The sequence below is a fragment of the Mustelus asterias genome, chromosome 25, assembly GCF_964213995.1.
Source record: "Mustelus asterias chromosome 25, sMusAst1.hap1.1, whole genome shotgun sequence".
NCBI classification, from domain to species: Eukaryota; Metazoa; Chordata; class Chondrichthyes; order Carcharhiniformes; family Triakidae; genus Mustelus; species Mustelus asterias.
This window is the reverse complement of record NC_135825.1, coordinates 44,564,899-44,709,077: the sequence shown is the minus strand read 5'-3', so window position 1 is coordinate 44,709,077 and position 144,179 is coordinate 44,564,899. Positions and strand designations below refer to the sequence as shown.

Here is a 144,179-nt window from a genome sequence, read left to right as displayed (position 1 = left end):
GAACCTTAATTCAAAGAATTGTGAAGTGATTCATTGTGAGAGGAACATTGAGCGACAATATAAAATAAAGGTTGCAATTCTAATATGGGTGCAGGATCAGAGAGTCCTGGGGAGGTATATGTGTACAAATCATTTAAGGTGCCAGGGCAAGTTGAAAAAGCAGTTAATAAAGCATACGGTATCCTGGACTTTATAAATAAGGGTATAGAGTATAAAAGCAAGGAAACTATGATAAACTTGTACAAAACACTAGTTTGGTCTCAACTGAAGTATTGCATCCAGTTCTGTTATCATGCTTTAGGAAGGGTATGAAGACAGAGAGAGTGCAGAAAAGATTCATGAGAATGGTTCTAGGGATGAGGAACTTCAGTTACATTGATATACTGGAGAAGCTGGGACTATTCTCCTTGGAGAATCAAAGGCTGAGAGGAGATTTAATTAGAGGTGTTCAAAATCCTGAGGTCTGGACAGAGTAGATGGGGAGAAACTGTTCCCATTGGTGGAAGGATCGAGAACCAGAGGGCACAGATTTGAGCTGATTGGGAACAGAAGCAATGGTGACATGAGGAAAAACTTTTCTAACTTACAAGTAGTTAGGATCTGGAATTCACTGCCTGATGGGAGGTTCATTAATGGCAATCCAAAAAGAATTGGCTCATTATTTTAAGAAAAAACATCTGTAGGTCTATGAGTGTGACTAGGTGAGCCAGCATGGGTGCAATGGGCCAAATGGCTTCCTTCTGTCTTTTAACTATTCAATGAATTCTGGAACTATGGAATCATCAAAATTTACAACATCGAAGGAGGCCATTCAGCCCATTATATATGCACCAGCAGGTTTTTCAGGTCTCGGTTTGTCACCTTGCAGGTTATGTCACTTCTAAGTGCATATCCTGTCAGAGTTCTTTCGGTAACAGCAATCTTAAGGCACACTCAGTCAACTCTTAACACAAACAGTGCTGGACACCATGCATCCAATGCAAGGTCTTTAATTATTTGTGCACAAGGAGAACGTCCCTTCGTCCACTGAAATGGCCGGAGCAGTTCTGAAGTTAGAGGAACAGCTCAGCAGTTATAGTCAATTACAGCAAATCAGGAACGAGATTTTTCACACATCTTTCATTGACATACGTATTTGCCAATTAAATCCTGGCTTTTCACCCTTTCTCATTCGATGAAAAATTGACTTCTGCTAATCCTTCATTTGCATAGCATATCCCCATATCTCTCCTTTGGTATTTGTTATGGAAAAAATATGGTCTTGTTCACCCTCCAGTGAAGATCAAAAAACAAAATGTTTTGAGGCCGAAAGATTAATTCAAGGCTCCTTTGAAGGTCTGCAAAATAATAACATTCTCGCAAGCTATTACCGAGAAGGCATGATTTTGTTAAAATCTGAGCATTTTAGCTTCCACAATCTAAGAACATTTTAAATGTTAATGAGGGTTTCTGCCTCTACCAGCCTTTCAGACACTGAGTTCCAGATCCCCACCACCCTCTAGGTGGAAAATTGTCCACTCACACTCTCTCGAATTCTCCAACCTCTTGCCCTAAATCCATTCCCCTGGTTATAGACCCTTCAACCGAGAGGAATAGGACCATCCTATCCACTTTATCTGGACCCCGCTTAATTTTACTTACATTTCTTCATAACTCAAATTCTTCAGTCCAGACAACATCCATAGAATACATAGAAAGAGGCCATTTGGTCCATCGAGCCTGCATTGACGACAATCCCACCCAGGTCCTATCCCCATAAACCCATGTATTTACTCTGCTAATCCCCCTGACACAAAGGGCAATTTAGCATGGCCAGTATACCTAACCTGAACATTTTTTGGATTGTGGGAGGAAACCGGAGCACTCGGAGGAAACCCACGCAGACATGGGGAGAACATGCAAACTCCACACAGACAGTTACCTGAGGCTGGAATCAAACTCGAGTCCCTGGCTTGTGAGGCAGCAGCGCTAACTGTGCCATCGTGCATCCTTGTAAGCCTTTACTGTCCCTCTTCAAGGCAGTCACATCTTTCCTATAATGCAAAGAACAGCACACAGCACCCCAGTGATGGCCTAACTAATGTTTTGTACAGTCCCAGCATAACCTTTCAGCTTTTGTTCTCTTATTCCGTGGCGACTAGGGGATTTTCACATTAACTTCATTACAGTGTTAATGTAAGCCTCCTTGTGACACTAATAAATAAACTTTAAACTCAGCTCATAAAGGTAAGAATCCCAGACACCTTGGTTATCCACCAGTCCAGCCACTTTTAGGGATCTGTGGGCATACACTCCCTATACTTCTCAGTATCCTACCATTTATTGTATATTCCTTTGCTTTGTTAGCCTTTACCAAATGCATTATCTCACACTCATCTGCTACTCTTCAACCCACCTGGTATCTTCTTGTAGTCTACAGCTTTCTTCTTTAACCACAGCCAATTTTGCGGTACTGAGTCCTATGGAACTCCCTTGGAAACAGGCCTACAATCGCAGAAAGCACCCATCAATCATTACTCTTTACTTCCTGTTTCTGAGCCAATTTTGGATTCAACTTTCCACCCTTGGATCTCATGGGCTTGAATTTATGTAACTGGTGTACCATGTTGGATCTAAAGCCTTGCAAAATTCCTAAAAGACTATCTCAAAGAGATACATCAGCCTTCAATATTCTGACAACTTGAACTCGTACATTCAACCTCTAATTCCAGTGAAAAAGTTACTTTTTTGTGACATATTGATCCAATTGAAAAACTGTCAGTGGGTATTTATGTACACCAGATATTGTTGAGTACATGATTATCAGGGGAATGAATTTTGTGTACGTTTAATAGAACTGAACTCAGTTGAGCACACTGACATTTCATTTATCCTTTAATGTGACAGGGTCATCGAGAAAGCATTGTATTCGTTGCCAATTTGGTAAGGAACCTGCTTGCAGTGGCTGGAATTCCAGTTGTTAGACTTCAGCCTCAGAGACCTCGATCAGTTTGGAGGATCTTGATGAGAATGGGGTTAGTGATTCTGGAAGAATTGCTTTATACATAGAAGCTTCAACTGTCCAGTATTGCTGTGTCTTGTGAAAACAGATGAACATTTATGAATAATGAATTTCAGGTTACTCGATCACTTGTAATTAATTTGCAATGTTCGTACCCTTGTTAAACGCCAAGATCTGATTATCCAGAAAATTTGAAAGTGACGTTTATGGCGAGTTAGAGTGGTACTGCACTCCTGTTTTCTGAAATGGACTATACCACAGTTCATTACGTTATTAAGCTTGCAAGTGCTGCTGCAATGCGATATTTGGCTGATCAGTCAGTCAGTAAGTATTTCCTTTCTCAATGTGGATTTACTGCATTTTCCTTTGTTTGCACATAAGAACAAAACAAGTTAGCGACAGGATAGGCCCCTCGAGCTTTCTCTGCCATTCAGTAAGATCATGTAAAAATTGCTTCACTACTTCTCTGCTACTGCGGTGTCACAGTAAGAAGTTTAACAACACCAGGTTAAAGTCCAACAGGTTTATTTGGTAGCAAAAGCCACACCTTTGGTGTGGCTTTTGCTACCAAATAAACCTGTTGGACTTTAACCTGGTGTTGTTAAACTTCTTACTGTGTTTACCCCAGTCCAACGCCGGCATCTCCACATCATGACTGCGGTGTCAGACAGCATACAAGTACAGTAAACAGAGGGTTAACTCCAACCCTGATGAAGAGAGTTGTGTCCTGTGGTTAACTATTTCTAATATTCAAGAACCTTAGAAACTAGCCAGATTTATTCAAGATTTGAGTGGAGATGCAGTCTATTTCTTAGTGATTTATAGCTGCTGCTACCCTATCTGAATATGCACTATGTTAGTTACAAGGCAATCTGTTCAATCCACCAGGCCAATGGTCTCGGGAAACACCAACTGAGCAGAGACTGATTGGGATTGTCCCATTAATTCAGCCTTTACAATTTCCTGTTGTGAATCTAGCTAATGCCTGAATGTATATGAATTTCAAACATTTGTGTTAAACTTGAATGCAAGTTTCTTAATTTCTTCAAGATGTTCTCAAGTTATAAAAGGAGATGGAAATAATTAGCTGAACTTTAACGATTTGCTCAATGTAAACCGAGGGGACAGTTTTTGGAATCACTCTGGAATGGGACGATGATAAAAAGGACCAAAAACATGTGGGAGGGAGCCTTTGAAAAGTTCATTATTTTGAATGAATGTCTAGGCCGGGCAGTGTTTCAAGGGTTGCATTCACACCACAACTACAGCATCAATACATTGTGGTTTCAATTTGCTCCAATTCTGTAATTATAGTTTCAACTGCATGGAGCAAATCAGTATTAATTCTGTCAATTGATTTATTCTGTTTATCTTTCAATTCTAGAAGTTGATGTATTTGTGATATTTCCAGAGAATATTTATTTTACTATAGATCTTATATTTATGATTAATGGCATATTTTCAAATTATTATTTGAAATTAATAAACCCTTTATATTGAAACAATTGTTCCAGCTCTTTATTTCTCTTGAAATAGCAGGCCGGAGTGACTGACATTGCCAGGCATGACCTTTAATGATTTATGTTGTGTCAACGCAATAACTAACATTGTCTATTATGAAGTGGGTGAAGAGAGGAAACTTTACAGGAACTCTTTACTCGGGCTAATAAAATTAGAATGCAAGGCAACAGCAGAAACTCTAACTGAATAAGTAACTACAATCTCAGGCTGGGAATGTTGTTGAAACCATGTTGCTGATACCTATGGAAATGACAGAAAATGGAGTACAGCAGCATATCAAAACAGGGCACAGAATCAGGACATCCCTGTCTTTTGTTCAGCAGAAGAAGCAGGTATATACTTTGATCTGGTTGTGTTTTGTCATAGTTTCAGTGTAGATCCAGTGGTAAACATCAAACTGAATAAGGACCAGAAGAGTGCAATAGAAGCCAAGCAAAATTAACTGCCTCATCTGCTGATAACATGGCTTTTGGCTGGAGAATTATGCAACCAGGTCATTGAAAACTAACTAAGAATAACGCTGGAATTCTCCGACCTCGCCTGTGGCTGGGATTCTCCTGTGCCGCTGCAGTGAATGGAGTTTTGACTGAGCACCAAATTCTCCATTCTCTATGGCAGTGGGGGTGGGACCAATGAGATAGGAGAATCCTGCCTTATGTATCCCCTTTCCCCTTTCATTCAAAAATTGATTTACTCATTTGTCATTGAAATGCCAATGTAACATCAGTGTAAAAATACAAGATTGAAGCATTTTCCACCACCTTCATCCAGAAGTGCTGAATGGATAATCCATCTTGGTCTCGAGCTAGGCCTCGCATTACTAGCTCACTCACTTCACCAATGACCTTTCCTCTATCATAAGATCAGAATGGGAATGTTCACTAATGATTGTGCAATTTTCAGCACCATTCGCGACGACTCAGACACTGAAGCAACTCATGTCCATATGCAGCAAGATCTGGACAACATTCAGGCTTGAGCTGATAAATGACAAATAACCTTCATGCCAAACAAGTGCCAGACAATGACCATCTACAATAAAAGAACATCCAACCATCTCCTCCTGACATTGAATGGCATTATCATCACTGAATCCTCCTGTCATTCACATTCTGGGGGTTACCATTGATCAGAAACTGTCATATAAAAAAGAGGCTGTGAATTATGTGCTGAGTAACTCACCTCCTGGCTCCCCCAAGGCCTATCCATGATCTATAAAGTGCAAGTCTGGAGCGCAATGGAATACTCTTCGCCTGGATGAATGCAACTCCAACAAAACTCAAGAAGCTCAATACCATTCAGGACAAGGCAACCCATTTGATTGGCACCCCATTCCTACCTTCACTTAACATTCACTCCACCACCAATGCACAGTAGCAGCAATATGTATTGTCTACAAGATGCCCTGAAGCAACTCACCAAGGCTCCTTCAACAGCACCTTCCAAACCCGTGACCTCTACTAACTAGTAGAACAAGGGCAGCAAATGCAAGGGAACACCACCAGCTGCAAATTCCCTGGAAGCTGCACACCATCCTGACTTGGAACCATCATGCCATTCCTTCACTGTTCTTGGGTCAAAATCCTGGAACTCCCTTCCTGAACACAGTGGCTCCACTGCAGCAGTTCCGGAAGATGGCTCACCACTACCTTCAAGGGTAATTAGGAATTGGCAATAAATGCTGGTTAAGTCAGTGATGCCCATGTTCCATGAAACAATAAAAAGATGCCAGCTTTCTGGTTCAATATGAGCTCAACAAGAGTTCTGCTGCATTGAAGATGACAACCTCGGTGGACTTGTGTGAAAGGCTTCTAAGCATCCACATGGAAATGCTTGCAGTCACTATTAAAACAACATGGCGGAGTCTGGCATCAGTGGTGGCACAGTGGTGCCACACAGTGCCAGGCACCTGGGTTCAATTCTGGCTTTGGGTGACTGTGTGGAGTTTACACATTCTCTCTGTGTTTGTGTGAGTTTCCTCCCACAGTCCAAAGATGTGCAGGTTAGTTGGCTTGGCCGTGCTAAATTGTCCTATGGTGGGTCGAACTTTACCAGCGCATCCATCCGAGTTTCGTACAATCCCGCCCGAGGCCAACGGAGAATGCCATTCTCTGAGCCTCATCTGCCCCCGGAATCGGGGTGGGCATGCCGGTAAAATTCCGGCCAGTGTCTCAAGATATGTAGGTTAGGGGGATTAGTGGGGTAACCACATGGGGTTATGGAAATATGGAGAGTCGGTGCAGACTTGATGGGGCGAATGGCCTCCTGCATTGTGGGATTCTATGATTCTAACTTGGCATCGAGGATTGCGCAGTGTTTAAAGCCTATCCTTACAAGTGTGTAAATGATGGGCAATTCCATGAGAACACTTGTGGACTCAACTATAATGCAGTTATAATGGGCCCATGTGGACCCAACTATAGTGCAGAGTCTGATGGTCAATTTTTTAATTATTCCAACGCAAGCAGAAATCATTGACCATCTGAGTGAACATGCTGTGACTGCTCAGCTTGCTGCTGTCCAGTTTCAATCCGCTGTCATCATGACTGTGGACACTAGTGGTCAAGGGGCTTTCAGGGTTTCTCAACAGTCCTGTACTTCATCCTTCAGTGCATTGCTGGCATTAACTGAGGGGCTGGTAATGACTTTGTGGAGCACAGACCTTTTAAGTTATTCATTCATGGGACGTGGGCGTTGCAGGTTAGGTTGGCATTTATTACCCATCCATAATTGCCCTTGAGAGGTGGTGGTGAGCTACCTTGTAGATGGTGGACAGGGAGTCAGGTGAGTTGTTCACTGTAGGATTCCCAGCCTCTAACCTGCTCTTGTAGTCACAGTATTTATATGGCTAGTCCAGTTCTGTTTCTGGTAACCCCCAGGAAGTTGATAGAGAAGATGTTTGCTGGAGCATTGTGGTCAAAAGTGGCACAACTGGCGTCAAATCAGCATAATCTGCCTACTCTGCATGCTTATGATGCACATTCCTAACACCTGGCACAGCCTGAGACAGAAGTGTGCTCACTCAGCACAGGAAGGCAAAGCAGCATCCATGGCTCCAGGAAAGCAGGCTGAATTGTGCAGCCCAGGCTGCTCATGATGTGTGTACAGGCTGGTTTCAAGTTGGTTAGAGTAGCTCCATAATCCACTTGAGCAAACTTGGCCTCCATGTGTGCTGAACCATTGCACATATTTTTAAAGTTTACTAGTCACAAGTAGGCTTACATCAACACTGCAATGAAATTACTGTGAAAATCCCCTAATCGCTACACTCCGGTGCCTGTTTGGGTACACTGAGGAAGAATTTAGCATGACCAATGCACCTAACCAGCACGTCTTTCAGACTGTGGGAGGAAACTGGAGCACCCGGAGGAAACCCACATAGATACTAGGAGAACGTGCAGACTCCACACAGTGACCCAAGCTGGGAATCGAACCCGGGTCCCTGGTGTTATGAGGCAGCAGTGCTAACTACTGTGCTGCATGTACAGAAGAGATCACCTGTGATGGATTATGTGGGGACATTCTGATCTCCAGAAACTTTACCAATGTCTATTTTTTGTTGTTTTTCATGATTAAAAGTTTCAACTTCTGATCACAAACTGACATCTTCTGTAATTGAACAGGGAATATCTAGAGGAGTTACAGTCCCTGTAATGGTACAAAAACCAAATATTGCATCAGTGTTATGCACAATGTATGCTACTGAGCTATAATTGCAACATATAGGACCATGGGGCAATACCAAATGCAACTTTATCTCAGATCAGTTTCCGGTCCACAGAGGAACTTAGACTTCTCTGTTTAAAATTTTTTAAAATAAAATTTATTTATTAATGTCTCAAGTAGGCTTACATTAACACTGCAATGAAGTTACTGTGAAATCCCCCAGTCGCCACACTCCGGCGCCTGTTCGGGTACACTGAGGGAGAATTTAGCATGGCCAGTGCACCTAACCAGCATGTCTCTCGGACTGTGGGAGGAAACCAGAGCACCCGGAGGAAATCCACACAGACACGGGGTGAATGTGCAGACTCCGCACAGACAGTGACCCAAGCTGGGAATCGAACCTGGGTCCCTGGCACTGTGAGGCAGCAGTGCTAACCACTGTGCCACCGTGCTGTGTTGCTCTGCATCTCATGATGATCATGATGTGGAGATGCCGGCGTTGGACTAGGGTAAGCACAGTAAGAAGTCTCACAACACCAGGTTAAAGCCCAACAGGTTTATTTGGCAGCATTAGCTTTCGGAGCCTCAAGCTCCTTCATCAGGTAGTGAGGACTTGTGTTCACAAACAGGGCATATAAAGACACAAACTCAATTTACAAGATAATGGTTGGAATGTGAGTGTTTACAGGTAATCAAGTCTTAAAGGTACAGACAATGTGAGTGGAGAGAGGGCCAAGCACAAGTTAAAGAGGTGTGTATTGTCTCCAGACAGGACAGTTAGTGAGATTTTGCAAGCCCAGGCAAGTCATGGGGGTTACAGATAGTGTGACATGAACCCAAGATCCTGGTTGAGGCCGCCCTCATGTGTGCGGAACTTGGCTATCAGTTTCTGCTCAGCGATTCTGAGTTGTGTGTCATGAAGGCCACCTTGGAGAACGCTTATCCAAAGATCAGAGGATGAATGCCTGTGACTGCTGAAGTGTTCCCCAACAGGAAGAGAACACTCCTGTCTGGTAATTGTTGAGCGGTGTTCACTCCTCCGTTGTCGTAGGGTCTACATGGTTTCCCCAATGTACCATGCCTCGGGACATCCTTTCCTGCAGCGTATCAGGTAGACAATGTTGGCCGAGTCGCAAGAGTCTGTACCGTGTACCTGGTGGATGGTGTTCTCACGTGAGATGACGGTATCTGTGTTGATGATCCAGTACATCTTGCAGAGGTTGCTGTGGCAGGGTTGTGTGGTGTCGTGGTCACTGTTCTCCTGAAGGCTGGGTAGTTTGCTGTGGACAATGGTTTGTTTGAAGGCAAGAAGTGGGGGTGTGGGGATGGCCTTGGCGAGTTGTTCGTCTTCATCGATGACACGGGATCTTGGGTTCATGTCACACTATCTGTAACCCCCCCCCACAACGTGCCTGGGCTTGCAAAATCTCACTAACTGTCCTGGCTGGAGACAATACACATCTCTTTAACCTGTGCTTAACCCAGATAGCCCTTACAAATCCTTCCTTTGCTCAGTTCCTCTTGATTGCCAGCTTGAGTAAAGAAAGCGCTTGCATTTCTTTTGCAACATTAGGACCCAAAAGTTTCTCAATTAAATATATTTGAAGTGTAGTCACTGTTGTAATGTAGGAAATGCACAGCAAGATTCCAGAGAGAGAACGGAGCTCAAAACGACTGAGAAACATCATGCTTCCTCCAAGTCACATGGCTCACATCTACAGCTGCTGATTGGTTGGGATGGATGTTCTTAATAAGCAAAGTTTCATCTCATTAATTGCCATCCGTCCCAATTTCTTACAACCAACTGGGTCACACCTCAGAGCTGCTCAATCATTAAAATGAAAGCATTAATATGGATTCAAAATATAGTCTCTAAACCACATTTACAAAGCTCCAAATGTACTTTTAATACAATTGTTAATAAAATTGTTAAAATTATAGCATGTTAAGGCACGGAAATAGAACATTTGGCTCATCAAAGCTATGGAGGCTATTTTATTTCCATTAAATCAACTAATTTAATCCTTAGTTCTAAATCATATGATGCCATAGGACCTACGGAACAGATAAAGACCATTCAGCCCAAACAGTCACTGCCATTAAAGCTCCACTCGACCGTTTCCCATCTTACCTCATATGAATCTATCTCTGTAACCGTCTATTCCCATCTCCCTCAAATGCCTGTCTAGCTTCCCCACAAATGTATCTTTATTATTCACTTCACTCGTTCCCTGTGGTAGCGAGTTCGTGTTCTCAACATTCTCTGGGAAAGTGGTTTCTTCTGAACTTCCTGTCAGATTTCTTGACCTTTTGGTTATGCTCTTCCCCACAAGAGGAAACATTCTCTCTGTCAGAACCTTTCATCGTTTTATAGATCTCGATTCGGTCACCCCTCAACCTCTTTTGTTCAAGAGAACAGAGACCCAGACTGTCCATCCTTTCCTGATGAATATACCCATGTTTTTCTGGACCATTCTTGTAAATCTTTTCTGTACCCTCTCCAGTGCCTCTACATCCTGTCTCTAATATGGTGACCAGAACTGCATGCGAAGTGTGGGTTAATGTTTGATACAGGTTTATCATAACTTCCCAACTTTTCAATTCTATCTCTCTAGAAATAAAATCTAGTGCTTGGTTGTGTTATTTTTTTTATGGCGTTACTAACTGGTGACACAACTTTTAATGAATTCTGCACTTGTACTCCAAGATTCCTTTATTCTCCTACCTCAGCTCGACTGCATTCTCCAAGTAGTACAGGTGGAACATCCTTTATCCAAAACTCTTGTGGGCAATTGTATTTTGGATTCAGATTATTTCAGTTTCCAGATACTATAAAAAGGGCAGGATTTTCCAGATGCACTCGGCCCAAGGTCGGAAATACCCGCCCGAGATCAATGGACCTTCTTCCTAAGGCGAGCAGGACGGGAAAATTCCACCCATAAACTTACAATGGCCTAAGCCTCAGCTAGCTACATGTAAAATGGCTAGAAAAGTAAGATGTATCACCGAATAATAAATACAGGGCTCCTGTAAAAAGTTTATTTTTGACATGTTTGCCACAATAATGACAAGGTAAACAATGCAAGGTAAACAAACAGCTAGAGTCAGTAAAGGTCGCTGAGGTTCATGGAAAGTGTGGTTTTTGGATGAGTTTGATTTTGGGATTTACGGATAAAGGATACTTGACCTGTAAGTGACCCTTTTCCTCTTCCTGCCAAATTACGCTCCTCACATTTATCTGTGTTGAACTTCGTTTGCTAATTATTTATTGTTATTCATGTCCTCTTGTAATTTGTTGCAGTCCCCCGACTTCCCCCCCCCCCCCCCCCCACCCTCCTCTCTTAAATTCAGCTTTCCTCCAATCTATTAACTTGTTTTTCTTGTCATTAGTGGCACCTTAAGGCATATCCAGTGGAGCCCCGCTGTAACGCGATGGTTGGGGTCCATAAAATGTTATCGCGAATGTTATCGGGGTCGCGCTAAATCACTAAACCGGAAATAGTAAAAAAAAGGGTCCAATGATTCATCGCGTCATATCCGATTTTGCGCTAAATCGTTACAACGGGGCTCCACTGTATATTATATTTTGCTCACTATTGCCTACATGTTCCTCTACCATCACTTCTCTCACTTGCTCTACATCATTCCTCATTGCTTGATCCAATAGGGAATCTTCCTTTATTTTTCTTATATCTTGGGCAGAATCTTACCATATTTTTTCCAAGGCTGGAATTTTCCGGCCATTCATGCCAGAGGGATTCCTTGGTCCCTGTGCGGTGAACGGAGATTTGGCAGAGCGCCAAATTCTCCGTTCTCGGTTGCAGCTGCAGCGGGGCGTAAATGACCGGATAATTCCAGCCCAATTATCAAACTCTGGCTGAAATTTGGCATGTAGTTGTCCAGCTGCGTAGACCAGATTTCTCTCCAGATCTTCAGACTGAGTAAAAAAGTGAATGGAGATGGGGTTTACGCTGTCACTCTGACAAGGCAGGGCCTGATAGAGATGGCAAGGCCAGCTCCACATATTCAGGTCGCTTACACAGAGATTGAGGCGCCGAACTTCAGCACTTAAGCTTGGCAAGCTTCCAATATTCAGTGAGAGTGGATCAAGTGGCGGGGAGGGCAGGGCTGGATAATAATACTAACATTTATTTAAATCCACTAAAATATGGTTCTTACTCTTTGTGGGCATGAACATTGTGATGTCACCGGGAAGGGGCATGGAAAATCGGGAAACGTGATATCGCCAGAGAGAATCGCATTTCCTGATTCCCTCTGGATTTTCCGCCCATGTCAGTGATCCTGCGGACTGCTAACACAGGCTCAAAATGGCTTCCCGGGTTCGAAAATAATTCTGTCCACATTGCAGGAATTCCATTTTGTTATCCCTTTAGCTCCCCCTTCTATCTGATTAATATCAAGGTGATTGAAATCCCCAATAATTATTATCCAGATTTTTACTCAATTCCTGAATTTATATGCATCTTTCTTCCTCCACTTTCCTTCCATTAAGAGATGGCCTACACCTATTTCCACACCTTTAGTGTGATAGTTTATCTTTTTATTACTATTCATATGGATTCGATTTTTGTTTTGCTGACAGCTTTGTCTCTTTTCTCTATTGCTATTATATTCTCCAGAATAAGTAGAGTTACTCCCCCTTTCCCATTTTTTCGAAATCGGCCATATCGTGCAATGCTTAACTTTCCAAAGGAGCAGCAGAGTCTGTAGTAAAATTATTCTCCTTATCTGATCTTTCCAAACCTGTCTGGGCTAAATGGAATATAACTGATATAAGTGATTTTGTATTCCCATTTAATTTTACATATAATGAAACAGCTTTAGCAACTCCAAATTATTCAGCCATAAAAGCAAATTACTGCGGATCCTGGAATCTGAAACAAAAACATAAAATGCTGGAAAATCTCAGCAGATCTGACAGCTTCTGTGAAGAGAGAATGGAGTCAACATTTCGCATCAGGATGACCCTTCGTCAGAGCTGCTCTGACGAAGAGTCATGCAGACTCAAAACGTAGGCTCTATTTTCTCTCCATAGATGCTATCAGACCTGCTGAAATTTTCCAGCATTTTCTGCAAATTATTCAACCATTAGGCCTTGTTTGCTGTGGCAAAGATAGCCTGAAAAGTTCTTCCTTTGTCTTGTTTGTCCTCCATACGCACGTCAACAAATCCTGTGTCTCGGAGAACCTCCATGTATGGTTCAGGTGGCCATTGTGTACCCTTTAACACTCCAGCAGCAACAATCTTCTCCAGAGCTTCCAGGTTCAGGGTGGTAACCATCAGCCCACCTGTTGAATGAAAGGTAAATACCCAGTTTTCTGATGTAAGGTTACATTGGAAGGTATGTGAAGAAATAATCTCAATGTCAATAGAATGAGAAAGTAATGTCGGTGGAATAGGGATGGCACAGATTTGGAAGCAGACACAAGGGGATGGATGTTCCATTGCAGCAAACTGAGGTTGTCGAGAAACAGACACAGGGTGGGATTTTCTAGCCGCGCTCGCCCCAAGACCGGAAATCCCGCTTGAGGTCAATGGACCTTTGTATGTCCTGTCCAGTCCTCGACAATTCCCATGAGGGGTGGGATGGGAAAATTATACCCACTGATTGGGATGTTCATGAAAATATCCTGGAGATATTAAAAAATTTAAAGACATTGCAGGATCAGACCACATGATTTGATTGTGATGTCATTAGGGTGTTGCAGGCTGCTGTTTTACTTTCAAATTTTACTCTGTGAATTGCAGAGGACATCTCTTTCAATAAACCTGTTGTATGTTAGTTTGAATCTACATGCACAAGCCACATCTTTTCTTTTTGTCCAAAACCCACAACCCTATTTATTCATTTACAGGATGGGCCACCATTTATTGCCCATCCCTAATTGCCCTCCATTTCAGAGGGCAGTTGAGAGTCAACCACATTAATGTGGTTCTGGAGTCACATGTAGGTCAGACCAGCTAAGGACAGCAGATTTCCTTCCCCAAAGATCATTAGTCAACCAGATGGGTTTTTCTGACAATTGACAATGGGTTCCATGGTCTTCAGTAGATTCTTAATTCCAGATTTTTATTGATTCAAATTTCACCTTCTGCCATAGTGGGATTTGAACCTGGGTCCCAGAACATTAACTGAGTTTTTGGATTACTAATTCAGTGACAATTACACTATGCCACTGCCTTCCCTTAACCCCTAACATAGTTGCGACATTACAGGAGGCATTCTGCTCTCCAACGTTTGCAAATCTTTAATTTAATTCAGCAGCCAGGCCACTACACTGCATGGGGGTTCTAGGGGGAGAGGACCCCTCTTCAGTGTGCCTGCCCTATGGCTGCTGTTGCCCCAGGCTGGCCTTTCTGGTGCACTGGACCCCTTAGCCTGCCACTGGGTGCCCGCCTTCAGGCACCCAAACTGACCCATGCTGGCCTGGGAGCCTGGAGACACGGCCCAAGAAGGGTGGGGCGGTTGCTAATGGTGCAAATTTTGGGGGGCCTGGGCTCATTGTCCTAAATGGAGCTCTCATCGTTGTCCAGACTGAGCAGCCAGAGTATCAGACCAGGAAGACAGGCTTTAAAAACATCAGAACTGTCATTTCCCGGTTTTTCAAAAAGCCTGTCAGGAACACATGAAGCTGCCCAAAGGTCTTTCCTGCTCTCTGCAAATTGCAGTGTTTTTTTAAATTAACTTCAGTTAAACTGTCAACGAGCAAAAGAATTGATTCCAGTCGCAAAACCTGTGAAGAAATCCTTCAGGAATAACAGGGCATACTGGTCAATATTGATGGGTGTAGTGGCGTGAGGGGGACTCAAACTCAGTGGTCAGGAACAGCAAGCCCAGATTCTGGCCACACGTGATGGGAATTAACCATCAGCAGGATAAACTGGCTTTGTCAAGGCACTTTCTCACTGGGATAGAGGGAAAGGAGCTTGTGGTTTGACAGGAGGTCCTGTGGTTGAGACAATTACATGTTTTTGGGATCTCAGGTGATCTGATAAGTGCCAAACCTGGCTGCACTTCCAAACTGGTCAGCTGCTGGAGAAGGCACACTATCCGCTTTGACGTAACCTCACAGACATGAACAACACCACATATCAGAGGCCTAAATAAATAAGTCTGAACGGGTTTTGGGGGTTTTACCCCTGTTTCTCTAAGGCCCATTTGTCTCTGCATGTCTTCCCCCTCCCCAAAACAATACTACTTGTCAAACCCCAGCCTGCAAAACAAAAACAAATTCAGGGTGGAATTCTCCAAATAAATGGTGTCAGCTTTTGACTGTTTCTCTCCAGATCTTCTGACACTGTCAAAAAAAGCAGGGTAGGATGAATATGGAGAAACAGTGTAAAGCAAAGAGGGAAACTCTACTGAAGATGCAGGGACCTCGGTGTAAAAGTACATAAGACATTGAAGATGGCAGGGCATGTTGAGAGAGCAGTTAGTAAAGCATATAGTATTGTAGGCACTGAGTACAAGAGTAAGGAGGTCATGTTGAACTTGTATAAGACCCGAGTTAGGCCTCACCTAGAGTATAGCACCCAGTTCTGGGAGCTATACTGGAGGAAGGATGTAAAGGGTTGGAGAGAGCACAGAGAAGATTCACAAGAATGATTCCAGGGATAAGGAACTGTAGCTATGAAGATAGACTGGAGAGGTTGGAACTGTTTTCCTTGGAGAAAAGAAGGCTGAAAGAAGATTTGATAGAGGGATTCAAGATCCTGAGGGATATGGACAGGGTAAATAGTGAGAGACTCACTCAAGAGTGCATCAAGAACAGAGAGCACAGATTCAAAATAATGGGCACAAGGAGTAAAAGTGATGTGAAGGAAAATGTTTCACCCAGAGGGGGGTTGGAGTCTGGAATTAACTTCCTGAGGTGGAGACTGGTTCAATCGAGGTATTCAGAAAAGAATTGAATTGCTATCTGAAAAGAGAGAATGTGCAAGGTTACGGAGATAAAGCAGGGGAGTGGGACTAGATAGAGTGCTCTTTTAAGAGAGCCTGTGCAGACTCGAAGGGCCAAATGGCCTCCTTCTGTACAGTAAAGATTTGCCGATAATCAGTGAAAAGTCAGGAAATGGTTTGTGTGCCTGAAGCATTATGTGCTCATTGTTACGATGCCAACATTCACAATTCTGACCCTCTCGAGCCTCAATATTTATATTCACCAAACTGTACCTGGTTTCATGACTCTGTGGATCTCTTTGCTCCCAGCATGTAGATCAGGCCAGTAGTAGTAACAGTTACAGTGAAACACTCTGCTCACCACATTGTCTTCTAGAGGGATCTGTTCCACACTTGCCAGAAACAGGGTCAGCTTCCCTGTCCGAATGTCAGCCTGTAACCTCCTGCTGGCTACACTATGCATGTAGTCTGAGTAATCTACACCGTAGAGTTTCCCTTTGGGGTGGGTGAGATATTTCACAGTTTCCTCCAGTCCAAGACCTGGTCCAAAGCCCAATTCCAGCACTGTACTCTCAGGATGGATGTCACATAATCTGACAGCATTCAGCTCCAGAAATCTGTTCTTATCCTCCAAGAACCTAGTCACCAGCCATCCCCACAGACCCTGGCTCGGTTTCCCGAGCTGCTGGGTTAGACGTTGAGCAAGCTTATTCATGATTAAATGGCATTAAAGTGGCTCCTGTTGCTACTGTACAGTCGAAGCTGTAACCTTACCCCCTGTCATATGATTGACAGCACTGTCAGCCATCCAGAGAAAGTGCAATCCAAACATTAATGAACCAATCAAGCTGGGTTGTGCCCATTATGACATTACAATAAGAGGTGGAACGCTGCCAAGAATACAGAGTCACAGCGACTGAGAGAGAGAGAGCTAAAGGATATGGACACGTTACCAGAGGCTGTGTTACATTGGTGTGTGACCACTCACCATTCCTATTACAGAATGCTGGCTGACACCTTAATGTTACTTCAACTCACATCAACTAAACTCTCACTAAGACAGGAAAGCAGATCTCCAACCTCTCGTGCCTGTGATGGTAAGAGAAACCTCAAAATATTGCAGGGAGGAGGGGGGTCACAGAGCCTATCAGACAGGGGAGGAAGGCACTGAGAATGATAGAATAGCTACAACAAAGAGGAAAGACATTAGCCTGTCAATGATGCTAGCCCTCTGAAGGGGCAATTCACCTAGTGCCACTCTCCTTTTCTGTGTAGTCCCAGATTTTTCTATTTGTCAGGAAATGATTCACTTTTGAAAGCCGCAGCTCATGCTGCCTCCGCCGCACTCCGAGACAGTGCATCCCAGATCCTTCGTTCTTCGAAAATGTGACTAAACACATTGACGAAGGGAAAGCGGTAGATGTGGTTTATATGGATTTTAGCAAGGCGTTCGATAAGGTCCCCCATGCAAGGCTTCTAGAAAAAGTGAGAGGGCATGGGATCCAAGGGTCTGCTGCCCGGTGGATCCAGAACTGGCTTGCCCAAAGGAGGCAGAGAGTGGGTATAGATGGGTCTTTTTCTAAATGGAGGTCGGTCACCAGTGGTGTGCCCCAGGGATCTGTTCTGGGACCCTTGCTGTTTGTCATTTTCATAAATGACCTGGATGAGGAAGCGGAGGGATGGGTTGGTAAGTTTGCCGACGACACGAAGGTTGGTGGGGTTGTGGATAGTCTGGAGGGATGTCAGAAGTTACAGAGGGACATAGATAGGATGCAAGACTGGGCGGACAAGTGGCAGATGGACTTCAACCCAGATAAATGCGTCGTGGTCCATTTTGGTAGGTCAAATGAGATGAAGGGGTACAATATAAAGGGAAAGACTCTTAGTACTGTAGAGGATCAGAAGGACCTTGGGGTCCGGGTCCGTAGGACTCTGAAATCGGCCCCGCAGGTGGAGGAGGTGGTTAAGAAGGCGTATGGTGTGCTGGCCTTTATCAATCGAGGGATTGAGTTTAGGAGTCCGGGGATAATGATGCAGCTATATAAGACCCTCGTCAGACCCCACTTGGAGTACTGTGCTCAGTTCTGGTCGCCTCACTATAGGAAGGATGTGGAAAAGATTGAAAGGGTGCAGAGGAGATTTACAAGGATGTTGCCTGGATTGAGTGGCATGCCTTATGAGGATAGGCTGAGGGAGCTTGGTCTTTTCTCCTTGGAGAGACGAAGGATGAGAGGAGACCTAATAGAGGTGTATAAGATGTTGAGAGGCATAGATCGGGTGGACTCTCAGAGGCTTTTTCCCAGGGTGGAAATGTCTGCTACGAGAGGACACAGGTTTAGGGTGCTGGGGGGTAGGTACAGGGGAGATGTTAGGGGTAAGTTTTTCACACAGAGGGTGGTGGGCGAGTGGAATCGGCTGCCGTCAGTGGTGGTGGAGGCGAACTCAACAGGGTCTTTTAAGAGACTCCTGGATGAGTACATGGAGCGTAATAGGATGGAGGGTTATAGGTAGGTCTAGAAGGTAGGGATGTGTTCGGCACAACTTGTGGGCCGAAGGGCCTGTTTGTGCTGTAGTTTTTCTATGTTTCTAACCACTTATTGTATGAATCCGTCTCCACCACACTGCCAGACAGTGCATCCCAGATGCTAACCACTCACTGTGTGAATGTGTCTCTGCCACACTCTAAGATAGTGCATTCCTGATCCTCACCACTCACTGTACGAATCGGTCTCCACCATCTCTCAGACAATGCATTTCAGATCCTAACCACTCACTGTGTGAATCTGAGTCCAGCACACTGTCAGACAACGCATCCCAGATCCTCACCTCTCGCTGTGCGAATCTGTCCTCCACACTCTCAGACAGTGCATTCCAGATCCTAATCACTCGTTGTGTGAATCGGTCTCCACCACACTCTCAGACAGTGCATTCCAGATCCTAACCACTCACTGTGTGATACTGACTCCACCGCACTCTCAGACAGTGCATTCCTGATCCAAATCACTCGCTGTGTGAATCTGTCCTCCACACTCTCAGACAGTGCATTCCAGATCCTAACCACTCACTGTGTGAATCTGAGTCCAGCACACTGTCAGACAATGCATCCCAGATCCTCACCTCTCGCTGTGCGAATCTGTCCTCCACACTCTTAGACAGTGCATTCCAGATCCTAACCACTCACTGTGTGACACTGACTCCACCGCACTCTCAGACAGTGCATTCCTGATCCAAATCACTCGCTGTGTGAATCTGTCTCCACCGCACTGATAAACAGTACATTTCTGATCCTAATCACTCACTGTGTGAATCTGTCTCCTCCAAACTCTCAGGGAGTGCATTCTTGATCCTAAGAACTCACTGTGTGAATCTATCTCCACCGCACTCTCAGACAGTGCCTTCGAGCCTAAGCACTCACTGTGTGAATCTGTCTCCACCGCACTGATAAACAGTGCATTCCAGATCCTAATCACTCACTGTATGAATCTGTCTCCACCGCACTCTCAGACAGTACACATTCCAGAGCCTAATCACTCACTGTGTGAATCGGCCTCCACCACACTCTCAAACAGTGCATTCCAGATCCTAACCACTCACTGTGCGAATCTGTCTCCACCGCACTCTCAGATAGTGCATCCCAGATCCTGATCACTCGCTGTGTGAATCTGTCTCCACCACACTGGTAAACAGTGCATTCCGGATCCTAACCACTCACTGTGTGAATCTGTCTCTGCCAAACTCTCAGACTTTAGAATAGGTGAGATATTGAAAACTGTTCTCGATACGTTTCGATGTCCTCTGGAATACAGCCCTTACAAATCCTTCCTTTGCTCAGTGATTGCCATCTTGAGTAATGAAAGCGCTTGCATTTCTTTCGCAACCTTAGGATCCAAATGCTTCTCAATTAAATATATTTGAAATGTAGTTACTGTTGTAATGTAAGAATTGCAGCGACCAGTACGTGTATAGCAAGATTCCACAAATCAATTTGTGATAATGATCAGGATTGAAAACTTCAGTGATATTGGTTCAGAGATAACTATTGGCCAAGGCTCTGTGGGGAAATGTCATGTTCCTCTTGGAGAAGTACCATGCTTTTACATCCCGGTGAGAGCAGAGAGCTTAACATCTCATAGAGTCATAGAGGTTTACAGCATGAACACAGGCCCTTCAGCCCAACTTGTCCATGCCACCCAGCTTTTAACCAGTAAACTAATCCCAATTGCCCGCATTTGACCCTTATCCCTCTATACCCATCTTACCCATGCTTTTGATTTGATTTGTTTGATTTGATTTGATTTATTATTGTCACATGTATTAACACACAGTGAAAAGTATTGTTTCTTGCGCACTATACAGGCAAAGCATACCATTCATAGGGAAGAAAATGAGAGAGTGCAGAATGTAGTGTTACAGTCATAGCTAGGTTGTAGAGAAAGACAACTTAATGCAAAGTAAGTCCATTCAAAAGTTTGACAGCAGCAGGGAAGAAGCTGTTCTTGAGTCAGTTGGTACATGACCTCAGACTTCCATTATCTTTTTCCCAAGAGAATGTCCGGAGTGCGTGGGGTCCTTAATTATGCTGGCTGCTTTGGCGAGGCAGCGGGAAGTGTAGATAGAGTCAATGGATGGGAGGCTGGTTTGCGTGATGGATTGGACTACACTCATGACCTTTTGTAGTTCCTTGCGGTCTTCGGCAGAGCAGGAGTCATACCAAGCTGTGATACAACCAGAAAGAATGCTTTCTATGGTGCATCTGTAAAAGTTGGTGAGAGTTGTAGCTGACATGCCAAAATTCCTGAGTCATCTGAGAAAGTAGAGGCATTGGTGGGCTTTCTGAACTAGTGTCAGCATGGGGGGACCAGGACAGGTTGTTGGTGATCTGGACACCGAAAAACCTGAGGCTTTCGACCCTTTCTACTTTGTCCCCATTGATGTAGACAGGGGCATGTTCTCCTTTACGCTTCCTGAAGTCGATGACAATCTCCTTCATTTTGTTGACATTGAGGGAGAGATTATTGTTGCCGCACCAGTTCACCAGATTCTCTATCTCATTCCTGTACTCTGTCTCGTCATTGTTTGAGATTCAACCCACTACGGTGGTGTCGTCAGCAAACTTGAAAATCTAATTGATACAAAGTCCAAAGATGTGCGGGTTAGGTTGATTGGCCATGCTAAAAATTGCCCTTAGTGTCCTGAGGTGTGTAGGTTAGAGGGATTCGTGGGTAAATTTTTCGGGATATGGGGGTAGGGCCTGGGTGAGATTGTGGTCGGTGCAGACTCGATGGGCCGAATGGCCTCTTTCTGTACTGTAGGGTTTCTATGATTTCTATGAATTGGAGGGGAAGTTGGCCACACTGTCATAGGTGTATGAGGAGTATAGTAGGGGACTGAGAACACAGCCTTGTGGGCCACCGGTGTTGAGGATGTTCGTGGAGGAGGTGTTGTTGCCTATCCTTACTGATTGTGGTCCGTGAGTTTGGAAGTTCAGGATCCAGTCACGGAGGGAGGTGCCAAGGCCCAGACCATGGAGTTTGGAAATGAGTTTCATAGGAATAAGGGTGTTGAGGCTGAGCTGTAATCAATAAATAGGAGTGTGACATAGGTGTCCTTGTTATCCAGGTGTTCCAGGGTTGAGTGCAGGGCCAGGGAGATGCCGTCTGCTGAGGACCTTTTGCGGTGGTAGGCAAACTGCAGTGGATCCAGGTAGTCCAGGAGGCTGGAATTGATTCGTGCCATGACTAGCCTTTCGAAGCACTTCGTAATGATGGATGTCAGACCGGTACTGCATTATAGTAGCACTCCCTCAGTACTGCATTATAGTAGCACTCCCTCAGTACTGCATTATAGTAGCACTCCCTCAGTACTGCATTATAGTAGCACTCCCTCAGTACTGCATTACAGTAGCACTCCCTCAGTACTGCATTATAGTAGCACTCCCTCAGTACTGCATTACAGTAGCACTCCCTCAGTATGCATTATAGTAACACTCCCTCAGTACTGCATTACAGTAGCGCCCCCTCAGTATGCATTACAATGTCAGCCTAGATTTTTCTGCTCAAACATCTGGATTTGGACTTGAAGCCACAATCCACTGACTCAGAGGCAGGAGTGTTCCCACTGTATCCCAGCTATCACAGATAGACAAGGAACAGGCAGCCTTTTGACTTTCCTTGCTGAAGATTCCATAGAGGGAACGGAGCTCAAAACGACTGAGAAACATCATGCTTCCTCCAAGTCACATGGCTCACATCTACAGCTGCTGATTGGTTGGGATGGATGTTCTTAATAAGCAAAGTTTCATCTCATTAATTGTCATCCGTCCCAATTTCTTACAACCAACTGGGTCACACTTCAGAGCTGCTCAATCGTTAAAATGAAAGTATTAATATGGATTCAAAATAAAGTCTCTAAACCACATTTACAAAGCTCCAAATGTAATTTTAATACAATTGTTAATAAAATTGTTAAAATTATAGCATGTTAAGGCACAGAAATAGGGTATTTAGCTCATCAAAGCTATGGAGGCTATCTTTTTTCCATTAAATCAACTAATTTAATCCTTAATTCTTCATCATAGTATTCCATAGGACCTACGAAACAGATAAAGGCCATTCACTGTGGGCAGCACAGTGGCGCAGTGGTTAGCACTGCTGCCTCACAGCACCAGGGACCTGGGTTTGATTCCTGGGTCACTGTCTCTGTGGAGTTTGCATGTTCTCCCCGTGTCTGCATCGGTTTACTCTGGGTGCTCCAGTTTCCCCCACAGTCTGAAAGACATGTTGGATAGGTGTATTAACCCGAACAGGCGCTGGAGTGTGGCGGCTAGGGGAATTTCACTCTAACTTCATTGCAGTGTTAATGTAAGCCTTACTTGTGACTAATAAATAAACTTCAAAACTTTTCAGCCCAAACAGTCGCTGCCATTTATGCTCCATTCGACGTTTTCCCATCTTATCTCATCTGAATCTATCTCTGTAACCATCTATTCCTATGTGCCTCAAATGCCTGTCTAGCTTCCTCTCAAATATATCTTTATTATTCACGACCTGTGGTAGTGAGTTCCATGTTCTCAACACTCTCTGGGAAAGTGGTTTCTTCCGAACTCCCTGTCAGATATCTTGACCTTTCCCACAAGAAGAAACATTCTCTCTGTCAAAATCTTTCATCGTTTTACAGATCTCAATTAGGACACCCCTCAGCTTCCTTTGTTCAAGAGAACAGAGACCCAGACTGCCCATCCTTTCCTGATGAATATATCCATGCTTTTTTGGACCATTCTTGTAAATCTTTTCTGCACTCTCTCCAGTGCCTCTGCATCCTGTCTGTAATATGGTGGCCAGAACGTTGCTAACTGGTGGCACAACTTTTAGTGAATTCTGCACTTGTACTCCAAGATTCCTTTGTTCTTCTGCCCCAGCTCAGCTGCATTCTCCAAGTAGTGGAGATGCCGGCGTTGGACTGTGATAAGCACAGTAAGAAGTCTCACAACACCAGGCTAAAGTCCAACAGGTTTATTTGGTAGCACAAGCCACAAACTTTCGGAGCGCTGCCCCTACATCAGGTGAGTGGGAGTTCTGTTCACAAACAGGGCATATAAAGACACAGACTCAATTTACAAGATAATGGTTGGAATGCAAGTCTTTACAGGTAATCAAGTCTTAAAGGTACAGACAATGTGAGTGGAGAGAGGGTTAAGCACAGGTTAAAGAGATGTGTATTGTCTCCAGACAGGACAGTTAGTGAGATTTTGCATGCCCAGGCAAGTCATGGGGGATACAGATAGTGTGACATGAACCCAAGATCCCGGTTGAGGCTGTCCGCATGTGTACGGAACTTGGTTATCAGTTTTTGCTCAGCGATTCTGCGTTGTCGTGTGTCGACACACAACAACACAGAATCGCTGAGCAAAAGCTGATAGCCAAGTTCCGCACACATGAGGACAGCCTCAACCGGGATCTTGGGTTCATGTCACACTATCTGTAACCCCCACGACTTGCCTGGGCTTGCAAAATCTCACTAACTGTCCTGTCTGGAGACAATACACATCTCTTTAACCTGTGCTTAACGCTCTCTCCACTCACATTGTCTGTACCTTTAAGACTTGATTACCTGTAAAGACTTGCATTCCAACTATTATCTTGTAAATTGAGTTTGTATTTATATACGCCCTGTTTGTGAACAGAACTCCCACTCACCTGATGAAGGGGCAGCGCTCCAAAAGCTTGTGACTTGTGCTGCCAAATAAACCTGTTGGACTTTAACCCGGTGTTGTGAAACTTCTTACTGTGCTTCTCCAAGTAGTACAGGTGAAGCATCCTTTATCCAAAACACTTGTGGCCAATTGTATTTTGGAGTCAGAGCAGTTCATTTCCAGATACCACATATAGAGGGCGATTCTCCCATCCGACGCGCTAATGTTTTAGCGCGGCGGGCCAGAAGAATCGCGTGTCGGCCGATTCATGCGTGCATTCCCGACGCACACGCATCTCCCATCGCCGGATATCCGGCACAGTTAGGACCACACTGGAAACCGGAGGGAACAGCAAAGTCATTTAAATCTATTTTTAATCCAATTTAAATGTGGTTATCAGGCCTGGGACTGAAGTCTCCGGGCCCTCGAGCATCTCCCACTCCGCCATTACAATTTCACTCTGGTGGTGTTCAGACTAGCTCCTCACTTTCGGGGAACTAGCAGCCTGACCCCACTGGAGTGAAGTGGGAGCAATCGGAGGCCCCCTTGAGAGTCGGGCAGTTGGTGGTGAAGCCCCTTGGGCATGGGTACCCTGGCAGTGCCAACCTGTGTCCTCTGGTACTGCCCAAGAGGCAAAGTGCCCATGTCCGGGGGGCACCTTGGGACTGCCCATTGGGCATGGGGCAGTGCCAAGCGGGTGGGGCCAACTGGGATGGGGTCTAGGGGTGACCTGTGGGGGGGAGGTGAGGGTCCCGCTGCCACTCTGGATTGGGATCAATCGGGGATGGAGGGAGGCCTGTGATTGGGGTGGGCTGGGGGACGGGGTGACCTGCCAGGGGAGTGGGAGGTGCGTCTGCCAGGTAGTGGGTCTGCCGGGGAGGGGGGTCTGCCTCCCTCCCCGGGGAAGGGGTGCTTTGCCGGGGGTTGGGATTGGGGGATGGTGATCGGGGTGTTCCTGGGTGCGGGGGGGAAGGTGGTGGTCGGGGCTGGCTCAGGAATGCTCCAGAGGGCCGCAATTGAGCGGGGGGGGGGGGGGGGGGGGGCAACACTGCAGGGTCCTGGGCTGGCCAGCAATCAAGCTGGTCAAAAAACTGTAGGCTGACAGTTTGGGGCCACGGCACATCTGCAGAGACCCGGAACTGTCAGACTCTGGCGTGAATAGCCCCCACCTCCCACCACCCCAAGCTTTTAATTGTATTCACGATTGTGACCTCTGCATTGCACCCAGTGAGGGACATTTGTGTGTGAACTCCCACTGAAAAAGCAATCGTGATTTACACCAATTTTCCTGCGAATTCAGCATTGAGAACCTTTTTGCGAGAATCGCCCCCACAGGGCCAGACTTTCCACCCACGCTCACCCCAAGGCCAGAAAATCCTGCCTGAGGTCAATGGACCTTTGTATGGTCCTGTCCGGCCCTCTACAATTCCCGTGGTGGGTGGCATGGGAAAATTCTACTCATTGATTGGGATTTTCATGGGGTCCTGGAGATATTAAAAATTTAGAAAGGTTGCAGGTCAGATCACATAAGATCAGACCACATGATTTGATTGTGATGTCATTAGGATGTTGCAGGCTGCTGTTTTACTTTCAGATTTTACTCTAAATTGCAGAGGACATCTCTTTTAATAAACCTGTTGTATGTTAGTTTGAATCTACATGCGCAAGCCACATCTTTTCTTTTCGTCCAAAACCCACAACCCTATTTATTCATTTATGGGATGTGGGCCTCGCTGGATGGGCCAACATTTATTGCCCATCCATAACTGCCCTCCATTTCAGAGGGCAGTTGAGAGTCAACCACATTGATGTGGCTCTGGAGTCACATGTAGGCCAGACCAGGTAAGGGCAGCAGATTTCCTTCCCTAAAGAACATTAGTCGACCAGATGGGTTTTTCTGACAATGGTGACATAGTGGACAGTGAAGAAAGTTATCTCCGATTGCAACGGGATCTTGATCAATTGGGCCAGTGGGCTGACGAATGGCAGATGGAATTTAATTTAGATAATGCAAGGTGATGCATTTTGGTAGATTGAACCAGGGCATGACTTACTCAGTTAATGGTAGGGCGTTGGCGAGAGTTACGGAACAAAGAGATCTAGGGGCACATGTTCATAGCTCCTTGAAAGTGGAGTCACAGGTGGACAGAGTGGTGAAGAAGGCATTCAGCATGCTTGGTTTCACTGGTCAGAACATTGAATACAGGAGTTGGGATGTCTTGTTGAAGTTGTACAAGACATTGGTAAGGCCACACTTAGAATACTGTGTACAGTTCTGGTCGCCCTATTACAGAAAGGACATTATTAAACTAGAAAGAGTACAGAAAAGATTTAACTCGAATGCTACCGAAATTTGATGATTTGAGTTATAAGGAGAGGCTGGATAGACTAGGACTTTTTTCTCTGGAGTGTAGAAGGCTGAAGGGTGATCTTATAGAGGTCTATAAAATAATGAGGGGCACAGATCAGCTAGATAGTCAGTATCTTTTCCCAAAGGTAGGGGAGTCTTAAACTAGAGGGCATAGGTTTAAGGTGAGAGGGGAGAGATACACAGAGGGTGGTGAGTGTCTGGAACAAGCTGCCAGAGGTAGTAGTAGAGGCGGGTACAATTTTGTCTTTTAAAAAGCATTTAGACAGTTACATGGGTAAGATGGGTATAGAGGGATATGGGCCAAATGCAGGTAACTGGGATTAGCTTAGGGTTTTAAAAAAAAGGGCGGCCTGTTTCAATGCTGTAAACCTCTGACTATGGTTTCATGGTCATCAGTAGATTCTTAATTCCAGATTTTTATTGATTCAAATTTCACCTTCTGCCATAGTGGGATTTGAACCTGGGTCCCAGAACACTAACTGAGTTTCTGGATTACTAATTCAGTGACAATTACACTATGCCACTACCTTCCCTTAACCCCTAACATAGTTGCGACATTACAGAAGGCATTCTGCTCTCCAACGTTTGCAAATCTTTAATTTAATTCAGCAGCCAGGCCACCACTCTCTTAAGGTTAATGTGCAGGTTCAGCTGGCAGTTAGAAAGGCAAATTCTATGTTAGCATTCAATTCTAGAGGGCTAGAATACAAGAGCAGGGATGTACTGCTGAGGCTGTATAAGGCTCCGGTCAGACCCCATTTGGAATATTGTGAGCAGTTTGGGCCCCATACCTAAGGATGGATGTGCTGGCCTTGGAGGGGGTCCAGAGGAAGTTCACAAGAATGATTCTAGGAATTAAGGGTTTATCATATGAGGAGTGGTTGAGGAGTCTGGGTCGATACTGAATGGAGTTTAGAAGAATGAGGGGGGATCTAATTGAAACTCACAGAACACTGAGAAGCCTCGATAGAGTAGAAGTGGAGAGGATGTTTCCACTAGTGGGATACACTAGAACTCAAAAGCACAACCTCAAAGTGAAGGGACACACCATTAAAACTGAGCTAAGGAGGACCTTCTTCAGCCAGAAGCTGATGAATCTGTGGAACTCATTGCCACAGATGGCTGTGGAGGCCAGGTCATTGGGTGTCTTTAAGACAGAGATAGGTAGGTTCTTGATTAATAAGGGATCAAGGGTTACAGGTAGTAGGCAGGAGAATGGGGATGAGAATCATATAAGCCATGATTAAATGGCAGAGTAGACTCTGTTCCTATATCTTACGGACTTATGGTGTTAGGGTCACACTGGGTGTGGGTTTCAGGGGGAGAGGTCCCTCTTCTGGGTGCCCTATGGCTGCTCTTGCCCCAGGCTGGCCTTTCTGGTGCCCGCCACTGGGTGCCCGCCTTCAGGCACCCAAACTGACCCATGCTGGTCTGGGAGCCTGGAGACACGGCCCAAGAAGGGTGGGGCGGTTGCTAATGGTGCAAATTTTGGGGGGCCTGGGCTCATTGTCCTAAATGGAGCTCTCATCGTTGTCCAGTCTCAGCAGCCAGAGTATCAGACCAGGAAGACAGGCTTTAAAAACATCAGAACTGTCATTTCCCAGTTTTTCAAAAAGCCTGTCAGGAACACATGAAGCTGCCCAAAGGTCTTTCCTGCTCTCTGCAAATTGCAGTGTTTTTTAAAATTAACTTCAATTAAACTGTCAACGAGCAAAGGGATTGACAAAACCTGTGAAGAAATCCTTCAGGAAGAACAGGGCATACTGGTCAATGTTGACGGGTGTAGTGGCGTGAGGGGGACTCAAAGGCAGTGATCAGGAGCAGCAAGCCCAGAGTCTGGCCACACGTGATGGGAATTAACCATCAGCAGGATAAACTGGCTTTGTCTAGGCACTTTCTCACTGGGATAGAGGGAAAGGAGCTTGTGGTTTGACAGGAGGTCCTGTGGTTGAGACAATTACATGTTTTTGGGATCTCAGGTGATCTGATAAGTGCCAAACCTGGCTGCACTTCCAAACTGGTCAGCTGCTGGAGAAGGCACACTATCCGCTTTGACGTAACCTCACAGACATGAACAACACCACATACCAGAGGCCTAAATAAATACGTCTGAACGGGTTTTGGGGGTTTTACCCCTGTTTCTCTAAGGCCCATTTGTCTCTCTGCATGTCTTCCCCCAAAACATTTTACATGTCAAACCGCAGCCTGCAAAACATAAACAAATGCAGGGTGGAATTCTCCGAATAAATGGCAAAGTGTCAGCTTTTGACTGAAAACCATATGTTTCTCTCCAGATCTTCTGACATGGTCAAAAAACAGTAAGATGTCTCACAACACCAGGTTAAAGTCCAACGGTTGGACTTTATCCTGGTGTTGTGAGACTTCTTACAGTGTTTACCCCAGTCCAACGCCGGCATCTCCACATCATCACTGTCAAAAAAAGGCAGGATAGGATGAATATGGAGAAACAGTATAAAGCAAAGAGGGAAACTCTAAAGGAGATGCAGGGACCTCGGTGTAAAAGTACATAAGACATTGAAGATGGCAGGGCATGTTGAGAGAGCAGTTAATAAAGCATATAGTATTGTAGGCACGAGTACAAGAGTAAGGAGGTCATGTTGAACTTGTATAAGACCCGAGTTAGGCCTCACCTAGAGTATAGCACCCAGTTCCTGGAGCTATACTGGAGGAAGGATGTAAAGGGTTGGAGAGAGCACAGAGAAGATTCACAAGAATGATTCGAGGGATAAGGAACTGTAGCTATGAAGATAGACTGGAGAGGTTGGAACTGTTTCCCTTGGAGAAAAGAAGGCTGAGAGAAGATTTGATAGAGGGATTCAAGATCCTGAGGGATATGGACAAGGTAAATAGTGAGAGACTCACTCAAGAGCGTATCAAGAACAGAGAGCACAGATTCAAAATAATGGGCACAAGGAGTAAAAGTGATGTGAGGGAAAATGTTTCACCCAGAGGGGGGTTGGAGTCTGGAATTAACTTCCTGAGAAGGAGGCTGGTTCAACCGAGGTATTCAGAAAATAATTGGCTTGCTATCTGAAAAGAGGGAACGTGCAAGGTTACGGAGATAAAGCAGGGGAGTGGGACTAGATAGAGTGCTCTTTTAAGAGAGCCTGTGCAGACTCGAAGGGCCAAATGGCCTCCTTCTGTACAGTAAAGATTTGGCGATAATCAGTGAAAAGTCAGGAAATGGTTTGTGTGCCTGAAGCATTATGTGCTCATTGTTACGATGCCAACATTCCCAATTCCAACCCTCTCGAGCCTCGACATTTATATTCACCAAACTGTACCTGGTTTCATGACTCTGTGGATCTCTTTGCTCCCAGCATGCAGGTCAGGCCAGAAGTAGTAACAGTTACAGTGAAACACTCTGTCCACCACGTTGTCTTCTAGAGGGATCTGTTCCACACTTCCCAGAAACAGGGTCACCTTCCCTGTCCGAATGTCAGCCTGTAACCTCCTGCTGGCTACACTATGCATGTAGTCTGAGTAATCTATACCGTAGAGTTTTCCTTTGGGGTGGGTGAGATATTTCACAGCTTCCTCCAGCCCGAGGCCTGGTCCAAAACCTAGTTCCAGCACCGCACTCTCAGGCTGGATGTCACATAGTCTGACAGCATTCAGTTCCAGCAATCTGTTCTTTTTCTCCAAGAACCTATTCACCAGCCATCCCCACAGACCCTGGCTCGGTTTCCCGAGCTGCTGGGTTACACGTTGAACAAGTTTATTCATGATTAAATGGCATTAACGTGGTTCCTGCTGCTATTGTACAGTCGAAGCTGTAACCTTACCCCCTGTCATATGATTGACAGCACTGTCAGCCATCCAGGGAAAGTGCAATCCAAACATTAATGAACCAATCAAGCTGGGTTGTGCCCATTATGATGTTGCAATAAGAAGTGGAATGCTGCCAAGAATACAGAGTCACAGCGACTGAGAGAGAGAGAGAGAGAGAGAGCTAAAGGATATGGACACGTTACCAGAGGCTGTGTTACATTGGTGTGTGACCACTCACCATTCCTATTACAGAATGCTGGCTGACACCTTAATGTTACTTCAACTCACATCAACTAAACTCTCACTAAGACAGGAAAGCAGATCTCCAACCTCTCGTGCCTGTGATGGTAAGAGAAACCTCAAAATATTGCAGGGAGGAGGGGGGTCACAGAGCCTATCAGACAGGGGAGGAAGGCACTGAGAATGATAGAATAGCTACAACAAAGAGGAAAGACATTAGCCTGTCAATGATGCTAGCCCTCTGAAGGGGCAGTTCACCTAGTGCCACTCTCCTTTTCTGTGTAGTCCCAGATTTTTCTATTTGTCAGGAAATGATTCACTTTTGAAAGCCGCAGCTCATGCTGCCTCCGCCACACTCCGAGACAGTGCATTCCGGATCCTAACCACTCACTGTTTGAATCTAATTACACCGCACTCTCAGACAGTGCATCCCAGATCCTAACCACTCACTGTGTGAATCTGTCTCCACCGCACTCTCCGGCAGTGCATCCCAGATCCTAACCACTTATTGTATGAAACTGACTCCAGCACACTGTCAGACAGTGCATCCCAGATCCTAACCACTCACTGTGTGAATCTGCCTCCACCACACTCTCAGACACTGCATTCCCGATCCTAATCACTTACTGTAGAAAAAAGGGCTTTCCTCATGTAGGCATTGTCTCTTCTGTCTACTGCCTGAAATCTGCTTCTCAATCTACACTAGGGAGTGGGATGGGCGATGGCCTAGTGGTATTATCGCTAAACTATTAATTTGGAAACTCAGCTAATGTACTGGGTTCAGATCCTGCCACGGCAGATGATGGAATTTGAATTCAATAACAAATATCTGGAATTAAGAATCTACTGATGACCATGAAACTATTGTCGACTGTCAGGAAAACCCATCTGGTTCACTAATGCCCTTTCGGGAAGGAAATCTGCCATCGTTACCTGGTCTGGCCTACACGTGACTCCAGAGCCACAGCAATGAGGTTGCCTCTCAGCTGCCCTCTGAAGAAGGACAACAAGGGATGGCCAATAAATGCTGGCCAATCAGCGATGCCCATGTCGCACTCATAAAAAGCTGGCTCCTTTAAGCGACATGCATCAGAAGGGTCATGTGACCTGATCACCCAATGGGGAATGAGCATAGAGTTCTTGATGCAGAGTGGAGCCAGAGTAGATTTTAGAGCTGGGAGTGTTAACATTGTGAAAGCACTCTGTATATTTATCTGCTTGTAAATAAACTCTTACAGTTCATTATTCTAAATGGTGGTTGCCAATCCTTCCAATTGCTACATGATCCTTGCACCAATGGAGTGGTTTCTCCCTGTCCACTCTGTCTGGACAACTCATGAGGGGGGGATGATTCTCCTAGCCCAGGAGACATAAGCAGAGGCCATGTAGAGGGCTCCCCGCTGGGCACTACGGTCCCCTTGAGTCTCCAGCCACCGGATTTCCAGTGTTGTCAGCTCTACACCAGAAATCGCCAAGGGACAAAGTGGAAAGTGGGGCACCTTGGCACTGTCCACCGGGCAGCAGCAGTGCCAAGGGGGTGGGGCCTTTTGGGGCGAGGCATATTGTGGGTGATCATGGGGGTAGGGGGTCCCGCTGCCACTCTGCAGTCAGGATCGGTGACGGAGGAAGGGAAGAGCTGATCGTCGGGGTGGGGGGGGGATCGAGGTGGGTGCAGGGAGGGGGTTTGTCGAGGCTGGCTCGGACTCGTCTGGGAGAGCAGTGATCGAGGGGTAGGGGGGGGGGCAACAATGTGTGGTCACGGTGCTGGCCAGCGATCGGGAGGCCGGCAGTGTGAGGCTGCTGTGCATGCACTGATCTCGGCTCTGACAGATTGGTGCCTGCGCAGTGGCCCACTCAGCGCTCTGCTGCTGGCCTCTCCAGCGGGAATAGGCCCCGCTTCCTGATTTTTATCGAGATTCTCGCTAGGGCACTCAGCACTGCAGGGAGTGTGGGAGATTCATTTTGAAAATCCCGCTGAAAAAAACAGCAGGATTTACTCCAGTTTTAACGCAAATTCAGCACTTAGAATTTTTGGGGGGGAATCTTGGCCAATGATTCTGATCATCTCTATCAAATCTTCTCTCAACTTTCATTTCTTTAAAGTTCCAACGGCTCCATTTTTTTACATAGCTTTTTCTTATTCACTTATAGCTTAAGAGCATCGCTGGCTGGCCAGCATTTATTGCCCATCCCCAGTTTTCTTTCAGACAGTGGTGGTGAGCTGCCTTCTTGAACCACTGGAGTCCATGTGGTGTAGGTACACCCACAGTGCTGTTAGGGAGGGAGTTCCAGGATTTTGACCAGTGAAGGAATGGTGATATATTTCCAAATCAGGATGGTGAGTGGCTTGGAGGAAAACCCCCAGGTATCTGCTGCTCTTGTCCTTCTAGATGGTGGCGGTCGCGGGTTTGGAAGATGCTGCCTAAGGAGCCTTGGTGAGTTGCTGCAGTGCATCTTGTAGACGGTCCTCACGGCTGTCACTGTACATCAGCGATGGAGGGATTGATTGTTTGTGGAAGTAGTAGCAATCAAGTGGGCTGCTTTGTCCTGGATGTTGGAGCCGCACTCATCCAGGCAAGCGGAGAGTATTCCATGTTGGGAAGGCAGTGGTGTAGTGGTATTGCCACTGGACAAGAATCATAGAAACCCTACAGCACAGAAAGAGGCCATTCGGCCCATCAAGTCTGCACCGACCACAATACCACCCAGGCCCTACCCCCATACTAATCCCTCTAACCTACGCATCTCAGGACATTAAGGGCAATTTTAGCATGGCCAATCAACCTAACCCGCACATCTTTGGACTGTGGGAGGAAACCGGAGCACCCGGAGGAAACCCACGCAGACACGAGGAGAATGTGCAAACTCCACACAGACAGTGACCCAAGCCGGGAATTGAACCCAGGTCCTTGGAGCTGTGAAGCAGCAGTGCTAACCACTGTGCTACCATGCCGACTAGTAATCCAAAGACCCAGGGTAATGCTCTAGGGACCCAGGTTTGAACCCCGCCACAGCAGATGGTGAAATTTGAATTTAATAAAAATTTGAAATTAAAGTCTAATGATGACCATGAAGCCATTGTAAAAACCCATCTGGTTCACTAATGTCCTTTAGGGAAGGAAATCTGCCATCCTTACCTGGTCTGGCCTACATGTGACTCCAGAGCCACAGCAATGTGGTTGAATCTTAACTGAAGGGGAAGTAAGGATGGTCAATACAACAATTACAATTTTTGAGAATATTTATTTTTTGAACATGGAATTCTAAAGGGAAGCCTCACTCGCACCTCCCTGATTATCCTCCAGGTGGTGCTGCTGGCCACAGATTTCTGAAATCTGCCACGAGTGAATCAACTTAAAGGGACAGTTCTCTTTTCTAACTGGATCTGTTTTAAAGATACAAGAAATAGTTCGAGAAAAACACTTATGCAAATTTCCACTTTTAAGATTATTGTCTGGAATATCCTGACAGTTGATGTGAGTACCAGAAGCAGGAGTCAGTCTTCTGTTGGAGCTGAAATACAGTAAGAAGTCTCACAACACCAACAGGTTTATTTGGCAGCACAAGCTTTCGGGGTCTCAGGCTCCTTGGAGAACGCTTACCCGAAGATCAGAGGCTGAATTCTGCTCAGATGAGGAGGATCGCAACAGACACCTACAGACGCTGAAAGATGCCCTCATAAGAACAGGATATGGCGCTCGACTCATTGATCAACAGTTCCGACGCGCCACAGCAAACAACCGCATCGACCTCCTCAGAAGACAAACACGGGACATGGTGGACAGAGTACCCTTCGTCGTCCAGTACTTCCCCAGAGCGGAGAAGCTACGACATCTTCTCCGGAGCCTTCAACATGTCATCGATGAAGATGAACATCTCACCAAGGCCATCCCCACACCCCCACTTCTTGCCTTCAAACAACCGCACAACCTCAAACACTCCATTGTCCGCAGCAAACTACCCAGCCTTCAGGAGAACAGTGACCACGACACCACACAACCCTGCCACAGCAACCTCTGCAAGACGTGCCGGATCATCGACACGGATGCCATCATCTCACGTGAGAACACCGTCCACCAGGTACACGGTACATACTCTTGCAACTCGGCCAACGTTGTCTACCTGATACGCTGCAAGAAAGGATGTCCCGAGGCATGGTACATTGGGGAAACCATACAGACGCTACGACAACAGATGAATGAACACCGCTCGACAATCACCAGGCAAGACTGTTCTCTTCCTGTTGGGGAGCACTTCAGCAGTCATGGGCATTCAGCCTTGGATCTTCAGGTAAGCGTTCTCCAAGGCGGCCTTCACGACACACGACAACACAGAATCGCTGAGCAGAAACTGATAGCCAAGTTCCGCACACATGAGGATGGCCTCAACCGGGATCTTGGGTTCATGTCACACTATCTGTAACCCCTACGACTTGCCTGAGCTTCCAAAATCTCACTAACTGTCCTGGCTGGAGACAATAAACATCTCTTTAACCTGTGCTTAACCCTCTCTCCACTCACATTGTCTGTACCTTTCAGATTTGATTACCTGTAAAGACTCGCATTCCAACCATGATCTTGTAAATTGAGTTTGTGTCTTTATATGCCCTGTTTGTGAACACAACTCCTCACTCACCTGAAGAAGGAGCGACACTCCAAAAGCTTGTGCTACTAAATAAACCTGTTGGACTTTAACCTGGTGTTGTGAGACTTCTTACTCTGCTTACCCCAGTCCAACGCCGGCATCTCCACATGGGATCTGAAATAAGCAGTCTCAGTGAGGATAAGGGGTGAAGGTGCAACAAGTGATTTCAGTGCTGTGGGTTTGGCAGTCAGCCAGTGCACACACTCCTGAATGTTATCCGGTGACCCCTGCTGGAACGCTCAGAGCTACAGATACAGATTTAGGACAGGTTTAGGCTCAGGTCTGATGCCTGTGCAGGTGAATAGTCTGATGACATCCACTGGGGCAGCGCAGTGGTTACACTGCTACCCACAGCGCAGGGACCCAGGTTTGTTTCCGGCTTGGGTCACTGTCTGTGCGGACTCTGCACGTTTTGCCCATGTCTGTGTGGGTGCTCCAGTTTCCTCCCACAGTCTGAAAGACGTGCTGGTTAGGTGCATTGGCTGTGCTAAATTTTCCCTCAGTGTACCCGAACAGGCGCCGGAGTGTGGCAACTAGGGGATTTTCACAGTAACTCCATTGCGGTGTTAATGTAAGCCTACTTGTGACACTAATAAATAAACTTTAAAACTGAATTATACATCCAGAATGCTTGCGATGTGAAACTATTTGCCTGCATTCCTGAACTCTCGGTCAGGGGGGAACTGGAGGTTGGATGGTTTCGAGAGGGAAATGGGAAAATATCGGGAGCCAGATCAGGCGAGGTGTAACCGTGCTTGGCTGAAAATAAATGGAGCTCTAAGTTTTACAGTGGGAAAGCGAGGTGAACAGGCAGGCCTCATGGTGCCAGTCCCTGGCACTGCAGTTTCCCCACAGCTTGTTGATATTGGGCAGTGATTTGTGGCCACAGGAAAGGTCAAATGGAACTCCAGTAGGATCTTGCTGTGTACAAATCGCCTGCAGCTTCCTACATTGAAACAGTGTCTACAACTGGCTGTGAAACATTCTGGGACATTTTGAGGATGTGAAAGGCGTTATAGAAATTTGAATCCCTCTTTCCCTGGCCTTGAGGTACCAGCAGCAATGAGATGGTCATTTCTCAAAGCGCTATAAGGATATTGGAGTGATGCATGAGACAGAGCAGCTGCAGCAGGGAGCTGTCTGAGTGAGTGCTGGGCAGAGACTGTCTGAGTGAGTGCTGGGCAGAGACTGTCTGAGTGAGTGCTGGGCAGAGACTGTCTGAGTGAGTGCTGGGCAGAGACTGTCTGAGTGAGCGCTGGGCACGGAGCTGTCTGAGTGAGTGCTGGGCACGGAGCTGTCTGAGTGAGTGCTGGGCAGAGACTGTCTGAGTGAGTGCTGGGCAGAGACTGTCTGAGTGAGTGCTGGGCAGGGAGCTGTCTGAGTGAGTGCTGGGCAGAGACTGTCTGAGTGAGTGCTGGGCACAGACTGTCTGAGTGAGTGCTGGGCACAGACTGTCTGAGTGAGTGCTGGGCAGAGACTGTCTGAGTGAGCGCTGGGCAGAGACTGTCTGAGTGAGTGCTGGGCAGAGACTGTCTGAGTGAGTGCTGGGCACAGACTGTCTGAGTGAGTGCTGGGCAGAGACTGTCTGAGTGAGTGCTGGGCACAGACTGTCTGAGTGAGTGCTGGGCAGAGACTGTCTGAGTGAGTGCTGGGCACAGACTGTCTGAGTGAGTGCTGGGCAGAGACTGTCTGAGTGAGCGCTGGGCAGAGACTGTCTGAGTGAGTGCTGGGCATGGAGCTGTCTGAGTGAGTGCTGGGCACGGAGCTGTCTGAGTGAGTGCTGGGCACGGAGCTGTCTGAGTGAGTGCTGGGCACGGAGCTGTCTGAGTGAGTGCTGGGCAGAGACTGTCTGAGTGAGTGCTGGGCAGAGACTGTCTGAGTGAGTGCTGGGCACAGACTGTCTGAGTGAGTGCTGGGCACAGACTGTCTGAGTGAGTGCTGGGCAGGGAGCTGTCTGAGTGAGTGCTGGGCAGAGACTGTCTGAGTGAGTGCTGGGCAGAGACTGTCTGAGTGAGTGAACAAAGAACAATACAGCACGGGAACAGGCCATTCGGCCCTCCAAGCCTGTGCCGCCCATGTGTCCACTGGACCATTCGTTTTGTATCCCTCTATTCCCAGTCTGTTCATGTGGCTATCTAGACAAGTCTTAAACGATCCCAGCGTGTCTGCCTCAATCACCTTGCTTGGCAGTGGATTCCAGTCCCCCACCACCCTTTGTGTGAAATATGTCCCCCTGACATCTGTGTTGAACCTTGCCCCCCCCCCTCACCCCTTGTGTTCGTCACCTCCGACCTGGGAAAAAGCTTCCCACTGTTCACTCTATCTATGCCCTTCATAATTTTGTACACCTCTATTAGGTCACCCCTCATCCTCCGTCTTTCCAGGGAGAACAACCCCTGTTTACCTAATCTCTCCTCATAGCCAAGACCCTCCATATCAGGCAACATCCTGGTAAACCTTGTCTGTACTCTCTCCAAAGCCTCCACGTCCTTCTGGTAGTGTGGCGACCAGAACTGGACGCAGTATTCCAAATGTGGCCTAACCAACGTTCTATACAGCTGCAACATCATATGCCAACTTTTATATTCTATGCCCCGTCCAATAAAGGCAAGCATGCCATATGCCTTCTTCACCACCCTCTCCATCTGTGCTGCCACCTTTAAGGATCTGTGGACTTGTACACCCAGGTCCCTCTGTGTGTCTATACTCCTGATGGTTCTGCCATTTATTGTATAGCTCCCCCTTACATTAGATCTACCGAAATGCATCACTTCGCATTTATCTGGATTAAATTCCATCTGCCATTTCTCCGCCCAATGTTCCAGCCTATCTATATCCTGCTGTATTCTCTGACAATGTTCATCACCATCCGCAACTCCAGCAATCTTCGTGTCGTCCGCAAACTTACTGATCACACCAGCTACATCTTCCTCCAAATCATTTATATATATCACAAACAGCAGAGGTCCCAGTACAGAGCCCTGCGGAACACCACTAGTCACAGACCTCCAACCAGAAAAAGACCCCTCCACTGCTACCCTCTGTCTTCTATGGCTAAGCCAGTTCTCCACCCATCTCGCTAGCTCACCTTTTATCCCGTGAGATTTAACCTTTTGCACCAGCCTGCCATGAGGGACCGTGTCAAATGCTTTACTAAAATCCATATAGACTACATCCACGGCCCTTCCTTCGTCAAATGTTTTTGTCGTCACCTCAAAAAACTCAACCAAATTTGTGAGGCATGACCTCCCTTGTACAAAACCATGCTGTCTATCGCTAATGAGATTATTCAGTTCTAAATGCGCATATATCCTACCCCTGAGAATCTTTTCCAACAACTTCCCTACCACGGACGTCAAGCTCACCGGCCTGTAATTACCCGGGTTATCCTTGCTACCCTTCTTAAATAACGGGACCACATTTGCTATCCTCCAATCCTCTGGGACCTCACCTGTGTCTAGTGAAGAGACAAAGATTTCTGTTAGAGGCCCAGCAATTGCATCTCTCGCCTCCCTGAGGAGTCTAGGATAGATGCCATCCGGCCCTGGGGATTTGTCTGTCTTAATGTTTCCTAAAAAACCTAACACTTGCTCCCTTGTAATTGAGATTTTTTATAACGGGTCAACACATCTCTCTGAGACACTCCCAGTCAACATGTCCCTCTCCTTTGTGAATACTGATGCAAAGTATTCATTTAGGATCTCACCTACTTCCTTTGGTTCTAAGCATAATTCCCCTCCTTTGTCCCTGAGAGGTCCGATTCTTTCCCTAACAACCCTCTTGTTCCTAACGTATGTATAAAATGCCTTAGGATTCTCTGCCAAGGACATTTTGTGACCCCTTTTTGCCCTTCTCAGTCCCTGTTTGCGTTCTTTTCTACTTTCTCTGTATTCCTCCAGTGCTCCATCTGTTTTTAGCTGCCTGGACCTCATGTATGCCTCTTTTTTCTTTTTGATTAAACCCACAATTTCACTGGTTATCCACAGCTCCCGAATCCTACCTTTCCTATCCTTCCTCTTTACAGGCACATGCCTGTCCTGCAGTCCTATCAACTGCTCCTTAAAAGACTCCCACATGCCAGATGTGGATTTACCCTCGAACAGCCTCTCCCAATCAACAGCCATCAAATCCTGCCTAATCCGACTGTAGTTAGCCTTCCCCCAATTCAGCACCTTACCCCTCGGACAACACTCATCTTTTTCCATTACTATCCTAAAGTTTACAGAATTGTGGTCACTATTTGCCACATGTTCCCCTACTGAAACTTTGATGACCTGACAGGGCTCATTCCCCAGTACTAGGTCCAGTATGGGCCCCTCTCTAGTTGGACTGTCAACATATTGTTCCAAAGAGCCTTCCTGGATGCATTTTATAAATTCTTCCCCGTCCAGGCCCCCAGCCCTCAGCGATTTCCAGTCTATGTGAGGGAAATTAAAATCTCCCACTACAACAACCCTATTTTTTCTGCACCTGTCCAGAATCTCCTTACATATCCGTTCCTCAACTTCCCGTGGGCTGTTGGGAGGCCTGTAGTACACCCCCAGCATAGTGACTACGCCCTTCCTGTTTCTGAGCTCCACCCACAGTGAGTCGTTACCTGACCCTTCCATATTGTCCACCCTCTGTACCGCTGTAATATGCTCCCTAACCAGCATTGCTACGCCCCCACCTCTCCTCGCCCCTCCTCTATCTCGCCTAAAACACTTGTACCCGGAATATTCAGCTGCCAGTCCTGTCCTTCTTTTAACCAAGTCTCCGTCACTGCAACCACATCCAAGTTCCGCGCAAGCATTAAGGCTCTAAGCTCATCTGTCTTGCCCGTAACGCTCCTTGTATTGAAGCAGATGCACTCCAGACCTCCAGGCCCACTGAGGTCATCCTCCCCCAGAATGCTCTTCCTCTTAGATAGCCTCGTCTTGGCCCCAACCTCGTCCCCACCCTCTATGCTTATTGACCTATTGTTCTGAACCCCACGCCCCTGCCACATTAGTTTAAACCCACCTGAACTGCACTGGCAAAACTCCCAGCTAGGATATTCGTGCCCCTCCAGTTTAGGTGCAACCCGTCCTTCTTGTACAGGTGCCATCCTCTCTTGAAGACTTCCCAGTGATCTACGAATTCGAAACCCTCCCTCCTGCACCAGTCCTTTAGCCACGCGTTCAGCTGTGCAGTCTCTCTGTTCCTAGCCTCACTAGCTTGTGGCACTGGGAGTAGTCCAGAGATCGCTAGCCTAGAGGCCCTGCTTTTTAGCCTACTACCCAACTCCCTGAATTGCTCTCGCAGGACCTCCCTGCTCTTTCTGGGCAGAGAGCTGGGCACAGAATTGTCTGAGTGAGTGCTGGGCAGAGACTGTCTGAGTGAGTGCTGGGCAGAGACTGTCTGAGTGAGTGCTGGGCAGAGACTGTCTGAGTGAGTGCTGGGCAGAGACTGTCTGAGTGAGTGCTGGGCAGAGACTGTCTGAGTGAGTGCTGGGCAGGGAGCTGTCTGAGTGAGTGCTGGGCAGGGAGCTGTCTGAGTGAGTGCTGGGCAGAGACTGTCTGAGTGAGTGCTGGGCACGGAGCTGTCTGAGTGAGTGCTGGGCAGAGACTGTCTGAGTGAGTGCTGGGCACGGAGCTGTCTGAGTGAGTGCTGGGCAGAGACTGTCTGAGTGAGTGCTGGGCAGAGACTGTCGGAGTGAGTGCTGGGCAGAGACTGTCTGAGTGAGTGCTGGGCAGAGACTGTCTGAGTGAGTGCTGGGCAGAGACTGTCTGAGTGAGCGCTGGGCAGAGACTGTCTGGGTGAGCGCTGGGCAGAGACTGTCTGAGTGAGTGCTGGGCAGAGACTGTCTGAGTGAGTGCTGGGCAGAGACTGTCTGAGTGAGTGCTGGGCAGAGACTGTCTGAGTGAGTGCTGGGCAGGGAGCTGTCTGAGTGAGTGCTGGGCAGGGAGCTGTCTGAGTGAGTGCTGGGCAGAGACTGTCTGAGTGAGTGCTGGGCACGGAGCTGTCTGAGTGAGTGCTGGGCAGAGACTGTCTGAGTGAGTGCTGGGCACGGAGCTGTCTGAGTGAGTGCTGGGCAGAGACTGTCTGAGTGAGTGCTGGGCAGAGACTGTCTGAGTGAGTGCTGGGCAGAGACTGTCTGAGTGAGTGCTGGGCAGAGACTGTCTGAGTGAGTGCTGGGCAGAGACTGTCTGAGTGAGCGCTGGGCAGAGACTGTCTGGGTGAGCGCTGGGCAGAGACTGTCTGAGTGAGTGCTGGGCAGAGACTGTCTGAGTGAGCGCTGGGCAGAGACTGTCTGGGTGAGCGCTGGGCAGAGACTGTCTGAGTGAGTGCTGGGCTGGGCACGGAGCAACTTATGAGCAAGTGGGTAAATCAGGATTGTGAATTTGGGATTTGGAGAGAGATGATCCTGAGATGATTAAAGATATCCAAGCTGGGATTTATTGTTGTGTGATACTATCAGTTATATTCAACATACATGAGCACAGAGACCGAGATGTGGGAAAATGTGTAAAGATTTTCTAACATGAATGTATTGAATATTTATTCACTGAATCATAGAATGTCTGCAGTGCAGAAAGAGGCCACTCTGCCCATTGTCCCTTCACCAGCTCTCTGAATGAGCAATTCACCAAATCTCATAACCCTGCACACTCTTCTTTTTCAGTATGTAATCTGATTTTGAATGCTTCAAGTGAACCTGCTTTTGAGCCAGAGCTCCAGGAGAGTCAGGGGGCACAGGTGAGTGTAGTGGCCATCACTGAAGAGAAGGTTCTGGGGAAACTGAAAGGTCTGAAGGTGGATAAATCACCTGGACCGGATGGACTACACCCCAGGGTTCTGAAAGAGATAGCTGAGGAAATTGTGGAGGCATTGGTGGTGATCTTTCAGGAATCACTGGAGGCAGGGAGGGGACCAGAGGACTGGAAAGTAGCTAATGTAACACCACTGTTTAAGAAGGGAGGGAGGCAGCAGATGGAAATTATAGGCCGGTTAGCCGGACTTCAGTCATTGGCAAGATTTTAGAGTCCATTATTAAAGATGAGATCGCAGAGTACTTGGAAGTGCATGATAAAGTAGGACTGAGTCAACATGGCTTTGTCAAGGGGAGGTCACGTCTGACAAATCTGTTAGAGTTCTTTGAGGAGGTAACAAGAAAGTTAGATAAAGGAGAGCCAGTGGACGTGATTTATTTAGATTTCCAGAAGGTCTTTGACAAGGTGCCACATAGGAGACTGTTAAATAGGTTAAGTGCCCATGGTGTTAAGTGTAAGATCCTGGCATGGATAGAGGATTGGCTGACTGGCAGAAGGCAGAGAGTGGGGATAAAAGGTCTATCTCAGGATGGTAGCAGGTGACTAGTGGTGTGCCTCAGGGGTCAGTGCTGGGACCACAACTTTTCACAATATGCATTAACGATTTGGAGGAAGGAACTGAAGGCACTGTTGCTAAGTTTGCAGATGATACAAAGATATGTAAAGGGACAGGTAGTATTGAGGAAGCAGGGGGGCTGCAGAAGGACTTGGACAGGTTAGGAGATTGGGCAAAGAAATGGCAGATGGAATACAATGTGGAAAAGTGTGAGGTTATGCACTTTGGAAGGAGGAATGGAGGCATAGACTATTTTCTAAATGGGAAAATGCTTAGGAAATCAGAAACACAAAGGGACTTGGGAGTCATTGTTCAAGACTCTCTTCTGGTTAACATGCAGGTTCAGTTGGCAGTTAGGAAGGCAAATGTAATGTTAGCATTCATGTCGAGAGGGCTAGAATACAAGAGCAGGGATGTACCTCTGAGACTGTATAAGGCTCTGGTCAGACCCCATTTGGAGTATTGAGAGCAGTTTTGGGCCCCGTATCTAAGGAAGGATGTGCTGGCCTTGAAAAGGGTCCAGAGGAGGTTCACAAGAATGATCCCTGGAATGAAGAGCTTGTCGTATGAGGAATGGTTGAGGACTCTGGGTCTATACTTGTTGGAGTTTAGAGGATGAGGAGGGATCTTATTGAAACTTACAAGATACTGCGAGGCCTGGATAGAGTGGATGTGGAGAGGATGTTTCTACTAATAGGAAAAACTAGAACCAGAGGGCACAAGCTCAGGCTAAAAGGACGATCCTTTAAAACAGAGATGAGGAGGAATTTCTTCAGCCAGAGAGTGGTGAATCTGTGGAACTCTTTGCCGCAGAAAGCAATGGAGGCCAGGTCACTGAGTGTCTTTCAGACAGAGAAAAATAGGTTCTTGATTAATAAGGGGATCAGGGGTTATGGGGAAAAGGCAGGAGAATGGGGGTGAGAAAAATATCAGCCATGATTGAATGGCGGAGCAGACTCGAAGGGCCGAGTGGCCTAATTCTGCCCCGATGTCTTATGGTCTTTACCACACTCTCAGGCAGTGTATTCTAAACCATAATCACTCGCTGGGTGAAAAAGTTATTTCTCAAATCACTTCTGCTTCTTTGGCAATTATTTTAAATCTGTGCCCTCTCATTCTTGATTCTTTTACGATGGGGAACAGCTTCTCCCTATCTACTCTGCCCAGGCCCCTCATGATTGTGAACATCTCTATCAAATCTCCTCTTAGGTGATCCAAGGAGAACAGTCCCAACCTCTCCAATCTGTCCTCATAACTGAAGTTCCTCACCCCTGGAATCATTCTTGTAAATTATTTCTGCATTCTTTCTATTGCCTTCAAATTGGGCGTCACTGAGCAGGTGCTGCTTGGTAGCACTGTTGATGACCCCTTCCATCACTTTACTGATGATCGAGAGTAGACTGATTGGATTTGTCCTGCTTTTTGTGTGCAGGACATAGCTGGGTAATTTTCCACGTTGTTGGGTAGATGCCAGTGTGGTAACTGTACTGGAAGACCTTGGCTAGGGGAGCGGCAAGTTCTGGAGAACAAGTCTTCAGGACTATTGCCGGAATGTTATCAGGGCCCATTGCCTTTGCAGTATCTAGTGCCTTCAACTGCATCTTGGTATCATGTGGAGTGAATTGAGTTGGCTGGAGACTGGCATCTGTGATGCTGGGGACCTGCAGAGGAGGACGAGATGGATCATCCACTTCTGGCTGAAGATTGTTGTGAATGCTTCAGCCTTATCTTTTGCACTGATGCACTGGGCTCCTCCATCATTGAGGATGGGGATATTTGTGGAGCCTCCTCCAGTGAGTTGTTTAATTGTTCACCGCCATTCACAACATAATGTTGTGACTGCAGAGCTTGGATCTGATCTGTTGGTTGTGGGATCGTTTAGCTCTATTACTTGTTGTTTATGCTGTTTGACACATAAGTAGTCCTGTGTTGTAGCTTCACCAGGTTGATACCTCATTTTTAGGTATTTTGTAAGAGAAATTTTCTGAGGTGTCCCACTGGAGTATCTTGTACTCAGTCAATCTCACACAACCAATACGTAGATTACAAAAGACAACATGTAGTTAAAAGATGAAAAGGAGTTTTATTTGCTAATGTATGCATCAGGAGAAAGAAAACAGTCAATAACGGTCGACTATCCTCTCTCACATAATAATAAAAACGTGAGATTGATATACTCTTCTGAACACTTCAATATCCCACCCAGTCTGTCACCCAAACTGGAGGGTCCAATTACAATATTACACAGTATTACCTTAGCCAATAACGTTCCACCTGTCAACAGTAGGAGCTCAATAGTCCATTTCACCTAAAGGCCCTTCTCTTGTTACTAGAAAACCTAACTATGTAAAACCCAATAGATTCAAGGATATTGCTAATATCTACATTTTAATTGGTAAAAGGAATCATTCTTTTGCCCCCATCCGGCCTCTCTTATCAGTTTAAGAGACTGCACTAGCCTTGCTACTCAGGAGTGAATATACACTCATTCATTCCAGACCTCTGATTAACTTGCAGCTGCCTAACCCAGGGGGATAAGAACAAACTGCTCACTATGCTTCATTGTCTCAAAAAATGAGGCATGTCTGCTGCCATCTACTTCTCATCATGCTGAGCAATCAGATTATTGTTTGGCCAAAGTTCACAAACACATTCAAAACTACACTTTAATTACAATACTTGTTTAAAAATTCATTACTATTGATTATATGTGATTAATAGACAATACCTTTGCCTATAAGCGTTTGATAAGGTTCCCCATAGTAAGCTTTTGCAGAAAATACGGACACATGGGATTGAGGGTAATTTAGTGGTTTGGATCAGGAATTGGCTCGCTGGAAGAAAACAGAGGGTGGTGGTTGATGGGAAATATTCATCCTGGAGTTCAGTTACTAGTGGTGTACTGCAAGGATCTGTTTTGGGGCCACTGCTGTTTGTCATTTTTATTAATGACCTGGATGAGGGCGTGGAAGGATGGATTAGTAAATTTGCGGATGACACTAAAGTCGGTGGAGTTGTAGACAGTGCGGAGGGAAGTGGCAGGTTACATGGGGACATAGATAAGCTGCAAAGCTGGGCTGAGAGGTGGCAAATGGGGTTTAATGCGGAAAAGTGTGAGGTGATTCACTTTGGAAGGAGTAACAGGAATACAGAGTACTGGGCTAATGGTAAGATACTTGGTAGTGTGGATGAACAGAGGGATCTGGGTGTCCATGTGCATAGATCCCTGAAAGTTGGCACCCAGGTTGATAGGGTTGTTAAGAAGGCGTACGGTGTGTTAGCTTTTATTGGTAGAGGGATTGAGTTTCGGAGCCAGGAGATCATGCTGCAACTGTACAAAACTCTGGTGCGGCCGCATTTGGAGTATTGCGTACAGTTCTGGTCGCCGTATTATAGGAAAGATGTGGAAGTGTTGGAAAGGGTGCAGAGGAGATTTACCAGGATGTTGCCTGGTATGGTGGGAAAATCGTATGAGGAAAGGCTGAGGGGCTTGAGGTTGTTTTCGTTAGTGAGAAGGAGGTTAAGAGGTGACTTAATAGAGGCATACAAGATGATCAGAGGATTAGATAGGGTGGATAGTGAGAGCCTTTTTCCTCAGCTGGTGATGGCTAGCACGAGGGGACATAGCTATAAATTGAGGGGTGAGAGATATAGGACAGATGTTAGAGGTAGGTTCTTCACTCAGAGAGTAGTAAGGACGTGGAATGCCCTGCCTGCAGCAGTAGTGGACTCGTCAACATTAAGAACATTCAAATGGTTATTGGATAAACATATGGATGATATTGGAATAGTGTAGATTAGATGGGCTTTAGATTGGTTTCACTGGTCTGCGCAACATCAAGGGCCGAAGGGCCTGTACTGCGCTGTCATGTTCTATGTTCTATATTGTATTAGGCACACAGTGAATCCTTATTCTATATATAAAGCACTTTATAATTACCTTAACCTGGTCTACTTATTTATACTAAGAATTCTATACTACCCTCCATGCATGCCCTCCTGCACTCTCCATTGAACCAGGTTGACCCCCTGACTTGATGGTAATGGTTGAGTGGGGGATATGCCGGGCCATGAGGTTGCAGATTGTGCTGGAGTACAGTTCCGCTGCTGTTAATGGCCCACAGCGCCTCAGTTTTGAGTTGTTAGATCTGTTCAAAGTCTGTTCCATTTAGCACGGTGATAGTGCCACACAACACGATGGGGATATTCTCAATGTGAAGACGGGACTTTGTCTCCACAAGAAGTGTACGGTGGTCACTCTTATCGATACTGTCATGGACAGATGCATCTGCAGCCGGCAGATTGGTAAGAATGAGGTCAAGTATGTTTTTCCCTTTTGTTGGTTCCCTCACCACCTGCCTCAGTCCCAGTCTCGCAGTTATATCCTTTAGGACCCGACCAGCTCGGTCTGTGGTGTTATTACCGAGCCACTCTTGGTGATGGACATTGAAGTCCCACCCAGAGTACATTCTGCGCCCTTGCCACCCTCAGTGCTTTCTCCAAGTGGTGTTCAGCAGGGAGGAATACTGATCCATCAGCTGAGGGGGACAGTACGTGGTAATCAGCAGGAGGTTTCCTTGCCCATGTTTAACCTGAAGCCATGAGACTTCATGGGGTCCAGATTCGATACTGAGGACTCCCAGGGAACTCCCTTCCGAGTGTATACCACTGTGCCGCCACCTCTGCTGGCTCTGTCCTGCCGCACAGGACATACCCAGGGATGGCAATGGTGGTGTCTGGGGTGTTTTCTGTAAGGTATGATTCTGTGAGAATGACTATGTCACGCTGTTGCTTGAGTAATCTGTGAGACAGCTCTCTCAATTTTGGCACAAACCCCCAGATATTTGTAAGGAGAACATTGCAGGGTCAACAGAGCTGGGTTTACCGTTATCTTTTCCGCTGCCTCGGTCGATGCCAAGTGGTCTTTGCGTTGCATTTCATATCCAATTTTCTATAATGGTTTGATACAGCTGAGTGTCTCGCTCAGCTGTTTCAGAGGGTAGTTAAGAGTCAACCACATTGCTGTGGCTCTGGAGTCACATATAGGCCACACCAGGTAAGGACAGCAGGTTTCCTTCCCTAAAGGACATTAATGAACCGGATGGATTTTGATGACAATTGACAATGGTTTCATGGTCATTTAATTCTAGATTTTTATTGAATTCAAATTTCATCATCTGCCGTGATGGTATTCAAATCTGGGTCCCCAGAGCATTACCCTGGGTCTCTGGATTCCTAGCCCAGTGACAATACCACTGTGCCACTGCCTATCCTAAATGATGGTTCTATTTTATAAAGGTTCTCGTATTTCTACCAAAACACTTCTCCATCTTCACTTCATTCTTTACAGGATGTGTTTTCCAGCTGCTATTGCTATTGTTGCTGAAATAGATATCCCTCTCCAGGGATTCTCACAGTTTCTCTCTCTCTCTCTGAGCTAATCGAGATTGTTGGCACAGTGTCTGTTGAAATTACCTATTTGGCAGCTTGGTGTACAGCTTCTCTTTGATGCTGCTTTGTTTATTTTCACTAGGTTCAGAAACAGGCTATAAAGCTGCCCAAGATACCCACACAACCAGAGATATCCGGGTTCCTTTACCACACTGACGCTGCTGTCTGTGTTTCACAGTTAACAATGTCAGAAATTGTCTTGTGTTTTTGAAATGTTCATGTGTGCAGAGTTATGGATAGAGTGGACAATCTGCATTGACATAGTGCCTGTAATACAGCAAAATCCCCCAGAGTGCTTCACAGGAGTCATTCTCAAATCAAATCTGAGATTGAGCCCCAGATGAAGAGACCACAAAGACAAAGATTAAAACAGCGTCTTAAAAAGAGATCAGTGCCCCATTCCTCCCACACACCCCCAACCCCATACACTCCCACCCCCCAACCCCACATACACCCCACCCCACCCCACATCACCCCACCCCACATCACCCCACCACTCCAGCCCCTCACACCATTCCACACCCTTCACTATTCAGAACCCAATAATTATTTATTCTAATGTCTAAGTGATTTCAGACACCATTCTTCATTTATGGTATGTGGGTGTCGCTGGCTAGGCCAGCATTCATTGCCCATCCCTAACTGCCCTTCAGAAAGTGGGTGAACTGTATTCTTGAACTGCTGCAGTCCCTGAAGTGTAGGTACACCCATAGTGCTGTTAGGGAGGGAGTTCCAGGATTTTGACCCAGCAACAGCAAAGGAATGGCGATATATTTCCAAGTCAGGATGGTGAGTGACTTAAAAGTTTAAGTTTATTTATTAGTCATAAGTAAGGCTTACATTAACACTGCAATGAAATTACTGTGAAATTCCCCCAGTCGCCATACTCCGGCGCCTGTTCGGGTCAATGCACCTAACCAGCAAACTTGTAGGGGAACCTTCAGGTGCTGATATTCCCCTATATCTGCTGCCCTTGTCCTTCTAGCTGGTTGTGGCCTTGGGTTTGGAAGGTGCTTCCGAAGGAGCCTTGGTGAGTTCCTGCAGTGCCTTTTGTAGATGGTACACACGGTTGCCACTGTTCATCAGTAGTGGAGAGAGTGAATGTTTGTGTATAGGATGCTAATCAAGCGGGGCTGCTTTGTCCTGGATGGTGTCGAGCTTTTTGAGTATTGTTGGAGCTGCTCCCATCCAGGCAAGTGGCGAGTATTCCATCACACTCCCAACTTGTGCCTTGTAGATGGTGGACAGATTTTGGGGAATCAGGAGGTGAGTTACTCGCCGCAGGATTCCCAGTCTCTGACCTGCTCTGATAGCCACAGTATTTATTTGGCTAATTCAGTTTCTGGTCTATGGTAACCCTCAGGATGTTGATAATGGGGGATTCAGCGATGGTAATGCCACTGAATGTCAAGGGGCAATGATTTGATCTTCTCTTGTTGGATACAGTCATTGCCTGGCACTTGTGTGGCATGAATGTTACTAACCTTCTGACCCACAAGATGCAAATTTATAATCCGTCAGTCACTGTAATTTTTAAAACTGCCCTCTGGTATCCCCTTCCCCCCCATGGGTCTAAACTTCCTGCTGGCCAATCTGCACTGCAATGCTGAAGAAACCCTGTGTCCATTGGCAACATCACACAGCAAGACCAAACTCCTACCACTGCTCCTTGATAGGTCAACATTCCTCCAATCAGGAACAGCTTTATTCCCTAAAACCATGCGCATGTCATTATCTGAAAGAAAATCCCAAAATGCAGAAATACTCCACAGGTCTGGCAGTGTCTGTGGAAGCCACAACATCTTCACCTTCAACAACCAGTTCTTCATCCAGACGCACGGGACAGCCATGGGGACCAAATTTGCACCTCAATATGCCAACATCTTTATGCACAGGTTCGAACAAGACTTCTTCACCACACAGGACCTTCAACCGATGCTATACACTAGGTACATCGATGACATTTTCTTCCTTTGGACTGATGGCGAACAATCATTGAAACAACTATATGATGACATCAACAAGTTCCATCCCACCATCAGACTCACCATGGACTACTCTCCGGAATCGGTTGCATTCTTGGACACACGCATCTCCATCAAGGACGGTCACCTCAGCACTTCACTGTACCGCAAGCCCACGGATAACCTCACGATGCTCCACTTCTCCAGCTTCCATCCTAAACACGTTAAAGAAGCCATCCCCTACGGACAAGCCCTCCGTATACACAGGATCTGCTCGGATGAGGAGGATCGCAACAGACACCTCCAGACGCTGAAAGATGCCCTCATAAGAACAGGATATGGCGCTCGACTCATCAATCGACAGTTCCGACGTGCCACAGCGAAAAACCGCACCGACCTCCTCAGAAGACAAACACGGGAGACGGCGGACAGAGTACCCTTCGTCGTCCAGTACTTCCCCGGAACGGAAAAGCTACGACATCTTCTCCGGAGTCTTCAACATGTCATTGATGAAGACGAACATCTCGCCAAGGCCATCCCCACACCCCCACTTCTTGCCTTCAAACAACCGCACAACCTCAAACAGACCATTGTCCGCAGCAAACTACCCAGCCTTCAGGAGAACAGTGACCAAGACACCACACAACCCTGCCACAGCAACCTCTGCAAGACGTGCCGGATCATCGACACGGATGCCATCATCTCACGTGAGAACACCATCCACCAGGTGCACGGTACATACACTTGCAACTCGGCCAACGTTGTTTACCTGATACGCTTCAGGAAAGGATGTCCCGAGGCATGGTACATTGGTGAGACCATGCAGACGCTACGACAATGGATGAATGAACACCGCTCGACAATCACCAGGCAGGAGTGTTCCCTTCCGTCGGGGAACACTTCAGCGGTCACAGGCATTCAGCCTCTATCTTCGGGTAAGCGTTCTCCAAGGCGGCCTTCACGACACACGACAGCGCAGAGTCGCTGAGCAGAAACTGATAGCCAAGTTCCACACACATGAGGACGGCCTCAACCAGGATCTTGGATTCATGTCACACTATCTGTAACCCCCATGACTTGCCTGGGCTTGCGAAATCTCACTAACTGTCCCAGCTGGAGACAGTACACATCTCTTTAACCTGTGCTTAACCCTCTCTCCACTCACATTGTCTGTATCTTTAAGACTTGATTACCTGTAAAGACTCGCATTCCAACCATTATCTTGTAAATTGAGTTTGTGTCTTTATATTTTCTAAACGGTGACAAAATTCATAATGCTAAAGTGCAAAGGGACTTGGGAGTCCTAGTCCAGGATTCTCTAAAGGTAAACTTGCAGGTTGAGTCCGTAATTAAGAAAGCAAATGTAATGTTGTCATTTATCTCAAGAGGCTTGGAATACAAAAGCAGGGATGTACTTCTGAGGCTTTATAAAGCACTGGTTAGGCCCCATTTGGAGTACTGTGAGCAATTTTGGGCCCCACACCTCAGGAAGGACATACTGGCACTGGAGCGGGTCCAGCGGGGATTCACACGGATGATCCCAGGAATGGTAGGCCTGACATACGATGAACGTCTGAGGATCGTGGGATTATATTCATTGGAGTTTAGGAGGTTGAGGGGAGATCTGATAGAAACTTACAAGATAATGAACGGCTTAGATAGGATGGACGTAGGGAAGTTGTTTCCATTAACAGGGGAGACTAGGACGCGGGGGCACAGCCTTAGAATAAAAGGGAGTCACTTTAGAACAGAGATGAGGAGAAATTTCTTCAGCCAGAGAGTGGTGGGTCTGTGGAATTCATTGCCACAGAGGGCTGTGGAGGCCGAGACGTTGAGCGTCTTCAAGACAGAAATTGATAAATTCTTGATTTCTCGAGGAATTAAGGGCTATGGGGAGAGAGCGGGTAAATGGAGTTGAAATCAACCATGATTGAATGGTGGAGTGGACTCGATGGGCCGAATGGCCTTACTTCCGCTCCTATGTCTTATGGTCTTATGGTCTTATATGCCCTGTTTGTGAACACAACTCCCACTCGCCTGATGAAAGAGCAGCGCTCCGAAAGCTAGTGGCCTTTGCTGCCAAATAAACCTGTTGGACTTTAACCTGGTGTTGAGACTTCTTTTACAGTGTCTGTGGAGAAAGAGACAGAGTGATGTTTGGGCTGGGATTAACACACAGATTGTTTAATCGGTGATGACACAGTTTTCACACTCCCCCAGCAAAATGGGCAGTATCACAATATACAATAGTATATTACGATATACTACACTCCCCATTTACAAAAAAATTCAAACAATCAATACCACACAATTGTTTTTCTTATTTTATTCAACTAATTAAAATGTGCAGTAGGACATGTGCATAATTTCCCAGAATAGAACATAACTAAACCAAAATCAGCAATTCCTGAAATCTAGCAGTTAGGGATGTTGTAATCACAGCTCACACACAACCCATTATTACCAGAGTCATTTAGCTGTTAAAAATAAGTTGTTTTTGCTTAACACCACTAATTTCTGTGGCAGACCGTGAGTGTCATTAGTTTAGTTTAGTTTATTAGTGTCACAAGTAGACTTACATTAACTCTGCAATGAAGTACTATGAAAATCCCTTAGTCGTCACACTCTGGCTCCTGTTCGGGTACACTGAGAGAGAATTTAGCATGGCCAATGCACCTATCCAGCACATCCTTCAGACAGTGGGAGGAAACCGGAGCACCCGGCAGAAACCCATGCAGACATGGGGAGAACATGCAGACTCCATACAGACAGTGACCCAAGCCGGGAATCAAACCCGGGTCCTTGGTGAGGCAGCAGTGCTAACCTCTGTGCCACCTTGCCACCCAGGCACGGTGTATAGAAATAGCATATAGAAATGAATTCACAGGCAACACGGTGACTGAGATTGAATCAGTCTCCATGGGAAATCCTGTGGGAAATGTCCACATGGGTATACTGATAGGTCATTAAAATCAACGTCCCTCTGTGAAACCATGCTGTCACCATGAGGGGTACCCCCATCTTTGACCCCATTCTGATTGTCAGATCAGTTAACAAAGTGAATTTCCTCCCGTTCAGATATAAGTGGAACTTTGTAACTCCATATATGATGGTGATGTCTCCTTCTCAACTTGTCAGCACTGTTGCTCTGACTTCTTCAACATACATGAAGCAGTTGCCATGAGACTCTCCACACTGTCTCCCCACAGCCCCCCCCCCCCCCCCCCCCCCCGCCACAGGCCTCTCTCCCCACCTCCTCCCCACAGACCTCTCCCTCCCTACCTCCTCCCCACAGACCTCTCTCTCCCCACCTCCTCCCCACAGACCTCTCTCTACCCACCTCCTCCCCACAGGCCTCTCTCCACCCCACCTCCCCACTGGCCTCTCTCCCCACCCTCTCCTCACAGGCCTCTCTCCACACCACCTCCCCACAGGCCTCTCTCCCCACCTCCTCCCCACAGGCCTCTCTCCCCACCTCCTCCCCACAGGCCTCTCTCCACACCACCTCCCCACAGGCCTCTCTCCCCACACCCTCTCCTCACAGGCCTCTCTCTCCACACCACTTCCCCACAGGCCTCTCTCCCCACCTCCTCCCCACAGGCCTCTCTCCACACCACCTCCCCACAGGCCTCTCTCCCCACCACCTCCCCACAGGCCTCTCTCCCCACCACCTCCTCACAGGCCTCTCTCCACACCACCTCCTCATAGGCCTTTCTCCCCATCTGCCTTTGAATCAGATACTGAACCAAAACGGAGTCACTAGTCAGCACTTTCTTCACTTCTTCAAATGCCTTTTGGTACTCCACAGACCATTCCTAAGCTGTTTCATCCACAACCTCGACCTGATGCTTGACCAGGACTTGGTGATTGGATGGTTGGTGGCTACCATGGCAGTGATTATATCTGCATGTGTGACTCAGATACCTGGCTGTTGTAGTCTGGGTCCCACTGAAAGCTGTGGGTGGCACATTGGTTAGCACTGCTGCCTCACAGTGCCAGGGACCCGAGTTCAATTCCGGCCTAGTGTGGCTATCTGTGTGGAGTTTGCATGTTCTCCCCGTGTCTGCATGAGTTTCCTCCCATGCAGACATGGGCATGCATGATTGGCCATGATCAATGCGAGGGCATATGGGGATAGGGCCTAGGTAAAATGCTCTTTCAGAGAGTCAGTGCAGTTATGATGGGCTGAATGGCCTCTGTGATTCTTTGCGATTTCCTACTCCAGAATGTTGTGGATTCACCGTAAATGAATGTATGTAAGGCTGAGATAAGCTGATTATTGCTTTGACTGGGAATTTCTGGATGGAGGGAGCGAGTGAGAAAATAGAGTTGAAGTCCAAATCAGCCATGACTCCATTACAATCTGCAACTATTGCTTTCTACCATTTCCATCTCAAGCCTCCTTCCAGCTCATCTTATAGCTTTTACTCAAAAGCTTAACCTGGATTGCATTGTTCTTTAAGTCTCCTATGAACATGTCTGTAAGGCCAATCGACTCACAGTGACAAGTTGCTACAACTCAAGATTATAATCCATTACAGTCTCACTCGACAACTGTTTCCATTGACGGAATGTGCAATCTCATTCTCAATGCTGCTGTAACAGGACATCAGAATCTCATTCATTTCATTGTAATGTGGTCTGTGTGGTCAAACACTACAAAGGGACCTAGCCCCATCATACTGAGGAAAGCCTTATCCTCATTATCTATTTGATTTGTTTTCACCCAAATGTTAAGTCTTTCAGACTTACCTGTTGGACTGAATTTCCCCATTGACCCCAAATAAACATTTTGTTTACACAGCACTCAGTCTAAATTCATTTCTGATCACATAGAATACAATCATAGAATAGAATCCATCCAGTGTAGAAGGAGGCCATTCGAGCCTGCACTGACAATAGTTCCACCCAGGCCCTATTCCCGTAACCCCACATATTTACTCTGCGAGTTCCCCCTGACACTATGGGACAATTTAGCATAGTAAGAGTTTTAACAAGACCAGGTTAAAGTCCAATAGGTTTATTTGGTAGCAAATGCCATTAGCTTTCGGAGCGCTGCTCCTTCGTCAGATGGAGTGGAAATCTGCAGATTTCCACTCCCATCTGACGAAGGGGCAGCGCTCCGAAAGCTAATGGCATTTGCTACCAAATAAATCTGTTGGACTTTAACCTGGTGTTGTTAAGACTCTTACTGTGTTTACCCCAGTCCAACGCCGGCATCTCCACATCACAATTTAGCATAGCCAATCAACCTAACCTGCACATCTTTGGATTGTGGGAGGAAACTGGAGCACCTGGAGGAAACCCATGCAGACACGGGGAGAACATGCAAACTCCGCACAGACAGTGACCCAAGCCGGGAATTGAACCCGGGTCCCTGGTGCTGTGAGGAGGCTGTGATAACCACTGTGCCACCATGCTGCCTACAATTCATGCAACTGTACCGCACCAAAGCAATCGTATCCACACCACATACCGTGTGCTGACTCAGTGAATTATTCAGAAAATGTGATACATGTATTTGGAGAAATCTTTTGAAATGCTCGAATCATCCTCAGATTTAACTTTAGGAGTTCCAAAAAATGCGGAACCTTCCCACGGCATTGTCCCATTCAAAAGGAGCAACACTTCCCCCTGTACCGCCTCCCTTCTCACTGTCCAAGGCACCAAACACTCCTTTCAGGTTAAGTGGCGTTTCACTTCAATTTGATCAATTATATTGGCTGCTCCCAGTACAGTCTCTTTTACATCGATGAGACTAAGCACAGACTGGGTGACCATTATGCGGAACATCTTTGCTTGGTCCGCAAGCATGACACCAACCTTCCTGTTGCTGCCATTTTAACTCAGCATCTCACTCTCCTGTCCATGTGTCTGACCTTGTCGTGTTGCAATGTTCCAGTGAAGCCCATCGCAAACTGGAGGAACAGCACCTCATCTGCCAATTGGGCACTTTACAGCCCTCAGGATTCAACATTGAGTTCAACAACTGTAGACTGTGACCTTTCCCCTCTCTCTTGACCCCTACCCCGTTTTTCATAATCCACCCCTCCCCAACATGGTCACATATCCCTTGTTCAGTGTTGCTCCCAGCTGGGTACTGACCTTTGTTCTCCTATTAACACATTCCGTCATCTTTCCTTGTGCCGTTATTCGCATTCTTCAGTCCTTAATGCACCATTAACCCTCCCTTTGTCATATGTCCATGACATCTTTGTCAATCTCTCTGTAGCTCCGACCTATCCCTGACCTTCCATTCAGCCCCACCCCCTTTTCCACTATATCATTCATCATATTTAGTTTCCTCTTCATTTCTGTGGAAGGGTCATAGCATAATTAAGGATCCCACGCACTCCGGACATTCTCTCTTCCATCTTCCGTCGGGAAAAAGATACAAAAGTCTGAGATCACGTACCAACCGACTCAAGGACAGCTTCTTCCTTGCTGCCATCAGACTTTTGAATGGACCCACCTTGCATTAAGTTGATCTTTCTCTACACCCTAGCTATGACTGTAACACTACATTCTGCACACTCTCCTTTCCTTCTCTATGAATGGTATGCTTTGCCTGCACAGCAAGCAAGAAACAATACTTTTCACTGTATACTAATACACCGTTGAGTTTGTGTCTTTATATGCTCTGTTTGTGAACAGAATTCCCACTCACCTGAAGAAGGGGCTTGCAGCTCCGAAAGCTTGTGTGGCTTTTGCTACCAAATAAACCTGTTGGACTTTAACCTGGTGTTGTTAAACTTCTTACTGACAATCCTACCCAGGCCCTATTCCCAAATGGAATGTGAAAACCTTCCATCCGTTCCTCATCGCCAGCTTTCCGCTGCGTTTCAGACTGGAAATGACTGACACAGAGGCTCTACTGAATCAATAATGTTGCCACACACACTCCGGACACAGAGGACAGTATCTCTATACAATCAGCTCTCACACTGTATTCTCGTCATGTTTCCGATCTGTGGAACCTGAATGATAGATGTGGAGAGCTATGTATCAGAGCTGAAACATTAACTCTGTTTCTCTCTGCACAGACGCTGCCAGACCCGCTGTATTTTTGCTGCATTTGTGCCTGATTCACCTCTTGCCCTCTCAGGGGGTGCCCAGTTTGAAGAGGTTCTGCTCTTTTCTCTCGATCCTGAGGAAAGGCCAGGGACCTAAAAGGTTAACTCTGTCTCTCTCTCTCTCACACACACACACATATTGCAGAGTCTTTTCCTGTTCTGTCCAGGTGGGAGCAGTTTCCTTGTTTCTATGTGGAGTTGGTGTAGTCACTGCTGTTAAACATTGAATCCTCTCCCCTTAGCTCTGGGAAGGTGTGTGTCCCTGTGAGAACTAACTCAGCAATAACCTGTTCAGAAACCGCTGCCACCCGGTGACTTCCACTCTGTGTCAATGCAGACAATTCCTCCCTGAAGTGGAAGGTGTTAGTGTGTCACGGTTGAGCTGAGCAGTTCTACCTGTTTCAGTGCCGATCCCTGGAAGTGTCCCTCCCTCTCGCATCTCCTCCAGATCCGCTGCTTTCGTTTCGGTTTCCCGGAAGAATTCCGATGGGCGAAGTGAGCGCACTCCGAGGCTGCAACTTCCCTCCTCCCGGGGCTGCAAATCCGCACAACTTTCCGCAACTGGCGGCCTGAACTTTAGGAGAGAGCATGGCAGATTGTCAGGGGCATTCCAGCCTGCAGCAGGTAAGTGGAGCTGCTCACAAACTGTGGATGCTGCAACTCTCAACCCCAATCAGGAACGCTCAGCAAACCCGGCAGCGCCTGTGGAGACAGATAAAGAGAGAGGGGGACAGAGAGAGAGGGACGGGGGGGAGGGGGTGGTCGGGGGGTGACAGGGAGACGGGGACAGGAGAGAGACAGAGGGGAAAAGGAAGGGAGAGAGAGGGACGGACAGGGAGAAGGGGACAGACAGACAGACAGATAGAGAGGGGTTGAGAGAGACAGAGGGGCAGGGTGAATGTTTCAGCTCTTCAGCTTTCCATCCGAGCTGGACATATCTCATTTTCCCAGTGAGAACCCTCACCCCCTGACCTCCCCCTCCCCCAAACCCTTATTCCCTGGGGCAGCATAGGTGGCACAGTGGTTAGCACTGCTGTCTCACAGTGCCAGGGACCCGAGTTCAATTCCCAGCTTGGGTCACTTTCTGTGTGGAATTTGCACGTTCTCCCAGTGTCTGCGTGGGTTTCCTCTGGGTGCTCTGGTTTCCCCCCACAGAAAGACGTGTTGGTTAGGTGCATTGGCCATGCTAAATTCTCCCTCAGTGTACCCGAACAAGAGCTGGTGATTAGGGGATTTTCAAAGTAACTTCATTGCAGTGTTAATGTAAATCTAATGTAAAACTAACAAATAAACTTAAAACTTAAAAAAACTGTCCCCTCAACCCCCCCACCTCCAGACCCTTCCCCAGTCCCTGATCCCCTAGTCTCCCTGTCCATTGACCCTGTATCCCCAAACCCTCTCCCAACTTCCTCCTCCATCTCCCTGAACCCCGTGTCATTCCCCCTTCCTTCCACTATCCTTTGGCCCCAGGTCCTTACCCCCACCCCATCCCTGGACTCAACTCCTATCCCTGGACCCTCTTCCCCATCTCCCTCACCCTGTGTTCTCATTACCCTCTGTCCCGGATCCCACCCCTCAGCACTTGAGATCCTCATTCTCAGACCGCCCCTCCCAAGGCCCCTCGCCCACCCCGCCCCCGGACTCCATGAACCCCAAGGAAATGACACTTAAATCTGAATTAGATGCACCAAATCACTGAAGCTAAGAATGATCACATGTAAACCCATGTTATGAATTGTAATGTGATTGGAAGGAAGGTGGTCCGTGTGGTGTTAGTGATATTCTGCCTTTAAACAGGATCTGGAAGTGAATTCATGCAGTCTCAGTGAAGCTTGCAGTGGGAAGTCCCGAGCTCAGCGTTTATCCTGGGTCAGATTCAAACAGGACGGATGGGGAAGTGGCAGGGCTGGTGTTCAGGCAAGGAACTGGGCACTTCCTATCCGGGTCGGAGCCTGCAGCAGGGGCTGTTCTGGTGACTCAATCCGAGAGAACAGAAACTGAGCCGGGACATCCATCTCCTCTACATCTGCAGAAGCTGAGGCCAAAATCAGATTAATCACCAATCTTATTACCCGCACTCTCCCAATGACACTGTACAATGTCCCTGCTTTGAGGTGCACTCCTCCTGTGTATAACTCTGTACATTTACTCTAACCTGCCTGTCAAACAGGATGAGGCACTGACATATTGCCAGAGGGTTTCTTGATGTGATGGATCTGACTAATCCCATAAACACTCAAATCCTGAAAACTCGCCTTACTCATAGAGATATACAGCATGGACACAGGCCCTTCGGCCCAACTCGTCTATACCGACCAGATTTCCTAAACGGAACATTGCCTGTATTTGGTCCATATCCCTCTAAACCTTTACCATCCATGTTGTAATTGTACCCACCTCTACCACCTCCCCGACAGCTCATTCCATACACGTACCGCCCTCTGTGTGAAAAAGTTGCCCCCCAGGTCCCTTTTAAATCTTTCCCCTCTCACTTTGAACCTATGCCATCTAGTTTTGAACTCCCCTACCCTGGGGAAAAGACCTAGGCTATTCACCTTATCTATACCCCTCATGATTTTATAAACCTCTGTAAAGTCAGCCCTCATCCTCCTACATTCCAGTGAAAGAAGTCCCAGCCTATCCAGCCTCTCCTTGACCCACAGGACCTGGAGGGTTTCGCAGTTGAGTTGCTCTGATGAACAAGCCTCAGATTTCAGTGCAGTGCTGAGGAAGTGTTGCATTGTGGGAGGCCCCGCTTCTTAGCTCATTCACTCAGTCAAGCCCCTGACTGCCTGTTCGTGTACAAATATTAGATTGGCTATCTGAAGATAAGGCAGGGGAAGTCTCCTCACGCCCTGGTTAACATTCCTTCCCAGCCAACACCATGAACTGATTATCTAGCCTGTCAGCTCATTCGGGGTTGTGGGATCTTTCTGTGTGAAAGAAATTGACTGCTGCACTTTCCTAAACAACAGCAGCAATTCCAATTGAAAAGGAAAATATTGTTAGTAGCGCAGCATCTTGGGATGTCTTGAGAATGTGAAAGGTGCTATATGAATGCAATTTAATTTGTTCTTTTGCACTGTCACAATGTAATTTATTAAAAAGTCTTTTCACAGGATGTGGCTAGCCTAACATTTATTGCCCATCTCTAATTGCCCTTCACTCGGTAATAGTGAACTGCCTTCTTGAACTGCTGGAGTCATGTGGTGCACCCACAGTGCTGTTAGGGAGGGTATTCCAGAATTTTGACCCAGTGACTGCGAAGGAACAGCCGATATATTTCCAAGTCAGGAGAACTTCCAAGTGGTGGTAATCCCAGGTATCTGGTGCCCTTGTCCTTCTAGATGGTAGTGGTCGTGGGTTTGGGAGGTGCTGTTTAAGGAACCTTGGTGAGTTCCTGCAGTGCATCTTGTAGATGTGGCACATGGCTGTTGCTGTGAGGTGGTCATGGAGGGAGTGAATGCTTGTGCTTGGGGTGACAATCAAGTGTCCTGGATGGTTTTGAGCCTCATGAGTGTTGTTGCAGCTGCACCCATCCAGGCAAGTGGAGAATATTCCATTACACTCCTGACTTGTGCCTTGTAGATAGTGGAGAGGCTTTTGGAGGAAGTGAGTTACTCGTCACAGGATTCCTAACTCTTGGAGCCACAGTATTTATATGGCTAGTGCAGTTCAATTTCTAGTCAATGGTAGCCCCCAGGATGTTGATAGTGGGGGGATTCAGCGATGATAATGCCATTGAGAGTCACGGGAAGATGATTAGATTCTCTCTTGCTAGTGATGATCATTGCCTGGCACTTGTGTGGCGTGAATATTGTTTAGAAGTTATCACTTCAAAATCTGCTTTTACAAACTCTGATGTGGAGATGCCGGCGTTGGACTGGGGTAAGCACAGTAAGAAGTCTCACAACACCAGGTTAAAGTCCAACAGGTTTATTTGGTAGCAAATACATCCTGTGAAAGGATTTGGTATTTGCTACCAAATAAACCTGTTGGACTTTAACCTGGTGTTGTGAGACTTCTTACTTTACAAACTCTGGCAGAGGTTTCAGGATTTGTGAGATTGTATCCACATTATTTTGGTGATTATTATTGTGTTGAGATGACCTTTCAGTTCCTCAGCCAGAGTTGCTGCACTCTAATCCACAATGGACCAAACCTGCAATTGTTCAAGAAGATGGCTCAGGGCAATTAGGGATGGGGAGCAAATACTGGTCTGTCCAAGGAGGCTCATACCCTCTGAAAGAAGGTTTAACAAAAAGGGAACACCCAATGGTCCTGAAAAGGTCAGCTTATTTCCCATTTCTCTGGTCAAGAGCAGTGAGGTCAGTTACAAAACTGGAGTTAGGAACATTAAAATTGGGAATAGGAATATGCTATTTGGCCCAACGAGCCTGCTCCACCATTTAGTACGATCATGTTCTGTCCCATGATGTTGTTATGCATTAGTCATTAAATTAGGGGCGGCACGGTGGCACAGTGGTTCCCACTGCTGCCTCACAGTGCCAAGGACCTGGGTTCGATTCCCGGCTTGGGCACTGTCTGTGCAGAGTCTGCACGTTCTCCCCGTGTCTGCATGGGTTTCCTCTGGGTGCTCCAGTTTTCTCCCACAGTCCAAAGATATGTGGGTTAGGTGGATTGGACATACTAAATTGCCCCTTAGTGTCAGGGAAACTATAGAACATAGAAACCCTACAGTGCAGAAGGAGGCCATTCGGCCCATCGAGTCTGCACCGACCACAATCCCACCCAGGCCCTACCCCCACATATTTACCCACTAATCCCTCCAACCTACGCATCTCAGGACTCTAAGGGGCAATTTTTAACCTGGCCAATCAACCTAACCTGCACATCTTTGGACTGTGGGAGGAAACCGGAGCACCCGGAGGAAACCCACGTAGACACGAGGAGAATGTGCAAACTCCACACAGACAGTGACCCGAGCCGGGAATCGAACCCGGGACCCTGGAGCTGTGAAGCAGCAGTGCTAACCACTGGGCTACCGTGCCGCCCATGTCTAGGGTAAATGCATGGGGTTAAGGGGATAGGGCCTGGGTGGGATTGTGGTTGGTGCAGGCTCGATGGGCTGAATGGCCTCCTTCTGCACTGTAGTATTCTATGAATCTGAATGGAAGAAGCCCTGTTAATTGGATCGACAGGTGCTGATATCAGACAGAATTGCAACAACTTCACTTGTTAAGGAATGGAAGTTGTACATTGTCAGATAGTGTTGATGACTCCACTCTTTGTGGGTGATTTGTTTTCATTCACAGTGGGCTAACAGTTAACCGTGCCACGTTCTACATGCAGTCCGGCTGTGATTGGATTGGTCAGCGCTGAAGCATTGGTCTTGCTTTTAATGAAACTGTCATCAGATTTGGATTTCTGTTTCCACAGCAAGGCCAAGTGTGTGAAGTGCCAACCCACGGCCCAATGCCAACGGCAGTCTCTCCCTCAGTTCAGCCCAGACTAGTCCCCAACGTCGATAGTTGCTCTCAGGGCGAGTTCAGCTACTTGCCCAGGAAGTTGAGTGAGTATTGGTTGTGTCAGTGTTGTGTGTGCATGTCATTCACCGACTGTAAAATTTGACCTTGTGTTCCAGTTGCCACTGTGCCCCAGTCTAAAAAATGACCCAAATCCTCCCGGAACTATCGCATCTGGCCAATATCACCACATATACAGCATGTATGTTATATGTACAGAAATGTGTACCCCCATGTGTTGTAATCTGTTCACACATATGTACTCCCCCTGTGTGTTGTAATGTGTAGGCATCTTTGTTTCATATTGGTTCCTGGAATGTGGGTGTCACTGACTGGGCCAGCATTATTGCTCTAAGTGCCCCTTGAACTGAGTGTCTCGCTCAGCTGTTTCACAGGGCAGTTAAGAGTCAACCACATTGCTGTGGCTCTGGAGTCACATGTAGGCCAGACCAGGTAAGGACGGCAGATTTCCTTCCCTAAAGGACATCAGTGAACCAGATGGGTTTTTCTAACAATTGACAGTGGTTTCATGGTCATCATTGGATTTTTAATTCCAGATTTTAATTGAATTAAAATTTCACCATCTGCCATGGTGGCGTTCGAACCCAGGTCTCTTGGCTCCTTCTATCACTTGCTGCTTATGCTGTTTGGCATGCAAGAGTCCTCTGTTGCAGCTTCACCAGGTTGACACCTCACTTTTAGGCGTACCTCATATTGCTCTCTGACCCTCTCGGTCAATGTCCATCCTGCTCCAGGATCTGGGTGCTGCTGGCTCGCGGGCTGGGATTTTAAAATAATTTTGTGGAACGTGAGTGCCACTGACTGTGTATGCAGGCATGTATTCCAGTGTCCAGTCATGTGTGCAAGCACGTATTCCCATGTGCTGTAATGTATACGCAGGCACGTATTCCCATGCGCAGTAATGTGTATGCAGGCATGTACTCCTGTGTACAGTAACGTGTATGCAGGCATGTACTCCTGTGTACAGTAACGTGTATGCAGGCATGTACTCCTGTGTGCAGTAATGTGTATGCAGGCATGTATTCCAGTGTCCAGTCATGTGTGCAGGCACGTATTCCCATGTGCTGTAATGTATACGCAGGCACGTATTCCCATGCGCAGTAATGTGTATGCAGGCATGTACTCCTGTGTACAGTAACGTGTATGCAGGCATGTACTCCTGTGTACAGTAATGTGTATGCAGGCATGTACTCCTGTGTGCAGTAATGTGTATGCAGGTGTGTATTCCCATGTCCAGTAATGTGTGTGCAGGCGTGTATTCCCATGTGCTGTAATGTGTATGCAGGCATGTACTCCCATGCACAGTAATGTGTATGCAGGTGTGTATTCCCATTTGCTGTAATGTGTATGTAGGCGTATATGCTTACCTTATTTATTAGTATCACAAGTACGCTTACATTAAGTTACTGTGAAAATCCCCTAGTCGCCACACTCCGCCACCTGTTCGGGTACACTGAGGGAGAATTTAGCATGGCCAGTGCACCTAACCAGCAAGTCCTTCAGACTGTGGGAGGAAACCGGAGCACCCAGAGGAAACCCACGCAGACATGGGGAGAACGTGCAGACTCTGCACAGACAGTGACTCAAACCGGGAATTGAACCTGGTGTGCAGTAATGTGTATGCAGGTGTGTGTTCACATGTGCACTAATGTGCATGCAAGCGTGTATTCCAATGTGCAGTATATAGTGTGACTTTGATCGGAGAATCTCTCCATTCAGGAGCAGAAGGTTACTGGATTGTTTTTCAGGGATTTACCGGGATGGTGAATCCGAAGTAGTTGAGTTTTCATTCGATGTGAACAGCTCCACCTGATTAACAATCCAGCTTTTAATGCTGCTACTTGCCACAAATGTGGTTTGTTTTCTTGTCTCTGTTTGTCATCACCTCCCAGAGTCTTTGATCGGCTTGCAGCCTGGCTGCTCTGCTTTATTTTTGTAGTAACTGATCTTTTGTGTACATTAAGGAGGTTTCCATGCATGTTGATCCCCATCTCAAGCCATCTCAACTTTACATATTTCTCACTTTCCTTGCAATACGTTACCTCCCATAGAATGAACTGGTTATGCCTGTTCCTCATATCCACTTGCCCGTGTAATGGCAGTGCCAGCGTTACTCATGGATGACCATTGGAGAACTGCATTTGGCTCCAACTGCCCACAGTAGGAAGGAGGGAATGGGCCAGATTACTCTCCCCTGTTTGTTATCCAAAGATCCCTGCTGGAAAGGGGCTGTGGGGCACGGCACAGTTCAACAACCCATTGGGATTTTTGACAAAAACTACACATGACAAATGGACACTGGCATGAGAGATGAAAAGGTGTCAGACACATGCGACTGGTATCCTAGCAACAGGTCCACACTTGCATGGGAGGAGTGAGAGGAAAACAAACTGACCAGAGGACCTGTAGTGGCAGCAGTGTGTTCCATATACACTGATGCACAGTGGCAGCAGTGTGTACCATATACACTGGCGCACAGTGGTAGCAGTGTGTACCATATACACTGATGCACAGTGGCAGCAATATGTACCACATACATTGGGGCACAGTGGTAGCAGTGTGTACCATATACACTGGCGCACACTGGTAGCAGTGTGTACCATATACACTGATGCACAGTGGCAGCAATGTGTACCATATACACTGGGGCACAGTGGCAGCAGTGTGTACCATATACACTGATGAACAGTGGCAGCAGTGTGTACCATATACACTGGGGCACAGTGTCAGCAGTGTGTACCATATACATTGGGGCACAGTGGCAGCAGTGTGTACCATATACACTGACACACAGTGGCAGCAGTGTGTACCACATACACTGGGGCACAGTGGTAGCAGTGTGTACCATATACACTGGGGCACAGTGGCAGCAGTGTGTACCATATACACTGGGGCAGCAGTGTGTACCATATGCACTGGGGCACAGTGGCAGCAGTGTGTACCATATACACTGGGGCACAGTGGCAGCAGTGTGCACCATATACACTGGGGCACAGTGGCAGCAGTGTGTACCATATACACTGGGGCAGCAGTGTGTACCATATACACTGACGCACAGTGGCAGCAGCGTAAACCATATACACTGACGCACAGTGGCAGCAGTGAGTACCATATACACTGACGCACAGTGGCAGCAGTGAGTACCATATACACTGATGCACAGTAGCAGCAGGGTGTACCATATACACTGGAGCACAATGGCAGCAGAGTGTACCATTTGAATTGCTACCCATCCAAATTACAATCAGGACACAGGATCCTCATCAATCATTGTTGGAAAAACCTGTCTGCTTCATTGATGCCCTTTAGGGAAGGAAATCTGCCGTCCTTACCTGGTATGGCCTACAGGACTCCAGAGCGAAGGCAATGTGGTTGATTCTTAACTCCCCTCTGAAATGGCTGAGCAAGTCACTTAGATCAAGGGCAATTGGGGAATAAAAAAGTATCTCATATCTATATCTGATACCTTTCCCCAAATGTCATACATATACCTCTCTATTATACAATTTGTCTTATACATGTACCCATCTGTCATATGTATATCCATAATCCCTTGCCTATATACCTATATAATCAGACCAATGTACCTTTATATCATACTTATAAATGGCATTACAGACATGGGAACCAAAGAAATTGATATTTATCATGTAATTTTGAAATTTGAAATCATCTCCTTTATAAAAGCATTTATTCAGGACTTTTACAATTTACTGTTGAAGGTATTCTGTTTATCAGAGTGTCAGAATGTGAAAAGAATTAATTGCTGCGTCATTTCTTGAACTTGGTAGTAAGTAGTCGCAGTATATGTGATGTATTTACATTCCTGTAACATGGGCGCACAACATTTAACAGTCAAACTTGGAAATGTTTCAAGCAGGAAGTTGCTGCAATCGGCAGAAGACCTTTTAGTCAGAATCATAAATTCCACCTGCCTTAGGCGAAGGAGCTTGTAGAGGCAGAGACACTCTGTAATGTACCAGGAATTGTCCCTGGCTCTCAGTAACACTGGCTTCTAAATGCACGCAGGCTCACAGTTTAAAAGTGAGTCACTAATAGACTCACATTAACACTGCAATGAAGTTAGTGTGAAAATCATCCAGTCGCCACACTCCGGCGCCTGTTTAGATACACTGAAGGAGAATTTAGCATGGCCATTACACTTAACCAGCACGTCTTTCAGACTGTGGGAGGAAACCGGAGCACCCGGAGAAAACCCTTGGAGACACGGGGAGAACATGCAGACTCCACACAGACAGTGACCCAAGCTGGGAATCGAACCCGGGTCCCTGGCACTGTGAAGCAGCAGTGCTAACCACTGTGCTACCGTGCCACAGATGGACACTGGTTCACATCTAGACATCAACTGAAGCATTAGCATTGACAGTGTGATGCGCGACAATTAAGCACGTGGAACCAAGGCTTCGATATTGAAGGCTTTTATTGTGTAACAATGGAACTACTAACACGAATACACCAGTTCAGACTGAAGGGGTCCTGCCGGAGCAGAGGGTCTTATACCTCGCCACCGGAGGCGGGACCCCACTGGAATGTGCCATGATAACACTTATAACAGGTAAACACCCTAACCCAACAACATTGTACAACCCCCACAGTAACAACACCCTAGCCCAACAGTAACATAATAACAACCCCCAGTGGTGAACCAACGATGGTTCACCACATTCACCCCTCCTTTAAGAACAAAAGGTGGCGGGGTGCAAGAAAAAAAACAGGTCATATAAACAGAATTCACAAGTCCAGACGGTCTGGAGGACCGCACCGACGCTGTGATCTCCTCAACACCGGTTGCGAAACCGGAGCAGGTGCTTGCGGTGGCGTTCTTTCCAAAACAACGTCTGGCTGTCCCCTCAAGGACTCCCGGGCCGGCTGGCCCTGGTGAGGCGATGGTGCAGGGGATCCTTTGGTGGTGGTGGTGGTGGTGATGATGGTGGCGCCGATCTCCGAGTCTCAGGCAAGCTGTACATGGGAGTAAAAGTGTGCTGACCGCGCCACATCTGGGGAAGCAATGAGGAGTAGTGGATTCGTGACTGGGGGAATAGGAGCGACAGGAGTTGCTACGTCCCCTGCGGGCGCCAGGTCTCTAATGGAGACAGTGTCCTCTCGCCCGTCAGGATATGCCACATAGGCATACTGAGGGTTGGCGTGGAGGAGTTGGACCGGTTCGACCAAGGGGTCGGACCTGCGAGCCCTCACATGTCGCCGCAGAAGGACGGGTCCTGGGTACGTCAACCAGGCTGGCAATGAGGTTCCCGAGGACGACTTCCGAGGGAATGAGAACATCCTCTCGTGGGGAGTAGCATTGGTTGCCGTACACAGGAGGGAGCGGATAGAATGGAGCGCATTTGGAAGGACCTCCTGCCAACGGGAGACTGGAAGGCCCCTGGATTTCAGTGCCAGTAGGACAGCCTTCCAGACTGTAGCATTCTCCCTTTCCACCTGTCCGTTACCCCTAGGGTTGTAGCTCGTGGTTCTACTAGAGGCAATCCCGAATGAGAGCAGGAATTGCCTCAAGTCGTTGCTCATGAACGACGAGCCCCTGTCGCTATGAATGTAGCAGGGGTACCCGAACAGGGTAAAAAGCTCACTGAATGCCTTGATGACGGTGGCAGTTGACATGTCCGCACAGGGGACAACAAACGGAAACCGGGAATACTCGTCTATTATGTTGAGGAAATAGACATTCCGGTCCGTTGAGGGAAGGGGGCCCTTAAAATCCACACTCAGCCTCTCAAAAGGGCGAGTGGCCTTGACCAATTGTGCCCGGTCTGGTCGATAAAAGTGTGGTTTGCATTCTGCGCAAATCCGACAGCTTCTCGTCACTGACCTGACATCCTCCACCGAGTAGGGCAGGTTGCGGGCTTTGACGAAGTGGTAGAGTCTGGTGACTCCAGGATGACACAGATCATTGTGGAGAGCCTTCAAGCGGTCCTCCTGCATGATGGCGCATGTTCCGCGCGAGAGGGCATCCGAGGGCTCATTGAGCTTCCCTGGACGATACATAATATCGTAATTATAGGTGGAGAGCTCAATTCTCCACCGCAAGATCTTATCGTTCTTGATCTTGCCCCTCTGCGTGTTGCTGAACATAAACGCCACGGATCGTTGATCCGTGATCAGGGTGAACCGCTTACCTGCCAGGTAATGGCGCCAGTGTCTGACTGCCTCCACAATGGCCTGAGCCTCCTTCTCCACCGCTGAGTGCCGAATTTCGGGGCCTTGAAGGGTGCGGGAAAAGAACGCGACGGGCCTGCCTGCCTGGTTTAGTGTGGCGGCTAGGGCGAAATCAGATGCATCACTCTCCACCTGGAAAGGGATGGATTCATCCACCGCGTGCATCGTGGCTTTCGAGATGTCGCTTTTCAAAGCCTTGAAGGCCAATTGGGCCTCCGGCGTAAGTGGGAAGGTCGTGGACTTAATGAGCGGACGAGCTTTGTCCGCGTAGTTGGGGACCCACTGTGCATAATACGAAAAGAACCCAAGGCATCTCCTCAGTGCTTTCGTGCTAGCGGGCAAGGGAAGTTCAGTAAGTGGGCGCATACGGTCTGGATCAGGGCCAATGACCCCGTTTTCCACCACGTATCCGAGGATGGCTAACCTGCGCGTACGGAATACGCACTTCTCCCTGTTATAGGTCAGATTCAGGCGAGATGCAGTGCGCAGAAAGTGTTGGAGATTCGTGTCGTGGTCCTGCTGGTCATGGCCGCAGTTGGTGACGTTATCCAGGTACGGGAAGGTAGCCCGCAACCCGTTCTGGCCCACCATTCGGTCCATAGCACGCTGGAAGACCGAGACCCCATTGGTGACACCAAATGGAACCCTGAGGAATTGGTATAGACGACCATCCGCCTCAAAAGCCGTATATTGTCGGTCCTCTGGGCGGATGGGGAGTTGATGGTAGGCGGACTTAAGGTCTATGGTAGAAAACACTCGGTACTGCGCAATCTGATTGACCATATCAGAAATGCGCGGGAGAGGATACGCATCCAGCTGCGTATAACGGTTAATGGTCTGACTATAGTCGATGACCATCCGAGGTTTGTTCCCGCTTTTGACTACCACGACCTGCGCTCTCCACGGACTAGCACTGGCCTGTATGATCCCTTCCTTGAGGAGCCGCTGAACCTCAGATCTAATAAAGATCCGGTCCTCAGCGCTGTAACGCCTACTTTTAGTAGCGATGGGCTTGCAGCCAGGTACCAGATTTTTAAAAAGGGATGGTGTAGTGATTTTCAGGCTGGATAGATTGCATGCGGGGCGCTTTGGGCAATTTGGAGGCTGCGGCTGATTCCCTACTGCCAGTGAAGGGAGTGGCCCACCATACTGTAGGATCACACTCTTCATGTGGACCATAAAGTTTAGTCCGAGGAGAATTGGCGCACAAAGGTGAGGTAACACAAGGAGCCTGTATTGCTCGTAAATTGTGCCCTGTACCTCAAGAGTTACCATACATCGTCCTTGGATCGGTACAGACCGGGACCGTGATGCCATGGAAATTGTCTGCTTGGCAGGGAGAACCCGGAGTCCACACCTTTTAGCAGTTTCAGGGTGTATGAAACTTTCGGTGCTCCCACTGTCAAACAGACAATTCACAGTTCGACCACTAACCTTTATATCCATCATGGAATTTTCAAGTCTGTAGTGCCTGGTCTGGTCCAGGGAGATCGACGCCACCGTTGGCCCCTGGGCGTCACTGCATGCTGCCGATGTTGATGCTGAGGACCCCTGCTGGTCGCTCCTAGTCGTCGTGGACCATGATGGCCACCCCCATGAATCGCACGTGGGCGAGGGCGCCAAACGCAGCGACTCCTGGTGGTCTTCCTCCTCCTCCGTCAGCCACGATGGCGCCGTCCTGGGTTCGCACGTGGTCGGACCTCGTGGGTACTGCGACGCCGAAGGAGATTGTCTCCGTTCTGGAGGGTTACAAGCTGCACTGCCGTTTTTAGACTTGGACCTGCAGACTTTGCCGTAGTGGCCTTTTTTACCGCACTGGCTGCAGATTGCCGTTCTTGCCGGACACTGTTGCCGTGGATGCTTGGCCCCACCACAAAAATAGCATCGCTGGCCACCTGGAGCTGCCGCCATCGTCGGATCGATCTGGGAGCGCGGGTTAGCGGGGCGAGGAGGGAGCTGAGCTTGCTCCAGCCACGTTGACTGCACGTGGTCCTCGGGGTACAGCGCCAAGCTCTTCGACGCCGCTTCCAGCATCACAGCCATCTCCATTGCTTGGGTCAAGTCGAGTTTCCCCTTTTCCAGCAATTTAAGCCTGATGTACGAGGACCCTACCCCTGCTACGAACGCGTCTCGGGCGAGGTCGTACATATATTGTTCGGCTGATACGTCTTTACAATCGCAACCCCTGGCAAGCTGCAGGAGCTCATTGGCGTAGTCCTCCATGGTTTCGCCCGACTGCCGACGTTGTGTAGCGAGGAGGTAACGAGCGTGTATCTCGTTGGGTGGCTTCGTGTATCGTTTTTTTAGGAGCTCGACGGCACCCGGGTAAGTGGGAGCTGCACGAATGGCGAGATAAATCGTGTCGCTTACCCTTGCGTGGAGGACCTGGAGTTTATCACTGTCTGTAGTGATAGCTACCGAGGCTGCCAGGTAGTCCTCGAAACACTTCCACCAATGGTCGAATGTGTTAGCGGCACCGACCGCACGTGGGTCCAGTGTCAGACGATCCGGTTTTAAGATCTGTTCCATACTCTTTTTTTTTGTACAGCTGTGAGTTTTCTGTTACACAATAAAATTGATGCGCGACAATTAAGCACGTGGAACCAAGGCTTCGATATTGAAGGCTTTTATTGTGTAACAATGGAACTACTAACACGAATACACCAGTTCAGACTGAAGGGGTCCTGCCGGAGCAGAGGGTCTTATACCTCGCCACCGGAGGCGGGACCCCACTGGAATGTGCCATGATAACACTTATAACAGGTAAACACCCTAACCCAACAACATTGTACAACCCCCACAGTAACAACACCCTAGCCCAACAGTAACATAATAACAACCCCCAGTGGTGAACCAACGATGGTTCACCACACAGTGCTAACTCAGTGACGCTAACAGTCTCAATCGGCGGCACTGCTTTGCAGATGGACTGATCACTGGTGAGGACACTGGCTCATACAGGGACACTGGCAGTGGCTCACACAGTAACACTGGCTCACACAGTGTCACTGGCAGTGGCTCACACAGTAACACTGGCTCACACAGTGTCACTGGCATGCGCCATGTTGGGGGCTCGTGCCATGTCGCGGGTTCAAAAAACATTTTGAAAGTTTGTCATTGACTGGAAAGTTCTTTGAGAATTCCATGTTCCTCTGAAATGTGTTCTAATTACCCATTTCCGTTTTTGAGTGGTTTGTAAACTAGGGCCTTTACCTGAATAGTGCTGCTTTCATTTTTATTTTAGCACATTCGCCAAGAAACGCATTGTCCTTGCACATGCTCAGTCTTTGTTTAAACAAGCAACAAAACAGCAACCCATTGACCCCTCTCTGTACTTGAAAACTACATCCCATCTTCAACATCCCTTTCCTGTCCTAACTCCAACATCATGATTCTGCTTCCCAAATCTATCCATCTCTTCTGGAACTCCATTTCTGAATCCATGTAATCAGATTTTTGCCCCTGCCGCAGTATCAAAATGGCTCTTATCAAATTTACAAACTGGATGCAAGGTGACTGTGACCCTGATGAACTATTCTTCCTCTTCCCTCTCAACCTGGCTTCAGCCTTTGACCATACTATCCTTGTCCACCCTCTCCACTGTTATCCAGCTGGGTGGGAGCACATGTGCTTGTTTCCGTTCTAACCGATCTCACCATAGTCACGGTGTCTCTTACGCATTTCTGCATTGTTACCTCTGGTGTTCCCGAGATCTATTGTTGGCCTTCTCCCATTCCTCATCTACAAGCTCAACTTGTATGCAATAACCAATACTGTGGCTTAAATGTAAAATCTTTTAGCTTTCATCCTGGGTTATAACATTCAGACAGTTGGCACTTAAATGTAAAAAAATAAATTTAATGGAACACTTTAAAAAAAAATAAAAAAATTTTGTAATAGTTGTGCAAACACCAGAGGTAACAATGCAGAAATGCGTAAGAGACACCGTGACTATGGTGAGATCGGTTAGAACGGAAACAAGCACATGTGCTCCCACCCAGCTGGATAACAGTGGAGAGGGTGGACAAGGATAGTATGGTCAAAGGCTGAAGCCAGGTTGAGAGGGAAGAGGAAGAATAGTTCATCAGGGTCACAGTCACCTTGCATCCAGTTTGTAAATTTGATAAGAGCCATTTTGATACTGCGGCAGGGGCAAAAATCTGATTACATGGATTCAGAAATGGAGTTCCAGAAGAGATGGATAGATTTGGGAAGCAGAATCATGATGTTGGAGTTAGGACAGGAAAGGGATGTCTCACCACCGCGCCGCCCCCTCTCACCACCGCGCCGCGCCCTCTCACCACCGCGCCGCGCCCTCTCACCACCACGCAGCCCCCTCTCACCACCACGCCACCCCCTCTCACCACCGCGCCGCCCCCTCTCACCACCGCGCCGCCCCCTCTCAACACCGCGCCGCCCCCTCTCACAACCACGCAGCGCCCTCTCACCACCGCGCCGCCCCCTCTCACCACCGCGCCGCGCCCTCTCACCACCGCGCCACGCCCTCTCACCACCACGCAGCCCCCTCTCACCACCACGCCGCCCCCTCTCACCACCGCGCCGCCCCCTCTCACCACCGCGCCGCCCCCTCTCAACACCGCGCCGCCCCCTCTCACAACCACGCAGTGCCCTCTCACCACCGCGCCGCCCCCTCTCACCACTGCACCGCCCCCTCTCATCACCCCGCCGCCCCCTCTCACCACCCCGCCGCCCCCTCTCACCACCGCGCCGCCCCCTCTCACCACCACGCCGCCCCCTCTCATCACCACGCCGCCCCCTCTCACCACCGCGCCGCCCCCTCTCACCACCGCGCTGCCACCTCTCACCACTGCGCCGCCCCCTCTCATCACCACACCGCCCCCCCTCACCACCGCGCCGCCCCCTCTCACCACCGCGCCGCCCCCTCTCACCACCACGCCGCGCCCGCTCACCACCGCGCCACGCCCGCTCACCACCGCACCGCCTCCGCTCACCACCGCGCCGCGCCCTCTCACCGCCCCGCCGCCCCCTCTCACCACCGCGCCGCGCCCTCTCACCACCCCGCCGCCCCCTCTCACCACCGCACCGCCTCCGCTCACCACCCTGCCGCCCCCTCTCACCACCCCGCCGCCCCCTCTCAACACCGCGCCGCCCCCTCTCACCACCGCGCCGCCCCCCTCACCACCGCGCCGCCCCCTCTCACCACCACGCCGCCCCCTCTCACCACCACGCCACCTCCGCTCACCACCGCGCCGCCCTCGCTCACCACCGCGCCGCCCCCTCTCACCACTGCGCTGCCCCCCTCGCCACCACGCCGTGCCCTCTCGCCACCACGCCGTGCCCTCTCACCACCGTGCCGCCCCCTCTCACCACTGTGCCGCCCCCTCTCACCACTGTGCCGCCCCCTCTCACCACTGTGCCGCCCCCTCTCACCACTGTGCCGCCCCCTCTCACCACCACGCCGTGCCCTCTCACCACTGTGCCGCCCCCTCTCACCACCGCGCCGCCCCCTCTCACCACCACGCCGTGCCCTCTCACCACTGTGCCGCCCCCTCTCACCACTGTGCCGCCCCCCTCTCACCACTGTGCCGCCCCCTCTCACCACCCGCCACCCCCTCTCACCACCACGCCGCCCCCTCTCACCACCGCGCCGCCCCCTCTCACCACCGTGCCGCCCCCTCTCACCACTGTGCCGCCCCCTCTCACCACCGTGCCGCCCCCTCTCACCACCGTGCCGCCCCCTCTCACCACCGTGCCGCCCCCTCTCACCACCGTGCCGCCCCCTCTCACCACCGTGCCACCCCCTCTCACCACTGTGCCGCCCCCTCTCACCACCGTGCCGCCCCCTCTCACCACCGTGCCGCCCCCTCTCACCACCGTGCCGCCCCCTCTCACCACCGTGCCGCCCCCTCTCACCACCGTGCCGCCCCCTCTCACCACCGTGCCGCCCCCTCTCACCACCGTGCCGCCCCCTCTCACCACCGTGCCGCCCCCTCTCACCACCGTGCCGCCCCCTCTCACCACCGTGCCGCCCCCTCTCACCACCGTGCCGCCCCCTCTCACCACCGCGCCGCCCCCTCTCAACACCGCGCCGCCCTCGCTTACCACCGCGCCACCCCCTCTCAACACCGCGCCACCCTCGCTTACCACCGCGCCGCCCCCTCTCACTGCCGCGCCGCCCCCTCTCACCACCACGCCGCCCCCTCTCACCACCATGCCACCCTTCTGTATACCAACTGCCTGAGACTGAACCACATTGCTTGTAACCGTAGAACATAGAACAGTACAGGCCCTTCGGCCCGCGATGTTGTGCCGAGCTTTGTCCAAAACCAAGATCAAGCTATCCCACTCCCTATCATTCTGGTGTGCTCCATGTGCCTATCCAATAATCGCTTGTAAGTTCCTAAAGTGTCCGACTCCACTATCACTGCAGGCCATCCATTGCAGACCCCAACCACTCTCTGAGTAAAGAACCTACCTCGGACATCCCTCCTATATCTCCCACCATGAACCTTGAAGTCATATTTGTCCAGATCTCCACATTAAGGATGTCGAATTCCATCTCTGTTATGTTGCTTGAGTGCACGCTGGCCCAGCTCATCAACTGCAGAAATCCTCACCCAAACCTTTGTTACTTCCATATTTGGCCATTTGGCCACACTCCTTCGCTAACTTCCCACATTCTCTCCTCCATTGACTTGAGCTCCTGCAGAATACTGCTGCCTGTATCCTAACTCACACCAAACACCACTCACCATCACTCCTGTATCCTAACTCACACCAAACACCACTCACCATCACTCCTGTATTTAACTCACACCAAACCCCACTCACCATCACTCCTGTATCTAACTCGCACCAAACCCCACTCACCATCACTCCTTGCCCTAACTCACACCAAACCCCACTCACCATCACTCCTGTATCTAACTCACACCAAACCCCACTCACCATCACTCCTGTATCCTAACTCACACCAAACCCCACTCACTATCACTCCTGTATCCTAACTCGCACCAAACCCCACTCATCATCACTCCTGTATCTAACACACACCAAACCCCACTCACCATCACTCCTGTATCTAACTCACACCAAACCCCACTCACCATCACTCCTGTGTCCTAACTCACACCAAACCCCACTCATCATCACTCCTGTATCCTAACTCACACCAAACCCCACTCACCATCACTCCTGTATTTAACTCACACCAAACCCCACTCACCATCACTCCTGCATCTAACTCGCACCAAACCCCACTCACCATCACCCCTGTGTCCTAACTCACACCAAACCCCACTCACCATCACTCCTGTATCCTAATTCACACCAAACCCCACTCACCATCACTCCTGTGCCCTAACTCACACCAAACCCCACTCACCATCACTCCTGTATCCTAACACACACCAAACCCCACTCATCATCACTCCTGTATCCTAACTCACACCAAACCCCACTCACCATCACTCCTGTATCCTAACTCACACCAAACCCCACTCACCATCACTCCTGTGCCCTAACTCACACCAAACCCCACTCACCATCACTCCTGTATCCTAACTCACACCAAAACCCACTCACCATCACTCCTGTATTTAACTCACACCAAACCCCACTCACCATCACTCCTGTATCCTAACTCACACCAAACCCCACTCACCATCACTCCTGTATCCTAACTCACACCAAACCCCACTCACCATCACTCCTGTGCCCTAACTCACACCAAACCCCACTCACCATCACTCCTGTGCCCTAACTCACACCAAACCCCACTCACCATCACTCCTGTATCCTAACTCACACCAAACCCCACTCACCATCACTCCTGTATTTAACTCACACCAAACCCCACTCACCATCACTCCTGTATCTAACTCGCACCAAACCCCACTCACCATCACTCCTTGCCCTAACTCACGCCAAACCCCACTCATCATCACTCCTGTATCCTAACTCACACCAAACCCCACTCATCATCACTCCTGTATCCTAACTCACACCAAACCCCACTCACGATCACTCCTGTATCCTAACTCACACCAAACCCCACTCACCATCACTCCTGTATCCTAACTCACACCAAACCCCACTCACCATCACTCCTGTGCCCTAACTCACACCAAACCCCACTCACCATCACTCCTGTATCCTAACTCACACCAAACAACACTCATCATCACTCCTGTATCCTAACTCACACCAAACCCCACTCACCATCACTCCTGTATCCTAACTCACACCAAACCCCACTCACCATCACTCCTGTGCCCTAACTCACACCAAACCCCACTCACCATCACTCCTGTATCCTAACTCACACCAAACCCCACTCACCATCACTCCTGTATCCTAACTCGCACCAAACCCCACTCACCATCACTCCTGTATCTAACTCACACCAAACCCCACTCATCATCACTCCTGTATCTAACTCACACCAAACCCCACTCACCATCACTCCTGTATCTAACACACACCAAACCCCACTCACCATCACTCCTGTATCTAACTCACACCAAACCCCACTCACCATCACTCCTGTATCCTAACTCACACCAAACCCCACTCATCATCACTCCTGTATCCTAACTCACACCAAACCCCACTCACCATCACTCCTGTATCCTAACTCACACCAAACCCCACTCACCATCACTCCTGTGCCCTAACTCACACCAAACCCCACTCACCATCACTCCTGTGCCCTAACTCACACCAAACCCCACTCACCATCACTCCTGTATCCTAACTCACACCAAACCCCACTCACCATCACTCCTGTATTTAACTCACACCAAACCCCACTCACCATCACTCCTGTATCTAACTCGCACCAAACCCCACTCACCATCACTCCTTGCCCTAACTCACGCCAAACCCCACTCATCATCACTCCTGTATCCTAACTCACACCAAACCCCACTCATCATCACTCCTGTATCTAACTCACACCAAACCCCACTCACCATCACTCCTGTATCCTAACTCACACCAAACCCCACTCACCATCACTCCTGTATCTAACTCACACCAAACCTCACTCACGATCACTCCTGTATCTAACTCACACCAAACCCCACTCACCATCACTCCTGTATCCTAACTCACACCAAACCCCACTCACCATCACTCCTGTGCCCTAACTCACACCAAACCCCACTCACCATCACTCCTGTATCTAACTCACACCAAACCCCACTCACCATCACTCCTGTATCCTAACTCACACCAAATTCCACTCACCATCACTCCTTGCCCTAACTCACACCAAACCCCACTCACCATCACTCCTGTATCCTAACTCACACCAAACCCCACTCACCATCACTCCTGTATCCGAACTCACACCAAACCCCACTCGCCAGCACTCCTGTGTCCGCTGACCTACATTGGCTCCCAGATAAGCAATGCCTCAATGTTGAAATTCTGTTCCTCATTCTCAATTCCCTCCATGGCTGTGCCTGTCCTATCTCTGCAATCTCCTCCATCCAATCAACCCTCTGAGCTGTGTGTTCATTTGAGAATTTCGAATACTAATCATTCCACTATTGGTGGCCGTGCCTTCAGCTGTGAGGACATTAAGTTCTGGAATTCACTCCGTAAACCTCTCCGCCTCTCTTTAATCCTTGCTCTTTAAACCCTATCTCTCTGATCAATCTTTCTGAATATCTCCTTGTTTAGCTCAGTGTCCAATGTTGCTTTATGACTCTGCTGTGAAGTATATGTGAGTGTTTGCTCTTAGAGTCACAGTCAGAAACATCCATACTTCGTAAATCTATTCCAGGTCTGTGGGAGTTGATTTTATTTTATTATTGTAACATGTATTGAGATACAGTGAAAAGTATTGTTTCTTGCAAGCTATAAAGGCAAAACATATAGTACATAGAGTACATTGGGGAGAGGGAAAGGATAGGGTTCAGAATATAGTGTTACAGTTGTAGCTAGGGTGTAGAGAAAGATCAGCTTAATATAAGGTAGGTCCATTCAAGAGTCTGATGGCTGCAGGGAAGAAGCTATCCTTGAGTTGGTTGGTATGTGTTCTCAGAGTTTTGTATCTTTGTCTCGATGGGAGAAGGTGGAAGAGAGTATGTCCAGGATGCGTAAGGTCCTTGATTATGCTGGCTGCTTTTCCAAGGCAGTGGGATGTATAGACAGAGTCAATGGATGAGAGGCTGGTTTGTGCAATGGACTGGGCTATGTTCACAACCCTTTGTAGTTTCTTGAGGTTTTGGACAGAGCAGGAGCCATACCAAGCTGTGATACGTACAAAAAGGGTGCTTTCTATGGGGCATCTGTAAAAGTTGGTGACAGTTGTAGTGGACATGCTGAATTTCCTTAGCCTCCTGAGAAAGCAGAGGCTTTGGTGGGTTTTCTTAACTATAGCGTCAGCATGGAGGGACCAGGACAGATCGTTAGTCATCTGGACACCTAGAAACTTGAAGCTCTCAACTATTTCCACTTCATCCCTATTGATGTAGAGAGGGTCATATCCTCCCCTACGCTTCCTGAAGTCAATGACTATCTCCTTTACTTTACTGACATTGAGGGAGAGACTATTGTCACACCAGTTCACCAGATTCTCTATCTCGTTCCTGTACTCCGTCTCATCATTGTTTGAGATCCGACCCAATACGGTGGTGTTATCAGCAAACTTGAAAATGGAGTTGAAGGGGAATTTGGCCACACAGTCATAGGTGTATAAGGAGTATAGTAAGGGGTTGAAGACACAATTTTGGGTTTTCTTAAACCTTCTATAGACCCAAGAAAAGAAGGACAGGGATCCAGACAACAACCCATTGTCAACCTCCAATCAGTGCACTATGTGACATGCTTGCGGTCTCATTGTCATGCTACTAATTTTTAATCTTTATTATCTTCTTAGCCATAGAGCCCATACTGTGCAGAAGGAGGCCATTCAACCCATCGAGTCTGCACTGACTTATTAAAAAGAAAGTTTCACGTTTTAGACAATTGTAATGGGCCCATGTCCAGCTTGATTAGTTTCTTCCCCATTCCTGTCAGTAAATAGATACTCATTTTCAAACTTATCCTCCTCGGCCCCCTTCTCAATCTGGATTGACTGCCTCCGACTCGATGCTTGCTATCTGCTCCAGTACCTCTGCCAGCACTGATTGCACTCGGAGTCATTCGATCTGATTCATTCTACTTTTCTTTTCCTTTCACTGGTTTGTGGGTTTATCTCTTGCTCTCAAGATGATTCTTGAATTGACAGTTTACTGCATTGAGTTTCATTATAAAAGCTGTTGTTCCCACACTATATGCCTAAAAATTTCACTTCAAGTTCTTTCAGTGGCTCATGTGTAGAGAAAGTTATTTTTGAAAGGTTCCTTAAGGAGTGCTGGATACACCCAAAGGATCGGGAGTTTCCAGCTTGAATCAGGTAAATGACCAGCTGGGTTTATGCCAAGCACTGACATTTACTTGGCTAGCTGAGAGCATTGCATCATTGAGGCAGCAAAAGATTAACCAAGTCAGCCCTTTGAAATAGGCCAGACCCTCCTTACGCAGCCGGGAAACCTATAGGCCGAGAGACATTACAATCAAAGTGAATGGCATGTGTCTGATCCGTGAACCCAAAGCTCGTTGAGCCAAATGGCCTCCTCCTGCACTGTAGGGACTCTCTGATTAGAAGAGGATTTTGATGGTTGACTGGACAGGATTTGCCTTTGTTGTTGCCAGTGCCCGGTGTGATGTTGAGTGATTGGTCAGGTTCTTTTTAGACTGTTTTGTAGAGGGTATGACACATCTGTGTGACTGGCCAAGCCTTTTCAGAGAGAGCTTAATAGTCTGAATCACATGAAGGCCAGACGGAGTAAGGACAGCAGATTTCCTTCACTAAAGGACGTTAGTGAAGCAGGTGAGATTTTAACAATATGGCAGTTTCTTGGTTACCAGAAGTGAGTGTGTTTTAAAGGCTGGTGTTAGTGTCAATACAGGCTGGATGTTCCTGTAACACTGGATGTGTTTTGATCTGTAACAGAAACTCAGCCTTCTCTGTGGAGCAAGGCAGATGTTATGCAGTGGCTGAAATGGGCAGAGAGAGAATATTCCCTGCGATTTATTGAGGAAAACAAGTTTGAAATGAATGGAAAGGCCCTCTGTCTGCTTACCAAAGACGACTTCCGGTACCGGTCGCCCAGTTCAGGTGAGAACTACACAAACTTTCACTGGGAATTTGTTGCAATTTTTTGCTGCATGGGATATATCGAGTATATGGGGAGCGTAATACAGTGTACCAGCCTGGGGTATATGGGGAAAGAAGCACAGTGTACCAGTCTGGGATATATCGGGTATATGGGGAAAGTATCACAGTGTATCAGGCTGGGATATATTGGATATATGGAGAGAGAAGCACAGTGTATCGATCTGGGATATACCAGGTATATGAGGAAAGCAAGTACAGTGTACCAGTCTGGGATATATCAGGTATATGGGGAGATTAGCACAGTGTACCAGTCTGGGATATGTCGGGTATCTGGAGAAAGTAGTACAGTGCACCAGTCTGGGATATATCGGGTAAATGGGGAATATAGCACAGCGTACCAATCTGGGATATATCGAGTATATGAGGAGAGTAGCACAGTGTACCAGTCTGGGATATATCGGGTATATGGGGAAAGTATCACAGTGTATCAGCCTGGGATATATCGGGTATATGGGGAGAGAAGCACAGTGTATCGATCTGGGATATACCAGGTATATGGGGAAAGTAGTACAGTGTACCAGTCTGGCATATATCAGGTATATGGGGAAAGTACCACAGTGTACCAGTTTGGGATATGTTGGGTATATGGAGAAAGTAGTACAGTGCACCAGTCTGGGATATATCGGGTAAATGGGGAACATAGCACAGCGTACCAATCTGGGATATATCGAGTATATGAGGAGAGTAGCACAGTGTACCAGACTGGGATATACCGGGTACATGGGGACAGTAGCACAATGTACCGATCTGGGATATATCGGGTATATGGGGAGAGAAGCACAGTTTACTGATCTGGGATATATCGGGTATATGGGGAAAGTAGTACAGTGTACCAGAATGGGATATATAGGGGGAAAATAGCACAGTGTACCAGTCTGGGGTGTATGGGGAAAGTAGCACAGTGTACCAGTGTGGGATATACCGGGTATATGCGGAAAGTAGCACAGTGTACCAGTCTGGGATATACCAGGTATATGGGGAGAGTAGCACAGTGTACCGATCTGGGATATATCGGGTATATGGAGAGAGTAGCACAGTGTACCAGTCTGGGATATACCTGGTAGATGGGGAGAGTAGCATAGTGTACCAGTCTGGGATGTATTGAGCAGTGTATGTGGTGTGAAGATTGCGAGTGGCGGGAGGTTGGCAGGGGATGGCAAGGTTGGTGAGTGGCAGGGGTTGGCAAGTGGCAGTGTGGCAGGGTGGCAAGGATCATGAGTGCTGATGGTCAGGTAGTACCAGGTACCATTGGTGTAGAATAGAAGTTGACTCATGGCTGATAATGTTGCCAAAGTGGAGCATGTAAGTGAGAATGAGAAGGGGGATCTCTGTTAGATTTCCGAGGTGATCTTCTGACCTGGGAAGAGAATCCATTAACAGAAATGTTCTGTTGTACAATGAGATCAGAAAGAATGGACCCAGGTGAGTGGAGACCCACCAAGATGGACAATACAAGAGGTTGGTGAGTTCGGACATTGGGAGTTTGCCATAAACATGTAGAGATTAAGGGCGGAATTTTATGAGATTTTTTCTAAGTGATAAGCTAGCGTGAAAATAGGAGAGTTCCTGATCTGATTTTTCACCCCCAATCTTATGCACTTAATCAGTCACAGAAGGATCTCGACAGTTTCTAGTGGGTTGGCTTAATTTGCCAGCCAGCCTGTAGAGACCTCTGATTCTGCACATGCTCAATGTCAACCGCAGAGTCTGACACAGAGAGAGAGAGAGCTGTCAGGCCTCTGCTACTGCAGGCAGCTTCAATCAGCTCCCCCCTCACCGCAATCATGGGGGCCCACAGCCCTACAACGCATGGGCATCTAGTCCCCTCTCACCCGAATCGCCCCGCCCTCACGTCCAGACCAATTGGGTCCCCCCTACCCCTGCGATCAAATCCCATTGCAGAGTGCGCAGCGGATCCCCTCTTCCACCTCCCCGAAACTGCCCTGCCCCGACACTGCCCGGGAGGCAGTGCCAAGATGCCTACTGGGCATTGCCCAGGTGCCAAGCTGGCAGTGCCAACATGCCAGGCTGGTGGTGCCAGGGTGGCAGTGCCCAAGGGGCAACCCCCCTTGCCCTCAGCATCCCCGGGCGGTCTCAATACCCTCCGGTTCCACCGGCGAGGCCAACACTACTGTTCACCGTTCTTGGGGAGCACGTGTTTTCCTCGCTGGAGAAAACCTCTCCTGGCGAAGCCATAAAGGCAAGTGAGTGCCGGGCTCGCTAAACTCATGGAAATTAACATTTAAATATATCTAAATAAATTATTTAGAAATATATATCTCGTCCAGAAATGGACAAGAGGCTGACCTTGCCAGAAATCCGGCTCTCATAAAATCGCGAGAGCCGAGAATTCGGGCCTGATCCTAATTTCTTGCCTCTCTGGCGATTTTACCGGTTTGCTCTGCCCATCGTTGGGTATGGCAAGCCAGTAAAATTCTGCCCTAAGTCACGTTACAAAAAATGTTATTGATGAATTTAGGCAGAGATCTTTCAATGCACTGGGAGGGAGCAAATAGCAGATTGGAGTGATTCAAACCATATTGATAGGAACTCAGTGTGAGACTCTGGTATGTCTTGTATTGAAGAATGGGTGCTGTTTGTAACAACCTGAGATACTCCATACTGATGGGGCTAGGAACTCTAATCCTCTATAAAGCAGTACCATTAAACACGCACCCTGATAACCAAGGGAAGAATAGAAGGGGGCTCATTGCAACTGACCCTGCGCCTCCACCAATGGCTAGCTCCTAGAGCTAAAACGGTGGAAATCTGGGAACAGCTCACCTGTTTATCCATGGGATTGGGAATGTGATTAGGGATGGGGTGGGGACCGGGATGGGGACCGGAATGTGATTGGGAATGGGATGAGGAATGGGATGAGGAATGGGAGGAAAGGAGGGATGGTTCTTTACTCTGTACCAAAGTAGATGGCAAGGTAGCATAGTGGTTAGCACCGCTGCTTCGCAGCTCCAGGGACCTGGGTTCGATTCCCGGCTTGGGTCACTGTCTGTGTGGAGTTTGCACATTCTTCCTGTGTCTGCGTGGGTTTCCTCCGGGTGCTCCGGTTTCCTCCCACAGTCTAAAGATGTGCGGGTTAGGTTGATTGGCCATGCTAAAATTGCCCCTTAGTGTCCTGAGATGCGTAGGCTAGAGGGATTAGCGGGTAAATGTGTAGGGATATGGGGGTAGGGCCTGGGTGGGATTGTGGTTGGTGCAGACTCGATGGGCCAGATGGCCTCTTTCTGCACTGTAGGGTTTCCATGATTCTCGACCATGATATATCAAAGGTCTATCTGTTTATGATTCTGAAAACCACTAAGAGTGTGTCAGTGGGCAGGAATGAACCGGCACAGTGGTTAGCACTGCTGCCTCACAACGCCTGGGACTGAGTTCGATTCCCGGTTTCCTCCCACAGTGCGAAAGATGTGTTGGTTAGGTGCATTAGCCATGCTAAATTCTCCCTCAGTGAACCCGAACAGGCACTGGAGTGTGGCAACTAGGGGATTTTCACAGTAACTTCGTTAGTGTTAATGTAAGTCTACTTGTGACACTCATAAATAAACTTAAACTATAATCCTGGCTCTGGTTTGATGCCATGTTTCCACAGCTCTCTGGCACGTTAGCCAAAGGTCATTCTTCATGTGAATCTTGATAACATACCTCCAGGCTCTTTGTCTATGAAGGCAGTACTGGATCAGAAGGACAGAGATTGGTTCAGTCTACAATCGAGACTAGCAATGCTTGCCCTGACTTTGAATCCATCGCCTTTAAAGGCTTCCCTTACACACACCAGCTGCCAACATTGAGACAATCCCTGCTGATGATGCTGGTAAAATCCAGAAATCCTTGAATAAAAAGGATTTGTTCTGCTTTCTCTTTTCAGGGGATGTACTGTATGAAATACTTCAACAGCTTAATAACTACAGGAGCTTTGCACAAAGGAATTTCATCAAGAACCCAGCAGCAGAACAGGCGCCGCACACCCCACATGTAGCTCTGCACAGAACCTTTGAAGGTAGGATCAATGTCCTTTGGGTAATCCCCCCCCCCCCCCCCCGGCCCCCGCCACTTCCAACGCCCCAACCCCAGGTCATCCCGACTCGAATGACAGCATCGCAAAATCTAAATGTACAACATTCGCCAGCTTCATTTTCTTTCATGGGATGTGAGTGTCACTGGCAATCGTTGCCCATCCCTCATTACCCTGGAACTGAAGTTAAGAGTCAACCACATTGCTGTGGGTCCTGATCTTTATGAATTTGAATTGAACATTCTAGCAGCTGCCATGGTGGGATTTAAACATCAGAGCCTCTCGACTAGGTGGCATTACCCCAACACCACCCGATCAATATGCTTAATGGATCACTCATCCCCAGTAACTGTGAACAAGAGGACTGGAATCTGATGAGATTCCTCCACGGATCCTGTGGGAAGCAATCACAATCTGTGAGGTTATATTGAGAGTTCTACATGTCAGAGTTTGAGAGAATGAGCTTTGTATATATTGATACAGGGTGAGCACAGGTAATTACAGGCCAGTTAGTTCAAATTCTCTGGTCAGGAACATTTTTTGGATCTTTAATTACAGGTAGAAATCCTAAAGTTCTCGATGAATGAAAAATAATTTGGAGCAGCCAACACAGTTCAAAGAGAAAGATTATGATCAACAGACCTGAGAGAGTCTGTGAGGAAGTACTAGATATAGTAGACAGGGAAAATGATAAATATGGATTACAGAAAGTCTTTGCCAAGGTATAACACAGGAAACTCCTCGAGAAGATGATGGGATTCTGGATTTAATTTGATTTATTATTGTCACATGTATTAGTATACAATGAAAAGTATTGTTTCTTGCACGCTACGCAGACATAGAGTACCGTACATAGAGAAGGAAAGGAGAGAGTGCAGAATGTAGTGTTAGAGTCATAGCTACGGCGTAGAGAAAATCAACCTAACGCGAGGTAGGTCTATTCGAGAGTCTGATGACAGTTGGGAAGAAACTGTTCTTGAGTCGGTTGGTACGTGACCTCAGCCTTTTGTATCTTTTTCTCGATGGAAGAAGGTGGAAGAGAGAATGTCCGGGTGCGTGGGGTCCTTAATTATGCTTAAGTTAGGGAGAAAGTAGCAAATTGGGTTGAGAAGCTGATTAGAATGTCAGAAACAGACTACAAGTTAAGGTTACTTTCTGCATAATTTGAAGTGTGCAGTGACCCACAGGATTGAAGAAGTGGGGATGTTACATTTTAGAGGAAGTCGTTTGATGTTCAAAGGTATTTGAGGCTCAGGTTCACCAAGGCACAAAAGACAGTCCCTCAAGTGGATCAGGCCATAACGAAACCTAATGGAATCATGGGTGTTGGAGTGGCACAGTGGCATAGCGATTCGTGCTGCTGCCTCACAGCGCCAGGGACCCGAGTTCATTTCCGGCCTCGGGTCACTGTCTGTGTGGAGTCTGCATGTTCTCCCCGTGTCTGCGTGCGTTTTCTCCGGGTGCTCCTGTTTCCTCCCACACTCCAAAGATGTGCAGGTTAGGTAGATTGGCCATGCTAAATTGCCTCTTAGTTTTATTTTATTCATTCGTGGGACACTGGCGTCGCTGACTGGCCCATCCCTAGTCACCCTTGAACCAAGTGGCTTGCTTGGCCATTTCAGAGGGCAGTTGAGAGTCAACCACATTGCTGTGGTTCTGTGTCACATGTAGGCCAGACCAGGTAAGGATGGCAGATTTCCTTCCCTAAAGGACATTAGTGAACCAGATGGATTTTTCTGACAATCGACAATGGTTTCATGGTCATCAGTAGATTTTTAATTCCAGATAATTTTTATTGAATTCAAATTTCACCATTTGCCGTGGTGGGATTCGAACCTGGGTCCCCAAAACATTAGCTGAGGTTCTGGATTAATTGTCTAGAGATAATATCATTAGGCCATCACCTTCCTTAGTGTCCCAAGATGTGTAGGTTAGGTGGATTGGCCACGGTAAATGCATGGGGTTATGGAGATAGGGTGAAGGGGTGGGCCTGAGTGGGATACTCTTTTGGAAGGTTGATGGGCTCAATGGCCTTTTTCTGCGCTGTAGGGGTTCTATGGTTTTATCATAAGGAGTATATTAATACATGAGTATTAATGCCAATGTGTAATGTTTAATCATCAAGTTTTAGTAAACCACATTTGGGCAGTTTTGGGCTTGACACTATAGGAAGGATGTGGAGGTATTAGAGAAAATACATTAGAGATTCACTCGGATGCTGCCTGATATCAGGAGAGATGAAATGGAGCTGTTTCATTAAATGGGACAAAGTATGAGATGATTGATTAGCTAAAACTAAATTACCCACAACTGATCGAGGGGCTTAGAAAAAGGTGTCATCTTCTCAATGCCATTTAAAACTCTCCATACTGCACTGGGATTTCTCATAATCTCCTTCTTTTGAATCATTCAAACTTAAATTGTCTAATCTGTCCTTCTGCTTATTTCTGTTACATTGGAGATCAGTCGTGTTGCTAGTTTGTGCAGCCTATTAAATAATTGCATTTCCCTTTTTAACTGTGCTCACAAGAATTAGAGTTTAGTACACGCATATTTGGCACCTGCCATTTAAAACAGTAACTGGCCAGACCAGACCACCCCTCCCATCCCCCCGCACCATTCCCAATCTTCCCCACCCTCCCTAGCACAGGTGATGATGAGGATCGGGTGGTTTTAAAATCAATGATGTCAAAGTGAATGGTCATCCATTTTGGTAGGAATAACAGCAAAATGGACTATTATTTAAATGGTAAAACATTGCTGCATGCTGCTGTGCAGAGGGACCTGGGTGTCCTTGTGCATGAATTACAAAAAATTGGTTTGCAGGTGCAGCAGGTAATTAAGAAGGCAAATGGAATTTTGTCCTTCATTGCTAGAGGGATGGAGTTTAAAAACAGCAAGATTATGTTGCAGCTGTATAAGGTGATCGTGAGGCCACACCTGGAGTACTGTGCACAGTTTTGGTCTCCTTACTTGAGAAAGGATATACTGGCACTGGAGGGGGTGCAGAGGAGATTCACTAGGTTGATTCCGGAGTTGAGAGGGTTGGCTTATGAGGAGAGACTGAGTAGATGGGGCTATACTCATTGGAATTCAGAAGAATGAAGGGAGATCTTATAGAAACATATAAGATTATGAAGGGAATAGATAAGATAGAAGCAGGGAAGTTGTTTCCACTGGCAGGTGAAACTAGAATTAGGGGGCATGGCCTCAAAATAAGGGGGAGCAGATTTAGGACTGAGTTGAGGAGGAACTTCTTCACCCAAAAGGTTGTGAATCTATGGAATTCCCTGCCCAGTGAAGCAGTTGAAGGTATCTCATTGAATGTTTTTAAGGCAAGGATAGATAAATTTTTGAACAGTAAAGGAATTAAGGGTTATGGTGAGCAGGTGGGTAAATGGAGCTGAGTCTACGAAAAAATCAGCCTTGATCTTATTGAGCAGATGGCCTACTCCTGCTCCTAGTTCTTATGTTCTTATCTGCCACAATGGCACAGTTGTTGCTTGCAGCTTACCGCGAGATCAGAGACTAGGAATCCTGCAGTGAGTAACTCACCTCCTGACTCCCCAAAGCCAGTCCACCATCTACAAGGCACAAGTCAGAAGTATGATAGAATACTCTTCACTTGCCTGGATGAGTGCAGCTCCAACAACACTCAAGAAGCTCGACACCATCCAGCGCAAATCAGCCCACTTGATTGGCACCCCATCCACAAACATTCGACTCCTCCACCATTGACGTTCAGTGGCAGCAGTGTATACCATCTAGATGCACTGCAGCAAGGCTCCTTCGACACGTTCCAAACTCACAATCTCTACTAACTAGAAGGACAAGGGCAGGCGATACACGGGAACACCACCACCTGCAAGTTCCCCTCCAAATCACTCACCATCCTGACTTGGAAATGTATCACCATTCCTTCACTATCGCTGGGTCAAAATCCTGGAACTCCCTTCCTAACAGCACTGTGGGTGTACCTACACCACATCAACTGCAGCGGTTCAAGAAGGCAGATCACCACCACTTTCTAAAGGGCAATTAGGGATGAGCGATAAATGCTGTCTCGCAAATCATATCCACATCCCATGAAAGAATTTTAAAACAAACCATATTGGGGCAGCCATTATGAATAAGGACTTTATCTTTCAGTGGCAGACTTACTGCATTGTTGTTGGAGTTAAATGAAGCTATCAGCCTGATAAGGGGCTGCTTTCAAACAAAGGCATAAACAAAGGCTGAGACTTCCCTCTCAAAGTCCGCTGCAGAGAACCATGAGGTAACTTTCCACCTTATGTGAGGAATTCAAATTGATTTTCACTTTAAAAGCCCCTTCATGTTAAATTCACACAAAGTTCTTGTAACTTGGAGCTGAGTAGATCTTGTACCCACACCACAGTGACAGACACACTGAGAGAAGGATCAAACCTCTTCTCCACCAAGTCCCTGAGATTCCAGTGGCTGCCCAGAAGAATTGGAAATCAGTCCAATCAAAAATTGGCTGCAGTTTTCACCATTTCCTGAAACACACAAGGCTGGAACAGATTTCAGACACAATTTTGAGCAAGAGGTCAGTCAGAGCATGCCTTCCAGCCTGGAAGCCCTGGATGAACCTGTATCTGGGGTCACCATTGCAGATGTCAGAGGAGCCTTCTCAAAGGTCAACCCAGGGAAGGCGACTGGCCCGCATGGGGTACCTGGATGAGCACTCAGATCCTGTGTGGATCAGCTGGCGGGGGTATTCACAGACATCCTCAACCTCTCGCTATAACAATCTGAGGTGCCTATCTGCTTCAAGAAGATGACCATCATCCCAGTACCAAAGAAAAACCAAGCAGCGTGCCTTAATGACTATCGGCCGTTGGCTCTGACATCCATCATTATGAAGTGCTTCGAAAGGTTAGTCATGGCACAAATCAATTCCAGCCTCTCGGACTACCTGGCACCACGACAGGTTGCCTACTGCCGCAACAGGTCCACAGCAGGCGCCATCTCCCTGGCACTGCACTCAACCCTGGAACACCTAGATAACAAGGACACCTTTGTCAGACTCCTATTTATTGACGATAGCTCAGCCTTCAACACTATTATTCCCACGAAACTCATCTCCAAACTCTGTGGCCTGGGCCTCGGCACTTCCCTCTGCGACTGGATCCTGAACTTTCTAATTCACAGACCACAATCAGTAAGGATAGGCAACAACACCTCCTCCACGATCATCCTCAACACCGGTGCCTCACAAGGCTGTATTCTCAGCCCCCTACTATACTCCTTATACACCTATGACTGTGTGGCCAAATTCCCCTCCAATTAGATTTTCAAGTTTGCTGACGACACCACCACAGTGGGTCGGATCTCAAACAATGACGAGACAGAGTAGAGGAATGAGATAGAGAATCTGGTGAACTGGTGCAGCAACAATAATCTCTCCCTCAATGTCAACAAAACGAAGGAGATTGTCATCAACTTCAGGAAGCGTAAAGGAGAACATGTCCCTGTGTACATCAACGGGGACAAGAGCTTCAGGTTTTTAGGTGTCCAGCTCACCAACAACCTGTCCTGGTCCCCCCATGCCGATGCTATAGTTAAGAAAGCCCACCAACGCCTCTATTTTCTCAGAAGACTAAGGAAATTTGGCATGTCAGCTACGTCTCTCACCAACTTTTACAGATGCACCATAGAAAGCATTCTTTCTGGTTGTATCACAGCTTGGTATGGCTCCTGCAGTGCCCAAGACTGCAAGGTCATGAATGTAGCCCAATCCATCACGCAAACCAGCCTCCCATCCATTGACTCTGTCTGCACTTCCAGCACAATTAAGGACCCCACATACCCCAGACATTCTCTCTTCCACCGGGAAAAAGCTACAAAAGTCTGAGGTCAGGTACCAACCGACTCAAGAACAGCTTCTTCCCTGCTGCTGTCAGACTTTTGAATGGACTTACCTTGCATTACGTTGATCTTTCTCTACACCCTATCTATGACTGTAACACTACATTCTGCACTCTTTCGTTTCCTTCTCTATGAACGGTATGTTTTGTCTGTATAGCACACAAGAAACTATATTTTTTATTGTATGTTAATACATGTGACAATTGATTTGATTTATTATTATTTGCTTGTGTGGAATTCTCATTAAGATCTCAGTACTCACTAGCCTTACACTCCTATGTATTCAACCCGTGAGTGCATTATAAATAATGTACTGTGCTTGCTTAAAGTGGCACAGTGCCAGGGTTCGCTGTGGTAAACTGGTGACTGAATTGGAAAATATACAGAGAGAATATTCCTGGGAAAACGAGTTAGAGCTGTTTGATACTGGGGAATTTTAGAAAGTTTCCAAATGGTTTGTGTGTCACTCAATGGAATGGACTCTAACCCGGGTTATTATGCAGAGAAATCAGTGGGACACACCTCAACCTGGCAGCCAATAGTGTCCATAACATTTCCTGCCAGAGAGCTTTGTGTTGTCAGTTAGACATGAAAAAATATACAACCCTACTTATCATCTGCTCTGTATTGATATTGCAAAGATCCTAAGTCCAGGAACTGTTGTTCACTGCCAGAAAACACAGAGTATCTCGGAAATGCAAAAGAAAATTCCTCTTATCGAGTAGTAGTGTTTTAACACAATTCCTGTGTCGTTTCCTCTCGTACAGTTTCCCTGCTAGAAGAGGATTATTATTTGACCTATTAGCCAATTAATTACTGCTGACTCTACATGAGCAATCACTTCTCACATTACTTCTCCATATGAGTCAGTGCATTTCCCTGTTACTGATTTCTCCTAGTTTCCATCAGCCACCCGCCTCACATCTATCTCCACATCTGATCCGACCAGTTCTGCTCTTCCCCACAATGGCCAGTGACAGTTGCAGCTTCAGCAGGAAGTAGAGATTGTTGTCAGGGTGACTCACTCAGTCATGAAACAAAATGAGAATAGAATAAGCTCCATCTTGTTCTTTTACAGAACCTGTTCTGATCAGAACAATAGATCACAGAGAGGAACTGCACAGCCCGGCATGCCTGCTTTCGATGGAGCTATTCCCCAGAGCCCAGCATTTTTCCCCTTTGATTATTTCTCCAATTCTCTTTTGAATGTTGTCACTGAAGGGCGGCACGGTAGCACAGTGGTTAGCACTGCTGCTTCACAGCTCCAGGGACCTGGGTTCGATTCCCAGCTTGGGTCACTGTCTGTGTGGAGTTTGCACATTCTCCTCGTGTCTGCGTGGGTTTCCTCCGGGTGCTCCGGTTTCCTCCCACAGTCCAAAAATGTGCGGGTTAGGTTAATTGGCCATGCTAAATTGCCCCTTAGTGTCCCGGGATCCGTAAATTAGAGGGATTAGCGGGTAAATATGTGGGGATAGGGCCTGGGTGGGATTGTGGCCGGTGCAGACTCGATGGGCCGAATGGCCTCTTGCTGCACTGTCTGATTTCCATGATTCTATGAACCTGCTCCCTTTACCTTTCAGGCAGCACATTCCAGATCAGAGCAACTTGATGTGTAAAAAAATCCTTCATGTTTGTTGCCACTGGCTCTTTTGTCAATTACTTTGATCAGTGTCCCCTTGTCGTGAATCCTCTATCGACGGGGAATAGTATCTCCCTTACTTACACTATAGAAACCCTTCATGATATTGAACACGCCAACCTAACCTCCCCTTTTCCATAAGACTATAAGAAATAGGAACAGGAGGAGGCCATTCAGCCCTACGAACCTGCTCCCCATTTAATAAGATCAGGGCTGATCTAACACTCACTAAATCCACTTTCCTGCCTTCACTCCATAACCCTTAATTCCAGACTGATTAAAAACCTATCAATCTCAGCATTAAAAATGTTCAAGGCCTTGGCCAAGCTCAATGTTTTGAAGAGCTTTTTGAAGATAACAAATGCCTGTTCCACTATGACTGACCACTGCCCCTGTGTCGACCTTCACCCTGAGTGATCTGCAGTTACCAGCGCGGTTATCTCTATAGGGGGATTTTACATAGCTGGACCTGGTTTCGAGTGAATGACTCAGATCCCCTGCCGGGCTCCTCATCCAATTTCTTTTAGGGAGTTACTTTTTCATTGTACTTTCTGTACTGTTTGCTTCGCTCTACGCCATGCTTTTAAATAAACTTTTCTGTTGCAGCTGAAACACACACTTTGTGCGCTGGAAATCTTTTTGGGAGTGTATAAAAACATGCTTCAGCTCTCACTGTTGCACTCCCTCTCTCGGGCTCTGCTGCACCCGCTCCTGGACTATTATTCACAATAGCTATTTCCTGCCAAAAAAAGTTTCACCTTGTGTGGCATACCTTGCAACTCGCTTACACCCTGGTCAGTGCATTCACTGGGCCAGCCCCACAGCTTTTCATAAGAGATTTTGGTCTCAGCCAGTAACTACTTTTGTATGATTAGGCTGTTTATCCCAGCCTAGGACCCTGGCACTGCCCACCAGGCACCAGTCAGTGCTAAGGGGAGAGGGCAGGGGCCTGAAGGGGAGGCAGCACTGGGGGCTGCGCTCTCTGCATTGAGGATTGCTGGGGCGGTGATTGACTTGGGGTGGGGGGGGGGAGATGAACGGGGACAGCGATCAGCCAGAGGAAGCTGAATGAGAGCGGTGATCGGCTGGGGGTGGCCACGATCGGGGGCGGCAATCAGTTGGGGGGCACGTTCAGGGGGGTGGGGGTGTAATGTCCACGAGGGGTGGGTGGAGTGACAATCTCCCAGTGCATTGTGTACTCTTGATCAGCACTTTAGGAGATCAGGGTGCATGTGTAATAGCACACCCTAGCAGTTGGCAGCTGGCTTCCTGGCATGAATACTCTCAATCCACTTCCCCTACTGGTGAAAATCACGCTTTGTCTCATTTTTTTTCAAAGTGTCATAAAATCTGATTTCTTTCTCTCGCCGAAAAAACAGGTTTGAAAGACTCCCGTTTTCACACTTGTTCAGCACTTAGAATTTGTTTGGTAAGATTATCCCCTGTGTCCGGAGCATCTGGCAATGTTAAGAGTTCTCATTAAACTGTAGGTCTGTGAGCCACAGACTGTGAGCAAAATAACCTTTCGCTTTTCTCCAACTGTTATTTCATTTGCTACAGAGAAATAACATTGCCCTTCTATAAACTGTCCCCAGTTTTCCTCTTCTGGGTCAAATGATTAAGTTTTTCCAATTAAAGACTTTTTAATGTGTATATGTACGTTACTACTACTTACTCTCAACGCGCAAGCCTCCTCCCCCTCCCGCAGGACACTGACGATTTTGAAAATTTTTCCTCATTGCCAATGTAACAAATCAAGGGTGACTCGATGTGGTTCAAAGTAACAAAGGATTTATTGTCAACAATAAATAATTATATACAACTAAAAGTCAGATTGAATCAACTTTGCGACTGAACATCTCTCCTCCCAGGCTCCAGCTACACACCTCCTCGACCCAGGGTGCACACCCTCACACCTGATTGGCTCAGCTTCCCACCTTGACAATCTATTGGGCCCAATGTGATCACGTGGCCCTCAGGTAATGCTCCTTAGAGGGCCACACTACTACAGTATCCATGTTGCCACTATCCCTTTAATCTGAATGCTCTGTGCCATGAACAGACTGGGAATAGAGGGATACAAATGGATGGTCTAGTTAGGAACCCATGATTGGTGCAGGCTTGGAGGGCCGAAGGGCCTGTTCCTGTGCTGTATTGTTCTTTGTTCTTTGTTTGTTCTTTGCTAACAGTGTGAGAGATTTATATGAATAGGCTAGTTCAGCCTGCTCAGGAACACTGATATCTTTCCATTGGAATATAGGAGCACAATTTTATGGGGTTGGCATTTAGCAGTATGTGGATGCCCAAAGGCGGGAACACTGGATGGGAGTCCTGTGTTCTGGGAACACTGGGGCAGGTGCAGGGATCACTGGAGGAAAGGTCCTGGAATTGGAGAACATTGGAGCTGGTTCAGGGATCCAGTGGGAGAAGTGTGCTGTGACCTCTAGCCCACACACCCACTGTCCATGCTGATACATGCCAACTCATGCTAACTCATGATCCCTCACCCACCCCCTGGACCCTTATAGCCTCAATGCCAAATTGGTGCCTGCTCAGGCCAATAGATGTCCCACTCACTCCCATGGCCCCCTTATTGCCCATGCTAATTTTATGCCAACTCATGCCCTCCTCCACCCCATACCCCACCCCACCTCTAATAACCCCCATACCAGCCTAGTGCAAACTCATTCTCCTACTGGGCAGTTGATGTCATATACATGGATTTTAGTAAGGCGTTTGATAAGGTCCCCCATGGTCGGCTTATGATGAAAGTGAGGAGGTGTGGGATAGAGGGAAAGTTGGCCGATTGGATAGGTAACTGGCTGTCTGATCGAAGACAGAGGGTGGTGGTCGATGGAAAATTTTCGGATTGGAGGCAGGTTGCTAGCGGAGTGCTGCAGGGATCAGTGCTTGGTCCTCTGCTCTTTGTGATTTTTATTAATGACTTAGAGGAGGGGGCTGAAGGGTGGATCAGTAAATTTGCTGATGACACCAAGATTGGTGGAGTAGTGGATGAGGTGGAGGGCTGTTGTAGGCTGCAAAGAGACATAGATAGGATGCAAAGCTGGGCTGAAAAATGGCAAATGGAGTTTAACCCTGATAAATGTGAGGTGATTCATTTTGGTAGGACTAATTTAAATGTGGATTACAGGGTCAAAGGTAGGGTTCTGAAGACTGTGGAGGAACAGAGAGATCTTGGGGTCCATATCCACAGATCTCTAAAGGTTGCCACTCAAGTGGATAGAGCTGTGAAGAAGGCCTATAGTGTGTTAGCTTTTATTAACAGGGGGTTGGAGTTTAAGAGCCATGGGGTTATGCTGCAACTGTACAGGACCTTGGTGAGACCACATTTGGAATATTGTGTGCAGTTCTGGTCATCTCACTATAAGAAGGATGTGGAAGCGCTGGAAAGAGTGCAGAGGAGATTTACCAGGATGCTGCCTGGTTTGGAGGGTAGGTCTTATGAGGAAAGGTTGAGGGAGCTAGGGCTGTTCTCTCTGGAGCGGAGGAGGCTGAGGGGAGACTTAACAGAGGTTTATAAAATGATGAAGGGGATAGATAGAGTGAACGTTCAAAGACTATTTCCTCGGGTGGATGGAGCTATTACAAGGGGGCATAACTATAGGGTTCGTGGTGGGAGATATAGGAAGGATATCAGAGGTAGGTTCTTTACGCAGAGAGTGGTTGGGGTGTGGAATGGGCTGCGGAATGGGCTGCCTGCAGTGATAGTGGAGTCGGACACTTTAGGAACATTTAAGCGGTGATTGGATAGGCACATGGAGCACACCAGGATGATAGGGAGTGGGATAGCTTGATCTTGGTTTCAGATAAAGCTCGGCACAACATCGTGGGCCGAAGGGCCTGTTCTGTGCTGTACTGTTCTATGTTCTCTATGTTCTATGTTCTACCCACCCCTATTGTCCCTTATGTCCCCTGTGCCAACTCATGTCCCCACCCTGTGCCCTTACACCATCCATGCCAACTCAAACAGTATCCACCATGGGCTGACATCAGATGAGATAAAATAATGTTTTAAATATCAACTGCAGACTTCACTATTTAAAAAACATTCATTCATGAAAACCCACTCAATACATTTAACTCACCTCAGGTATTTAATCCCTTATAAAAACAAATGTTTGTATTCGTAGCCCCACATCAAAGACAGCTAATCCATAATAACCTCTTTGAGCTGTCAATCAAACTGTCAACTTATAGATTCCCCCATTGCGATAATAGTAGGTTGTGGAAAGCAATCAAGCAGTAATAATGCTATGATACTGGATCCCTTATAGTTTGTGATTTATAAACAATATAGATGAGAATTTGGGAGAATGATAAGCAAGCTTGCGAATGACATGAAGATTGACAGGGCAGTTAACAGTGAGGAAGAAGGTCTTAGGTTGCAGGAAGATATAGATGGGTTGGGCAGATCAGTGGTAGATGGAATTTAACCCGAAAAAGTGTGAAGTGTTGCACTTTGGAAGGAGGAACAAGACATGGGAGTTCTCAGTGAATGGCAGGGCACTAGGAAGTTCAGAGGAACAGAGGGATATGGGTGCTTGTCCATAGATCCCTGAAGATGGCAGGACAGATAAATAGGATGGTTAAGAAGGCATATAGGACATTTGCCTTTTTCAGTTGTGCCATAGATTATAAGAGCAGTGAGGTTATGTTGGAGCTGTACAAAACTTTGGTGAGGCCACTGCCTGGGATGGAGCATTTGAGCTATGAAGAGAGGCTGGAGAGGCTCAGGTTGTTTTCTTTGGAGCAGAGAAGACTGAGGGGGAACCTGATTGAGGTGTATAAGATTATGAGGGGTATGGATAGGGTGGATAGGGAGCAGCTGTTCCCCTTAGTTGAAGGGTCAGTAATGAGGAGACATAATTTTAAGGCGAGGGGCAGGAGGTATAGAGGGGATTTGAGGAAAGATATTTTTCACTCAGAGGGTGGTGGGAGTCTGGAATGTGTTGCCTGGGAGGGTCATAGAGGCGGGAAACCTCACAACCTTTAAAAAGATGAGTGTCATAACATTCAAGACTAAGAGCTAAGAGCTGGAAAGTGGGATAAGTGTAGTTTTGTCAGTGCATACTCAGTGGGCCGAAGGGCCTGTTCTGTACTGTATCATTCGATGACTCTATGATAGCGCTTAGGGATACTTAAACAGTTGTTAAAACTTTTTTTAAAATTCAGACACAGGCAGACCTTTTTCATATTTTAAAGGGCAGGCTACTTGAATAACTTTTAAATAACTTTAGCTATCATATTCACTGACACGGGTTTGGATTTTGTAGGTATCCAAGAACCGGCACCAATATTCCTATCATCTCGATATGTGACCAGCAGCCCTGTCCAGCCGCAGAGAAACACCTCTCCAATGCAGCCTCCAGTGCAATCAGGCAGTGTAACGCTGGATGGAAGAGAAAAGACCAGCACGGGGCCATTTCCGAGGTTCCCGTTGCACACAGGTAGGTCGTGAAGGGCATGGTCACCAAGATCATGATCACCAAGGTCATGGTCTCCATGGACATGGTCACCGTGGACATGGTCACCGTGGACATGGTCACCAAGGGCATGGTCACCAAGGGCGTGGTCATTGTGGGCATGGTCACTGTAGGCATGGTCACCAAGGGCATGGTCATCGTGGACACCAATGGCATGGTCACTGTGGGCATGGTCACCAAGAGCAAGATCACCAAGGGCATGGTCACCAAGAGCAAGATCACCAAGGGCATGGTCACCAAGGGCATGGTCACCAAGGGCATGGTCACTATGGGCATGGTAACCAAGGGCATGGTCACTATGGGCATGGTCACTATGGGCATGGTCACCAAGGGCATGGTTACCAATGGTCACTGTGGGCATGGTCACTAATGGTCACCAAGGGCATGGTAACTGTGGGCATAGTCATTATGGGTATGGCCACCATGTGCATGGTTGGACTAATCAACCAACACCACTGAAGCCCTTGCTGAGATTCATACTAATACTTGAAATTACTGTAATCGTTACCATACTCATGCTGACAACTCATAAAAAAGGGGAGATGGTGATGTAGTGATATTATCACTGGACTAGTAATCCAGAGACCCAGGGGAAGATCTAAGGACCTGGGTTCGAATCCCATCATGGCAGATGACAAAATTTGAATTCCATAAAATCTGGAATGAAAAGTCTATTGATGACCATGAAGCCATTGCCGATTGTTGTAAAAACCATCCAGTTCACTAATGTCCTTCAGAGAAGGAAATCTGTTGTCCTTACCCAGTCTGGCCTATATGTGACACCAGAGCCACAGCAATGTGGTTAACTCTCAACTGGCCCCTGAAGTGCAGGACAGTTAAGGATGGGCAATAAATGCTGGCCCAGAGAAAGAGATTTAATGTTTTGGGTTGATGACCTTTTGTTAGGTGAAAAGTCACAGCTGGAAAGAAACTGTTCCTTTCTCCACAGTGGCTGACACTCAATAGCTACATTCAGTTGGGCTGAGGAATATTCACAGAGGAAAGGAATTTCTAATTCAGGCGGGTTCATTTTGTAGCTGATCTGTTATTCCTTGTTGCCCATTGGCTGTAAGCTGGAGAGCTGTTCCATTCTCCAGCATCCTTCATTCAAACAAAAGTCCCTCTGAGGATGCAATCTCCTCAGGCCTGCATCATCAATCTATGTCACTTCCTCAGATCCCAAGAGTGAGACTTCCTCTTTACGTTGTTTGACACAACAGCTGAAAATGAAAGTAAGTTTGACATTGAGGCCTGTTGCTGCATCTGTATCCATACCAGCAGCAGAGAGCTAGGCCATTCGAACCCACTGTACCCACCAACCCCAGGAACAGGGGAAAAGCCCTGGGCCGGCGATAGTCTCCTGAAACCTCTTTGGGAGGGAGGAGTCCTGGGAATGGTCAGCTGACTGTCTCCTCAGCTTAGCTCTGCAAGCCATTCCTGTGTTAGACTTTGGTTTTCTCCGAGACAAGACAATAAACTTCCTCTCAGACCTTCGTGGCTCTGACTTCCCCCCACTAATTACCCCCTCATTTTTTCACAGCATCCTTGAATCCTAACAGCAGTGGGATTTCCCCTTTTATGGCAGTGATCTCACTGGGTGTGCACTCAGCACATGGACAATTACACAGGACAATGGGCTGTTTCATATGAACTAATTTTTAAAAGCGGTGTCTCGGCCTTTTGGCTAAGATGCAAATGAGCTCAAGTCTTGGAGGAGGAATTGCTTTCCCTCCTCCAATCAGCTTGGCTCATGTAGATCAGGCCCAGGACAGGGTAAATGGTCGCTTGCCCTGTCTTGCCAGCCTGGATCGGAAATGTCTCAACTTGTTGAGACTCTGAATTGGACTTGATTTGATTGAATTGGAAAAGTATTTTTTTTTAAATGAGCTGTGCTTATTGGCAGTGGGGGGGACATAAGAACATAAGAAATAGGAGCAGGAGTAGGCCATCTGGCCCTTCGAGCCTGCCCCGCCATTCAATAAGATCATGGCTGATCTGAAGCGAATCAGTTCCACTTACCCGCCTGCTCCCCATATCCCCTAATTCCCTTATCGATCAGAAAACTATCTACCCGTGATTTAAACATATTCAACGAGGAAGCCTCCACCACTTCAATGGGCAGAGAATTCCAGAGATTCACTACCCTCTGAGAGAAGAAGTTCCCCCTCAACTCTGTTCTGAACCGGCCCCCCCTTATTTTGAGGCTGTGCCCTCTAGTTCTGGTTTCCCTTCTAAGTGGAAAGAATCTCTCCACCTCTACCCTATCCAGCCCCTTCATTACCTTATATGTCTCTATAAGATCACCCCTCATCCTTCTAAACTCCAACGAGTACAGACCCAATCTGTTCAATCTCTCCTCATAAGCTACACCCCTCATTTCCGGTATCAACCTGGTGAACCCTCTCTGCACTCCCTCCAAGGCCAATATATCCTTTCGCAAATAAGGGGACCAAAACTGCACACAGTACTCCAGTTGCGGCCTCACCAGTGCCTTGTACAGTTGCAGCAAGACCTCCCTGCTTTTATATTCTATCCCCCTCGCGATAAAGGCCAACATTCCATTTGCCTTCTTGATCACCTGCTGCACCTGCAGACTGAGTTTTTGCGATTCGTGCACAAGGACCCCCAGGTTCCTCTGCACAGTCGCACGTTGTAATTTTTCTCCATTTAAATAATATTCCAATTTACTATTATTTCTTCCAAAGTGGATAACCTCACATTTGCTAACGTTATATTCCATCTGCCAGATCCTCGCCCACTCGCTCAGCCTATCCAAATCTCTCTGCAGACTTTCCGCGTCCTCCACGCAATTCACTTTCCCACTCACCTTCGTGTCATCAGCAAACTTGAATACCCAAGATTCAGTCCCCTCCTCCAGATCATCTATGGAAATGGTAAACAATTGAGGCCCCAGCACCGATCCCTGCGGCACGCCACTGGTCACCAACTGCCAACCAGAAAAGCACCCATTTATCCCAACTCTCTGCTTCCTGTTAGACAGCCAATCCCCAATCCACGCCAACACCTTACCCCTAACTCTGTGTACCCCAATCTTCTGCAGCAACCTTTTGTGAGGCACCTTATCGAACGCCTTCTGGAAATCTAAAAACACCACATCCACCGGTTCCCCTCTGTCAACCGCACTAGTGACATCTTCATAAAAGTCCAGTAGATTCGTCAAACACGACTTTCCCTTCATGAATCCATGCTGCCAATGGGGAGGGCAAGTTCAGATCAGAAAACGCAGCTGCCATTCTGAAACAATGATGAAAACACTGGTGAAGCTCTCTATAAAAAGGGTCCCTGATGGTGAGACTCTTCCTATAAAAGGGGTCCCTAATAGTGAGACTGTCTCTATAAAAGGGGTCTCTGATGGTGAGACTCTCTCTATAAAAGGGGTCCCTGATGGTGAGACTCTCTATAAAAGGACGGCATGGTTGCGCAGTAGTTAGCACTGCTCCCTCACAGCACCAGCGACTCGGGTTCGATTCCCGGCTTGGGTCACTGTCTGTGTGGAGTCTGCGCGTTCTCCCCGAGTCTGCTGGGTTTCCTCCGGGTGCTTCAATTTCCTCCCACAGTCCAAAGATGTGCTGGTTAGGTTGGTTGGCCATGCTAAATTGACCTTTAGTGTCAGGGGGAGTGAACAGGATAAATGTGTGGGGTTGTGGAAATACAGCCTGGATGGGGTTGCAGTCAGTATAGGTTCGATGGGCTGAATGGCCTCCTTCTGTACTGTAGGGATTCTATGATCCTATGAAAAGGAGTCCCTAATGATGAGACTCTCTCTATAAAAGGGGTCTTTGATGGTGAGACTCTCTCTATAAAAGGGTCCCTAATGGTGAGACTGGCTCTATAAAAGGAGTCTTCGATGGTGAGACTCTCCCTATAAAAGGGGTCTCTGATAGTGAGACCCTCTTTTCTGCTTTTTTAATGACATTTTGGTAGCAATACTGATACATTTAGTGACTGTGTACCTGTACCCATAGATCCCTTTGTTCCTCTAGCCCATTATTTCCAATGAGTTTGTGATCTCTTTGACAGGCCATGATCTCACACTATCTATATTAGAGTTAATTTGCCAGTTGCCTGCCCATTCTGTAAGTTTATTAATGTCATTCTGTATTTTGTTGCAGTTCTCTGTATTAACCGCACTTGTCAATTGTAATTGCCTTTAAGTCCTACGCACTCTTGTCCGTTGAGTAGCCTGCTTCAATCCTGCTACTTCCCCCCCTCTGACTCCGCGTGTTCTGACCTTGCTTCAGGGCTATCTGGAAATGCAAATCTACTGCCTATTCTTCATTCTCCTCATTCATTCTCCCTGTTATTCCTTCAAAAGACTGAGAAGGATTGGTCAAGCATAGTCTCCCCTTTTGGTAATGTCCTGACTATTCTTTATTGTATTTTCAGGTTCTCCATTACATCTTTTATTAAGGATTCTATTATCTTTCCAACCACTAGTGTTTAGCAGATTGGTTTACAGTTTATTTGGGCTTGTTCTACGTCATTTCCTATACATAGGTTTCACAATAGCTGTTTGCCGATCCTCTGGTACTCTTCCCTTTATTAATTTTTTTTGTAAATATATAATAATGTTTCTCTCAGCTCTTTCTTAATTGAGTTTAATATGCAGCATTTCAATCTTTTAAACCAGGCTGTCATACTCTCTAAGTTTGATTAGTTTATCAATTATCCTCTCCTTTTCTGACTAAGGTGTCTAACCATCTTTTGTTAATCTTTTTCTAATGTCAGATCCTCTGTGTTAGACTCCCCAGTGAATGCCATTTTCACTGTGGCTCAGTTGGTAGTTGCTTTTGAGACACAGGTTTTCAGATCCAATCCCACTCCAGAGCTTGAGTACAAAACTGAAGCTGGCACTCCAACGCATTACTGAGGGAGTGCCACATTTTTGGATGAGACATAAATCAAGGCCTTATCTGTCTGCTCGGGTGAAAGTAAGAGATCACACGGCACTGCTTGTAAGAAGAACTGTCCCTGGTGTCCTCATCAATACTTATCCCTCGTTCAACATCACAAAATCAGATTTTCTGTTCATGGTCACATTGTTGTTTGTGGGAGCTTTTTGTGTACAAATTGGCTGCCATGTCATAGAGTCATAGAGGTTTACAGCATGGAAACAGGCCCTTCGCCCCAACTTGTCCATGCCGCCCTTATTTTTTTTTAAAACCCCTAAGCTAATCCCAATTGCCCGCATTTGGTCCATATCCCTCTATACCCATCGTACCCATGTAACTATCTAAATGCTTTTTAAAAGATAAAGATGTACCCGCCTCTACTACTACCTCTGGCAGCTTGTTCCAGACACTCACCACCCTCTGTGTGAAAAAATTGCTCCTCTGGACACTTTTATATCTCTCCCCTCTCACCTTAAACCTATGCCCTCTAGTTTTAGACTCCCCTACCTTTGGGGAAAGATATTGACTATCTACCTTGTCTATGCCCCTCATTATTTTATAGACCTCTATAAGGTCACCCCTCAGCCTCCTACGCTCCAGAGAAAAAAGTCCCAGTCTATTCAGCCTCTCCTTATAGCTCAATCCATCAAGTCCCGGTAGCATCCTAGTAAATCTTTTCTGCACTCTTTCTAGTTTAATAATGTTCTTTCTATAATAGGGTGACCAGAATTGCACACAGTATTCCAAGTGTGGCCTTACCAATGTCTTGTACAACTTCAACAAGACATCCCAACTCCTGTATTCAATGTTCTGACTGATGAAACCAAGCATGCCAAATGCCTTCTTCACCACTCTGTCCACCTGTGACTCCACTTTCAAGGAGCTATGAACATGTGCCCCTAGATCTCTTTGTTCTGTAACTCTCCCCAACGCCCTACCATTAACTGAGTACGTCCTGCCCTGGTTCAATCTACCAAAATGCATCACCTCGCATTTATCTAAATTAAACTCCATCTGCCATTCGTCAGTCCACTGGCCCAGCGTTTCTGCCCTTACAGCAACATCTGCTCTTCAAAAGTCCTCATTGACTATGAAGTGTTGGAAATGTCCCATGAAAGCTCAAAGTGTGTTATAAATGCAAGTCTTTTTTCTCAATTATTTAATATTTCTGTCATTTCTCTGTCAGTACCTATGAGTTTATCATTTAAATCTCTTAGTGAGCTCCCAGTTCCTATCCTAACTTTTCTTTTGTTGTTTATATATCTGTAGATGTATTATTACATTCATGATCATTTAATTTTGTAGTTTCTCTTTGTCTTCCTAATTGTTTTCTTGGCTTTTTTCCTAACAATTTCATTTTGTCAACCTTTCCCTTGTTATCTTAGAATCTTAGAAGAATCTTAGAAACCCTACAGCACAGAAAGAGGCCATTCGGCCCATCGAGTCTGCACCGACCACAATCCCACCCAGGCCCTACCACCATATCCCTACATATTTACCCACTACTCCCTCTAACCTACGGACACTAAGGGCAATTTTAGCATGGCCAATCAACCTAACCCGCACATCTTTGGACTGTGGGAGGAAACCGGAGCACCCGGAGGAAACCCATGCAGACACGAGGAGAATGTGCAAACTCCACACAGACAGTGACCCAAGCCGGGAATCGAACCCAGGTCCCTAGAGCTGTGACGCAGCAGTGCTAACCACTGTGCTACCGTGCCGCCCACGGTATCTATGCATTTAGTATATATCTTTTTCTTTTGTTTCAATTTAACCCTTTAAAAAAAATTTATCCATTGTTCTTGTCTTGCCCATGTTTGTCAGGCAATCTTTCCTTTCATGATCGGCTCAGGCTTGGAGGGCCAAAGGGCCTGTTGCTGTGCTGTACTTTTTTTTTTGTTCTCTGTTCTTTGTTTATTTTCCCTAATTTCATTCTTATCCCTTTGAAATCAGTTTCTTTCCCCTTGAACTTAAGAATTTGGTCTTTGTCTTACTTGTGCCCTTCCAAATCCTTATCTTAAACCTTCTTATGTTGTGATCACTTATTGCCTAGATGTTTTCCTACACTGACTTCTCTAATCTCTTTGGGTTCTGCAGTGCCTCCTCTCTCTGGTTGGGTTTTCACTTCCTTGGTAAGAAAGGAATCCTGTCCATTATCTGTACCCCATTCACTACCTCATATTGCCAGTTATTTGGGGACAGTTAAAATCTTTTATTATTTTCCTATGTCCTTTACTAATTTCACACATTTTTCTACGTATTTCTGCTTCCAGCTCCTTTCCCCTATGAGATGGGAGTTTGTAATATACCCCTATTAGCGTAACCAATCCCTTACCTTTAATTTGCATCAAGATGGAATCTGTTTTGAATCTGCTGTAGTTGGGCTTTTTTTACAGCCATTATATTGTCCCTAATGAGTACAGCTACCCTGCTCCCTCTTTCCTTCCCCTCCCTTCTTGATCAGATTATAATCGGAAATATTTTGCTACCAATAAGCTCTGTTTCAGTTACTGGTTTCTTGCTGTGTATTATTGCCTGCAGTTCCCCTGTTTATTTTGGCTGTTGTGTACATTTCTGCACTGGAAGTTTAATTCAACTTTCGTCATTGTTTGTTTTATTTTTAACAGTCCTTTTATATTCCTGTTTTATAACTTGGACGCCTTTGTTCCTTTGTCTGACCTTCACTCCTAATTTTCTGCCTTCAGATTTACTTCATTTTGCCACCTCCACTATAACATCCAACATTCTCCTCCTCCTTGCTAATCTCCATCTTATCCTTAGCCCTATTTATGTTTTCCCAAGGATAACCCAAGGTATATCCCCCCTCCCGTCGCAGTATTAGTATCAGTGTCTCCTAACATGGAACCCCTCCTTTCCACAGCTTTCCTTTAATCCTTTTATATTCCTGTGGTTAGCACTGCTGCTTCACAGCTCCAGGGACTTGGGTTCGATTCCCGGCTTGGGTCACTATCTGTGTGGAGTTTGCACATTCTCCTCGTGTCTGCGTGGGTTTCCTCCCACAATCCAAAGATGTGCGGGTTAGGTTGATTGGCCATGGTAAAATGGTAAAATTGCCCCTTAGTGTCCTGGGATGTGTAGATTAGAGGGATTAACGGGTAAAATATGGAGGGATATGGGGGTAGGGCCTGGGTGGGATTGTGGTCGGTGCAGACTCGATGGGCCGAATGGCCTCTTTCTGTACTGTAGGGTTTCTATGATTTCATTTCTATGAATCCTGTGTCCTCTCTCCTGGCCTGTTGGTCTCCATACTAGCCAGCTTGTAGTTTGGGTAATAATACTGAGATTACCATCCTCAAGTATCTGTTTTTACAATTAACTCCTCAGTTATTCCTCCTCCTTTTCCCTCCCAGTGCCATTGGTCCCAATGTGGATAATCCCTCTCACTTTCTCAATTCCTTTACAGAAGTAATATCCTGGCACCAGGAAGGCAACACACCCTCTGGGGCTCTTGGCCATGGTTGCAAAGGATGCATAGTATCCCCCTGCTTATTGAATCCCTATAACTATGTCCTCTATATTCTGTCGCTCTCAGCTTTGAACAGCTCTGTGTTCTGTGTCGCTGGATCAGCATCATTCTTGTCCTCCCAGCAGTCTACCTCCTTTACTCTCTATCAATTCCATCATACGTGTTTGTTAGGAGCCAGTGTCTGCGGCACTTCCTTTCCTAGCTCCTAACCCTTACCCTGCTGACTGACAGTCACACTCTCCCACTGATGTGATTGTGCTTGTCTTTGAGATGTGACTCTACCTGGGAGATTCATCCAGAGGTTCTCTCCCACCCCGTGTGTCGGAGTGTCTCTAACCCATAATCTAGCTTTGAGCCAGAGTTTCCTAATCATTTACTGAAGATGTGTTAATCTTGGACTGTCTATCTGAGCACAGGCTGCCACAGATTACAGTCCAGTACATTGCTCCTTCTAATTCATTTATTTATTGGTCTTATTTTTGTGCTATATATGATTATTTGAGGTGTAAATTGTATTTAGATATTAAGGTTCAGAGTAATTGGTAATTACCCCTTTTAATTTAGTTTTATTAGTTATACATGTCAGATTTTAAATTAATGAAGATTCAGAAACCTTCAATGATCGTATCCTCGATTTAGTTAAGTTTATTTTTATTTTCCCTAGATTTGATTAATTAATTAAATAGAACTTAATTATATCATAAATCAAACACTTGATAAGCTCTTGATTTAACAACATAAATTAAACACCTAATTTGGTTATAAAAGTGATTCTCTGATTGGACGTCTCTTTTTAAAAAGTTGCTCATTTCTTCACTTTGCAAGTGCTACAGGATTGGTTTGAACATTCTCAGACGCAGGACTGGAGGTTGCAATGTAGTGGAGGCAGGTTCAATCGAGGCATTCGAGAGGGCATTGATGATTATTTGAATAGGAACAGTGTGCAGGGTTATGGGGGAAAGACAGGGGAATGGTACTACGTCTGGTCAGCCTGTGCAGCCACGATGAGCCAAATGGTCTCATTTTGCACCGTAACAATTCTGTCATTCTGACTGCCAGCTCTCCAAATATTCATAATCTTGATTGGCCAATTAGATCACTGCTGAGTCACAAGGTACAGCAATAAACATGGGTAATTTGAGGTGAGAACAGAAATCTCCAGCCACATTCCAGCATTCCCACCTGGAGTATCGAGGTGACTCCATGGGATATAGAAGAGAGAAAATGTCCCATTTTCCAAAATTTCCACCTTTGAGGAGTGTGACTGTTCCATCATCACTTCATCCCCTTTTAGGAGGTTTCATTCAGAGTGTTCTTTTCCTTTTAGACAGGGCAATGCCTCAAATCATGAACATGGTGCGGTGTCAGAAGTCTCTCAGTGCGATGAACACAGCCATGCGACTCTCCTTCAGCAAGATGAACAACACAGAACTATGCAGAAATGGCCATGGGGAGGAACCCCTAAACCTCTCCAACAGGTCAACGGTCAAGAGGAGTCTTGTGACATGCTCACTACCTTCTGCATGGCAAACTCCAGCCAATGGAAAAATAGCAGGTGAGGGTTTGAACAATGAGGCGGGGCTTCTGAATAATACACGAGGAATCACTTAATGTCCACAAGATTAGAAGAATGTTATTAATAGTCTCTGATGCGCTTCTACTAACTTTACTTATTGTGTTTTCCTGAGGGTGGGGCTTAGTTTCCCCGAGGGTAGAAACGTGATCTAATAGAGACCTGGAAGATGCAGCTTCAGTCCCCACTCCTGCATTGTGAGCTGATCTCAATCAGGATGAGATTGGCATTAGCTTCAACTATCCTAAAGCATGTACTGCCCAGAAAAAACACTCAAAGATGTGACTGAGCTAACTATTCAGCCAATATCTGAGGATTGACAATCTTCAGTCCTGGTGAGTCGTGGCTCAGTGGACCACTCTCACCTCTGAGTCAGAGTGTCGTAGGTTCAAGTCCCACTCCAGGGGAATACGAAACCTAGCCCAGCAATCCAATGCAGGACTGAGGAAGTGCTGCGCTGTCAGAGGTGTGTTCATTTAGATCTGAAACTCCACTCTCAGTACTTTCCATGCAGCTATCATTAACAGAAGATCTTCATTGGTTAGTGATTACCTTGCTGCTGCTGGGATCTTGCATTACTCACACTGCCTGCCACATTTGCTACTTCACAACTGTCACAACATTTCGGATGTCCTAGGATGATAAATGGTGCTATTTAAATGCAAGTTTGTTCTTTCTTCCAGTGTCCTTGCGCTAGGCAGGACAAGATGTGGAGATGCCGGTGTTAGACTAGGGTAAGCACAGTAAGAAGTCTCACAACACCAGGTTAAAGTCCAACAGGTTTATTTGGTAGCACAAGCTTTCGGAGTCTCGCTCCTTCTTCAGGTGAGTGAGGAGTTGTGTTCACAAACAGAGCATATATAGACACAAACTCAATTTACAAGATAATGGTTGGAATGCGAGTCTTTACAGGTAATCAAGTCTTAAAGGTACAGACAGTGTGAGTGGAGAGAGGGTTAAGCACAGGTTAAAGAGATGTGTATTGTCTTCAACCAGGACAGTTAGTGAGATTTTGCAAGCCCAGGCAAGTCATGGGGGTTACAGACAGTGTGACGTGAACCCAATATCCCGGTTGAGGCCGTCTTCATGTATGCGGAACTTGGCTATCAGTCTCTGCTCAGCGACTCTGTGCTGTCGTGTATCGTGAAGGCCGCCTTGGAGAACGCTTACCCGAAGATCAGAGACTGATTGCCTGTGACCGCTGAAATGTTCCCCGACAGGAAGGGAACACTCCTGCCTGGTGATTGTCGGACAGTGTTCATTCATCCATTGTCATAGCGTCTGCATGGTCTCCCCAATGTACCATGACTCGGGACATCCTTTCCTGCAGCGTATCAGGTAGACAACGTTGGCCGAGTCGCCAGAGTACGTACCATGTACCTGATGGATCGTGTTCTCACGTGAGATGATGGCATCCGTGTCGATGATCCAGCAAGTCTTGCAGAGGTTGCTGTGGCAAGGTTGTGTGGTATCGTGGTCACTGTCCTCCAGAAGGCTGGGTAGTTTGCTGCGGACAATGGTCTGTTTGAGGTTGTGCGGTTGTTTGAAGGCAAGAAGTGGGGGTGTGGGGATGGCCTTGGCGAGATGTTCGTCTTCATCGATGTCATCATGAAGGCTCCGGAGAAGATGTCGTAGCTTCTCCACTCCGTGGAAGTACTGGCCGACGAAGGGTACTCTACCCGCCGTGTCCCGTGTTTGTCTTAGAACATAGAACAGTACAGCACAATACAGGCCCTTCGGCCCTCGATGTTGTGCTGAGCTTTGTCCAAAACCAAGATCAAGCTATCCCGCTCCCTATCATTCTGGTGTGATCCAATAACCGCTTGAAAGTTCCTAAAGTGTCCGACTCCACTATCACAGCAGGCAGTCCATTCCACACCCCAACCACTCTCTGAATAAAGAACCTACCTTGGACATCCCTCCTATATCTCCCACCATGTACCTTATAGTTATGCCCCCTAGTAACAGCTACATCCACCCGAGGAAATAGTCTCTGAACGTCCACTCTATCTATCCCCCTCATCATCTTATAAACCTCTATTAAGTCGCCTCTCATCCTCCTCCGCTCTAAAGAGAAACGCCCTAGCTCCCTCAACCTTTCCTCATAAGACCTACCCTCCAAACCAGGCAGCATCCTGGTAAATCTCCTTTGCACTCTTTCCAATGCTTCCACATCCTTCTTATAGTGAGGTGACCAGAACTGCACACAATATTCCAAATGTGGTCTCACCAAGGTCCTGTACAGTTGCAGCATAACCCCACGGCTCTTAAACTCAAACCCCTGTTAATAAAAGCTAACACACTATAGGCCTTCTTCACAGCTCTATCCACTTGAGTGGCAATCTTCTGAGATCTGTGGATATGAACCCCAAGATCTCTCTGTTCCTCCACATTACTCAGAACCCTGCCATTGACCCTGTAATCCGCATTTAAATTTGTCCTCCCAAAATGAATCACCTCGCACTTATCAGGGTTAAACTCCATCTGCCATTTTTCAGCCCAGCTCTGCATCCTATCTATGTCTTTTTGCAGCCTACAACAGCCCTCCATCTCATCCACTACTCCACCAATCTTGGTGTCATCAGCAAATTTACTGACCCACCCTTCCGCCCCCTCCTCCAAGTCATTGATAAAAATCACAAATAGCAGAGGACCCAGCACTGGTCCCTGTGGTACACCGCTGGTAACTGGTCTCCAGTCTGAAAATTTTCCATCCACCACCACCTTCTGTCTTCTATGAGAAAGCCAGTTACTTATCCAATCAGCCAAATTTCCCTCTATCCCACACCTCCTTACTTTCTTCATGAGCCGACCATGGGGAACCTTATCAAACGCCTTACAAAAATCCATGTATTCGACATCAACTGCTGTACCTTCATCTACACACTTAGTTACCTCCTCAAAGAATTCAATCAAATTTGTGAGGCAAGACTTCCCCTTCACAAATCCGTGTTGACTATCCCGGATTAAGCTGCATCTTTCCAAATGGTCATAAATCCTATCCCTCAGGACCTTTTCCATTAACTTACCGACCACCGAAGTAAGACTAACCGACCTATAATTGCCAGGGTCATTCCTATTTCCTTTCTTGAACAGAGGAACAACATTCGCCACTCTCCAGTCCTCTGACACTATCCCCGTGGACAGTGAGGACCCAAAGATCAAAGCCAAAGGCTCTGCAATCTCATCCCTTGCCTCCCAAAGAATCCTAGGATATATCCCATCTGGCCCAGGGGACTTATCGACCCTCAGGGTTTTCAAAATTGCTAATACATCTTCCCTCAGAATAGCTACTTCCTCCAGCCTATCAGCCTGTATCTCACACTCATCCTCAAAAACATGGCCCATCTCCTTGGTGATCACTGAAGAAAAGTATTCATTCATCGCCTCTCCTATCTCTTCTGACTCCATGCACAAGTTCCCACTACTGTCCTTGACCGGCCCTAACCTCACCCTGGTCATTCTTTTATTTCTCAGATAAGAGTAAAAGGCCTTGGGGTTTTCCTTGATCTGACCCACCAAGGACTTCTCATGCCCCCTCCGAGCTCTCCTAAGCCCTTTCTCTAGCTCATTCCTTGCTACCTTGTACCCCTCAAGCGACCCAACTGAACCTTGTTTTCTCATCCTTACATACGCTTCCTTTTTCCTCTTGACAAGACATTCAACCTCTTTTGTGAACCATGGTTCCCTCACTCTGCCATTTCCTCCCTGCCTGACAGGGACATACCTATCAAGGACACTCAGTATTTGTTCCTTGAACAAGCTCCACTTTTCATTTGTGCCTTTCCCTGACAGTTTCTGTTCCCATCTTAGGCTCCCTAATTCCTGCCTAATCGCGTCATAAGTACCCCTCCCCCAATTATAAACCTTGCCCTGCCGTAGGGCCCTATCCCTCTCCATTGCAATAATGAAAGACACCGAATTGTGGTCACGATCTCCAAAGTGCTCTCCCACAACCAAATTTAACACGTGGCCCGGTTCATTACCCAGTACCAAGTCCAATGTGGCCCCACCTCTTGTCAGCCTATCCACATATTGTGTCAGGAAACCTTCCTGCACACACTGTACAAAAACTGCCCCATCCGAACTATTCGACCTATGAAGGTTCCAATCAATATTTGGAAAGTTAAAGTCACCCATGACAACTACCCTGTGACCTCCACACCAAGCCATAATCTGCTTTGCAATTTCTTCCTCCACATCTCCATTACTATTTGTGGGCCTATAGAAAACTCCTAACAACGTGACCGCTCCTTTCCTATTTCTAACTTCAGCCCAGATTACCTCAGTAGGCAGATCCCCCTCGAACTGCCTTTCTGTAGCCGTTAAACTATCCTTGATTAACAATGCTACTCCTCCACCTCTTGTACCACCTTCCCTACTTTTACTGAAACATCTATACCCCGGAACTTCCAACAACCATTCCTGTCCCTGTTCTAACCATGTCTCCGTAATGGCCACAACATCGTAGTCCCAAATACCAATCCACGCTCCAAGTTCACCTCCCTTATTCCGGATGCTCCTTGCATTGAAGTCGACACACTTCAACCCACCCTCCTGGCTGCCGGTACACTCCTGCGACCTTGATACCCTCCTCAGTACCTATGTCGTTGGTACCGATGTGTACCACGACCTGTGACAGTTCCCCCTCCCCCTTAAGGATCCTGAAAACACGGTCCGAGACCTCACGGACCCTGGCACCCGGGAGGCAACATACCATCCTCTTCTGAGGAGGTCGGTGCAGTTTTTCGCTGAGGCGCGTCGGAACTGTCGGTCAATGAGTCGAGTACCATATCCTATTCTTATGAGGGCATCTTTCAGCGTTTGGAGATGTCTGTTGCGATCCTCCTCATCTGAGCAGATCCTGTGTATATGGAGGGCCTGTCCGTAGGGGATGGCTTCTTTAACGTGTTTAGGGTGGAAGCTAGAGAAGTGGAGCATTGTGAGGTTATCCGTGGACTTGCGGTACAGTGAGGTGCTGAGGTGACCGTCCTTGATGGAAATGCGTGTGTCCAAGAATGCAACCGATTCCGGAGAGTAGTCCATGGTGAGTCTGATGGTGGGATGGAACTTGTTGATGTCATCATATCGTTGTTTCAGTGATTGTTCACCATGAGTCCAAAGGAAAAACATTTTATCGATGTATCTAGTGCTTAGCGTCAGTTGAAGGTCCTGAGTGGTGAAGAGGTCTTGTTCGAACCTGTGCATGAAGATGTTGGTATATTGAGGTGCGAATCTGGTCCCCATGGCTGTTCCATGTGTCTGGATGAAGAACTGGTTGTTGAAGGTGAAGACATTGTGGTCCAGGATGAAGTGATGAGTTGTAGAATTGCATCTGGAGATTGGCAGTTGTCGGCGTTGAGCACTGAGGCCGTTGCAGCAATGCCGTCGTCGTGGGGGATGCTGGTGCAGAGTGCTGAGACATCCATTGTGACGAGGAGTGCTCCTGGTTCAACTGCTCCATGTGTGCTGAGTTTCTGTAGGAAGTCCATAGTGTCGCGACAGAAGCTGGGGGTTCTTTGTACAGTGGGTTTCAGGATGCCCTCGACGTAGCCAGACAGGTTCTCACACAGGGCCCCATTGCCTGATACGATGGGACGGCTGGGTGTGTTGGCCTTGTGTATCTTCGGGAGGCAGTAGAGATCTCCAACGTGGGGAGTACGTGGGATGAGAGCACAGAGGGTGCTCTGAAGGTCCAGATCAAAGGTCTTGATCAGTCTGTTGAGTTGACAGGTGTGTTCTTTGGTTGGATCTGCGGGTAACTGTCTGTAGTGTTCCTCATTGTTCAGTTGTCGGTACACTTTTTTGCAGTAATGCGAGACTGATGGGGTCCATTTTGGTGGTGGGGCAGAAATTGAGCCCTCGGCTGAGAACTTCGATTTCATCTGGTTGAAATGTGTAGTCCGACAAGTTGACAATAGACTTCCCTGCAGTGGTACTGTTTTCTACTGTGGTACCGGGGGAGACTTGGTTGCTGCTGGTGATGTTGCCGAGTTTCTCAAGTTTCCTGTTCTTGGTGTGCATGTAGATGGTGTAGGTTCCTTTGTCTCGTCTGCTTGGCAGAGTTTCACAGCTGGTCTTCGTCCTGAGCGCAAGTTGAGAATATGGACTCTATCTTGGTGTCCAGGTTGCGGCGTTTGCTGTAGAGCTGGTGTATGAGGTGGTTGAGTGTGAGAGAGGTGTGATGGCAAAGTCTCTCAGCGTAGTCTGTGTTATAGGTTGACCTGAGTGGGTTCGTGATCTGTAGTCCTTTCGGTATCTTGTCTGCTTTCTTGCATCTTTGTAGAAACTTGATGTCTGTGTCGATATGCATGATCTTCTTGGAGATCCTCTCCACTTGGAGCCGGCGGTTTGCCGTGTCGATGGTAGCCATGATGTGGAGATGCTGGCGTTGGACGGGGGTAAGCACAGTAAGAAGTCTCAACAACCAGTTCTTCATCCAGACACACGGAACAGCCATGGGGACCAAATTCGCACCTCAATATGCCAACATCTTCATGCACAGGTTCGAACAAGACCTCTTCACTGCACAGGACCTTCAACCGATGCTATACACTAGATACATTGATGACATTTTCTTCCTTTGGACTCATGGTGAACAATCACTGAAGCAACTATATGATGACATCAACAAGTTCCATCCCACCATCAGACTCTCCGGAATCGGTTGCATTCTTGGACACACACATCTCCATCAAGGACGGTCATCTTAGCAACTCACTGTATCGCAAGCCCACAGATAACCTCACGATGCTCCACTTCTCCAGCTTCCACCATAAACACGTTAAAGAAGCCATCCCCTACGGACAAGCCCTCCGTATACACAGGATCTGCTCGGATGAGGATGATCGCAACAGACATCTATAGATGCTGAAAGACGCCCTCATAAGAACAGGATATGGCACTCGACTCATCGATCGACAGTTCCGAAATGCCACAGCGAGAAACCGCACTAACCTCCTCAAAAGACAAACACGGGACACGGTGGACAGAGTACCCTTCGTCGTCCAGTACCTCTCGGAGTGGAGAAGCTACGACATCTTCTCCGGAGCCTTCAACATGTCATCGATGAAGACGAACATCTCACCAAGGCCATCCCCACACCCCCACTTCTTGCCTTCAAACGACAGCACAACCTCAAACAGACCATTGTCCGCAGCAAACTACCCAGTCTTCAGAAGAACAGTGACCACAACACCACACAACCCTGCCACAGCAACCTCTGCAAGACGTGCCGGATCATCGACATGGATGCCATCATCTCACGTGAGAACACCATCCACCAGGTACACGGTACATACTCTTGCGACTCGGCCAACGTTGTCTACCTGATACGCTGCAGAAAAGAACGTCCCGAGGCATGGTACATTGGCGAGACCATGCAGACGCCATGACAATGGATGAATGAACACCGCTCGACAATCACCAGGCAGGAGTGTTCTCTTCCTGTTGGGGAGCACTTCAGCAGTCACAGGCATTCAGCCTCTGATCTTCGGGTAAGCGTTCTCCAAGGCGGCCTTCACGGCACACGACAACACAGAATCGTTGAGTGGAAACTGATAGCCAAGTTCTGCACACATGAGGACGGCCTCAACCGGGATCTTGGTTTCATGTCACACTATCTGTAACCCCCATGACTTGCCTGGGCTTGCAAAACCTCACTAACTGTCCTGGCTGGAGACAATACACATCTCTTTAACCTGTGCTTAACCCGCTCTCCACTCACATTGTCTGTACCTTTAAGACTTGATTACCTGTAAAGACTCGCATTCCAACCATTATCTTGTAAATTGAGTTTGTGTCTGTATATGCCCTGTTTGTGAACACAACTCCCACTCACCTGAAGAAGGAGCGAGATTCCGAAAGCTTGTGCTGCCAAATAAACCTGTTGGACTTTAACCTGGTGTTGTGAGACTTCTTACTAGGCAGGACAAGCCAGTCAGCGTTATTACAAACACTTCTCACTTCCTGTGTGACTCAAACTGACTTTTGTCTCTGCAACTTCCTCACTCAATTTCTCTCACTATTTCTCACCCTCACTCAGATTGATGCTTGGCTCCTGTTTTCTGTATGATGTGATCTGACACATTTTCAGCAACAGAAACCATTGTTCTGACCTCACCCCACCCCCGATGGAATGCTGCTGTGAGTGAAACATTGAGAAATACAAAAGCATTGTCTATGATTCACACCCCAACATCCATCCCCTCACCATCAATTCGATCCCCTCACCATCAACTCGATCCCCTCACCATCAACTTGATCCCCTCACCATCAACCCGATCCCCTCACAGTCAACCCGATCCCCTCACCGTCAACTCGATTCCCTCACGTCAACTCAATCCCTCACGTCAACTCGATTCCCTCACCGTCAACACGATCCCCTCACCGTCAACTCGATCCCCTCACCGTCAACACGATCCCTCACTGTCAACTCAATCCCCTCACCATCAACTTGATTCCCTCACCATCAACTTGATTCCTCACCGTCAACACAATCCCCTCATCATCAGCTCGATCCCCTCACCGTTAACTCGATCCCCTCACCGTTAACTCGATCCCCTCACCATCAACTCAATCCCCTCATCATCAACTCAATCCCCTCACCGTCAACTCGATCCTCTCACCATCAACATGATCCCTCACCGTCAACTCGATCCCGTCAACTCGATCCCCTCACCATCAACATGATCCCTCACTGTCAACTCAATTCCCTCACCGTCAACTCGATCCCCTCACTGTTCAACTCGATCCCCTCACCATCAACTCAATCCCTCACCATCAACTCGATCCCTCACCACCGGCTCGATCCCTCTTGCTGGCAACTATCAGAGGTTGAACCAGATTGTTTCCAATCTCAGCACCATATTTGGCCTTAGTCTAAGCTTCTGACCACACTCTGCGCCATCGCTAAGGGCTGCTATTTTTGTAACTCCGTCTGGACCCTCCCCTCTCTCAGCTCCTCTGCTGCTGAAACCCTCCTCTGTGCCCTCATTGCATTGAGACTCGACTGTTTCAACACACTCCTGGCTGCTCTCCTAACCTCTACACTTGAGATCATCCAAAACTCTACTTCCTGCTTCTTACCTTGTGCCAGCTTCCCGTCATCCATCATCCCTGAGCTCTGTGGCTTCTGGTGAAACAACACTTGTTTTCAAATCCCTCGCTGCCCTAACCTATCTCTGAAATATCCTCCAGGCTCTAAAACCACCAAGATCTCTGCACTCTTCAATTCTGCACAGCCCAGTTTTAATCACTTCACCATTAGCGGCCAGGCCCTCAGTTACTGAGGCCCTACGCTCTGGGATTCCCTCCCTAAACCCTTCTATTCTCAAAGTCTTTCTCCTCTTTTAAGATATTCCTTAAAATCAACCTCTTTTGCCAATCATTTGGGGGCTGGCTCTGTTTAAATTGGGTCTGATTTGTAAAAGCCCCCAAGTCCCGTGACAGAGGGTTATCATATAATGAAGAATGAAAAAGACAAGATAAATCGATAAGTGAAGAGTTAACATTTAGATTTTGGAAGGTTAAAGATGAGAAATTCCTGTGTTCCGCTCCTGGATGGAAATGATCAAGATAAATGAATGGAGCAATGAGATTGGTTTCACCAGGCTGAGGGATTGTGATCTAATCAGAATTGCTAATGGAGTGATTTCTATACAGACTGCAGGCTGCTCTGGGATTATGTTTATCAACTTCTCTCGGACAGTCGATATGAGCAGTACATCAGGTGGGAAGATAAAGACTCGAAGATCTTTCGAGTTGTGGATCCCAATGGACTGGCACGTCTCTGGGGGAATCATAAGGTGAGCAGATATTTGATTCTGGGGGAACAATCACATCTACATGAGGATTGTGTTCTCTGTGACAGAGAGACAATCAACCTTTTAATTGAAAATGACAAATCCTGATTGATAAATCCTGTCATTCACATTCTATCCCATGAGCCTTTTCAGCAAATACTGTCCACAATGCACCATCTTGTTAATTAGAGGTTTCCCCGACAACAACAGCCAAGGTATCTGCTGCAGGTGACATCGGAAAAGTAGTCCCCATTCACCCGTCGGGTCTGCTCTGCCATTCAACGAAATCATTTATTGCCCATCACTGATTGCCCTTCAGAAGGTGGTGGTGAGCTGCCTTCTTGAACTGCTGCAGTCCACGTGGTGTAGGTACACCCAGAGTGCTTTTAAGGAGGAGTTCCAGGATTTTGACCCAGCGACTGCGAAGGAACAGCGATATATTTTCAATTCAGTATGGTGAGTGACTCGGAGAGGAACTTGCAGGTAGTGGGTTCCCAGGTATCTGCTGCCCTTGTCCTTCTAGATGGTGGAAGTTGTGGGTTTGGAAGGTGCTTTCGAAGGAGCTTTGGAGATTTACTGCAGTGTGTCCTATGGTAAACACCATGCACTACTGAATGTGCATTTAAGGTGATGAATGCAGTGCAGATCTAGCAGGATGGTTTTTCTTGGGTGGTCTCAAGCTTCTTGAGTGTTGGAGCTGCACTCATCCAGGTAAATGGAGAGTTTTCTATCACACTCCTGACTTGTGTCTTGTAGATGGTGGACAGGCTTTGGGGAGTCAGGAGGGGCACAGAATTCCCAGGCTCAGACCTGCTCTGGTAGCCACAGTATTCATATGGCTAGTCCACTTAATTTCCCCCTAGGATGGTGATGGAGAATTCAGCAATTGTAATGCCTTTGAATGTGAAGGAGAGCCAGTCATTGCCAGGTCCTTGTGTGGTGCAAATGTTTCTTGCCATTGATCAGCCCAAACCTGGATATTGTCCATGTCTTGCTGCATTTGGACATTGACTGCTTCAATATCTGAGGAGCTGAGTGAGCCTGGCAGAACCCAAACTGAGTGTCTGTGAGCAGGTTATTGCTGAGTAAGTGCCACTTCATAGTGTTGCAAATACCACCTTCCATCACTTTACTGATGATTGAGAGTAGACTGACTGGGCGGTAATTGGCCAGGTTGGATTTGTCCTACTTTATGTGTACAGGACATACCTGGGCAATTTTCCACATTGCCGGGTAGATGCCAGTGTTGTAACTGTACTGGAACAGCTTGGTTAGGGGAGCAGCAAGTTCTGGAGCACAAGTCTTCAGGACTATTGCTGGAATACTGGCAGGGTAAGAAGTCTCACAACGCCAGGTTAAAGTCCAACAGGTTTATTTGGCAGCAAAAGCCACTAGCTTTCAGAGCGCTGCCCCTACGTCAGGTGAGTGGGAGTTCTGTTCACAAACAGGGCATATAAAGACACAAACTCAATTTACAAGATAATGGTTGGAATGCGAGGCTTTACAGGTAATCAAGTCTTAAAGGTACAGACAATGTGAGTGGAGAGCGGGTTAAGCACAGGTTAAAGAGATGTGTATTGTCTCCAGCCAGGACAGTTAGTGAGATTTTGCAAGCCCAGGCAAGTTGTGGGGGTTACAGATAGTGTGACATGAACCCAAGATCCTGGTTGAGGCCGTCCTCATGTGTGCAGAACTTGGCTATCAGTCTCTGCTCAGTGATTCTGTGTTATCGTGTGTCGTGAAGGCCGCTTTGGAGAACGCTTACCCGAAGATCAGAGGCCGAATGCCCGTGACCACTGAAGTGTTCCCCAACAGGAAGAGAACACTCTTGCCTAGTGATTGTCGAGCGGTGTTCATTCATCCGTTGTCGTAGCGTCTGCATGGTCTCCCCAATGTACCATGCCTCGGGACGTCTTTTCCTGCAGCGTATCAGGTAGACAACGTTGGCCGAGTTGCAAGTGTATGTACCGTGTACCTGGTGGATGGTGTTCTCACGTGAGATGTTGGCATCCATGTTTTGCAGAGGTTGCTGTGGCAACCTCCGTATACATAGGATCTGCTCGGATGAGGAGGATCGCAACAGACACCTCCAGATGCTGAAAGATGCCCTCATAAGAACAGGATATGGCGCTCGACCCATCGATCGACAGTTCCGACGTGCCACAGCGAAAAACCGCACCGACCTCCGCAGAAGACGGACACGGCAGACAGAGTACCCTTCGTCGTCCAGTACTTCCCTGGAGCGGAGAAACTACGACATGTTCTCCGGAGCCTTCAACATGTCATTGATGAAGACGAACATCTCGCCAAGGCCATCCCCACACCCCCACTTCTTGTCTTCAAACAACCGCACAACCTCAAACAGACCATTGTCCGCAGCAAATTACCCAGCCTTCAGGAGAACAGTGACCACGACACCACACAACCCTGCCACAGCAACCTCTGCAAGATGTGCTGGATCATCGACACAGATGCCATCATCTCATGTGAGAACACCATCCACCAGGTACATGGTTCATACACTTGCAACTCGGACAATGTTGTCTACCTGATACGCTGCAGGAAAGGATGTCCCGAGGCATGGTACATTGGGGAAACCATGCAGATGCTACGACAATGGATAAATGAACAGCGCTCGACAATCACCAGGCAAGAGTGTTCTCTTCCTGTTGGAGAACACTTCAGCGGTTACAGGCATTCGGCTTCTGATCTCCAAGGCAGCTTTTACGACAACGCAGAATCCCTGAGCAGAGACTGATAGCCAAGTTCCGCACACATGAGGACGGCCTCAACCAGGATCTTGGGTTCATGTCACACTATCTGTAACCCCCACGACTTGCCTGGGCTTGCAAAATCTCATTAACTGTCCCGGCTGGAGACAATACACATCTCTTTAACCTGTGCTTAACCCTCTCTCCACTCACATTGTCTGTTCTTTTAAGACTTGATTACCTGTAAAGACTCGCATTCCAACCATTATTTTGTAAATTGAGTTTGTGTCTTTATATGCCCTGTTTGTGTACTGAAATCCCACTCACCTGATGAAGGGGCAGCGCTCCAAAAGCAAGTGGCTTGTGCTACCAAGTAAACCTGTTGGACTTTAACCTGGTGTTGTGAGACTTCTTACTGTATTTACCCTAGTCCAACACCAGCATCTCCACATATTATCAGGGCCCAGAGCTTTTGCAGTATCCAGTGCCTTCAGTAGTTTCCCTCTTGTTCTTTCCCTCACTACCTGCCACAGTCCCAGTCTGGCAGCTAATCTCTTTATGACTCGGTCAGCTTGGTCAGTAATGGTGTTACCAAGCCACTCTTGGTGATGGACATTGAAGTCCCCACCCAGAGTACATTCTGTGTATTATTTACCACTCACAGTGCTTCCTCCAAGTGATGTTCAACATGGAGGAGTACCGATTCATCAGCTGAGGCGGGGGCGGTAGTACATGGTAATCAGCAGGAGGTTTCCTTGCCCATGTTTAACCTCGTGTCATTCAGACTCCCAGGATCCCTCACTCCAGACTCTATGTGCTGCCTCTGTTGGTTGGTGTCAGGCTGGAGAACGAGTCCATACATTGAGGAACCAGATTAAATAGATGGCAAGAGTCTATGATGGGTGGATTGTACATCGGCTGAAATTGATTCATCCCTGTTTCTGTTTTTGAAAAAGATTTTCTTTTTTGCTTCCACCCAGAACCGAGTAAACATGACATATGAGAAGATGTCACGAGCTCTACGGCACTATTACAAACTGAACATCATCAAAAAAGAACCCGGACAGAAACTGGTCTTCAGGTGAGTGAGTCCGAGACACCTGGCCCACACTCTCAGGGTCACGGTTACGGTCAGGGTCGAGGGTCACGGTTACGGTCAGGGTCGTGGGTTACAGTCAGAGTCATGGGTCACGGTTACGGTCAGGGTTATGGGTCATGCTTATGGTCAGAGCCGTGGGTCACGGTTACGGCCAGGTTTACGGTCACGGTTACAGTCAGAGTCATGGGTCACGGTTACGGTCAGGGCTGTGGGTCACGGTTACGGTCAGGGCTGTGGGTCACGGTTAAGGTCAGGGCTGTGGGTCACGGTTACGGTCAGGTTTACGGTCAAGGTTACAGTCAGAGTCATGGGTCACGGTTACGGTCAGAGCCGTGTGTCACGGTTACGGTCAGGGCTGTGGGTCACGGTTACAGTCAGAGCCGTGGGTCACGGTTACGGCCAGGTTTACGGTCAAGGTTACAGTCAGAGTCATGTGTCACGGTTACGGTCAGGGCTGTGGGTCACAGTTAAGGTCAGGGTCGTGTGTCACAGTTACGGTCAGGTTTACGTTCATGGTTACAGCCAGAGTCGTGGGTCACGGTTACGGTCAGGGCTGTGGGTCACGGTTAAGGTCAGGGTCGTGTGTCACAGTTACGGTCAGGTTTACGTTCATGGTTACAGCCAGAGTCGTGGGTCACGGTTACGGTCAGGGTTGTGGGTCACGGTTACGGTCAGGGTTGTGGGTCACGGTTACGGTCAGGGTCGTGGGTTACAGTTACGGTCAGGGTCGTGGGTCACAGTTGCTGAATCCCACTCAGTGGAGATTTGAACGTTCTCCCACATCATGGACTAGGTGTTAATGACATTGACAAAGCAGTCTGCATGATTCAGTAAGGCCCAGCCTGAATCATGGGAAGACAGCAGAGCTCTGGGCGGGGAGGGGAGAGACTGCTCCTTAGCCCTTGTTGCTTCAGCAAACACAGCATGTCTCAAGGCCCATTCCAGCCGATGAAGTGCTTTTGAAGTGTAGTTACTGGTGAAATATAGGAGACATAGTAGCCAATTTACACACAGCAAGATCGCACAAATAGCAAAGTGATCATCTGTTTTTGTGATGTTGATTTAGGGATAAATATTGACCAGGAGACCAGGAATAATCCCCCAGCTCTTCAAAATAGCGCCATGTAGGTTATTACATCCCCCCCCCCGGCTTAACATCTCATCCGAAAGATGGATCCTGTGACAGTGCAGCACCCCCTCAGTGCACCCCCTGCACTGGAGTGCCAGCTTTGATTATCATGCACAACCTTGAGTTCGAAGTCAGAGTGCTCCCACCATAGTCTCAGCTGATGGAAAGGATTGTCTAAACTCAGTCGCACTTCACGGCCCCAGTAAGGCAGCAGTTGTCACGGTACCGCATGGTGAGTGATAACAAACAACAGGCTTTCTAATCTTCAAACAGCGTTGGCAAGTTATAAAACCATCATCACCTTGAAACACTGGAGAAACAGCTACTTCCAGCTAACGATGGAATTATTCAGGGTTTTCTAATCAAGTGACCCTCCTGCATCTCTGGTGGGATCCTGGAGCTGGGATTATATACTGCTGCTTTAGTCCTGTTAAAGGGTTGTAGATGTTACCCCAGTTACCTGCCTCCTGATTTAGCAGGTTACCTCTTGCTGGGATATCGGGTGAGTTTTTTGACTGTGCTCCCAGCACAGTGTTACCCACTGATATAAAAGAATCACAGGAATGCAGCTACCTAGACATTCAATTTAATATTAATTTGAAAACAAATGGGTGAGAAATTATAGAACATAGAACAGTACAGCACAGAACAGGCCCTTCGGCCCACGATGTTGTGCCGAGCTTTATCTGAAACCAAGATCAAGCTATCCCACTCCCTATCATCCTGGTGTGCTCCATGTGCCTATCCAATCACCGCTTAAATGTTCCTAAAGTGTCTGACTCCACTATCACTGCAGGCAGTCCATTCCACACCCCAACCACTCTCTGCGTGAAGAACCTACCTCTGATATCCTTCCTATATCTCCCACCATGAACCCTACAGTTATGCCCCCTTGTAATAGCTCCATCCACCCGAGGAAATAGTCTTTGAACGTTCACTCTATCTCTCCCCTTCATCATTTTATAAACCTCTATTAAGTCTCCCCTCAGCCTCCTCCGCTCCAGAGAGAACAGCCCTAGCTCCCTCAACCTTTCCTCATAAGACCTACCCTCCAAACCAGGCAGCATCCTGGTAAATCTCCTCTGCACTCTTTCCAGCGCTTCCACATCCTTCTTATAGTGAGGTGACCAGAACTGCACACAATATTCCAAATGTGGTCTCACCAAGGTCCTGAACCAAAAACAGAAAATGCTGGCAAAACTCAGTCGGTCTGGCAGCGTCTGTGGAGAGAGAGAAACAGAGTTAACGTTTCCAGTCCGTATGACTCCACCGACTTGAAATGTTAACTCTGTTTCTCTCTCCACAGACGCTGCCAGACCTGCTCAATTTTTTCAGCATTTTCCAGTCTTTATTTCAGATTTGCAGCATCTGCAGTATTTTGCTCTAATTGTAGTGAAAACTTCTGAACTCAGTGCGTGCAGTTTCCCGATGCATGCTCCGGGTGGGAACAACTCGTACAAGGAATAGGAACATGCACCCAATAATCCCACAGGCACCTTTCAGATCTTCAGCTGTGAGGTTACGGTCAGGAGCGCTTGAAAGTGATTAGGGTCAGGGATGGTATAACTGCCTGAACTAAACCACAAAGGAACAAAGTGAACAGTGAAACATTTGTTGGTTTATTTGGCAGCAAGTAACAGTGTGTGTAAAGAATATCCCGCTCAGCATTGCAGCGCTTGCGTTCTCAGAGGAATTGACTTTGAAAGCCCTGTCCTGGAGATTGTCAGATGCGTTCCTGGATTTGGAATCACACCTGATGGGAAGGTTGTCTCCACCGTGATGGATCTGAGGTTACCCAGGATGTGATGTTGGGAGTAAAAAAATTAAAAACACAACCTCCCCGATGGGATCTTTACACAGATAGACAGATTTTTAATTAGTAATGGGCTTGAAGGGTTATAGAAAACAGGCAGGGAAGTGGAGTTGAGGCCGATAGAAGATTAGCCATGATCTTATTGAATGTTGGAGCAGGCTCGAGGGGCTGAATGGCCTACTCCAGCTCCTAGTTCTTTCTAGAAGGTCACTTAAGTGAAACACAATACCATTTGTTCAATGCCTCTCTCAATAAGTGAGATTTGGGGCTTTGCGGGAGATTAAATGGGCCGATAGTGGCCATGATAGGGTAGAGTCTACATGATATTGGAGGCAGCAGGATTGATGGGCTGAATGATATTTTATGTTCCTCTGTTCTGTCTGCGAACCTTTCTATGATCACGTACCATCGGAGGTTGAATTTTCTGTCCTCACGGATGGTGTCACAGCCTCAGAGCTCATCCCTCCGAGAACTTGCTTTAGCTGGAGTCGTTGTTTTAAATGTCACAGCATGATCCCTAAGCAGATCCTGTTTGCACAGGTTCCTGAAGACTCCGGACGAAATGATCCACAAACCAGACAAATTGGAGCAACTGGAGTTACAGGAACAGGAAGGAGCAGATTTCAAAGAGGACACATTTCAACTGTCACCATGACAATGATATAAAGATGGCACGTAGCTGAACTCTGAGCCTGACCACTTCCTGTTCTACACACTGACACTTGTCAATCGGGGCTGCACCAATCCAAAACGAACTCTCTCTCTTTTCCAAATGGTACCAATGTGAAATCTTCCTGTTTTTATGTGGGTTTGTGACTTTGATTTGGTGACAATAGCACTACATTTGATGTATGCACTGCTGAACTGTAAGATATACTAAGAAGCTTGCTGTGAAAATTCTGAAGGGAAATTGTGAATAAATTCTGAATACTTTGCACCATTTCTAATTCTGCCACATTCTTTGTGTTTGTCCATCTCGTTTAATGTGACAGGCCAGAATACTGGAACTGAGTATTTGTATTACAACCCAGAGGGTTTCGTTGCTGACTCCTGGGGGACTGAGTGGCTGTGTGTTGATTGGGTGCCCAATGTGGGTTTGAACAGGCCCCACTCTCCAGCCAGATTTGAAACCTGGCCTCATTTGAACTTGGCAGATGAACTGCAGGGATTCCAACAACTGTCTGGGCGTGGAGTTGTCAGGACTGACTGGAGCTGGTTAACCTGCAGTAGGAGGGTGGATGTCTAAAGCTTCCTTCGACAGCACCTTCCAAACTGTGACCTCACCCATCTAGAAGGACAAGGCAGCAGATAACTGGGAACAGCTCCACCTGTAAGTTTCCCTCCGAGTCACTCACCATCCTGACTTGGGAATATATCACCGTGACTTCACTATCGTTGAGTCAGAATCCTGGAACACCCTCCCTAACTGCAGTCTGGGTGTACCTACACGAGATGTACTGCAGCAGTTCAAGAAGGCAACCACACAGCAATGGGGTGAGCTGAAAGTTACCCTCCAGATTGTAATAGAGCCACCAGACACCAGTGCAAAAAATATAAAGATACATTGAAATAAAGCAGCCAAAAGAAGGAATGTCACCAAATCTTCAGGAGAGAATGGGGATGGAAGACAAATGGTTTTCCAGTGACACCCATATTTACATCGAGTAAATGAACTAAAACTAAAAGTGGGAATAAATCCAGATGATTGCAGACATAGACTGGGAACTGATCAAAACTGATCAGGCAGTGCCCACCTGGGATTGCCCAACAGACACCCTGGCAGTGGACATCAGGCACCACTGATGTGCCGGGGCAGTGCCAGGGTGACCAGGGGGATTAGGCATGGGTGGGGGCAATGATGGGAGGGGGGCTATGCAGGAGGGTCATGCAGAGGTGGATCGCATAGGGAGTCATGATGGGAGGTGGTATGTCGGGGTCAGCAGGGGACCCTTCAGGAGGGCCCTGATGCCGCATGCAGGCTGCCGTATCGGGATAGACATGTTGGGGCGGGGGGGGGGGGGGGGGGGGGCTGAGAACATGTTTGTGGGGGGGAGGTTCAATGTCCATAGTGGATGGAAGGGGGTTCTCCCAGTGCACCATGAGATTGGGGCCGCCTTGCGACATGGCGGCTGAGCGCTCTGATGGTTTTACGGTGAGTTTACACTCCCCCCCCCCACCACCCCCACCCCAAGTACCAGCACCAAATTCTCAACTCTCCAGAAAAGTGTGAGTGTCGAAAGATTGCAATGCGGAGCGCACCCGAGAGACAAGCCCCGATCACTCCTCTTTTCCCACCGTTATGACACTTAGAATGTTTTGGGGGAAAGTTCTGCCCTGTATAATGAAAGGAATTTAGACAGCCCAGGTTTCAGTCAGGTGACACTAGTTTCGGATTGTTAAAACAAAGCCCTCTTGTTGAAAGCATTGTGTGAGAACGCTTTGGGCGGAAATTTCCGGCTGCGCTCGCCGCAAGACCGGAAAATCCCACCCCGAGGTCAATGGTCCTTTGCATGGTCCTGCCCCACTCACTACAATTCCTGTGGCAGGCAGGACGGGAAAATCCTGCCTGTAATATTTTGGCCATTGGCACCATTATTAGAGATTAGGTGGCAAAGGGTGGCCTTTGTTCGAAGCTGGTTGGTGCAGACGGACTGTCTGCAGGGCCATCGTGCTGGCGAGGCTGGACTGTTTATATTACATCCCAGACATTTGAGGAGTAAGCTTTTGTTCACTTTGAAATGATTCAGAAGCTTCCGGAAGCCAGTCTGTGACCAGCTGGAGCCATCTTGTCTGAGCAGTAACTGTCTAGTTTGTAAAGCACAAAAAAATGACATCATGGGAAGAGCAACTAAAAAATTTATATTTATTTATTTTTCTTCACATCTCCACCGACACACTTGGCATCAGCAAGTTTAATACTAATGCAGCAAGATTGGCATTAAATGGCACTGATTGGAAAATCTGGGCTAGAATGTTCTGCGATTTTCACTGAACTAAATGTCGATTGACACGATGATGGATAAGTTCACATAAACAGAGTTAGCGAGTTTATCAATCAGTCTGAACCCACCTGTATCTCCTGAGCAGACATGATGTGGAGATGCCAGCGTTGGACTGGGGTAAACACAGTAAGAGTTTTAACAACATCAGGTTAAAGTCCAACAGGTTTATTTGGTAGCAAATACCATTAGCTTTCGGAGCGCTGCTCCTTCGTGGTGTCGTGGAAACAGTGACCACGACACCACACAACCCTGCCACAGCAACCTCTGCAAGATGTGCCGGATCATCGACACGGATGCCATCATCTCACGTGAGAACACCATCTACCAGGTACACGGTACCTACTCTTGCAACTCGGCCAACGTTGTCTACCTGATACGCTGCAGGAAAGGATGTCGGGAGGCATGGTACATTGGGGAAACCATGCAGACGCTACGACAACGGATGAATGAACACCGCTCGACAATCACCAGGCAAGACTGTTCTCTTCCTGTGGGGGAACACTTCAGCAGTCACGGGCATTCAGCCTCTGATCTTCAGGTAAGCGTTCTCCAAGGCGGCCTTCACGACACACGACAGCGCAGAGTCGCTGAGCAGAAACTGATAGCCAAGTTCCGCACACATGAGGACGGCCTAAACCGGGATGTTGGATTTATGTCACATTATCAGTAACCCCCACAGCTTGCCTCCTGGACTTGCAGGCAGTCCTGTCTGGAGACAATACACATCTCTTTAACCTGTGCTTAATGCTCCCTCCACCCGCATTGTCTGTATCTTTAAGATCTGGTTGGTTGTAGGGATTCGCATTCTAATCAGTATTCTGTAACTTGATTTTTGTGTCTCTGTGCCCTGTTTGAGAGCACATTTCCACTCCATCTAACGAAGGAGCAGCGCTCCGAAAGCTAATGGTATTTGCTACCAAATAAACCTATTGGACTTTAACCTGGTGTTGTTAAAACTCTTACTGTCTCCTGAGCAGAGGCAGTGCAGCTCAATGCACTAATGCACAGTAAGTGGCCTATCATATGATTCTCATTTACTGGTCTTTACTTATTGTCCCGAGTTTAATTAATAAACGTTGTCCTCATTTTCATATCTGGTCATCTCATATTTTAGGGAGTTCTTGTTGAAGGAAGGGGGTGTTGTGGATTATCACACTATCCTTGCGCTTATCGATTCAGTCCAGAACGGTAGACAAAAACATATTTGTTGGGGTGTGGGAGGCCCATATGATTGTGTCAGTTTGAATCCAGTGCCTGCTGAATGTAAGGCCAGCACTGGTTGGTGAAAGTTGTGAGTGTTTGCGCTGTAATGTGGCCCCTTTAAGAAGGGGGGAGGGGTGGGGAATCCTTGAGGGTCACGTGATCAGGCTTTGGAGAGGCAGCAAAGCAAGACAAGCCAATCGGGAGCAAGGGCATGCGTCCCGGATCAGGGAGGAACCGCAGTTGGAGCCAGGGATGAGAAGAGAGTGAGTGTGTATTATAGTTCTGTTAGAGCCTTGGTTGTATATATATATATATATATATATATATATATATATAAATGTTAATGAATCAGTTATAACTTGAAGCCAGGAGTTGCCTTCGCAGCTATTACCATTTGATGGTCCAGTTCAGAGTTTTCCAGTGCCTGCTGGTCACATTGTTCCAGTCCAATCAGAAAGTGTTTAGAGGGCAAGTCGAGAGCCCCTTGCTGGAGAGCTGCAAACACTGGCACTGGAACTCACAAGGTTGACACATATATCAAATTGAAGACAAGACTTCTAGAACAGCAGCAGAATCACAGGACTAAAATCATCAGTAACGTGAGGAAGTGACAATTAGCCAAATGTTTACTTACGATTCACTAACAATGTCACATGATTCACTGCAGTATAGGCACCTGCCTAAACTGCAGGCCGACCAGTGTAACAATAATCATCAAATGTTATCAACTTTATTGTCTTCCTTGATGTTCATTCTGTTGTACCTGTAAAACCTCAGATACTTTCGACCAGTTTACTTACTCAAAAGTTTACCCCGGTGTCTTTATTTGCAAGATGGACAAAGGACAAACACAAGTAAAGGTTCAAAATGTTAATTAAGAATAACACTATTAACCCTTAAATTACCCACATAAAACAAGAGGATTCAAGTATACTACCTGCAAAGATGGTTTGATTAAACTGCAGGCCCGATTCTCTGAGACCCTCTGGTCCGTCATCACAAAGAACAAAAAAAATTACAGCACAGGAACAGGCCCTTCGGCCCTCCAAGCCTGCACCACAAAGGTGAGTCTCGATGGCAGCTTCTTCCTTCCTTCCTTCCCTGGTCAGTCTTCCAGATGGTCAAAGTCGCCTCCCTTGTCGAGTCTTCGCTGCGGTGTGTCTGAGATGCATAACTTTATCCCCCTGCCTGCCTGCCTGCCTTTCCAGAAACTTCTCTGGCTTCCGGCCAATGAGGTCCCAGGAGGGGGTCCCAGTACCCAGTGGGTTTTCTGATGTCTCCTTGACAGGGCACCGAGGCCCCCCCCCCCCCCCCCCCCCTCTCCAGGTGTCCATCTCCACAGTGTTACTTACATGTAACCTATTGCCATGTCATAGAACTGCAGGAACTTTAGGTGACAGAATGTCTGGCCCGATCTGGGCTTCTAACAATTGTAAGAAGTCTCACAACACCAGGTTAAAGTCCAACAGGTTTATTTGGTAGCAAAAGCCACTAGCTTTCGGAGCACTGCTCCTTCATCAGGTGAGTAGGAGTTCTGTTCACAAACAGGGCATATAAAGACACAAACTCAATTTACAAAATAATGATTGGAATGCGAGTCTTTACAGGTAATCAAGTCTTAAAGGTACAGACAATGTGAGTGGAGAGAGGGTTAAGCACAGGTTAAAGAGATGTGTATTGTCTCCAGCCGGGACAGTTAGTGAGATTTTGCAAGCCCAGGCAAGTCGTGGGGGTTACAGATAGTGTGACATGAACCCAAGATCCCGGTTGAGGCTGTCCTCATGTGTGCGGAACTTGGCTATCAGTCTTTGCTCAGCGACTCTGCGCTGTCGTGTGTCGTGAAGGCCGCCTTGGAGAACGCTTTCCCGAAGATCAGAGGCCGAATGCCCGTGACCGGGCGGCCTTCACGACACACGACAGCGCAGAGTCGCTGAGCAGAGAATGATAGCCAAGTTCCACACACACGAGGACGGCCTCAACCGGGATCTTAGGTTCATGTCACACTATCTGTAACCCCCACGACTTGCCTGGGCTTGCAAAATCTCACTAACTGTCCTGTCTGGAGACAATACACATCTTTTTAACCTGTGCTTAACGCTCTCTCCACTCACATTGTCTGTACCTTTAAGACTTGATTACCTGTAAAGACTCGCATTCCAATCATTATTTTGTAAATTGAGTTTGTGTCTTTATATGCCCTGTTTGTGAACAGAACTCCCACTCACCTGAAGAAGGGGCAGCGCTCCGAAAGCTTGTGGCTTCTGCTACCAAATAAACCTGTTGGACTTTAACCTGGTGTTGTGAGACTTCTTACTCTGTTTACCCCAGTCCAACGCCGGCATCTCCACTTCTAACAATAGGCCGGTGCATTTCAATGGGGTGCGATGATCTCCTGCTGGGTCTCAGCAGAGTGCAATGATCTTTGATGAGTGATTGATGGGCCAGGCCCAGACATGTTTCTGTGTATTTGTATATTTGATCTTAGTCAAGTCTGGCCTGCTCGAAGTTTGACTGTGTTTGATTTTAATATGCCCAATTCTTTAATTTAGGGTATCCAATCTATCCTGATTATATTACCACAATTCCTTAAAATATAAATACAGATCAGTCACCAAATAAGCAAGTCATTAAATCAAAGAAGATAATCTCCAAAACGGAGACCTGTATTCCCATTAAATTAAAACTATCAACTTATATATTTATCACACAAAGTAAACTCCTATTGAAAGATTATTAATAACCTTCTAAAAGGTTAAGAGGACATTTAGTGGAGGAGTTTGAAGTTCTGTACAAGTACGAGTTTGATAGAGTCAATAGGGAAAGATTATTTCCACTGCTTGGAGGCTCAATAACCACAAACTATAAAATCATTGGTCAGATACGGAGGGTTTTGTTACACAGTGAGTTGTTGTGATCTGAAATGCATTGCCTGAAAGGGGAAGCAGATTCTAAAATAGCTTTCAAAAGGAATTAGCTCTTTAATGCAACAGGAAACATTAGTGGGGCAGTGGGGTAAAAGCAGGGGAGTGAGACCATTGAGAATCAGTACATACCCAATCGGTTGAATGGGACCTCCTTCCTATTAGCCTGTGATCATTGTTTCAGCGATGTTGATTGAGGGATCAATGTTGGCCTGGACACCAGGAGAACCTCCCTATTCAATGAAACGTCCGCTTGGATTTTTTTTACGCCCTTGTTGGTTTATTTATTTACAAACCCAGGCTCTGCACTTTCTGCCTTCAGAGTGTTTATATTTCTTACTCGCTGGATTATGGGCCAGCCAGGGACATCCTAACACAGAATAGAAAGGTCTGCTAAAGTCTTTGATAGAGATGCAAGTCTCCTTGCTTTTCTAATTCACTTGTTATCCCTCTGTCCTCGATTAACCCATTCCTTTCTCAGCATTTATTTATTCCATTTTGAAAAGGTCATTCATCTTTGGACAGCATTAACAAACTCACCGAGCCAGTGATTTCCCCCTTTTCACCGTAAAGGCAAATGTCAGTGCCATTGCGTACCCACCAGGCTCTGCTTGGCACTCAGTTTCTGACTGTGAAACCCGCTCTCAGTTTCAGGAAGTTACCACCGGCATACCTGCCCAGTGCCCATCAGACCTTCAACCAGTGGCACCGCTTGGTGTCAGATACTGGCAGCTGCTCAGAAACAGCCAGTGAAAGCTGAGGCTGCCCAGGCCTCATGTTCACCCTCATTCACAAAGGCAGAAACCCTTGTTAGGCAGAACTATGTTTGAAATGGAGGAGATTTAAAGGCAGCACAGTGGCGCAGTGGTTAGCACTGCTGCCTCACAGTGCCAGGGACCCGGGTTCAATTCTGGCCTCGGATGACTGACTGTGCCGAGTTTGCACGTTCTCCCTGTGTCTGCGTGGGTTTCCTCCGGGTGCTCCGGTTTCCTCCCACAGCCCAAAGATGTGTGGGTTAGGTTGATTGGCCATGCTTAATTTCTCCTTAGTGTCATAGGGATTAGCAGGGTAAATATGTGGGGTTACAGGAATAGGGCCTGGGTGAGATTGTGGTCGGTGCAGGCTCGATGGCCCAAATGGCCTCTTTCTGCCGAGGCAGCGGGAAGTGTAGACAGAGTTAATGGATGGGAGGCTGGTTTGCGTGATGGATTGGGCTACATTCAACACCCTTAATAGCTTCTTGCGGTCTTGGGCAAAGCAGGAGCCATGCCAAGCTGTGATACAACCAGAAATAATGCTTTCTATAGATACACAACAAAGTAATATTCATGTGTGGAGGTTTTCACTCTCTGCACACACTGTCAATATTGATCTGCTGAATTTTATCAAAATGAGGCCATTTATTTCTCATTGTTCACCATGAGAAGAGTCCTGGACACACTTTAATGAGATTAAGTGAGATTTGCAAGCCCTCACTAACCGTCCCGGCTGGAGACAATACACATCTCTTTAACCTGTGCTTAACCCTCTCTCCACTCACATTGTCTGTACCTTTAAGACTTGATTACCTGTAAAGACTCTCATTCCAACCATTATTTTGTAAATTGAGTTTGTGTCTTTATATGCCCTGTTTGTGAACAGAACTCCCACTCACCTGATGAAGGGGCAGCGCTCCAAAAGCTAGTGGCTTGTGCTACCAAATAAACCTGTTGGACTTTAACCTGGTGTTGTGAGACTTCTTACTGTGTTTACCCCAGTCCAACGCCGACATCTCCACATCATATGTAAATAGTGCCAGATCAGAGCTCTGCTCCACATGCAGCTATTGAAAACATTTGTTCAAACATTAAAGACCAAAGTGAATTGGAAACCTATCCATTGATTGGAAGGATACAGGGCCAATATTTGGGTAGTCCATATGTCACTATTAGAGAGCCACATTAAAGGGAGAATTATGTGTGGTCTGGTAAAGGTGGGGGTGGGGTGGGTCCAACTGAGCATTTAGATTTTTATCAGTTCTTGCTCTCTGGTTTCCCGCTGTGGCAGATTGAATTCCTCAGCATCATTATCAACAAAACGAAAACTTACATTTCATACAAAGATGGAATCCCTATGGTGCAGAAGAGGCCATTTGACCCATCAAGTCTGAACCAATTTTCCGAAAGAGCATCTTATCCAGGCCCTCTCCCCTACCCTATCTCTGTTCTATAGCATCTCAAATGCAGTTGACTCCCCCAGGGAATACAGACATTGAGTTGTCATGCGAGGCTTAATAGAGTTGACCAAATATCACCTTAGGGGAGACATGGCATTGTGGTATCGTCATTCGGCTAGTAATCCAGAGACCCAGGTTGATTCCCTAGGATCATGGATTCAAATCCCACCAGGACAGCTGGTGGAATTTAAATTCCATTAATAAAGTCTGAAATTAAAAGCTAGTCTCTGTTATGGTAACTGTGAAACTATCATGGATTGTTGTAAAAATCCATCTGGTTCACTCATGTCCTTTAAAGAAGGAAATCTGCCATCCTTACCTGATCTGCCCTCCTGTAATGTGACTCCAGACCCCCAGCAATGTGGTTGACACTTCACTGCCCGGGGGCTCGGGGGCAGAGAGTAGAAGGTGGGCCTATTGGCCTGTGAAGATCACAGAGCCAGAATTAGACAAGGCCATATCGGAATTTATAAATGAGAACAATGATTTTGAATTTGATGAGGTGATAAATACAAAGCTAATGGGGGTCGGTAGAGAACATCCTTTTGAACCGTCTGGGTTTCTGTGTGTGAATCCTGGAATCGTAGACAAGTTAGAGCTTGAGCAACAGGAAGTAGAGAACTCGATCAGCCAAGCCCAAAGTTAACAGTTTTGATTGGAGTTGGGTAGAGGAGGTGCTTGATGAGGATGAGCGAGGATAGGTGCTCTCAATGATGGACACCTCACAGGGTTTGAAGGATCCTGACAGTAAAACTCCCTTGTTAATAGTAAGTAGTGTTGTGATGGTCAAAAATTCATAACAAATAGGAGCAGGAGTCGGCCATTCTGAATATCGAGCCTGTTCCAACATTCAGTATAACCATGGCTGATCTGATTGTGGCTTTAACTCCACATCCACCCCCACCCTCCGCCCCCCCCAACCCCCCTCCAAATAACCCTCGACTCCTTGTTCATCAAAAATCTGTCTAACCCAGCCTTGAATATACCCAATGACACAGCCCCACTGCTCTCCCTGGGAGACAATTCCAAAGACTAACAACCCTCTGAGGGAAGACATTTCTCCTCATTGCTGCCTTCAATGGGAGATCTCTCATTCTGAACCTGCCCCACCCCGCCGACCCCATCCCCAACACCAAGCTCTAGATTCCCCCAGAGGGGAAACAACCTCTTAGCATCTGCCCTGTCAAGCCCCCTCAGAATCTTCAATGGTTCAATAAGACCAGCTCTCGTTCTTCCAATGATTATGGGTCAGATCTACTCAACATTTCCTTATGAGAGCCCTTAATGGATTCAGCCTAGTGAGCTTTCTCTGAACTGCTTCCAATGCAGGTATATCCCTCCTTAAGTAAGGAGACTAGAACTGTACACAGTACTCAGGTGTGGTCTCAACAATGTCCTGTACAGTTTAGCAAGACTTTCCGGCTTTTATATTACAGAACTTAAAAACAAAAAGAGGGCAATCACTTTGCTGGGAGTGTACTATAATCCCCAAACAGTCAAGGAGAGATAAAAGAACAGATATGGAGGCAAATCTCAGAGAAGTGTAAAAACAATTGAGGAATGATAGTAGAGGATTTCAATTTCCCCAGTATTCATTGGGACAGGAAAAGTGTGAAATGAGAGGGGGGTGGAATTCCTAAACTGCATCCAGGAGAACATTTTGAGCTATCACATGAGAGGGGCTGGTAGGTGACCTGATTTTAGGCAATGAAGTCAGGCAGGTGTTATTGGGGGAGTATGTTGGTGATAGTGATCATAACTCGGTCAGATTCAAGGTAGTTTTGAAAAGGATAAAAATGGACCGGAAATAAGGGCTCTGTATTGGGGGAAGGCCGATTTTAATAGGATAAGACAGGATCTGGCCAAAGTGGACGACTTGTAGGAAAACCACATCAGAACAGTGGGAGTCATCCAAAAAAGATATGGAGAGAGTACAAAGCCAACATGTTTCTGTAAAGATAAAGGGTGGGACCAACAAGTCCAGGGACATCCAGGGTTGTATAAGGAAAAGAAGTGTGGCTTGTGGCAGACATGATGTGGAGATGCCGGCGTTGGACTGGGGTAAACACAGTAAGAGTTTTAACAACACCAGGTTAAAGTCCAACAGGTTTATTTGGTAGCAAATACCGAAAGCTAATGGTATTTGCTACCAAATAAACCTGTTGGACTTTAACCTGGTGTTGTTAAAACTCTTGCTTGTGGCAGATACAGGAATCAAAACAGTGACAGCCCGAGAGTAGTGATAGAAAGTGCATCCGGGTACTTCGAAAAGAAATTAGGAGAGGAAAAACACCAGTTGGCAAAATAAAGGAAAATCCCAAGGTGTTTTATAAGTATAAGTTAGGGGCAAGAGGGTTATCAGGAAAAGTGTAGGGCCATTAGGGACCAGAGTGACAATCTGCCTGGAGCCGAAAGACGTAGGTGAAGTATTAAATGAGTATTTTTCATCTGTGTTCACTCGGGAGAAAGCCAATGTAGCTATAAAAAGCAGGATGGGGGACTGAGATAGCATTGCAAGGGAAGAGGTGTTAGTGCTTTTAGCAGGCTTAAGAGTGGATAAATCTCCAGGTCCAGATGCGATGTATCCTAGGCTATTGTGTGAAGCGAGGGAGGAGATTGCAGGGAATCTGATGCTTATTTTCAAACACTCTCTGGCCACTTTTCTGTCTTTCATTTCTATCTTTGTTTCCTTTTCTTGTGTCTCCCTGCTCAAGTCCCCATCCTCTGCCACTCTAGTTTAAACCCTCCCCAACAGGACTGGCAAATATCCCTGCGAGGATATTGGTCCCAGTCCTGCTGGGGTGCAACCCAAATTTGTACAGGTTCCATCTTCCCCAGTCCCAATGCCACAGGAATCCAAATCCCTGCACTATCTCTCCAGCCATGCATTCATCTGGTCCTATCTCCTATTCCTGCTCTCACTAGGGTGTGGTACTGGGAGTAATCCTGAGATTACTACTTTTGAGGTCCTGCTTGTTAATTTATTTCCTAGCTCACTATATTCTGCTTTCAGGACCTCATCTCTCTTCTTACCTATATTGGTACCAATATAGATCATAACCGCCAGCTCTCACCCTCCCCCTTCAGAATGTCCTGCAGCTGCTCTGTCACCCTGGCACCAGGGAGGCAACAAACCATCCTGGTGTCATGTCTGCAGCCACGGATATCTTTATATGTTCCCCTTACGCTAGAATCCCCGATCACTATTCCCCTTACAATAGAATCACTATCACTATTCCCCTTACAATAGAATCACTATCACTATTCCCCTTACAATAGAATCACTATCACTATTCCCCTTACAATAGAATCACTATCACTATTCCCCTTACAATAGAATCACTATCACTATTCCCCTTACAATAGAATCACTATCACTATTCCCCTTACAATAGAATCACTATCACTATTCCCCTTACAATAGAATCACTATCACTATTCCCCTTACAATAGAATCACTATCACTATTCCCCTTACAATAGAATCACTATCACTATTCCCCTTACAATAGAATCACTATCACTATTCCCCTTACAATAGAATCACTATCACTATTCCCCTTACGCTAGAATCCCCTATCACTATTCCCCTTACAATAGAATCACTATCACTATTCCCCTTACAATAGAATCACTATCACTATTCCCCTTACGCTAGAATCCCCTATCACTATTCCCCTTACAATAGAATCACTATCACCATTCCCCTTATGCTAGAATCCCCTATCACTATTCCCCTTACAATAGAATCACTATCACTATTCCCCTTACAATAGAATCACTATCACTATTCCCCTTACAATAGAATCACTATCACTATTCCCCTTACAATAGAATCACTATCACTATTCCCCTTACAATAGAATCACTATCACTATTCCCCTTACAATAGAATCACTATCACTATTCCCCTTACAATAGAATCACTATCACTATTCCCCTTACGCTAGAATCCCCTATCACTATTCCCCTTACAATAGAATCACTATCACCATTCCCCTTATGCTAGAATCCCCTATCACTATTCCCCTTACAATAGAATCACTATCACTATTCCCCTTACAATAGAATCACTATCACTATTCCCCTTACAATAGAATCACTATCACTATTCCCCTTACAATAGAATCACTATCACTATTCCCCTTACAATAGAATCACTATCACTATTCCCCTTACAATAGAATCACTATCACTATTCCCCTTACAATAGAATCACTATCACTATTCCCCTTACAATAGAATCACTATCACTATTCCCCTTACGCTAGAATCCCCTATCACTATTCCCCTTACAATAGAATCACTATCACCATTCCCCTTATGCTAGAATCCCCTATCACTATTCCCCTTACAATAGAATCACTATCACTATTCCCCTTACAATAAAATCCCCTATCACTATTCCCCTTACGCTAGAATCCTCTATCACGATTACTCCCCCATTCTTTTTTATCCCCCCCCCCTGTACAGCTGAGCCACTCTGCATTCCCCTGACAAACCCTCTCCCCCAACAGTATCCAAAATGGAAAACCTGTCAGAGGGAGAGATGGACTCAGGGGATTCCGGCACTATCTGCCAAGTGCTTTTGCTCTGTCTAGCAGTCAAACATTCCCTTTCTGCTTGTGCACTCTTTACCTGCAGTGTGAACACCTCACTGTACATGCTGTCCACAAAGATCTCATCCTTGTGAATGCTCCACAGTGACTCCAATCGCAGCTCCAGCTCTGAAACATGGATTTTGAGTAGCTGCAGCTGGAGACACTTCCTGTACATGTGGTCACCCTGAACACTGGAAGTGTCCCTGACTTCCCACATCACACAAGAGGAGCATTCCACTTGGCCGAGCTGCTCTGCCATGACTTACCCTTAAATTACTCCCTTTACTTTTACTCCATCTCGGTTAGGATATATTAAGGACAGGAAAAATACTCACCAGGTCCTGTTTACCAAGGCTGCCAGTCTGCTTTCTGAGGAAGGATACAAAAGAAAGGATCACTGAACTCCCTCAGTCATTACACTCCAACATTAGTGCTCTACCACAGTCCAAGGACACACTCCAGTGCAGACAAAGACAGCACTTTAAAATAGTCTACGGGACCTTGCCTCTGGAAAGCTGTTTAAGCCAGTTATCTGGTTAGCTAGTTGGAGCTACAGCAGAACTAGGATCTGTTGTTTCAGAACTAAAACTGAAACTCTTCCAACACAAAGAGCAACATTTAGTTAATTGCTAAATTAAGACAAGACTTTAGATAGAAATTAACCCCTAATTTATCCATTAAGTAGCCTCAGTCACTAAACTCTACCTTCAGCTCTCGACTGTAGTCCAAAGTCACACTCCAGCGTTAACACCCTGAGATTAGGGGGAAAATGAAAGAAAATTACTAATATTTGCACCAGACTTTACAAAGTGAGGGGAGAGGATTGTGAGGGTCGCAGTACAGAACGAGGGTCAGAGGTTACTGAGGGTCAGGGTACTGAATGAGGGTCAGAGGGCACTGTGAGAGTCAGACTATAGTGTGAGGATCAGAGGGCACTGTGAGGGTCAGAGTACAGACTGAGGGTCAGAGGATACTGTAAGGGTCTGTACAGAGTGAGAGTCAAGGCACTGTGAGGGTCAGACTAGAGAGCGAGGGTCAGAGGGCACTGTGAGGGTCAGAGTACAGAGTGAGGATCAGAGGGCACTGTGAGGGTCAGAGTACAGAGCGTGGGTTGGAGGGGAGTGTGAGGGTCAGAGTACAGAGCGAGGGTCAGAGAGCACTGTGAGGGTCAGAGTACAGAGTGAGGGTCAGAGGTCACTGTGAGGGTCAGAGTACAGAGTGAGGGTCAGAGGGCACTGTCAGGTTCAGAGTACAGAGCGAAGGTCAGAGAGTACTGTGAGGGTCAGAGTACAGAGCGAGGGTCAGAGGGCACTGTAAGGATCAGAGCACAGAGCAAGGGCCAGAGGTCACTGTGAAGGTCAGAGTGCTGAGTGAGGGTCAGAGGGCACTGTGAGGGTCAGAGTACAGAGTGAGGGTCAGAGGGCACTGTGAGGGTCAGAGTACAGAGTGAGGGTCAGAGGGCACTGTGAGGGTCAGAGTACAGAGTGAGGGTCAGAGGGCACTGTAAGGGTCAGAGTACAGAGCAAGGGTCAGAGGTCACTGTGAGGGTCAGAGTGCTGAATGAGGGTCAGAGGGCACTGTGAGGGTCAGAGTACAGAGCGAGGGTCAGAGGGCACTGTGAGGGTCAGAGTACAGAGTGAGGGTCAGAGGTCACTTTGAAGGTCAGAGTACAGAGCGAGGGTCAGAGGGCACGGTGTGGTTTAGAGGGAAGTGCCAGTACAAGCTCTTTGAGCTGAGTGGGAAGGTTGTTGCTCGAATGCACTGCCCCAGCCCTGTGGCAGGTGAGTGAGGAAACAGGGAAGTCAGAGATGCTTCATTACCTGCCCTTCCCTTTCAGTAAACACAAAGCCCTTTGTCAACTCCCAACTGCGGAATTTGTCCTGGATTTTTGCCAAGAGTCAACTAATTTCCTTCTTTTCCAGGTCCCAGTGTCACAGAAAGCTATAAAAACTCCTCATGTTGCAAATAGCCACACAACAATGCACCTTTCAGTCTGATCTGAGGAGTTCTCTCATTAGAACAGAGCGAACCTGAGTGTCGAGTCCTGCAGCTTAGTGGCCTGACTCTGGCAAAGAAGGAGTTCACCCAGTCAGCCTGTGAGAGCAGAGTTAATGACATCTACTCAGAGTGTGACCCGGATCCACAGAGCTGCTGCAAGATGTCAGGAGGGAGAGAGAGAGAGAGAGAGGCAAGCAGGGTGGAGTGAGACTGCAGTCTGGCTGAATTGTAATCCCACTCGGGACATGTCAAAGACCACCTGCTGGGGGAAAGCACCATGCACCCCAGCCTCCCTTCCTCCCGACACAGGGGGAGATGGATTGCCGGGGAAATTTCCAGCAGCCTCCTCAATGCTGCCATTAGATCCTCTTATAACAGCTGCTGCAGAGAGAGGTGTGAGATTCAGAGGCAACTCACCCCAGTGAGTGACCTGCATCTCCAACACAGCTCCTGGCTAGCCCCTCACAGGCAGAGTAACAGCCCCCACCCCCTGGGGTAATAGACACAACTCCCACCCCCTGGGGTAATAGACACAACACCACTCCCTGGGGTAATAGACCCATCCCCACCCCCTGGGGTAATAGACACAACACCACCCCCTGGAGTAATAGACCCAGCCCCAATGCCCTGGGGAATAGACACAACACCCCTCCCCACCTTGGGTAATAGGCCCAGCCCCAACCCCCAGGGGAATAGATACAACGTAAGAAGTTTAACAACACCAGGTTAAAGTCCAACAGGTTTATTTGGTAGCAAAAGCCACACAAGCTTTCGGAGCTGGAGCTCCGAAAGCTTGTGTGGCTTTTGCTACCAAATAAACCTGTTGGACTTTAACCTGGTGTTGTTAAACTTCTTACTGTGTTTACCCCAGTCCAACGCCGGCATCTCCACATCATGAATAGATACAACACCAGCCCCTGGGGTAATAGACCAAGTCCCAACCCCCAGGGGAATAGGCCCAGCCCCACCCCCAGGGGAATAGACGCAGCCCCACGCCCCTGGGGTAATAGACACAGCCCCACTCCCTGGAGCAGCGTGAGTTGTTAGTAATGCGATTATCAGTTAGTTCTGATCTGGACATTCAGTATGGAAGGGTTACATTAATAACCGCAGAGAATATGTTTTAGACAAGTTTATATTGGATGTTTTTCAGACCTCAATATTCAGGATTAGAGAATAATGCAGAAGAATATGAAAATGTGGAAATGAGAGAGAGAGAGGGAGGAGAGGGACTGGAACACCAGTCGTGTTGTGTATGTGGCATCTGTCACTTTGAGACAAAAGGCCCCAGGAGGGCAACAAAGAATCTAAGTGACCAAGTGAAGAGCTAAAGGCAGCAAGACTCTGTTGTGTTCCATCCTTTTGTGTTATAATGAGAAGTTCCTTGAATGTTGTAGCAATAAAAACTACAAGCAAACAAAAAAGCTGTAATCAATCAGAAAGTAAGACAAGACACAGAAAAGAAGAAGAGTGAAGAAAAGAGTTTGATGAATTTCTATGGAAGGGAATAGAATCTCTACAATGCAGAAAGAGACCATACAGCCCATCGAGTCTGCATTGACTCTCCGAAAGAGCATCCCACCCAGGCCCTGACCTATCTCCATATTCCCACACATTTTCCCTGGCCAATCCACCTAACCTGCATATCTTTGAACTGTGGGAGGAAACCGGAGCACCCGGAGGAAACCCACGCAGACACGGGGAGAACATGCAAACGCCACATAGTCGGTTACCCAAGCCAAGAATCGAACCCGGGATCCTGGCACTGTGAGGCGGCAGTGCTAACCACTGTGCTACTGTGCTGCTCTTAGCTGTGGACAACCTCAGAAAGAGGGAACAGTTGATGAACAAGTTAGCAATTCAGGAGAATTGACCAATTAAAAAAAGGCAAGAGGGAAGTAAGGTTGATTGTAGAAGTACAGTTCAATGCAACCACAACAAAAGAAATGTGGCAACTCTCTGAAAACATGCAAAGCATAAGAAGGAAAAGATTGTTCTTAGAAGGGAATAATGGATTCACCTTGGAAGAAACTTAGAAATGGATAAACTGAATGGATTGCAAAAGTGGATGCATTGGAATAAAGAACTATTCATGCCCTAGCGACGAGTGTAAAGACCAAGTATGGAGTCCACTGGGAGGTCCTATGGTGCAGTGGGTAACGTCTCTGCCTCTGAGCCAGAAGCTCTGGGTTCGATTCCCACCCCAGGACTTGATGCACGAGGAATGTGTGTTCATAACATGGTCAAACATGGTGAGTGTCAGCCAGCAAAATCCTTCCAAACACCCCAATTGCTGGCAGTAAGAGCAAGAGAAATCCCTGGTCAGCCATGCTAGATGTGGAATAGCGCACCTCAAGCTATAAGCCCCTGGCAACAGACTGGCGACCTGTTCCAGGAATTACTAGCTATAGAAACAGACAAAAGCCTGCCTTAGTGCATCACTAGGTGCGGGAAGAGAAATTGGAATTGGAATGGAGTCTATGTACATAGTTCAGTATTGTTAATAAAGGCCTCCCTGTCATTTATACTGACTGCTTTATGATGTTCTTGCAGTATCCTCCAAGTACAATGACTGCAGAATATAACTGTACAGTTGATCACTCACCTCTCTCCACGTCGTTTAAAATGAACTCTTGCCTCTCTCTTAATGAGTGGCTGGGTTGCAGAGACATCAGTGAATCCGAGTGGGTAACCAACGTAACAAAAAGAAGCTGCTGCATTTCCGCACGGCCAGCTGGGGGCAGTATTACACCACTGGACAATACAGTCTAATGTGGAGATGCCGGCGTTGGACTGGGGTAAACACAGTAAGAAGTTTAACAACACCAGGTTAAAGTCCAACAGGTTTATTTGGTAGCAAAAGCCACACAAGCTTTCAAAGCTCTAAGCCCCTTCTTCAGGTGAGTGGGAATTCTGTTCACAAACAGAGTTTATAAAGACACAGACTCAATTTACATGAATAATGGTTGGAATGCGAATACTGACAACTAATCAAGTCTTTAAGAAACAAAACAATGGGAGTGGAGAGAGCATCAAGACAGGCTAAAAAGATGTGTATTGTCTCCAGACAAGGCAGCCAGTGAAACTCTGCAGGTCCACGCAACTCACGGGCATGCAGGTCACGGGCATTCGGCCTCTGATATTCGGGTAAGCGTTCTCCAAGGCGGCCTTCGCGACACACGACAGCGCAGAGTCGCTGAGCAGAAACTGATAGCCAAGTTCCGCACACACGCGGACGGCCTCAACCGGGATATTGGGTTCATGTCACACTATTTGTAACGCCCACAGTTGCGTGGACCTGCAGAGTTTCACTGGCTGTCTTGTCTGGAGACAATACACATCTTTTTAGCCTGTCTTGATGCTCTCTCCATTCACATTGTTTTGTTTCTTAAAGACTTGATTAGTTGTAAGTATTCGCATTCCAACCATTATTCATGTAAATTGAGTCTGTGTCTTTATAAACTCTGTTTGTGAACAGAATTCCCACTCACCTGAAGAAGGGGCTTAGAGCTTCGAAAGCTTGTGTGGCTTTTGCTACCAAATAAACCT

The 144,179-nt window shown here is 47.2% G+C and overlaps 2 protein-coding genes across 4 annotated transcripts; one reads left to right on the top strand and one right to left on the bottom strand.

The window, feature by feature from the left end:
• Positions 1 to 8,662: 8,662 nt before the first annotated feature.
• On the bottom strand, positions 8,663 to 30,483 carry LOC144511932 (putative methyltransferase YdaC). Of its 2 annotated transcripts, none has more exons than XM_078242410.1 (2): positions 16,383 to 16,826; positions 8,663 to 13,497 (listed from the first exon to the last, which is right to left on the bottom strand). In XM_078242410.1, exons 1-2 carry the CDS (start codon positions 16,822 to 16,824, stop codon positions 13,298 to 13,300), a joined length of 642 nt encoding a protein of 213 aa, XP_078098536.1. In that variant the 5' UTR covers positions 16,825 to 16,826; the 3' UTR covers positions 8,663 to 13,297. The 2 variants fall into 2 exon arrangements, with proteins under 2 accessions (XP_078098536.1, XP_078098537.1); XM_078242411.1 differs by lacking the exon at positions 16,383 to 16,826 and adding an exon at positions 29,977 to 30,483 and having other exon boundaries at positions 8,664 to 13,497.
• Positions 30,484 to 57,362: 26,879 nt separating this feature from the next.
• Positions 57,363 to 125,633, top strand: LOC144511931 (transcription factor ETV7-like). 2 transcript variants are annotated; one of them, XM_078242408.1, is made up of 9 exons: positions 57,363 to 57,806; positions 62,583 to 62,715; positions 80,874 to 81,038; positions 84,982 to 85,113; positions 97,951 to 98,124; positions 107,891 to 108,118; positions 117,800 to 117,942; positions 121,631 to 121,731; positions 125,232 to 125,633. In XM_078242408.1, exons 1-9 carry the CDS (start codon positions 57,771 to 57,773, stop codon positions 125,344 to 125,346), a joined length of 1,227 nt encoding a protein of 408 aa, XP_078098534.1. In that variant the 5' UTR covers positions 57,363 to 57,770; the 3' UTR covers positions 125,347 to 125,633. The 2 variants fall into 2 exon arrangements, with proteins under 2 accessions (XP_078098534.1, XP_078098535.1); XM_078242409.1 differs by lacking the exons at positions 57,363 to 57,806; positions 62,583 to 62,715 and adding an exon at positions 80,457 to 80,750.
• The last annotated feature ends 18,546 nt before the right edge of the window (positions 125,634 to 144,179 follow it).

Coding starts and splice junctions, on each gene's coding strand:
- LOC144511932 (XM_078242411.1), bottom strand. CDS start 30,418: ATGAATAAACTTGTTCAACGTGTAACCCAGCAGCTCGGGAAACCGAGC. Junction 13,498..29,976: donor CCACAGAGTCATGAAACCAG/GTACAGTTTGGT, acceptor TTCATTCAACAG/GTGGGCTGATGGTTACCACC.
- LOC144511931 (XM_078242408.1), top strand. CDS start 57,771: ATGGCAGATTGTCAGGGGCATTCCAGCCTGCAGCAG. Junction 108,119..117,799: donor AGCCAATGGAAAAATAGCAG/GTGAGGGTTTGA, acceptor ATTTCTATACAG/ACTGCAGGCTGCTCTGGGAT. Junction 117,943..121,630: donor GTCTCTGGGGGAATCATAAG/GTGAGCAGATAT, acceptor GCTTCCACCCAG/AACCGAGTAAACATGACATA.